General features: G+C 33.9%; 1 long non-coding RNA gene across 1 annotated transcript; it reads left to right on the top strand.

Annotated features, from left to right (window-relative positions):
* The first annotated feature begins 10517 nt into the window (after window positions 1–10517).
* On the top strand, window positions 10518–83103 carry LOC148950200 (uncharacterized). Its single transcript, XR_016141957.1, has 2 exons — window positions 10518–10530; window positions 81976–83103. It is a non-coding gene; the product is annotated as an uncharacterized LOC148950200 (long non-coding RNA).
* The last annotated feature ends 61076 nt before the right edge of the window (window positions 83104–144179 follow it).

A 144179-nucleotide genomic window follows, 5' to 3' on the forward strand; every position in this document is an offset into this window, starting at 1 on the left:
ATAATTAGTAGTCTTTCTTAAATACATGAAAGGATGTGAAATAAAATTCACTTTTGAAAATCATCTTAGAGAAGACCCGATTTAAATTCACCCCTTTTGATACTTTGAAAGAGTTTTATACAACACCGATTGCACAATAGTTCTTTTTCATTGTGATGTCTATTATCAAACCTATTATAAACCAAATTAAATGTTTTTATAACTTGAATTAAATCAAGATAAGGGATCTTATCTAGCTCACAGAAAACAGGATTATTGAACGGGTAGGCTACTAGTAACAAACTCCTGCATAAATTTTTGAATGGGCTGCTATTCGATACTCTCCTATCTGCTAAATGATTAAGAAAATTTGTTTCCATGCCTATTTTGTGAATTTGAATCTTGTGATGTTATTGACTCAAACACAAACGCAAGGACTTCATTTGAAATCTGGGGGGCAGGCATGCACGGGGGATTCTTTTCAAGGGGAGGAAGTTAATAATGATAAAAAAAACTTTTTATTTGATAGTTTGAATAAGAGGTGCCTAGAAATAGAAAGTCGGGTTTTTAAGATGTGGACTAGGCCTAGAGCCTCCTTTCCCTCCATAGTGCATGTTTGGGGGGGGAGATTTATAGAGAGGGGTGACAGGAGCAGATGGGTGGGGAGGGAGATACTCCTTTCCTGCTTTTAGAGAATTTTCTTTAAAAATTACCTTATTCTCACTGATGGCAACTGTCTTACAATATTTTTTCAATATTCTAATAATATGTTAAAGGTAATTATTTGGTTGAAAAAGAAAAATAAGAAGCAGAAGAAGAAGAAAAAAACGAAATGTTTTCCTACTATAGCAATTGAGGTAAATTGCTAAAGTAGCATTTTTCCAGATAAATATAAGTAGCCAGTGCCTGAGCTTATTTACCTACAAACTTAACTATCAATTGGACTACCACAAGATTAGCACACCTGTAATTCGTCTAACTGTAATCGGGAGAGCTATGAAAGCTCTATCACCAGAGCAATGACATATGAGGAGTTCTTACATACAGATTTCCAAAAGACTACCGATACTTTTTGAAGTAACTTCAACAGCTTTTCAGATACACTCGGCTTCTACAGTTCCACGATCAGTTTGCCTGTTACTTCAGTTCCCAAAGTAAATGCTAAGCCGTTATTATTTATTTTAGCGCAGATATTCTCTTTGGTTTCTTAAGTTTTTGAGCTTAGGGCCTTACACAACAAAAGCTCCCGTCATTTTACCGCTAGCTACTTCCTAAAGTCTCTGGCTGGATAATCCGATGTCCTCAGATAAGATATTCTGCTTTTGCCGTCATACCCTCGGTGCTGGCAGGGTCTGGCTTGGGGGAACTACAGGTAAAATCCTACCCGTTTATGATAGAGTAAGCACATAGAAAGGCGCCGAAAAACGTATTTATGGAGCATAGGACAGATAACTACCAAAAGCACAGCATGAAAGCATGGCACAACTATATCAAGAGTCATATAATTCTGGTTTTTGAGTTGCTGGTCAATGCTCGAGCCAGAGATAGGCAGATGTCTTGGAAAAATGGAACAGACATTCTGTACGAGAGTCGTAATTCAAATCATGAAAAAAATTTTGAGCCAATTGAATTGACGGGGGAAATTGGCACGAAAAATTAAAAGAAATTGAAACGGTGAAATGGCTAATACAGTTCCTTAAACTTACAAGTTTGGATCGCCGAAAGCATCATTGTTTCGATCAGAAAGTCTTCGGAAGTTTCAGTTTTAGCGCATTGGGTTTTCCTCGTCCCTCTCTTTCCTGTTCAATGGCTCAGTTTAGAAAAATACACTTTGAGTCGACCTTGAGCCTTGATTTCTCCTTTCAGCCTTCCATAGGAAAATGGATTTTACAAAATATAGGGGGAGGAAATTTTGATGTTTTTTCAATTTATTGAAAATACAAAAAAACGCATATCAAGGAGGCACACTTGTGCCTCTATAAAGAGGCGACCCACCACAATGTTAAGCGATTTCAGGTCCTAGAGGTCGCAGAGAGACGGCGGGAATCGAATTTTGTAGCCCAAGCTCAAACTAAGAAACTTGCAAAATTTCATCCTCCTCCGACATTATCTTCATGGGGTAAACTGGGCCGGAAGTTTCGACCCTCCCACCACAGCCCCCCTTTAACGTTGTCCGATTGGGTTGAAATATAGAAGTTAAGCTTTACTAGGGCACGGGAGCTTATCCTAGAAATTTCAGCTCAATACGATCACTCCTTCCCTGTTTTCAAAAAACCAAATATAGCCACTTAAAATTCATCATCATTTCTTTTTTTTTCTTAGCCACGCCTACAGGCCACGGTTGGCAACGGGTCCGGTTGAATGAGGACTCATTCGAAGAAGAATTCGACCTGTTAGGGCCTTTTGATATTTTCAGACCGAAAAAATTATCCCCCGAATTTACATTTACGAACAACCTCGTTTTCCTATAATAGCCCATGTTAATTTGTCCCACCCCAACCCCCCTTTAACGTTGTTCGATCGGGATGAAATTTAGAGGACAAGCTTTCCTGGGGCCTGGAAGCTTATCCTCGAAATTTCAGCTCAATCTAATCACTCCTTCTCTGTTTTCCAAAACCAAATATCAAGTTTTGTGGGAATTTGCTTGCGTCGAAAATAGCTTCCATTTACTAAATAACAATTACTATTGTGTCTGTATAGTCCAGCGATTGATACTCCAGATTGTCAGGCGGAAAACCCGGGTTCGATTCAGCATCAGAGTAAATCTTTTATATACTGAATTTAAACTTTAAAAAGAAACTCAGTTTCTTTTTTAAATTATTTGAAAAAAATTACATTTTCTAAAGAGTTAAAGAGGCTGAGTTACAAGGTCGGCCCTTAAAACGTACAGGGATTAGGAGGCACAGGTGGGGGGCTGTTAAAGAGGCTGAGTCACAAGCTCGAACCTTAAAACGTACAGGGATTAGGAGGCACCCTGTACGACGTGATTTTAGTATTCAGGAATTAAAAGCCTTAACACAAGAATGTTCAAGAGCGGGGGTTTGGGGGGCGGCAGCCCCCAACTTTAATTCCTGACACGATCAGCTAACAGTTAGTCAAGCAATAATAAGTAATAAACTGTACAAAAACGTGCAGAAATTATTTGAAAAAAACTACGTTTTCTAAAGAGTTAAATAGGCTGAGTTACAAGGTCGAACCTTAAAACGTACAGGAATTAGGAGGCACAGTTGGGGGGCTACCGCCCCCAAACCCCCGCTTTCGCAGCCTTTAAATATAAAAAAAATTCTTTAAACTGAAAGTAAGGAGCGACATTAAAACTTAAAACGAACAGAAATTATTCCGTATATGAAAGAGGCTGTGCCCTCCTCAACGCCTCGCTCTTTACGCTAAAGTTTGACTTTCTCACAACTCTTTTTTTAAACAATAAAAACTTTAGCGTAAAGAGCGAGGCGTTGAGGAGGGCACAGCCTCTTTCATATGCGGAATAATTTCTGTTCGTTTTAAGTTTTAATGTCGCTCCTTACTTTCAGTTTAAAGAATTTTTTTATATTTAAAGGCTGCGAAAGCGGGGGTTTGGGGGGCGGTATCCCCCCAACTGTGCCTCCTAATCCCTGTACGTTTTAAGGTTCGACCTTGTAACTCAGCCTCTTTAACTCTTTAGAAAACGTAGTTTTTTTCAAATAATTTCAATGAAAACACACAAAAAATAATGTTTCTCGAAATCTAAGGAGGAGGAATTCTAGATGGGAGGTCTTCTGAATGACAGCAACAGTCTTTTGATGCCATCCCGCCACCCTAAATGACAACAAGATTTTTAATCTTCAATTGACCGATTCATTGGCGGAATTTAGGGGAGCTTCACGGAAAACATCGACTTCTACGAATTTCGATTTTTAAGCAAGCTAGAATCATTTTCTTAAGTAATGTCATAATTTTGGCTCACTGAATAGACATAGTTGAAACTGAGGAATCCTACGATATAGTATTCTGTCTTTTATGAGTATAAGAGCTGAAACAGGCTTGTCACAAAATTGGATGCTTTACAGGGAACATAAGGCTTATGATGTGCTATAGTGTAAGAAAATCTAAATTGTATTTTCAAATGGAATATACATTGCTACAATAAACACAATAAACAAAGGCATGGTCAGAATTTCCACGTTTACTCCAAATTTTTCTACGAAATGACAGACCTGAAGGGATTTTTTTTTGCTCCCCGTATGTTTAGGTGAAATGATTGGCCTGGTGAGGAGAAGCATGTGCAAAAGGAATTTTTTTTTAGGGGAAGGGGGTAGCTACCCAGCTAATATAGAGAGGCAAATTTAACCTTTTGTGTAAAAAGTTGGCTTTATACTTACATTTGAGGTATTTTTTTTTTAACAGTCCATTGAGTTTTCCAAGGGAGACACTCTCAGCCCTTATATCCTTACCAAAATTATTTCCTAACCAATGCATCTTATGCCAAATAGCTGTTTTGTATAAAGAATTTCAGAAAATTAATGGGAAAGCGTGGAGATCATGAAATTTTAGGAAGTCTGCATCCAAGAAATCAAAATAGCTTCTTGGGGGACCTGTAATCAATTTAACGTAGCTATTCCGTTTGATTTCACAGAAGAAACAGCGTAGGAGCCACGCAAAACGCCAAATATCTGGAAGTTCGAATTTGCGTCTAAGACATCTGTGTTGATTGACTTGACTTGGTCGGTAAACATGCAAGATACAGCCTTAGCCGGTTAGTCAAGCTACGGTTGGGATATCAAGGCCTGTGGGATACCTGCTAAAGCTGGGCTTAGATATCAACAAAGACATACAGATGCAGGCTGCTGTAGGATTTCCTTCCAGAGCTATACTCCCTTAAACAAAATGGAAGTGAAGAAAGGGAAGCTCCAATATACGGATTCTTCAGCCAAAGAGAGAACAAGGTTTTTATAGCTTCTTAAACGTTTCGAATTTGACTGAAATATTGAAGAAGAAACCAGGGTAATTCACAGGGCATTACATAAATAAGTTTGGAAAAGAAATACGATTGGCAATGGGTAAAACAAGTCAAATAAGGCTCTCTTCTATTAGAATCTTCTACTAATAAGTATTTTTGAAACCACAGGGTTCCATCAAAGCCAACATTAGCAATGCTTCAAATTCCTCTACCACTTTGAATGTAATAAAATGCCATTGACAAGCTCTAGCCAGCTGTCTTCCAAGTAGGCTTCATGATGGCTTTCACGAAGAAGCCTAACAAATAATCTAAATAACCATGACCTATTCCCTGATTTGAAGACATAGATTTGTAGACGTGCCAGCGGATCTTCGCCTTCCTGCGTAAGTAGTAGAAACACAATTGCTGCCGCCAAATGAAACATTAAATTAACCTAATAATAGTACTTAATACTTAGAAAATCAGTCATTGAGAAACAAGACTTAACACTTGAAAAAAACAATTAAATGAAACATTACATTTACTTTCTGCAGGGATTTTTTTTTTTTTTTTTTTTTTTTTTTTTTTTTTTTTTTTAGTTAACAAAATTTACAGATACCTCGCTATTCTTCTGTAATTTTTTAATGGCCATACCTATAAAAAACAGTTTTCTGACTTGAAAATGTCCAAATATTTTATCACCCCCCCCCCCTCATGTCCAAATATATAGCCCAAATTATATATTTGCCATCTATTCTGTCACTTGTCTTGGTCTTGTCTCATACTACGATTAAATAAAAAAAAAACAAGTTTTTTTTTTAACTGAAAGTAAGGAACGACGTTATAACTTAAAACAAACATAAATTATTCCGTGTATGAAGGGGGCTGTCCCCTCCTCATCACCTCGCTCGTTACGCTAAAGTTTTTTATGGTTTAAAAAAAAATAGAGGTGTGAGAAAGTCAAACTTTAGCGTAAAGAGCGAGGCGTTGAGGAGGGGACGGCCCCTTTCATATACGGAATAATTTCTGTTCGTTTTAAGTTTTAATTTCGTTCCTTACTTTCAGTTAAAAAAAACTTTTTTTTTTAATTTAGTTTTTGAACGTTTTTGAATTAATGCAGGTTTTAATTTTGGCTCACCGTACATGAATAATAAAAAAAAATTGAATATTAATTTTCCTTTTATTTGGTTAAATTTCTTTCTCGAAACCTGTTTAATTTTATTTAGGAACGTTTTTATTAGGAATAAATATACGTAACTTACGAATTAACTTACCTAACGAACCTCTATATTCTTCTATTTTTAATACGTATATTAGAGGGTTCACCCCCTAGTCAATACCTTGCTCTTTAAGCTAAAGTTTGAATTTTGTTCCAATTCTTTAAAAATGACCCCTTAATCACAAATGCCGTTAATTAGAATAAATAGCTCATATGAAAGTACTAACTAATCTTTGGCTTAAAGAGCAAGGTATTGACTAGGGGATGAACCCAATCATATACGTAATGTTTTCTGTCGTTTTAAGTTTTGATGTTGCTCCTTACTTTCAGTTAAAAAACTTGTTTTTTTATATATAATTTCTGATCTTTATTTAAAAAATGCTGGTAAATCCGGCGCCCCCTTCATAGCAATGTCTCTTCTCCCATGAAAACTTCAATTCATGGTAAGATCCTCCCACATAAGCCCCTATCCACTCCCCCCCCCCACTACCAGAAAAAATCCCCTCTGAAAACGTATGTATACTTCCCAATAACCAATACTATAGGCTATGTTAACATTGGATAAAGTTCATAACTTTCAGCCCTCCCCCTGGGGACTTCGGGGGATTAAATCATCCTAAAAGACATAGTTATCATATTTTCGACCCTGCTGAACAAAATGGCTATCTCAAAATTTTGATCGGGTGACTTTGGAAAAAAATGAGCGTGGGAGGGGGCCTAGTTGCCTCCATTTTGTTTGGTCACTTAAAAAGGGCACTAGAACTTTTAATTTCCGTTCGAATGAGCCCTCCTACGATATTCTAGGACCACTGGGTCAATACGATCACCCCTGGGAAAAAAAACAAACACGCATCCGTGATCTTTCTTCTGGCAAAAAATGCAAAATTCCACATTTTTGTAGATAGTGGCTTGAAACACCCGCAGTAGGGTTCTCTGATATGCTGAATATGATGGTGTGATTTTCATTAAGGTTCTATGAATTTTAGGGGGTCTTTCTCCCTTTTTTTGAAAATCAGCCAAATTTTCTCAGGCGCGTAACTTTTGATAGGTAGGACTAAACTTGATGAAACTTATATATTTGAAATCAGTATTAAAATTTGATTCTTTTGATGTATCTATTGGCATCAAAAATCCGTTTTCTACAGTTTCGGTTACCATTGAGCCGGATCGCTTCTTACTTACAGTTCGTTACCACGAACTGTTTGATGAAAGAAACTAACCAAGAAACCGGTTTGTGGTCAAGTTTTACACAGCGTAAACTTGAGTGAGCGGCGCATAATACACAACTACCAAAATTCCTTCCCCCTACGGAAATAAAAAAAAAAAACTCAAATAAAATTCTCGAATTTCGAAAGCCTTATTTTCCACGGGGGGGGGGGTATTTTCCGCGTGGGGGTATTTTCCGTGGGGAGGTATTTTTCGGGGTGGGGGTATTTTCCAAGGAGGGTATTTTCCGGGGGGTATTTTCCGCGGAGGGGGGTATTTTCCGGGGGGGGGGTATTTTTCCGAGGGGGGGAATCCCGAGGGGGTATTTTCCGGTGGGGGGTATTTTACGGGAAAGTGATCGCCGGAGGGGTAAACACCGGCCACCCATGTGGACACCTCTTATGGGACAACCCTTGGGGAATATCGTAAAGGGCTGATAAATAGTTTTACAGACTATGTCAAGTGATGCAAAAAAAAAAAAAAAACTACTAATATTTTGATATGATGAAATTAGAGATTTTTTTTTGCTTGAGAAGTAATTTATGTGTGTTCCTACTGATTGTCTCCTTTGCTAGTTTAACATTTATGGATTCATTAAGGATTAATTATTGTACATATTTTATATTTTAACATATACCTTAATGGGTTTTTTTTAGTGTATTCCTCGTTTGCATAAAAAAAACACTGATAGAAAAGTCAGAAAAAAGAGGGAACACTTCCCTTTTCCTGAAAATTTTAAATTTTAAGCACAAGACGTGTCAGATATAAGATCATGAAATGAATAAAGGAACTTTATGATATTTATTTATATATATATATATATATATATATATATATATATATATATATATATATATATATATATATATATATATATATATATATATATATATATATATATATATATATATATATATATATATATATATATATATATATATATATATATATATATATATATATATATATATATATATATATATATATATATATATATATATATATATATATATATATATATATATATATATATATATATATATATGTATGTGTGTGTTTTTGTGTGGGTGTGTGTGTTGTTTGTTGTTTGTGGGGGTGTGTGATGTTGTGTGTGTGTGTTTGTGTGTGTGTGTGTGTGTGTGTGTGTGTGTGTGTGTGTGTGTGTGTGTGTGTGTGTGTGTGTGTGTGTGTGTGTGTGTGTGTGTGTGTGTGTGTGTGTGTGTGTATGTGTGTGTGTGTGTGTGTGTGTGTGTGTGTGTGTGTGTGTGTGTGTGTGTGTGTGTGTGTGTGTGTGTGTGTGTGTGTGTGTGTGTGTGTGTGTGTGTGCTTTTTTCCAGGATTTGGAATTCTGGATAGGTTCCTTTTCTACAGCTTATAAGTCGTATCTGTAACTACAACATACTGTGGAAATTTGATTTTCTATCTCAAAGTGCGAACATCCTTTTCTTTTTGCCCATGGAACTCCAAAAATATTGGAAGACTAACGTTTCAAAATATGAAATAATTATGAAACTAAAATATTTCAATCGCCATTGAAATCCTGAGAACATTTCCATCTGCTGACCTTGTCTATATTTTTCCCGGCCCAAAATCCTAATTCTGTCCGCATACAATAACATAGACTTTATATTTCATCGATGCATGACTGACGGCGAAACTTTACGGAAAAATATTTCTCTAGAATGGAAAAAGCAGCGATAAGTAAATGAAAGAAAGAATGAATTTATTAACAATGTGAAAACCATTAAAAAAGTTGTTGACAAATTCAAATTTAAGACATTTTCCCTGCTATTTAAACGGGGTATGCTTTTTGCTTTTCCAGAAAACATAGAATTTAGCATAGTACTACTTTCCTTTTGTCTAAAAATAAACAGCTAATGAAAGGGGAAAAGGCACATGATCTACAAACTTCTCACGGTTTTTAATCAAAGCGCTAATTACAGAGTGAGCTTTGCCAGGACAATAGATTTTAAAAAAGGAGGTTTTAAACAAAGAGTAATTTGATAAATCGAAAATTGGAGATATGAGATGACGAAAGCTGTGACATCTATCTTTAAAAAGTTTATGTTAACGTAAGTGAGAAGATGTATTTAAGGAGCCATCTTGTTTTAATATCCGAGGCTAAGGTGCATTCACAGAGGAGATCCAGGCCTTGTCCACCCAAAAGAGAAGTGATTGTAAATACGCATTTAAAAAAAATGGACAGAAAAATAGATCTACAGTCGTTATCAACCTGATTTTTTTATTCTTTTTTAGAATATCCTTGTAACTTTCTATAGTTGTCAAGTTATACCTATTTTTGTGGTTCAGTTAAATTTGCTAGATACAAAAATGAATTTGTAACGGCTTGGTTAATAAATATGCCGATGACTCCTGTATTTAGTTAAGTTAATTACTTGGTTAAGTTAATTAACTTAATTTTAAAAGTTAATAAGAAGACCTGCAAGAGGAGATTAATTGAAAGATCCAATTCTAATTTATTAGTTGTCATTAGTGTTTTGTCATTTATTTCAACATTTCCTGAAAGTTTCAACTAAATGCCAATATTTACATAAAATACTACTAATATGAATAAGAATAGATCCTAAAACAGGCCTAATTGAGGTCTCTAGGACAGAGTGATTGTTAATAGCTTGTATTTGTTATGCATAATATGTCATTTATTTAAAAAATTCCTCTATCTTTCTCTAATAACTTTCCTCGCACAACAACACTAACATAGTTGTTTCTCTCCTACTTTTCAAACCTTTAATTACCTTAGAAATATCTAAATTCGCCATTTTACATACCATTGCAGACTATTAAGTTTCAATGATATATCTCCTTTCCGCTAATCATTGTTTTTTACAGTGTCAGCGTGAAAGGTCTTCGAGCTAAGTACTATCACATCACGTTCTCACCCATATAAATATAACCCTTTCTGTATACCCGCACCTAGGTCGGAATTCTACCCTTCAAATCAGGCTCAAAGGATTGAAATAAAAAATTCAAAAGCATCTCCTAAGTGCAAAAAATGCAACCCTTCCCTATTAACATACGGAAGAAGCTATTCATTAAGCTAGTTGTGTGAGCACAAAAACTTTTTTTCAATCAGATCAATTTGCATATGGGTAGTCGGGAGTGATCAAATTCCAACCCGCTAGAAAACAGTAGCGGCTTGGATTCTGCCGTGTGCTCTTAATAAGCTGGTTTCTTGGAACTCCTCGCTAATGTAAGTAGGCTAATTTTTCATTGGATTTCATAGGCTATATTGATTAAAAAACCAACATATGTTACTTAATAGGTTAAATCAGTGGTTCCAAACTGATTTTGGGCCATGCCCCACAAGGGCGGATCCAGGAATAGAGCGGTCTCAATATTTATTTTTTTATTTTTATCTCGCGTTTTTTTGGCTCTTCCCTATTGACGAAACTTCGAATTGCGTTGCTACTCCTCAACAAAAACAGAAAAAGAAGAAAAAAAAATATTACTAAAATATTACCATACATTTAATTTTAAACTCAGATGTATTTCTAGTGGGGCATATTTTTCACAATATTTACACAGATTAGGGTGGGAATTCCTATTCTTAATTCCACGGAGGCTTGAGTTCCACCAGGGAATAGGGGCAATTGCTACCAGGAGCTTTTTATTCGCCAAGATTTAAGCTGGAACTTCTCATGTTGCTTTTTATACATTTTTAGTCTCGTTTTGTCTCTTAGGTTTTACTTCTGTTTTTATTAAATGTTGTTTAACTATATCAGCAACAATTAAAGTAATATTTAATTAACCTTGGGGAGAGCAATTTATTAGATTTTGGGATTGGAAGTTTTTCAAGAAGTGGAATTAAAATCAAGGAAATTTCACTGTTTCTATAGAACTACTCTATAGAACAATTTTTAAAAACCATAATGTTCTGTTTCTATTTTTATATAGCTATTATTAAGCATTATTTTGAATCAGAATTCAAGATGACAGTAGATTTTTTTCTATTTTAAAATATATCGATGGTCACTCGAACTTCTGAGCAACAATAAAATATAAACAGAAAAAGGCATTGGACATTTATTAGCATACCGACAGGTATTAGCATAACAATAAACTATTTACAAAAATTGAAGCATGCGCTCTTGGCAATCGAAAATTTTTGAATTTGCTTCATTTATGGACCTCCACTCTGTTTGTCCTTCTTTTCCAAAGTAACTAAGTAAGCTAGTTCCGTCCCATTTTGTTCATGACATCCCAAATTTTCGAACAATATGCAACTACAAGAATTGCACGATATGTATTTTGTACCGACATCTTTTTCAGCTGAAGACTAGGATCGAATCCCAAATAAAACCCCAATTATTTCCAAAACCAAATTAATCCCAAATTAAACCCCAATTAATCTCAAAACCTAATTAATCCCAAATTAAACCCCAATTAATCCCAAAGCCAAATTAATCCCAAATTAAACAGAAGGTATAGGCCTTCCTTCCATTATAACACGTGTTCTCAACTTAAATTAATTTTCCTTTTTTCTGGTTAGATATTATACATTATTGTAAATTAAAACATACTTTAGACAAATCATAATTAACAAAAGGGCTACAGGGTCATTTAATCGCTAAATTAATGATTTTTAAATTCAAATTTAAAGCAGCTATTTTTACTAACGCAGAACCCTTTGCGCGCCTCGAGTCCCCTGAAATTGTCTCCCGAAATTCAAGTCCCTGAAAATATTCCCTCTGAAACCTGCATTTTTTTTTTTTAATTTGTAGTTATGAGCTATAAGTAGAGTGACTCGTGCTGTAAAAGCTGGATTTACAGCAACCTTAGCTGTAAAGTGTTGAAAAGGTCAATTTTTGCTAACAACATATTCATCATTAGAAATAGACTTTAATGGTCTGTCTTTATGAAAAAATTGTAGAGTTTCAAGTCAACCATTAATTGATACGAGATTTAGGAAATTTGTCAAATTTAATATAATAGGGGGAAAACCCAAAGGAAGTGGAGTGACCTTGATGAAAATTGTACCATCAAAATAAAAATATTAGATAAACTTAATATAAAGGTTGTAAGCCCCTGTGTACAAATTGCAATTATTTTTTACAGAAACATTAAAAACGTGGACGCGTATTTATTTGTTTTTTGTTTTTCATGACGGATCGTATTAAATAGTTGTCCAAAATAATCAGGAAAGGGCGTAATTTCGAGCGTAATTTGAATGTCTTAGTTCCCTTTTTAAGCAGCAAAAGAGATCGCCCCACATCAAAGATGCGTTTTGCGCTATTTTGAGGCGTAAATCAACGAATTTGGCAGGAAGAACGCTAAGACACAATCGAATGGAAGTTCTGTGAATACCAACCGACTTAAAGTTATTGGAATTGGGAAGCTATGTTTTCAGACGTTCAGTTTCAGAGACTAAAATTCTGGGCAGCGGTTCATTTTTTTCCGAAAGATGCATATAAAATAAACGGTTAATTTAGACATTTATTTTAAAGCTTCATTTAACTGAATGTATCAGTTTAAGGCTTCTGAGTTGGGGCTTCATAGAAATATTTACATTTACACATAGCTATATATCAAGTAAAACTAAGGGCGCACCCAGGATTTTTGCTCGGGGGAGGGGTGTCAATAAAGAAAACTTTAAAAACCCATAAAAACTTTGTTTATATTCAATTTTTTACATTTTTACGAGTCGGGCAAAAATTGCAGAGGGGTTAAGACCCACCCCCTAAACCCCCACACCCTGGATACGACCTTCATTAAATCGGTACTTCTGAAGTCTAACGGCGGCAATTCTGTTGGTTTTCAAGTTTTTCCTAATGAAAATACAAAAAAAAAGTATTTTCAACAAACATACCAAAAACGATACATTTTTAAATCAATGGGGGGATTTAAGGGGCTAATAAATCCCCCTCCTATTGATGGGCCCATTTAAACCATCAACTAGCTATATTTGTTACACTCAAAAAGTAATTCCAGTAAAACACTATTAAAACTTTAGCGTAAAGAGCGGGGGTTAAGGATAGAGGGCAAACCCTTTTTAAACAGGATAATTAATGTCATTTTAAGTTTCAATGTCACCTTTCACTTTCGTTTGAAAAAAAAATTGTCGTTTTTATTGTATTATAATAAATGGGAATCGTCTTTATAATTGGGGCTACAAGAATGGGAGGAAAATTCAGTAAGGTGCTAATAACCGCTGCACTCTTTTCTCCTAGGAGGGGTAAACTGCAAACCCACGATGTATGGACGGGAAACCTGGGCATTTACCCCCCCCCCCCTGTTCGACGACTAAAAATATGCAAAGAGGACAAATTTTGCATTATAAGGACAAATACAATGTTTTTCTAAAATACAATTATTCTCATTCTGAAACAATTGCGTCTCAAATGAAAAACAATAATTATCATGTAATGATTATCGGAGCCATTGGAATGAAAGTTTTTTACTTGTAAAAGTAAAAAATTTAAAGTATTTAATTTTGTAGTCCGAAAGATATGGGCAACATCTTTTGCCTACACTTTTTTTTCTAGTGTGATGTTTAATTAACTATCCTAAATTAAAGTTGATAATGTTGAAAGAGATAACAATATATATATATATATATATATATATATATATATATATTTTATATATATATATATATATATATATATATATATATATATATATATATATATATATATATATATATATATATATATATATATATATATATATATATATATATATATATATATATATATATATATATATATATATATATATTTATATATATATATATATATATATATATATATATATATATATATATATATATATATATATATATATATATATATATATATATATATATATATATATATATATATATATATATATATATATATATATATATATATATATATATATATATATATATATATATATATATATATATATATATATATATATATATATATATATATATATATATATATATATATATATATATATATATATATATATATATATATATATATATATATACATACTGGGAGCTATATATATACTGGGTACTATATATAGTACTGGGAGCCCGGCATTTGGCACGCGGAATGCTTCTATATATAGAGATTCTCACTGTCACTTGTCTTCTAAACGCAGACAATTTGAGCCTTTTCTTGATGTCATGACGTCCCAATGGACCTTAAATTAGAGTGGGACCTTTGTATAATTACATTTTTTTTAATTGGACCTTTAACTGTTGCCTCGGCTTGTCTTTTGTCATAATGAAAGCCATATTACCGAACATTTGTTTCTTTCAACTGTTCAGGTAGTGGGACAAAAAATTCTTTTTTTTCAAATGATTTATCTAGTTCAGGTTTTTGATTTTACAAGGTATGGAAGGCATTGACGACCATCTTTGTTTCTTTTGCCTTGACTTGTCTTTTGTCATTATGAAAGACATATCGACGAACCCTTGTTTCCTTTAGTTGTTCAGGTGGTGGGACAAAAACTTCTTTTTCTTCCAACAATTTATCCAGTCTGTATTTTTCATTTTCAAATGTATTGCAGGTATTGATGACCTTATCCATTTCAAAATCCAAAACTCGATCATCATCGCTATCATTATCAATTTGTTTGCTTAGTCACACCTCGGCTTATCTTTCGTTATTATGAAATACATATCGCCAAACCTTTGTTTTTTTTAACAAAGGTATGGTAGTCATTGATCACCTTATCCATGTCAAAATCCCAAACCCAATCATCATCGCTATCATTTTCAATTTTGACACGTTTTGATTCTCACTGTCCAGGCTGATTTTCATTTACTCGCTGCTCTTCATTTTCATTTTTGACTCGCTCACTTCTTCTTTGTCGCATGTCTTCTAACTGTGTGTGTCTTTGCTCTTCATTTTCATTTTTGACATGTTAGCTCAGATTTTGGTTCCAAAGAATCATCATTTATAGTAACTGCAACTGTAAATTTTCGTTTTTTGGGCCCACCAACAGACAATATATTATATAAATAACTGTTGCGTTGGAAACTCAATAATCTTATATGATATCATAAGAAATGTTTATATGATGTACTAACATAGTACATGGCGTCATTTGCAAAAACCAGAATGCAGGCTCTTAACGATTTTATTCAGACTTCCGACCTAAACCTGAAAAAAAATTCAGGCTCGTAACGATTTTTCTGACTTCTGATCTTTTCCCGAAAAAATATGGAGCCATTTTCGATAAACAGAATAAATATATACATACACAATTATTAATCACATATAAATATAGTGTATATTTTATTTTTTGTAAGTTATCCCAGTATTGCTTGTCAGGTAAATGCCCCACTTATATTGCAAATTTTTTTTTGTTACTGACGACTAAGCTCCATTATAATGCCTCTTTGAATGTCCCTATCTTCGTATAATTCTAGCGATCATAAATTTTTTTGAACTCTTAAACCTAGATCCCCTAATGTAATAAACGTTGAAACCACCAACAAACACTGTAAGCTTTCGCATCCTAAAAAGTACCATTTTGCATTCAATAATCCCATGTCTTGGGGGAAGGATCACGGAAGATCCCTTGATAGTCCTACCAAATTTCGTTGTATATCCCTCGGTCAATATGTCACAAACAGGGTTTGGACAGGGAATGGTCCTTTCACAATGGTTAGGGAGAAAATCATTTGAAATCGATAAATAATGGGATACTAAACTAGATGGGACTAGGGAAATAAAGAGATATTTCTTGAAAAGAGGTTTTAGTATCTTATTTTAAATTGACATGTTTCTAATTTCAAACTGTACAAGAGACACAAGTAAATATAGCCATAAATAAATGCTTTTTCCTGCGTGTCCTAAATGCCATTATATAAAACGAAACGAGTATGGAAAGCCCATAAGAGAGGAGAGTTAAGCGTTTTTCTTATGGAATTAATAAAAAAAACTTTTTGCACAAAATAATTTTAAAAAAAAAAATTAAAAAACTCCATTAAACCAACAATGAACAAAAATAGAACCAAATAATCTACCAAGCATAGAACTACCACAAATCAGTATTAATAAATAAATGAAGCCCAAAACAAACAGAAATTAAAATAAGTAAAACTCAAAACGAGCAGAAATTAATCTGAGTAGGGTTCTAAACCCTATGCTTTCTAAAAGCCAGCATTAATTTGTACTTTACTGAAACACATTCAAATAAATTTACTGAAAAAAATGTTATTAATGATGTAGAAAAATGATATTTGCTGATATTTATTCCTTAAAATCTTAATTAATTTTTGGCTTCTTAAAGTTATAAAAGTGAAAACATTTAAAAGAATTTTTTTCGGTAAAGTCCAAATTATATTCTGGCTTTTAGAAAGCATAAGGTTTAGAACCCTACTCAGATTAATTTCTGCTCGTTTTGAGTTTAGCTTATTTTAATTTCTGTTAGTTTTGGGGTTTCGTATATCTATTGATACCGGTTTGTGGTAGTTGTATGCTTGGTAGATTATTTGATTCGATTTTTTTTTGTTGATTTTTGGTTTAGTGGAATTCTTTACTTTTTTTTGAAAAACTTATTTTGTGCAAAAAAAAATTGATTCATTTCTGTTCGTTTTATATTGACATAGTTTTTTTTAGGGAGAAAGACTGAGCCTCTTCTGAAATTAAACAACCTTCCCTTCCATAAAAACCTTTAATACCCCCTGGGCATAATTTACAACCCTTGCTTCTAGTCTCTAGGGTTTGTTTCAACTCCAAAAGCCTTGTTATATAATATTTAGACTATTTTGAACAGAATGGCTATCTCAAAATTTCTATTAGACGCATTTCGGGACAATATGGCGTGTGTGTAGGGAGAGAGGGTAGCTGCCCTCTGATCACGTTGACTCTTAAAAAGGACACTAGAGCGTCTGATTACCAATCCAATGAGCCCCCTTTGAAGTTTATGCAACCAGACTTTCTATAAAAAAAAAAAAAACTTTATGTCTCCAGGGCATAACATACAACCCTTGACCTGAGGGCTGGGGGGATTTGTTATTCTCAAAAACATAATTTCCAGACCTTTATGATAGGCTTAACAAAATGGCTATATCGAAATTTTGATTGGAAGTGTCCGAGGAAATAATTGGCGTGGAGGGAGACATTTGCCCTCTGATCTCTTTCGACTAATAAAAAAGGCACTTGTCTCCCAATTTCCAATCAAATGAGCCCTTTTTGTAGCTTCTACCACAAAAATTTCTAAAAAAAACGTCAAATGACCCAAAGGGATAACTTACGACCCTTGTCCTGAGGGTTCTGGGGGGAGGTTTGTCATCCTCAAAGACATAACTTCAGACCTTTCAACTACCTTGAACAAAATGGCCATACCAAAATGTTGATCGGAAATGTTTGGGGAAATGACAGGTGGGGGGGGGGAGGATTCTCCTTCAGATTACTTTCTACTATTAAAAAGGGCAATAGCCCTCTCAATTTCCAATCGAAAGAGCCCTTTTTAAGGTTATTATGACAACACTTTCTATATGACATTATACGCCGCCAGGGCATAACTTAAAATCTTAGCTCCGAGTGATGTGGGGGTATGTCACAATCAAAGACATAATTTCCAGACCCTTCAAATACGCTCACCAAAATGGCCATATCAAAATGTTGATCAGAAGTGTTTGGGGAAATTATGGGTATGGGGGGGGGGCATTCGCCTTCCGATCGCTTTTGACTATTAAAAAGGGCACCAGCCCTCTCAATTTCCAATTGAATGAACCCCTTTTTGAAGTTTCGACGACAACGCCTTCTATAGAAACCTTATATGCCCCCAGGGCAAAACTTACAACCCTTGCCCTGAGGGCTGTGGGGGAGGGAGGTTGTAATCCTCAAAGATATAATTTCCATAATTTTCAACTATGTCAAACAAAATGGCTATCTCAAAATTTTGATTGGATGTGTTTGGGGGAAAGGTGGGCGTGAGAGGGGGGTTAGTTGCCCTCCAACCGCTTTCGACTGATAAAAAGAGCAATAGCCCTTTGAAGTTCCAATCGAATGAGCCCTTTTTGACGAAATGTACTTCTTCTAATATACTTTGAAATTGTGTGTTACAAAGAAGAAAAAACTTTAAAACAGGTATCAAAATTTATTTACTTGCATTCTTGTTACGTCTTTGCTAGTCGGAAAGAAATTTTGGGGGGAGGGGTCAAAATCCCCTAAGAACCCGCACCCACCCTCAGATACGGCCCTGATCCATAGTAATATATATTCTTTTTATCGACGGGTGCAGACACTAGAAGGATTTGAAACTTAAAACATGCATCAAAAATTATTTTATGTGCGTTTTTGTTACGTTTTTACAAGTCGAACCGAAATTTCGAGAGGGGGGGGGTTGAATCCCTAAGCCTCCTCTTGGATACGGCCTTCGTGCATAGTAACATCTATTCGTTTTAAAGAAGGGTAAAGACACTAGAAGGATTTAAAGTTGTAAATGTCCAGGAGCCGCCTTACTTTTAAATCTTTGAAGCCTGATAGAGCCCGGACACTAAGATCCTGCGGTCTAACAAATGTTGGGAGACGTCTACTTAACTGCAGATATGAGCCTACCAAAATGTTTGTGGAAGGTGTTTGGGACCTTAAAGTGAAAATCTATCTTAAAATCTGTCACACCTCTCCAGTTTACCCAGAGTACTTTCCCCATTCATTTCAAGTGGATGTCAATACTTTCAAACATAGTCTGGAGAAAGAACTTGCATCTTAAATTTATTACAGACATTTTCCATTGACCCAAGGTATTCATTAAATAAATTTCTATCTAATTGGCATAAAAAAAACCTTCCAAACTTTTTGCTGAAAACATGGTGGCGGGAGTGCTGTTGGAGGGGCCACTAGGTTAGTTTGTCCTTACCATCATGCAGATTGAAAACTCCTCCATGATTCAAACTCAAACTAGGAGCATTAGACCTATCTTTTGGCTAAAACATTTACAACGGGTGAGAATGGTGCTGGAGGGGCTTCTGCCATACTTTTGTTCTCTAATTGTTCAGATTGGAAATGCTTGCATGAGTCTGGCTCTAACAAGGTGCACTACCCAGATCTTTTAACTAAAAAATGGGCGGTGTTAGGGGTGGAGACAAGGGCTGGGGGTGATTCAGGGTCGCTCTGTGCTTTCGATAACACAATTGAAAATGTATGCGTTATTCTCCATCAAGCAGCGGTGAACAAGTCCACATTTCTGCTACAAAGTTAGTAGTCGGATGAAGTGGTGTTATAGTGGCCACAAGCTGACAAGCTCACAACGATCAAATTGATCAAAAACCATTGTTGCTTTTTTGTGGTCCTAGAAAACATTTTGCAAAGCTCCCTATTAAAGAGGTGGCAAGGGGGGAGGACTAAGTTTGTTTAGACTTAGAGTATAAACAGACTCTAAGTCTTAGATTGTTTTCCTGCCGAGTCAAGACTTAGCCCGTATTTGAACCAAGTTGAGACTTCGCCCGCTTATTAACCGAATTCAGTCTCACTTCGCTGTTACCCAAAATCAGAGCTTGCACTTTACTCCAAGGGACAACTTAAACAGAGCACGTTTATACACTAAGCTAGAACTTAAGGTTTTTCCAACACTTCACCAAAATTTGGTACTTGTCCATTAGCTGGAACCCATACGGAATCAACGCGATAATTGTACAGGCAATATGCTTAAGAAACTCGTCAAACGGGTTTCTTTCAATAGAGGATTGGATTGCAAGCCGTGGTTTTTCACTGCGTCTACAATATTTAGACTTTTGTTTTTCGGGGTTTAGGGGAAAAAGGTACCTTCTTTAGGTTAGGTTAGGCTACGTATTTAATATGTGTTATGCTTTACTCCACCACCCTAATGTACAAATATATAGCCGAAATTTGTTTATAAAACAATTATATTTTCATCCTATTTTGTTTTATTTCATTAGCAGTGATCAAACTTCACTTCTTGTGTGGGTTCCAGCTAATTGACAAGTACCCAAAATTCTTCAGCTGTGACTTATCTCGGCTGTACACTTAGTGTTTGTGTTTTTACCAATTTGGCACTTGGTAACGCTAACTCAATCAACAACCATGCTTTTAAGTTTTACGGTTGGGTCTTGTTTTTTAATCGGACTTCGTCTGTTTGGACGGACTTGGTGTGGACCCTTTTCTTGGCATCAACACATGACTTCTTTCGTTTTTTTACCACTGGCTGCCTTTTCTTCCTCCAGTAATCGTAACTCTACTCATTAACTGTTGCTTCTCAAATTTTGAAAAGCAACTCTAACTCCTCAAATTTTCAGAAGCTCGTTACAACTAATAAAATTAAATACATTAATCGTAGACTCGAGCTTTTTAATAGAACTTCATAGTATTGAATATTTTCGTTACCAAAATTATTAGATGTGGAAGTTTAAAAAACTGCTAGAGTTCAAAATTGCTCATTTTCATTCCTAATTCCAGTTCCAGTTCATTTTCATTAATTCCAGTTCCAGTGTAATAAATTATAATCCCAAAACAAAAACTTTAAACTTTAGTAGTAAATTGGTAACAACTCTCGATTCCACATTCCTAGATTAACTATTTAATAATTTAGAGAGAAGAATTAAAGTCATCCAAATCTTCTTAACCCATATAAATATCTACACAACCCAATTAAGACATGATACTTTGGATACTTTTTGGTACTTTCTATCAGTACGCCTGAATAACAGCAAGATCCGGTAAAAGAGTGAAAAGAGTTTACTATCCCTTGTAACCAGGATAAAAGGGTGACAATAGCCTTTGCACATAATTATCCCGCGCGGGGGTGAGCAGAAGGCGGGCGGATAAATTCTATTGGCGCTCCATAACATAATTAATGGTACTTTCTTCTATTGTCTAAAAGCTCGTATCACGGGATATCCGAAAAAAGAGAGAACAGTAACTCAATTCCGGTTCCACTTTCAAAATTGTGTGTCCTAAAAGTTTTTTTAATATCCCAAAGGACATCATCGCATTAAACATGTGTTCTTTATAAATAAGTTACTTTTCAAATGGAGTTCCATCTTTCAATCTTAACTGGAAAGCCTTTTTAACATTACTTTGAAACCTTTCCTAATAGTCTGGAATACATTTCATGAGACAAGAGGCCAATTTAAAAAAAAAAAACTTAATGCAAAAATTTGTTGTTTTCAGTTCTATTCGGGACAAACAATGATAATAGAGGAGCCGCCTATAAGTGGCTCATACTATGATCTCCTTATGAGCAAGACCGCTTAAAGAACCCAACTTTCAAACCATTTTGAACAAATTGCTGCTTCTTAAACCCGGATCCTACAACAGAGAGTATAGATAATTTATAAGAGTGGGAACTGGCGGTATTGTCGACAAAAAAAGAAAAACTATCAACACCATCTAGAATTTAGCGACACTTGACAGTTTTTACAGTGTAATAACAAGAATAATTACTTTTATTAGGGTAATTGGCAAAAATAGCGTAGTAATAAGTGTCTGATCTCAGTTCCTGAGAAAAAACAGCTATTGCAAAGCTTGAAAAAATATTGAGTGTCGCCAAACGTTAGATGGCGTTCATAGTTTTAGTCGATATTAGTGCTAGTCTTTTTAAAGGAATTTTACAGCAGCAAATAAGCGATACTTAAGTATCGCAGCACCTGAATAAGCAACAAATCCCCAAAGTATCGTCTAAATCGTTTAGAAATTTACTAGCATATAATCTCACCTACACCTTAGTAAAGTATATTTACCACAAATTTAATAAAACACAAACAATATGATGTAAATTCATCTAGAGAAAATGCAAAATTTTGTATGTTTACAACATTTTGCAGATTTTGTATCATTTCGCTAAGATGTCTAAATTTACAAAAAAAAACTATTTTAAAAATTTAGTAGAAATTTTAAGCCGACCTAAAAATTCTCGATATTTTTTTTTTTATTAAGCAGAATTTGGCATAATCGTAAAATTTATACCCAATCATTTTTTTAAAATTTCATATTTTTGCTAAAAGCGTTAAAAAAATTTTATTTGTTAAACATGATATTACATATCTACTTATTTCCTTAAAAAAAACACATAAAATATTGTAAGTGCAAGAACATTTTACTATGATAATTGCTACAATTCAAAAGACTTGCTTACTGGTTGGTAAAGACAGAAATGATTTTCGTAGTCTATTAATTCTTGCTTTTGGCGGCATGGCCACAACACTAGTACTTCTACCCTACAAAAGTATATTTTCAATTCAATCATTACCCCAGCATTATATACCTTCCTCAGCATTAAAACAGCATCAAAAAAGAAAGCAGAAATAAGAATGGATCAACAAAAGGGAAAAAAAGGACGAATTTTTCTCTCTTTCTCTCTTTCTCTGTTTCACTTTTATTTTTCCTTTTATATTTTCTTGATGCGCTTCTGGAAAAAGTCCAGTTTATTTTTCTGAAAATTCATTTTATATGGTTTAACGATCGAAAATCAAGCCATATTCCATGGAAAAGCAGCTATTTGAGCTAGATTCGTTGTGCATGACAATTGTCACTGCTGTGGCAATTGGAGAGGCAATCTTCAAGTACCTCGTTTTATATTTAGTCTGGTTTATGACTCAAAATTTGCCATCATTTTCCGTACAACCTGTAAACTCCCAACTACACTTACTTAGCACTTATTTTGCATAGACACTGTTTTAACTTCGGGAGACCAACTTTTCAAATTTAAATTTAAAATGAACTTACAAAAAATAGCAAATTATAAGAATAAGCTTAGTCCCTACATAAATTAAATAAAAATTTATTTTCAACTGAAAGTAAGGAGCAAAATTAAAACGAACAGAAATTACTCCAGTTATGAAAGGGGCTGGCCCCCCCCGCAGTCCCCCGCTCTTTACGCTAAAGTTTGCCTTCTTGTCACAACTCTGATTTTTAAAGTAATAAAAAAAAAATCAGCAGAATAAAAAAAAGCCTTATAATGTATATTGCACACTTTGTACATATAATTTTTGATAGAGGTTAAACTCTTTTGATAGGGATTGTAGAGGTTAAACTCTCTCTTGTATATTGATAAGTAGGGCCTCTAGCGAAAAGTTCGAAAATACACTCCTAAAAATACTTTGTACGACTTGGGCACCCCACTCTCTCCAAAACAAGATCCACTGACCAACCCACTCCCTGGTAAGTCCTATGTGACCTTGAAACTTGCGTTCCGATGAAGCTTCTTCACATACACTACGATCACTGGTTCGAAATCATTGACCCTACAAAAAAAAATAAATAATAAATAAACACACTTTCGTTAACAATTTCTCAAGAAATAAAATGCAAAATAGAATATTTTATATACAGATATAGGTATATAGGATATAGGGCTATTAGACATGCTGAATATAATAGTACAATTTGATCTGGACTGCACCTCTGGTAGAAAGAAAATTATGTTTTCCACTTTTCTAAAATTATGCAAATTTAACACTCGAGGCATTAGGAAAATATAATTTATTATGGGTAACTTTGAATTTGTTGAGTTTTATATATATGGAAACATGAAATTTTTTTCATTTGTAACTGATTAGGAATGGTAATGATCATTTTGATAAAGTTTAAAAGCAAAATATTATTCGGAAAACAAATTTATAGAAATTTAAAAAACCTCATATATGGCATCGAGTCGAAATGAAAAATTTATCGTTGGAATAGCTATGTCCAAAAACTTTGTAAGTGATAATTACAGACTCCTACCCTGAACAATGAGGAAATTCCTTTTTACATGGGAAGCACTGATGTCTTTTTTCTTTTATTTTTTTTTCGTCGTGGCTCCTGGTGCATTGGAACGTCATGGGCTAGCCATTTAAGGGCTCATTTGAAAGCTAATATAATATATATATATATATATATATATATATATATATATATATATATATATATATATATATATATATATATATATATATATATATATATATATATATATATATATATATATATATATATATATATATATATATATACGCGATTTTTATAAATTAGACTTAAAAAGACCACCATAAAAAAACAATTTGGCATCCAAAAATTGCAGCTTGGGTGCCATTCTGGGGTGGAAGGGCCGGAAAGTATGAAAAGGGTATCATCCCTCCATGACCGAAAACCCTAAGCCTGAGGTTTACTACCTCCACTCATATTTTGTCCGCTTTGAACCCAATTAATATTTTTGATAAATAGTTGGCTGATTAACAGAACTAGTTAGCTCTAGTACCTAGGCTAGGCAAGCTCTATGCTAGGCTAGTCAATTCTCAATTCTCAAAAATTTAAGGGGGGGGGGTGATTTTTTTGGGGGGGGAGGAATGTGTTTCATTTCTGAGAAACACATTCTCAAAAACTTTTTTAATATCCATCAAGGGGCCAAATTTGCTGTTTTTTTAGTTTTTTTTCAATGAAACTACCAAAAAGGTTTTAAAATCTAGGCAGGGACAAACAAACTGTGAGCGCTTTGCTGAAAGCTATGCTTGCTTGCCTTTTTTTTTAAAGAGAGAGAGAATTAAGATTGTGTAAAATGTATTGATTTCCTGACCGGAAAATACTACTGACAGTTTTATAATTTAATAGCCTTTTATAACATATTATAATATATATAATATAGCCTTTTATAATTTAATTAGTCTTTTATTTCTACAAGTCACGCAAGAATTTCTCTGCTTCTAATCCTGTTTTGTTGCATTGGTTTCGTGTATTCAATAAAGAGCTAGTTTTTCAGAATTGCACAAACATGGGAAAATATCACGAGTCAGCTTATTTGAAACAGTTTTTCAAAAATATATTGCCTACACTACGGAACAGTAATTTTTGTTCATTTCAATTTTCAACTTTACTTATTTTTTTAATTAACCATCGTAAAAAGCACTTTATTTTGATATGTCGTTATGAAATTCTGTCGTTGTATCATATTATTATGTGTGCGTGTAACTGAACCACTGTTTAACTGAACCACCGTGCAACTGAACCCCCGTATAACCGAACCCCCGTGCAACTGAACCCTCGTGTAACTGAACCCCCGGGCAACTGAACCCCAGTTAACTAAACCCTCGTGTAACTAACCCCCCGTGCAACTCAACTCCATTTAACTGAGCCGCCATGTAACTAAACCTCCGTGTAACTGAACCGCCGTTTAACTGAACCCCCGGACAACTGAACCCCCGTGCAACTGAACCATCGTGCAACTGAACCACTGCACCGAAGCAGGTAATTAACCTTTTTCAAACCAAACGATAAACTACGAGCGTAGAAAATACCACAAAATGAAAACAACAAAATAAGCAAAGCGGTAAACAAAATTACATTATGTAGACGGTTTGAGCCGCCGTTTAGCCCCCCCCCCCCAACACCTCATGGAAAATACCCCCCTCCCAGAAAATACCCACCCGTGGAAAATCTCCCCCCACCCCCACAAAAAAATACCTCTTGCGGTTGGTTAGTCTCCAATTACTTTCGGCTTATAAAAAAAGACTAGAAATGCCTGGGGATTATCAAACAATTTCTACCTCCATCCTCCTGTCGTCTCTCCCTTAGAGCTAATTCTGTATTTATTTGAAGGCTCAATGAGAGCTGAGATGTTTTGGCATCAAAATGCACCCTTTGAGGTTTCTCTCTCTCTCTTCCTAGATGCAAAACAATCAGATAACCCCATTGCATAAGTTTCAGTTCCTTTTTAAGTTTTTTGATTTGTCTATTGCTTACAAAGACTATTTGTCATTGGGAAATATACGGAAATTTTTTGTGTGGCGGTTTTCTGGAGGATCTTTCATGAGAAGAAAGTATTTGCACGGAGGGGGGTATTTTCCATGTGATGAGGTTTCCGTGGGTGGAGGAGGGGAAATTTTCCGCGGGGGAGGGGGTAAACGCTTAGACCCGTAGAAAGTGACAGGGTGAAGGGAACCCCAATTAACAGACATAAAAAAGAGAAATAAACCCGGATTTAAGAGTTTATGACGTCCGATTTTCTTTGTTTTTGTGACAACAAAACAAAGCATTTTTATAAATCATCTTGGCAGTAATTTATATAAAGACTTAAAAAAGCAAAAAATTCCAACAAGGTTGAACATGTAAAGATTCTAACTTGTGTTTTGCCCAGTGTAAGTACGGTGGTTGAGTTGCACGAGGGTTCAGTTACACGAGGGTTCAGTTGCACGGTGGTTAAGTTGCACGGTAGTTCAGTTGCATGGGGGTTGAGTTACACGGGGGATTAGCTAATTGGGTTGAGTTGCATGGGGGTTGAGTTGCACGAGGGTTCAGTTAAAGGGGGTTCAGTTGCATGAGGGTTCAGTTCCACGAGGGTTCAGTTGCACGGGGGTTCAGTTGCATGGTGGTTCAGTTGCACGGTGTTTCAATTGCACGGTGTTTCAGTTAGAGTGGTTCAGCTGCTTGGGGTTCAGTTACACGGTGGTTCAGTTACAATGGAACCATATTATTAATATGAAAAACGTTTCCCACAAAAGAATTTTCAAAGAAAAGCAAAGCGCTACATTACATCAAAGACTATAGTGTTTGATTTCTGCTATAGCAGAAATAAAGTCAAATGATAAGTTGAGCGCAAAATAAGCATAAATCGCTATCAATCAATAAATGAAACCCAAACCGGTACTAGTGCGTTATGTGGACACTTCTAGATATTGTGCGAGAGACAAAACCCGCCAAACGGGTTATTTACAAGAGACCGCTATAGAGAAATGGAATGCAAAGCGTGGTTTTCATTGCGTTTACGATATTTAAACTGTTGTTTTTGGGGGGTTAGGGGGGGAGGTACCTAGCTTGGGTTAGGTTACGTATTTAATATATAATATAATTTAACCCCCACCCCCCTAATGTGCAAATATATAGCCCAAATTTGTCTATAAACTATTATATATTCATTCTGTTTTATTTTATTTCAATAGCATTAACCAAACTTGAATTCTTTATTAGTGTCCACATAATGCACCAGTACCCCCAAACTGAACAAAAATAGCAGTAGATCATCAAATCAAATTTAAAAAGAACAGAAATTATCGCAAAAATGAGTAGGGATAAAGCCTCTATTTTTTCTAAAGACCAGTGTATCGTTTGTGCTTTAGTGAAAACAATTTTTATCCTGAACTATGGATTTTATTTGCCATAATATTGAGAATACACAACTGGCATAATAATCAAAAGTATTGAAAAGAACTAATGACATGTAGATTGACACTTTAGTATACACTGATATTCATTCAAGAGAATCTCAGCAATTTTGGTTTTATTTACGTTCTAAAAGAGAGAACGTTTAAAAGGAATTTTTTGGCTCTCTCAAAATTTTGAATAGCGTTGAAAGGAGGAGGTTTGCTGCCCTCCAAATCCATTTGACTGTTAAAAATCGCACTAGAACTTTCGATATCCAATTAAATAAGCTCTCTTTGAAGTTTCTAGGATAACTCCTTCCACACGAAATCTTCCAGGGAAAGAAGAAAACCTAAAAAAAGGAAGCTCTTTGCTTAGGCAGCGCAACTGATAATTTCTTTACAGCTTGTTTGTTACCACCCAGTGGCGGATCCAGAGGGGGTGAGGGCCCTTCCCCTAACGTAGTCTAAAGTAGTGTAGGCTAATTTACTTAATTAACGCAAGATTGCGTTAATTAAACTTACCCTTAACGCAAGTTTACGGGATCAACCTGTTTTGCCCCCCCTCCTAAAAAAATCCTGGATCCACCCCTGTTACCAGCAACTGTTTGAAATATTTCCTTTGTGTAATTTTAATGCTACTCTGCTGTGGATACCAAGAATTTTGTATGGCACCAACTTTCATATCCCAAAGGAAAATTTTTAAACAAAATATAGTTCCTATGCAAATATTTAATACTTTACACAGTTTTCTTTTCAAAATATCCAAGCCTCCTCCCCTCTTCTTCACCCAGCAAAGGAGTTTTGAGCTCTTGAAAGAAGGTTTTGACCCCTGAGAATCATGTTTTTTCCTTTGACTAAAGTAAACCCAAAGGTACTTACGTATTATCCAGAACACACTAAGAAGTTTGCTTTGTTTATCTGAGTAAACCAGTTTTTCTTTCGCATTCAATTATAATTAGCTTATTCTTTCGTGAAATAAACTACGTACAGGTATATTTTAATTAAATATTTAATATATAGGGATGGTTAGTTTAGGTTAGATTAGGTATTTCGTATACTGCGTTCTGGGCGTCCTGCTTTCCATAATTCTTTGTTGTAGTTTCCTCAATTTTGTTACTAAACTATTATATTTTCATGATATTTTTGGTATATTTCATTATGATTAACCTAACTTCACTTCTTGAATGTGTTCTGGATAATTCGTAAGTACCAACCCTAAAAAAGAGTATTTGGGGTCCAACACTTATTTTAGTTACTGGACTTGTCACACCTTCTTGGGACATCTAAGTATAATGCTTAACTCTTAACTAATTTGATTAACTGGTTTCTTTGAACATAATAACTCTAACCCCAAACTTTTCCAGCTAAGTAATTCCCATCAAAAATAAACCTTCGACATATAAATCTTGTTTGTCGCTCCTTTCCCAGGAAATTCAAAAGAAATTCCAGGGAGAATCTAGTGTCCCTTTGGGTGTGAGTTATGTCCAAAACACCGGAAATTGGGAGGGGACAGCGGGCGCATAATGTTCAGCGCAGGACATTGGCCGATCGATAGAAAGAATCAAGAGAACGACTTTTCACTGGACAAGCGGAAGAAAAACTTTCCAAACATAAATTTGATAAAAAGTTCCAGACGGTTGACATAGCCCGGATATGAAGAATGCTAAATTGGCTTTTACTGCTTCAGTAAAATTTCGCAAAGTGAAGCAGGAGTAAATTCACAAAAACAAGCCTGTAAACCTTGGATTTAGGTTCGGTTATTAAAGAAAATTGGGTAGATCGAAACAAATTTCGATTAATATTACCTGTAATATAAGATATAATAAAATTTAATATTTCAATGATGGTAATTAAATAATGACATAGCATCTCATATAATAGTACATAGAGGGTGCCACGGAGAAATCTTTTCCAGTCTCTCACAATTCTTTAGACAGGTTTCTGCTTACAAAGTCCTTTATTTTGTTATTTGAAAACTGGATAGATGACACTATTCCTTTATGCCATCTCCAAGGTCAGAATAAAAAAAAAAATAAAGCATAACAACAGTAGTGATAGTTTTTAGGGTACTTTTATATTAAACGCACTCTTTTATATAGTGCGACTTTGGTTAATGCCAATGAAATAATATAAAATAGGATGAATATATATAATAGTTTAGAAACAAATTTTGGCTATATATTTGCACATTAGGGGGGGGGGTAAAGCATAGTATATATTTAAATACGTAACCTAACCTAGGTACCTTTTTCTCCCCCTAAACCCAAAAAACAACAGTTTAAATATCGTCAACGCATTGAAAAACCACGCTAAGCATTCATTACTGTATAGCAGTGTCTTGAATTAACCCATACAATACGGGTTTCTGTCGCGTCTTCAGTTTGACATATATAAAAGAGTGCGTTTAGTATAGAAGTACCGTTTTTAGTAATTGTCGCATCAGTAAGTGCTTTATCTTGTTTGCTCTTTTTTTCATTCTTTATATTTCTTTGTAGTCGTCCAAAACATTCTTCTTTTTTTCATTTTTCTTTTTTTCATTCTTTCTTAGTTTCAAATTCATTTTTTCAAATTTCTTTTCTTTCATTTTGCTTTCTTTCTTTTCTTTCCAATTTCTTTTCTTTCAAATTCTTTTTTCATCTCTCTATTTCTTTGTAGTCGTCCAAAACATTCTTTTTATTCATTTTTATTTTTTCATTCTTTCTTCGTTTCAAATTCATTTTTTCAAATCTCTATTCTTTCATTTTTCATTCTTTCTTTTCTTTCCAATTTTTTTTCTTTCAAATTCTTTTTTCATTCTTTCTTTTTCTTTGGGTCGTTAAAAACAACGAGTAATGCATCAAGACATGTCATCATCAATTTTCCTTCGTGCAGGTTTGTAAGATACGATTCTCTTTTTCTTTCCCTTTCGTTTATTTTTTAGACCCTTATTCCTATATTAAATTCCATTTAAAAACAAACAGATTTTAGTAAAAGAAAAAAATTAAAGAACGATATTAAAAACGAGCGTTATTAAATGCGTTAATTAAAAATGAATTCTAAAACGAGCGTTATTAAATAAATACGATAAGTCAAACTCACAGCAAAGAGAAATGAATAAACGGCACCTAAAGGGAAGAGGAGTCAAAATCAATTATAAAGTTAAAACTCAAAGGAACAATAGTTACTACAAATAAACTAATTTTACTGCAATTAGTATACTACATATAACTAGTTATTTACAAGTATAATACAATACTTAACTACCGCCCTCCTTAAACCACTGTAAAGGCTAGTGTGTCACTTCTCCTTTATTGAAAACTCGGCAAAGTGATTCAACAGCAAAAATTTGATGTTTAAAAATTTTATTTAGGCAACAATTGCCTATACTTTTGACTGAAACAAAATTAACGGGGAAAAATACAAGAACAAGCGTCCTTTTGTAATAGTGAAAATTAACTGATTGCCACTAATTCTAAGAACTCTCTTAAAATTTTGATCCGATGCAACGTGAGACTGTGTTAGCAACCAAAGGAATATGGGACTCTAAAAAGAAACTAGGTTACCCTAAAATCGGCTTGACACACTTTCGGAATTTGTTGAACTTATGTTCAATATTGAACTTCTTTAATTGGGTCTTCCCCTATTTTTCTAAATTTGTTTAAATTGTTTTACGATAACTGTTGACTTTATTTTTTTTAATTTTGAATATTTTGGATCAGCACAAACATTTAATTCGTTCGATTATTTGTTATTTATAAATTTCATTTTTTAAATTTCTATGGATGATTTGATATCATGACTTTTCACATTTAAAAGAAAAGGCTGAGGAGTAATCAACCCAAACTTCCCCCTTTACCCTCCAAGTAAAAATGCAAAATTTCGAAACAAGTCTGCCGAGGAGAAAAAAATATGATGTATTTCTAAATTGCAAAAATATTTTATGTTAGGCCTTTTCACCCTCCTTCCCCAAGAAAAAGGAACATCAGAATGGTGTGTCTGCCACCCTATATTTCACTAATTTTAGCATATTTTTCTTTCTAACGTCAAATTAGTGAGAATTAATTGATCATTGTCGGGCTATTTGATTTGTCATTACGGGATACGCTTTAATGCAATGCCATTGCTAATTTTATTTATTTTTAAATTTTATATTAAAATTACCCTTGGTATTACTGTCCCCATCCCCTGGAAGAACTGCCCACTTGTTTCCATGACGCTATGCAGTTATGGCTTCAGGTTCAAATGCATCCCTCCCAGCATACTGTATATAGTGATTGTCAGTAGATTTTTAATTTTCCCTTTCATTTTCAATTAATATTTTCCACTTTTAACGCTTGTCTTAGTATAGGTAATCTTTAATATTACCAGATGGGTAAGGTAAATTTATGAATATTGAATTTTACGGAATACATAAAAAGGGTGATATAAATCCCTCTGATTTTCGCTGTTTTAACAAATACCTCCACACCCCCAAGAAAAAAAAATGCATGGCTGACCCGCCATATGTAGAATAGTGCGTCCAATCTATCTTTCCATTTATAAATAAGTCAGAAATGTTAAAAAAAAAAAAATCAAAACTTTATTGGGTATTTAAGTCGCAACGATAGATGGATCATAATGATGGGTAAAGTAAAATTTATACCTACCATTCTTTGTGGGCATTGATATTTTCATTGTTATTGCCGCATTAAGTCACAGTCACAGACACCATTAAACTACCGATCATAAAATAAAGCCAGATCAATTCAACATTCAGTTTGAGAATATTTTTTGCCTTGAAAAATTTAGCAACCACCTGGTCGACCTTACCCCTTTCCGCATACATTATGAGATCTTTGTATTGTATTAATTGTCAGTGGTTGCATATGAATAGTTCAGATGAATTCGGTATTTGAACGCTTGGTTTGGTGCGTCCAGTTAGATTAAAATTCTGAATATTCGAAATTCAAACATCCTTTAACGGAACTTTAAAACGATAACAAAGGAGGGACATATGTAGGCTTTATCCCTATAACAAGGGATTGTCTAGAAATGGGGATGTATGCTTAGAATACAAACTCATTCTTTTACAATAAGAAAGGCTGAAAAGGGAGTCAATTTTTAAGCAGACGAAATTGCAGTCACTTTGGCTATTGATACCTTCACATCAAACCACTTGATTTTTTTGGATTTTCTTACAGGATTTTATTTGGATTTTTTTTTTATTTCTTTTTCTGGACTTGATTTTCTTACAGTGGAATACGTCTTACTACACAGGTGCATTATATGGCATAGAAAATTTGATGGAACATGTTCTTAATCTGCGAATATTTATATTTTATTTTATTCTTTTTTATTGTTATAATATAGTATTAAGGTTTCACTTAAGAAGATATAGATATTACCATAGCTTCTGAAATTTTAGATACTAAAAATTTTCTGATTTTTTTTTTATTAATAACACATTTCTATTTAAATGTTCATTTTGTAGGTATTCATGAAATAACTTCATTCAAAATCTCTAAATTCAAACCCCTTTCAGAGCAAATCTTGAATACCGCCTTGGCCATATAGTCAGCCGTATTGCGATGATTAGATAAGAAAAAACAAGTTTTTTTTTAACTGAAAATAAGGAACGACATTAAAACTTTAAACGAACAGAAATTATTCCGTACATGAATGGGGCTGTCCCCTCTTCAACACCTCGCTTTGCATGAGAGCTTTTTATTGTTTAAAAAAAAAATCGATGTGTGAGAATGTCAAAATTGAGCGTAAAGAGCGAGGCGTTGAGGAGGGGACAGCCCCTCAGGCACCTAACTTTTGATGAGTAGGATTAAACTTGATAAAACTTATATATTTGAAATCAACTTTAAAATCTGATTCTTTTGATGTATCTATTTGTATCAACATACCATTTTCTACAGTTTCGGTTACCGTTGAGCCGGGTCGCGCCTTACTTACAGTTCGTTAACACGAACTGTTTGAAAAGGGTCACTCTTTACTCATAGCGGTATACCCTCATAGTTTGTTACTCAGAGTTATTTGATTCATGGCGCGTCTAAATTCGAAATAGGCATTTACTCCATCCTTCAACCACCGTCTTTTACATTCTTATAACAACATTCGTATTACATTCGTATTTTACTTAACAACATTCACATACATATAACAACAAATAAGAACAACATTCAACATATAACACATAACAACATATAACACCATTCGTATAACAAAATTCGACGTATTCGAATATAACATCATTCGTATTTTACATTCGTATAACTTTCGACGGTATTACACCGTCTTGAATCTTCGTATAACAATGCTTTGAAAATGATAATCCTCCCTGAAACAATGCAATCCTCCAAATGTTTAATAGGATGAGGTTTGAAGTACCAAAAATTAACTATAGGGTCACCATCTGCACGGTTTTCAAGGCGATTTATTTCAGCCCTCTTCCCCATAAATTTTCTAATGGGGTTCATAATGCCCCTTCCCTGCCCCTCCACCTTTCTACCTTATGTGATGACCATTATGCGAACATAATCTTTTATATTACACAGAAAAAGAATGTATAAGAGGCACTATCATCCTGCAGCTCCCATAACACAAGCGTAGTCTAAGAAAAACCCTGGGGATCAAGTGGGTCTATAGATTAATTTCCATCCCCCCACCTTCTTTTATATTTGTCTGAAGGTACTTGGGAAGGTATGAACTGTTGGCATAAAAACGCGCTTCAGATTGCTCCCTTGCCTCAAATGATTCAACTTGCCTCACACTAGGCTCAATCACATTGCTCCCTTGCCTCAAATGAATCAACTAAGTTGAATGAAGCACTAAAATAAATGTCTATTTGACCCGTTTATTAGCTATGTGCTATGTACTAAGTTTTTTATTGTTTAAAAAAATAGAGTTGTGAGAAAGTCAAACTTTAACGTAAAGAGCGAGGCGTTGAGGAGGGGACAGCTTCTTTCATATACGCAATAATTTCTGTTCGTTTTAAGTTTTAACGTCGTTCCTTACTTTCAGTTAAAAACACTTGTTTTGTTTTATTCAATTTTTGAACATTTTTGAATTAATCCAGGTTTTGATTTTGGCTCACCGTACATGAATAATTAAAACAAAATTTACATATTAATTTTATTTTTATTTGGTTAAATGAATTTCTCGAAACTTGTTTAATTTTATTTACGAATGTTTTTATTAATAATAATTATACGTAACTTACGAATTAACTTACGTAACGTACTTCTAAATTCATATATTTTTAATACGCATATTAGGGGGTTCGCCCCCTATTCAATGCCTTGCTCTTTAAGCTAAAGTTCGGATTTTGTTCCAATTCCTTAAAAATGACCCATTAATCACAAAGGCCGTTATTTAGAATAAATAGCTCTTATGCTAGTACTAAAATATCTTTGGTTTAAAGAGCGAGGTATTGACTAGGGGGTGAACCCAATCATAGACGTATATAAGCTCGTTGTTAAATAAAGGGAAAGACAAGATACCGAGAAATTTGAAAAAGGGAGTATACAAAATTCCATGTTCTTGTGGAAAATTATATGTGGGTAGAACGCAACAAACTTTAGAAAATAGGCTAGAACAACACAAGAATGCAATAGATTACGCTCTAAAACAAAACAAAACACCATAAACGATTGATTCAGAGTTTTCATAACATATTTATAATTTTCCTCATCAAAGTATTTTATTTGATCAAAAAAAAATAGTAGATACGTCTGTAGGACTTTTACAAAGCTTCATGGAAATTATAGAAATAAAAAAGATAATATATGGGGGTACTAGTATCAATAGAGATAAAGGGGACAGTGGGATCAATTCAATTTATAATAGTTTAATTAAAATGCAGGCAAGATATTCAACCAATACTGATTTTAATAATATTTCTGACACGAAAGATGACCTTGCGAACAAAGGTCAGAATGGGTTAAATGATGAGAAAAGTAAACGAACTGCAGCTAAGCTTGCAACAAAACGAATCCATTCAATTTATAATTCATAAAATGGTTGATGAACTTGTGAAATTTAATTAAGGGTTATGGACCGGGGGTTAGTTGACCTTTTATTGTTTTGGTCTAAGTATAAATATATTCTTCATTTTTGATAGATTTCAATTTATATACTGGGAGGAGGCGAGTAGAATCAATATAGACATTCAGTACATGGAAGTGTTTATTTAATATATTTCCATTTATATACTGAGAGGAGGCCAGTTGAAAGACATTCAGTGCATGGAAGTGTTTAATTAATATGTGAGTTTTGTTCTTATTTATTTATATTTTTCTGTCGGTTTTGCTGTTTGTTCTCTTTAGGTGTGTAGTATGTTTTATTGTAATGTAATTTAAGTTGTTTTTTTTTTTGCTTTATTTATTTATTTATTTTTTACGTTGAGAAAGGCTCCCGGATGTGGGGCCGAAATATTCGGAGCTTTTTTTCATAATTAATTTTTTTGTATTTCACTGCTTGTTAGAAAATTAAAACCCATTTTTCGTGTTTAAAAAATTTTTTTTTGTTTTTAATGGAAAAGCAGTGTGGTCTAAGAAATTATAGACGTAATATTTTCTGTTCGTTTTAAGTTTTGATGTTGCTCCTTACTTTCAGTTGAAAAACTTCTTTTTTATCACCATAAATAAAAGTTCAAATAGGGATAAATCCTTTTAATAGACAGTGATGATGATAACAGTCTATTAAAAACATTATTATTAAAAATCTAGTAAAAATCATCACTGTCTATTAAAAGGATTTTATCCCTATTTGAACTTTTATTTATCGTCTTGGAAAGGCAGTGTGGTCTCCGAAATTATCTACTTTTTTTTATATTTAATTTCTGATCTTTTTTCTAAATGATGCTGGGAAATCCAGCGCCCCCTTCATAGAAATGTCCCTTCTCCCATGAAAACTTCCTTCATGGAAAGAACCTCCCACATAACCCCCGACCCACCCACCCTCCCCCCCTACCAGAAAAAATCCCCCCTGAAAACGTCTGTATACTTCCCAATAACCAATACTATATGTTAACATTTGGTAAAGTTCATAACTTTCAGCCCTCTCCTCGGGGACTTCGGGGGATTAATTCGTCTTAAAAGACATATTTATCATATTTTCGACCATGCTGAACAAAATGGCTATCTCAAAATTTTGATCGGGTGACTTTGGACAAAAAATGGGCGTGGGAGGGGGCCTAGTTGCCCTCCACTTTTTTTGGTCACTTAAAAAGGGCACTAGAACTTTTAATTTCCGTTACAATGAGCCCTCCCACGATATTCTAGGACCACTGGGTCGATAAGATCACCCCTGGGAACAAAAAAACAAATAAACACGCATCAGTGATCTTTATTCTGGCAAAAAATGCAAAATTCCACATTTTTCTAGATAGGAGCTTGAAACCTCTAGAGTAGGGTTCCCTGATACGCTGAATATGATGGTGTGATTTTCATTAAGGTTCTATAACTTTTAGGGGGTCTTTCCCCTCATTTTCGAAAATCAGCCAAATTTTCTCAGGCACGTGACTTTTGATGGGTAGGACTAAACTTGATGAAACTTATATATTTGAAATCAACATTATAATCTGATTCTTTTGATGTATCTATTGGTATCAGAATTCCGTTTTCTAGAGTGCTGGTTACCATTGAGCCGGGTCGATCCTTACTTACAGTTCGTTACCACGAACCGTTTGATTTTTCATTTTTATTGCGCAATAAAAAATTGGGATGCTGAATGCTATTTTCATTTCTTAAAACAAGATTTTTATAGAGATCAAATTAAAGTATCAGAGAGATTATAGAAATGAAAAAAAAAAATATATATATATATATATATATATATATATATATATATATATATATATATATATATATATATATATATATATATATATATATATATATATATATATATATATATATATATATATATATATATATATATATATATATATATATATATATATATATATATATATATATATATATATATATATATATATATATATATATATATATATATATATATATATATATATATATATATATATATATATATATATATATATATATATATATATATATATGTGTGTGTGTGTGAATTAACATAAATAAAGCTGAAGGGGAATACAAGTCAGGTCCTAATTGTAATTTCGAAATAACATTTAATTATTAAGACTAATCGAAATAATTATTACCGTTCCTGAATCAGGTATACATGGCAAATATTTCTCAAAAGCAAGCTTTTTATTAAGACACATATTTCAACTTTTGCTTACTATGGACCGTGTTTCGTTCTGTACTAGGTTGCAGCTACTGCTGCAACCATGATAGCTCAATTCAAAAACAAGCCTCATTTATGTCTATGTCATTTGTGTCTATTTTTTCTTTCAGTGCTCCGTTTTTCTTTTCCGTGTTCGTGTAAGAGGGTTTCTAATAAATTATTATTATTTCTGATAATGAAAAAGATAGGAAAGTTTGGACACTCCACCTTAAAAAAGTTTGAATTTTTTGTTGAATTTTAAGGCGAAAATTAAACAAATATTGGGAATATTCGTTCTTATTTTGAATGTAAATTTACTCCTGCTTCTAGATTAACGACGGAAAAATTTATTCATTTTTTAAAATGTACTAATAATTAATAGAACTGTTCTGATTTTCATTAATTTAATCTAGGTCGCAGGTAAGATTTGAAAATGAAAACACTATTCAATTTTGTTAGACTCTCATGGCAACTCACATGGCCACTCGACAAAAAAAGGAAACAAATGCCAGGTTCCCATGTTATAGCTCTATAAGATAATCCTCCTCTGTCATTCTGAATTGCAACAAGACTTGCAAAAAGAGGCATATGCCACTTAGTTGCGTATCAAGGCCGTATCCGGGGGGTTAGGGGTTTTGAATCCACCCCCCCCCCGAAATATTTGTCCGACTCATAAAAAAAAGTAACAAAAAGGAATATAAAAAGATTTTGATGCGTTTTAAGTTTTTGCAAGCCCCCCACCAAAAAAAATTTGTACCCCCTCCCCCTGAAGAAAAATCCTGGATACGGCCCTGTTGTGTATGTCTCTTTTTATCTTCGTTACGATACGAGATAGGACAATTCTGACTGTACTGCTCAATTCTTCATGCTGAGTTTACCTACGACACATACATAACTCATTTTCGACCAAAAGACATATGTCGCCCTTTTAATTATCAAAGCCGAATTGTGAATCGAGGACTTTAGTAGCCGAGGTTTATGCATCGGGAAGCTCCCTTGTACAGAGCTAAATAGCTTGAAGTCTGCCTTGAGTTGTTCTTGTTAGAATAAACAATTTTGACCGTAAAAAAATCAAACCTCTAATTTCATAATATGTAAACCTCCAGGTTCGTAAAAGATTGTCTTAAAAAACTGTTTGGATAGCTTACTCCTCTTGAATCTACTCTCTATGTACTCGCGACAAGGACGTGTTTTTACTGAAAGCACAGTATATAAATAATAGATATATTATCTTTATACAGTTACAAAAAGCGAAAAAACCTTGTTATCGGCATTAATACCCAACTAGGAGCTTTGTATTTTAGACTTGTTTCATTTTCATGATAAAGCATTTGCAAACTACCCGACACAAATTTTATAACCCCCTAATGCAGGATTTGGCTTGCTTTCATTTGTTATTTCCAATTTCTTTGGAAAAACTAAGAATAGTCCCTTATAGAAGAGGGAATAGCGTGCTACTTTTCCAGTATATGGCCGGTTGACGGAAAAGAAAGAAAACTAAGTCTCCCATCTCAACATAATGAAATTCTCTGCTTGCTCTCTTGACAATATTACATTTCAAATAGTTCTCGTCGCCCGAGAGAGTTTAGAGAGCGAAGGAAAGAAATTGGAAAGACCCATTCAAGATGTACAAAATCAAGAGATTAAAGAATTGGCATTTCATGGTGTTGCCCTGGGGTATCCTATTCCCTTTAAAATGAAAGCCAGCGCTTCAATTCTACAAAATGAAGGACCTTTGATATGGAGATTTAAATAGAATTTCCATCGTATAAAACATTTTCTGAAAAATTGAAATTGAAGAAAAATAAATACACCAAGTGAAAACAGATTTCCCAACTTGGTTATGAAATTCTCTAAGTGATGGAAAAACTATATTCAACAAAACCTTATAAAATGAAAAACGGCAAAACTCATCTATATTAAATTAAATATATGTTATTTGTCAGGCATATAAATATGCTGTTTAGCAAGAGATAGTTCATTTCTGGTGTGTGAGCTAACTACGCATGTAGATGGCAATTGTCTCAATGCAGATGGTAATGGTGCATCATTAGTGGTATATTGCCCAACAATCAGAAAACTAGGACTCTTGAACGGTAAATATTTGCGAGTCTTCTTATTTGCAAGGACATAACTCAGCCTATTTGATGTCTTGATTGAGGGGGTGGCATATTTAACTGTCATCTACTTAATTTTTTTTAGGTTGATCCCCCAAAAAAATTTTAGATGGGGGCGCAAAATAGGTTGATCCGATAAACTTGCGTTAGGAGCAAGTTTAATTAACGCAAACTCGAGTTAATTAAGTAAATTACACTACTTTAGACTACGCTATGGGGGGGGAGGCCCTCGCCCCTCCCCTGGATCTGCCACTTATATACGATCGGAACGTCTAAGATACAGAAGTACCAGTGTAATAGTCTAAACATGGGTTATGTGATTATATAAAGTGTTTTTGACAGACAAAACAGAGATTTTCAAACTTTTCATTGCATTCGGTGTATTTTTATCATATATTACGCGTACGATGGCTGGTTGTAAATATTTCAAACGAGCCGTTAAGAACCCGTAAGCTTCAGATCAATGTAATTGACAAAATAATTATCAGAAAACGAAAATGTAAAACAAATTGATTTTATTTAAGTGAAGCTATTATGTTATAGCAACACAATCTAATGACAGTTCAAAAAGACATTTGCTAATAATGTGTTTCACTATGCAGAATCATATGTTTCTGTTTTGCCACTTGTGTTTGAACGTTTTTTCTTGTATACGGTATAGATGTGTGGAACTTGGGGTTTGTGTTAGATAACTAACTCTTAATGCAAGTTTCCAAACCTTTTTTTTAATATGGATTTCAGTATTTAAAAGTATTGTTCGTCCGGCATTATTTTTTTTCAAAATATATCTATCGGTATGACTTGAAGCGAATAGTTGTGAATCTTTTCTTGTATACGGTATAGATGTGTGGAATTTGGGGTTTGTGTTAAATAAATAACTGTTAATGCAAGGTTCCAAAGTTCTTTTTTTTTATATGGATTTCAGTATTTAAAAGTATTGTTCGTCCGGTATTATTTTTTTTCAAAATATATCTATCGGTATGACTGACTGACTTGATGCGAATAGTTGGGATTCTTTTTTTGTATACGGTATAGATGTGTGGAATTTGGGGTTTGTGTTAAATAACTAACTGTTAATGCAAGGTTCTAAACTTCTTTTTTTTATATGGATTTAAGTATTTAAAAGTAGCGTTCATCCTGTATTAAATTTTTTCAAAATATATCATCGGTATATTTCAGTGACGGGTTTGAATTTAGTTCATCCAAGTAAAAATATGGAATCTTTTCCAGTCACCGAACAGGTTCTTTCAAACAAATCAGTAAATATTATAATTGTAACCTCAAAACAGTATCCAAATTAACTGTAGCCTCAAAACAGCACTTGACATTATAAATGTAACCTTAAAACAGCATCCAAATTTAAGGTTTCCAGAAGTATTTTGAGTCTAAAGCCTGACTATTACTTAATTTTTTACAAAACGCTGAACAAAAAAGTCTTGGAATAACCACATTTCTATCGTCCTAAAGACTAGTTTTCCTGCTATTCCACTGGTCAGCTCGATTCATATTTTGTACGTTAAACGTCAAAACACAGGATTAAAACAAATTCCCTGTTAAATAAACTTATTGGAATGGATTTTCGTAATTCTTGGTGTCCAATAGCAAATTGCAATCAGACCGTATCCAGAATTTTTTTCGGAGGGGTGGAGGGGGGGTCAAAAATGATTTTTTAGGGAGGTTAAAAAAAAACTTTTAAAAAGTATCAAAAGTTTGTTTATATTTATTTTTGTTACATTTTTACGAGTCGGACGAACATTCTTCAGGGGGGGGGGGGTCAAGCCCCTCTAACCCCGCTGGATACGGCCTTGATTGCAATAAATGAATTGCATTCAAAAGTAATTATTGAATTCTATTAGATTGATTGTTTCCTTATTCAATGCTCAGTATGCTGCAATTCTTCCTTTTCAGATTGAAAATTTTTGGTGTATTTATTTTTCAATATAAGCAAACAATATTTTCTGGTTAGTTTCAAAGGCTTTATGGGGTTGCAAGTTTTTTTTTCTGTTATTTTTTACAAAAATTTTTTTTTTGATACTCAAGCCACGTTTAATATAGCCCAATAATTAAGCCTATGATTATTCAATGATTATTTAAATTAGTTAGCATTAGCTCTGCCCAACGCAGGGAAGACTTAACTTGTTTCTACCCGTTAACAAATTAAAAGAAGAGAGAATGTTGTAACAGTTTTATGTGAAGAAACGCGACCCATAATTTTCCTCTATTTTTAAATTAAAATATCATAGCTACATTAATGTTTGAAATAAAATAGTGGCGTAAACTTAAACCATAATTTTCTATTTCATAACATCACAATTGCTATTTTGCTTTTTCTATTTTTCTTTTAGGAAAAAGCTTTTGAACATCTTTAACCTTGGGATTAAATACGCAATTGAAATTTTCCATCGCTCGCAATTTTTGCCCTCGCTCGAATTTTTTAAGACCGTCAGTTAATCTGAAACTGTTCGATGTTTTGGATTAAAAAACGAATTATTATTTTGTTTTGTTTTTAATGCACCTATTCAAAAGCAGGTAGCAAAAAATTAATTCACCTGTGGTATTTTTGCTGGTTCAATTTTTGTTTTTTTAGTCAAAATTTTAAATATCACTCTACAAAGCAGAATTGGTATTATATACATAAGAAAATAAAGGCGTTTTTGAATAAAAATTTATTACAATCCTAAATTTAAGCTTGAAAAAAATTAAAAATTACTACTGAAAGTGGTCAAGTTATGATCGCACTTGAATTTAGGGTAAAATTAGCTGTATTAAAATTATCTGTTTTAGTCCACAGTAGAACCCTATCATGAGGTCCCATCCCTCACCCCTGCTGCCATCTAGAATTTAGTGTAATGCTGACAGTACATAATTTATGTTTTTGGTCACTGAGAATGAAAAAACAGGATTTTTCTCACTTTTATGGATGTTTCTTGGATGGTTATGAGTGTTAGTCAATTTATTTGATGTTTTTCATGGATGTCAACTGCAATTTATGGATGTTTTATGGTTTTTGTCAGTGAGAATGAAAAAACAGGATTTTTCTCACATTGATGTATTTTCAAGGAGAATTGTCTCCGGGCGAAGTTTATTAATGTCTTTGGTGTTCGTCCAGGAGAATTGGTTCCGGGCGAAGTTGATTAATGTTTGACAGATGATGTCAAGGTTGATTGATTTGTTGGTGTTCATCCAGGAGAATTATCTCCGGGCGAATGTTTTGATCTTAGAGATGAAGAGATTAACGCGGGAAAGGGTTTCTTAGGAATTTCAAATGTGACAGCGCAGGGATGCCAAAACAAAAGGAACACGCATAAATTACGTTTAGGGATTATTTGGGCGAAACCGTTTTAGGCATTTTAGGGATTATTTGGGCGAAACCGTTTTAGGAGTTTTAGGGAATTATTTGGGCGAAACAGTTTGAGACATTTTAGAAGATGATTTTAGAAGATGATTTAGAAGAGGATTTGAGGGTGAAACTCAGTGGTCGTTATAATACACAAGTTCCATTTGAAGAGTCTTGTGGGGTCCCCTACCCCAACAACCCCCCTACCCCAACCCCAAAGGACCCCCACCCCCCTACCCCAACCCTGAAAGAACCCCCGGGCACCCAAAGGCCCCCGGTCCCCCTAATGCCCCTCGAGCCCCCAAAGACACCCGGGACCCCGAAGCTCCCCCCTCCCCCTCCCCCCCCCATTTTTTTAAAATAATTTTGATTTTTTTTAAATGGCATTTTTTTCAACTTTTTACGTATCTTAAAATGACATGAAATATGCTTACGGCTCTACCAATCGTACTCTGTGCTTGTTCATAGACACGACGCGGCTTTCCCACTGGTACTCTATGGCAGGTTATCGACACTACCTAGTTTATTGCATGCATTAAGTCAGTATTTCTTACGCAGTGGAAGGATAAACACACAATTCATATCTGTAAAAAAAGTAAAGATGAATTATTCGACGAAAGTATGTGCACATGAAAAAATCATCGTCGTGTTGAATGCTGACAAGGAGAAATACCTGAACTATGAAACGAGTACAAGTGGTAACACTATTTGAAATGTATGCATGCGTTGTCATGACAGCGAGAAGTTAGATTTCTGTAGAGTACCCAAGAATTTCAATCGTGTAAACGGTGGATATGCGAGAGTAACATTACCAGAGAAATTAGTGCTCAAAGAGAATAAAAACTTAAAAATAATTGTCGATGATCGGGGACAACTCCTTGCTACTGTTGCTGGTAACACATTACCTGTTGATACATCCTATCATCATCTTTCCGGTATTAGCATTTTAAAGAGGACAAGAAGAAGACAAGCATACTCCTGCACTAATGTCATTAATCATATCTTGTCAATTTGCCAAAACTACTATCTATGTAAAAATAATGTGACAATAGACAGTGAAATCGCAGGCAGAATAAAAAGGACATTAGCAGCCAATATCATCAATGAATATAAAGCTGAATTGACGGAAAGTGAAGCGCAAGTGTAGCCTACTATTAATGTATAAAAATGTATTTGACATATTTTTATATTAATATTCTACATGTCGTTATTTCATTAAAAATATCTTATGCATTATTTTGTGAAGTGTTCATTATTTTTAGGGTATGCTAGAACGTCAAACGTTCGGAATATCTATTAAAAAGGTCAGAAAGGTAAGAAAAGGAATTTTTAGAGATAAAGATACTACTAGCAGGCTCAATTTTTCATAGAAGATACAAAAGTTCAATTTCTCTTCTGAATTTTACCAAAGAACACAATTCAATTCTAATTTCACCAGAGAAAATAAAAAAGCTTCCACTTCAGTTTTAAGTTCACCAAGACATAAAAAATTCAAATTTCATTTCTAAATTTTTCCATAGAAGATATGATAAGTTATACTTTGATATTGATTATTTTCCATGAAGATAAAAAATTTCACTTTAATTATAAATTTTCTTAAATTCAATTACAACCTTTATCAATGAGATAATAAAATTTAAATTTCTGTTCAAAATATTTTCCCGGAAGACGAAAAGTTCAACTTCGTTCAAGTTCTCTTCTGAATTTTACCAAAGAACACAATTCAATTCTAATTTCACCAGAGAAAATAAAAAGCTTCCACGTCAGTTTTAAGTTCACCAAGACATGAAAAATTTAGATAGAAAAGTTCAAGTTCTCTTCTGAATTTTACCAAAGAACACAATTCAATTCTAATTTCTCCAGAGAAAATAAAAAGCTTCCACTTCGGTTTTAAGTTCACCAAGACGTTAAAAATTTAAAGTTCAGTTCTAAATTTTTCCATAGAAGATATGAAAAGTTATACTATGATTGTGATTATTTTCTATGAAGATAAAAAGTTTCACTTTAATTCTAAATTTTCTTAAATTCAGTTCCGACTTTTCTCAAAGTGATGAAAAAATTTTAAGTTCTGTTCCAAATATTTTCCCGGAAGAAGAAAAGTCCCAAGACATAAAAAATTTAAAGTTCTAACTTAAACATGGTAAAAAGTCGACCTGGGGGGATTTTTCGGCTAGATTAAGCTAGGTTAGGTTAGGCTAGATTAAGTTAGGTTAGGTTAAGTTAGGTTAGGTTAGCCTAAGCACGCGCGCGTACGTAGGCTAACCTAACCTAACTTAACCTAACCTTACTTAATCTAGCCTAACCTAACCTCTAACTTAATCTAGCCGAAAAATCCCCCCAGGTCGACTTTTTACCATGTTTAAGTTAGGTTAAGTTAGCTTATCATGAGCGCTCATGATAAGTTAACCTAACCTAACCTAACTTAAAGATGGAGAAATATTTCTAATTATTTATTAATATTTATTTATACCAAACCTAACTTAACCTATTGTTTTTGGTGGTTAGATGAATGAACTGAATTTAAGAAAAATTAGAAATAAAGTGAAATTGTTTATCTTCATGGAAAATAATCACAATCATAGTATAACCATTCCTATCTTCTATGGTAAAATTTAGAATTGAACTTTAAATTTTTTATGTCTTTGAGAAATTAGGAACTGAAATGGAAGCTTTTTCATTTTCATTGGTAAATTTCAGAATTGAGCTAACTTTTTTTTCTCTTCTCTATGAAAATTCAGAAGAGAACTTGTACATTTTAAACTTCTTTGAGAAAACTCAGAATTAAAGTGGAGTTCCATATCTTCATGAAGAATATTCACAATCAAAGTATAACAGATGGAGAAATGTTTCTAATTATTTATTAATATTTATTTATACCTAACCTAACCTATTGTTTTTGGAGGTTAGATGAATGAAGTGAATTTAAGAAAAATTCGAAATAAACTGAAACTTTTCATCTTCATGGAAATTAATCACAATCATAGTATAGCCAATCCTATCTTCTATGGAAATATTTATATTTGAACTTTAAATTTCTTATTACTTATTGAAATTATGAACTGATATAGAAGATTTATTTTTCAATGGTAAATTTCAAAATTAAGCTAACTTTTTTTCTCTTCTCTATGAAAATTAAGAAGAGAGCTTTAAAATTTTACACTTCTTTGAGAAAACTCAGAATTAAAGTGAAGCTCCATATCTTCATGAAGAATATTCACAATCAAAGTATAACTTTTCCTATCTTCTATGAAAAATTTGGAATAGAACTTTAAATTTTTCATCTCTTTGAGAAAAAGTCGGAACTGAATTTAAGAAAATTTATAATTAAAGTGAAACTTTTTATGTTCATAGGAAATAATTATAATCATGCTTTAACTATTTCTATCTTTTACGGATAAATTTAGAACTGAATTTTAATTTTTTTTTGTCTTAGTGAACTTAAAACTGGCGTGGAAGCTTTTTATTTTCTCTGGAGAAAATTAGAATTGAATTGTGTTCTTTGGTAAAATTCAGAATAGAACTTGAATATTCACGGTCAAAGTATAACTTTTCCTATCTTCTATGGAAAATTCGAAACATAACTTTAAATTTTTTCATCTCTATGAGAAAAGTCGGAAGTGAATTTAAGAAAATATATATTTAAAGTTAAACTTTTTATCTTCATGGAAAATAATCACAATCATGGTATAACTTTTCCTATCTTCTACGGAAAAATTTAGAACTCAACTTTAAATTTCTTATGTCTTGGTGAACTTAAAATTGACGTGGAAGCTTTTTATTTTCTCTGGAGAAATTAGAATTGAATTATGTTCTTTGCTAAAATTCAGAAGAGAACTTGAACTTTTCTTTATTCTAAGAAAAAATTTGGAACTGTATTTAGAATGTTTTCATCTCTTTGATAAAAATCTGAACCGTAGTGGAAATTTTTATCTTATTTTAGAGAAATATAATTGATCAGTAACTTATTTCATTTTCATTGAGAAAATTCAGAATCGAAGTTGAACTTTTCTTCTTCAGGGAAAATATTTGGAACAGAACTTTAAATTTTTTCATCTCATTGAGAAAAGTCGGAACTGAATTTAAGAAAATTTAGAAATAAAGTGAAACTTTTTATCTTCATAGAAAATAATCACTATCATAGTGTAACTTTTCCTATCTTCTATGGAAAAATTTAGAACTGAACTTTAAATTTTTTATGTCTTGATGAACTTAAAACTGAAGTGGAAGCTTTTTATTTTCTCTGGAGAAATTAGAATTGAATTGTGTTCTTTGGTAAAATTCAGAAGAGAACTTGAATATTCACAATCAAAGTATAACTTTTCCAATCTTCTATTAAAAATTTTGAACAGAAATTTAAATTTTTTTCATCTCTATGTTAAAATACGGAACTTAATTTAAGAAACTTTAGAATTAAATTGAAAATTTTTATCTTCATAGAAAATAATCACAATCATAGTATAACTTTTCCCATTTTATACTGAAAAATTTAGAAGTAAACTTTAAATTTTTTATGTCTTGGTAAACTTAAAACTGAAGTGGAAGCTTTTTATTTTCTCTGGAGAAATTAGAATTGAATTGTGTTCTTTGGTAAAATTAAGAAAAGAACTTGAACTTTTCTATCTTCTATGAAAAATTTGGAACAGTATTTTAAATTTTTTCATTTCTTTGAGAAAAATCTGAACTGAAGTGGAAAATTTTTATATTATTTCGTGGAAATAGAAATGATCAATAACTTATTTAATTTTCATTGAGAAAATTCAGAATCAAAATTGAACTTTTCTTCATGCGGGAAAACATTTGGAACAGTACTTTAAATTTTTTCATCTCTTTGAGAAAAGTCGGAATTGAATTTAAGAAAATTTAGAATTAAAGTGAAACATTTTATCTTCATAGAAAATAATCACAATCATAGTATAACTTTTCCTATCTTCTATGGAAAAATTTAGAACTGAACTTTAAATTTTTTATGTCTTGGTGAACTTAAAACTGAAGTGGAAGCTTTTTATTTTCTCTGGAGAAAATTAGAATCGAATTGTGTTCTTTGGTAAAATTCAGAATAGAACTTGAACTTTTCTATCTTCTATGAAAAATTTGGAACAGTATTTAAAATTCTTTCATCTGTTTGAGAAAAATCTGAATTGAAGTGGAAACTTTTTATATTATTTAGGGGAAATAGAGTTGATCAATAACTTATTTCATTTTCATTGAGAAAATTCAGAATCAAAGTTGAACTTTTTTTCTTCCGTGAAAATATTTGGAGCGGAACTTTAAATTTTTTCATCTCTTTGAGAAAAGTCGGAACTGAATTTAAGAAAATTTAGAATTAAAGTGAAACATTTTATCTTCATAGACAATAATCACAATCATAGTATAACTTTTCCAATCCTGTATGAAAAAATTTAGAGCTGAACTTTAAATTTTTTATGTCTTGGTGAACTTAAAACTGAAGTGGAAGCTTTTTATTTTCTCTGGAGAAATTAGAATTGAATTATGTTCTTTGGTAAAATTCAGAAGAGAACTTGAACTTTTCTATCTTCTATGAAAACTTTGGAACAGCATTTTAAATTTTTCATCTCTTTCAGAAAAATCTGAATTGAAGTGGAAAATTTTATATTATTTTGGGAAAATAGAATTGATCAATAACTTTTTTCATTTTCATTGAGAAAATTTAGAATCGAATTTGAACTTTTCTTCTTCCGGGACAACATTTGGAAAAGAACTTTAAATTTTTTCATCTCTTTGAGAAAGGTCGAAATTGAATTTAAGAAAATTTTGGATTAAAGTGAAACTTTTTATCTTCATTGAAAATAATCACAATCATAGTATAACTTTTCCTATCTTCTACGGAAAAATTTAGAAGTGAACTTTAAATTTTTTATGCCTTGGGACTTTTCTTCTTCCGGGAAAATATTTGGAACAGAACTGAAAATTTTTTCATCTCTTTGAGAAAAGTCGGAACTGAATTTAAGAAAATTTAGAATTAAAGTGAAACTTTTTATCTTCATAGAAAATAATCAAAATACTACTATAACTTTTCTTATCTTCTATGGAAAAATTTAGAACTGAACTTTAAATTTTTTATGTCTTGGTGAAATTAAAACTGAAGTGGAAGCTTTATATTTTCTCTGGTGATATTAGAATTGAATTATGTTCTTTGCTAAAATTCAGAAGAGAACTTGAACTTTTCTATCTTTTATGAAAAATTTGGAACAGTATTTAAAATTTTTTCATCTCTTTGAGAAAAATCTGAACTGAAGTGGAAATTTTTATATTATTTTGGAAAAATAAAATTGATCAATAACTTATTTCATTTTCATTGAGAAAATTCAGAATTGAAGTTGAACTTTTCTTCTTCCGGGAAAATATTTGGAACAGAACTTTAAATTTTTTCATCTCTTTGAGAATGGTCGGAATTGAATATAAGAAAATTTAGAATTAAAGTGAAACTTTTTATCCACATTGAAAATAATCAAAATCATAGTATAACTTTTCCTATCTTCTACGGAAAAATTTAGAAGTGAACTTTAAATTTTTTATGTCTTGGTGAACTTAAAACTGAAGTGGAAGCGTTTTATTTTCTCTGGGGAAATTAGAATTGAATTGTGTTCTTTGGTAAAATTCAGAAGAGAACTTGAACTTTTCTATCTTCTATGAAAAATTGAGCCTGCTAGTAGTATCTTTATCTCTAAAAATTCCTTTTCTTACATCTCTGACCTTTTTAATAGATATTCTGAACGTTTGACGTTCTAGCATACCCTAAAAATAATGAACACTTAACAAAATAATGCATAAGATATTTTTAATGAAATAACGACATGTAGAATATTAATATAAAAATATGTTAAATACATTATTATACATTATTAGTACACTTGCGCTTCACTTTCCGTCAATTCATCTTTATATTCATTGATGATATTGTCTGCTAATGTCCTTTTTATTCTGCCTGCGATTTCACTGTCTATTGTCACATTATTTTTACATAGATAGCAGTTTTGGCACTATGACAAGATATGATTAATGACATTAGTACAGGATTATGCTTCTCTTCTTCTTGTTCTCTTTAAAATGCTAATACCGGAAAGATGATGATAGGATGTATCAACAGGTAATGTGTTACCAGCAATAGTAGCAAGGAGTTGTGCCCGATCATCGACAATTATTTTTAAGTTTCCACTCTCTTTGAGCACTAATTTCTCTGGTAATGTTACTCTCGCATATCCACTGTTTAGACGATTGAAATTCTTGGGTACTCTAAAGAAATCTAACTTCTCGCTGTCATGACAACGCATGCATACATTTCCAATAGTGTTACCACTTGCACTCGTTTCATAGTTCAGGTATTTCTCCTTGTCAGCATTCAACACGACGATGATTTTATCATGTGCACATACTTTCGTCGAATAATTCATCTTCACTTTTTTTACAGATAGGAATTGTGTGTTTATCCTTCCACTACGTAAAAAATACGGATTTAATGCATGCAATAAACTAGGTCGTGTCAATAACCTGCCAAAGAGTACCAGTGGGAAAGCCGCGTCGTGTCTATGAACAAGCACAGAGTACGATTGGTAGAGCCGTAAGCATATTTCATGTCATTTTAAAATATGTAAAAAAGCTGAAAAAAATGCCATGTTAAAAAACTCAAAAATTATTTTAAAAAAATGGGGGGGGGGGAGGGGGAGGGGGATGGGGGGGGGCTTTGGGGTCTCGGTTGTCTTTGGGGGCTTGAGGGGCATTAGGGGGACCGGGGGGTTCATTCGGGGTTGGGGTAGGGGGGTCGGGGGCCTTTGGGGTTGGGGTAGGGGGGTTGTTGGGGTAGGGGACCTCACAAGACTGTTCAAATGGAACTTGTGTATTATAACGACCACTGAGTTTCACCCTCAAATCCTCTTCTAAATCATCTTCTAAAATCATCTTCTAAAATGTATCTAACTGTTTCGCCCAAATAATCCCTAAAATGTCTAAAACGGTTTCGCCCAAATAATCCCTAAACGTAATATCTGCGTGTTCCTTTTGTTTTGACATCCCTGCGCTGTCACATTCGAAATTCCTAAGAAACCCTTTCCCGCGTTAATCTCTTCATCTCTAAGATCAAAACATTCGCCCGGAGATAATTCTCCTGGATGAACACCAACAAATCAGTCAACCTTGAAATCATCTGTCAGACATTAATAAACTTCGCCCCGAAACAATTCTCCTGAACGAACACCAAAGACATTAATAAACTTCGCCCGGAGACAATTCTCCTTGAAAATACGTCAGTGAGAAAAATCCTGTTTTTTCATTCTCAGTGACAAAAACCATCAAACATTCATAAATTGCTTACATGACTTACATTACTTGACATACATGAAAAACAACACATAAATTGACTAACACTCATAACCATCCAAGAAACATCCATAAAAGTGAGAAAAACCATGTTTTTTCATTCTCAGTGACAAAAAACATAAATTATGTACTGTCAGAGTTACACTAAATTGTAGATGGCAGCAGGGGTGAGGGGTGGGACCTCATGATAGGGTTCTACTGTCCTCTTGCCCAAAAAACTTAGATTTTTTTCCCCTAGTCAAATTGTAGTTCTACATTATATTTTAATTTGATTTCTCTTTAGATTACATTTCAACTTTGTCAAGTATTGTTCGTGACGTTCCTATAAGCATCAGCTCTTGGAGGAGCTGGGGTAAAGGCACCACAAACATGTTGCTTGGAATGAGCAACAAAAAACAAAAAATCTTGAAAGAGGTCCACCACATTCAACAAACATACTTTTAATTTTTATTTCAAAATTAATTTAATTTTAATTCAAATTAATTTTTATTTCGTAAAGGATTAAACTTTTTTAATTCAAAGTAATGAATAAATATGTAAAATCTCCGTAAGAGATCGTAAAATATGTAAAATCTATAGCCCAGAGGTTTTTTAATCGTAAAAATCATATTTTTGATTAATATGATTTCATAGAATGAAACCATATTAATTAAATTTGTAATATGATTTTTTAAATCAATTTTTTTAATATGATTTTTAGAACAACATTAATCAAATGTTGTCCATAGACTAATCATATTAATCTATGAACAACAAGTTTGTTATATGAGGACTTATATTAGAAGTTATCAAGAATATTGGTTCAAAATCTTTCGAAGACTCAAATTTTAAATTACGAGTAATTACTCCCATATTAACGCAAATCTCAGTTAGATACAAAAACAAAAAAGTGCTGAAGAAATAAGAAAAAGCTGACAAGTAAAAAGAATCGTACTTAGAGCTAATAAAACTAGAAACTTTTCCTGTAGGAAATTAGCCATGTAGATAATTTTGTTTGAAATCGGTATTCCGAGCGAACGAAAAAAGTTGAAAAACAAAACTTTTTTTGTTTTCAGAATTAGGCTTGTCATTATTCTTACCGAAAAGAAAGTTGCAGCAAGTGCGGGCTTCAAGGGAAAAAACTAAGTTGATAAAACAGTAGATTTCTTTCTTTCCCAAGCAATCCTTAGAATTTTAACAAGGATTGGTCAAATATTTAAGCTTGCTCGAAACAACGTATACTGAAACATTTAATTTGTTTCTCTGGGGGGGTACCTCTGGGGAGAAAACTTAAACAAACTTGAAAAGCAATAGATTTCTTCCTTCTCCCAAACGTGATTCTATATTTCACAGCTTTGAAAGATTCCAAAAATTTGACAGCTATCAGACAGTTGTAACGTTGTAACGTTGTAACGTCGTAACGAAAGGAGCGACCCGGCTTCTTAATACTAAAAGAAACTTTAAACTTACAATTCTATTGCTAATAGATATATCAAGGAATTGGCTTATTATGCTCATTTAAAATATATACGTTTCATTGAGTTTTCATTGAGTTTTACCCATTAAAGCCTGAGAACATTGGCCTGATTTTCGAAAAAAGGGGGAAAAAACCCCTAAAAGTCATATAATCATAATAAAAATTGTAATATCAGATTCAGTGTATCAGAAAACCCTACTACAGAGGTTTCTGGCTTTTATCTGCAAAAATGTGGAATTTGTTTGTTTTTTTTTTGCAGAAGAAAGATCACGGATGCCTGTTTATTTGTTCGTTTGTTTGTTTTTTTCCAGGGGCGATCGTATAGACCCAGTGGTACTGGAATGTCGTGAGAGGGCTCATTTGAAGGGAAATTCAAAGTCTTAGTGCCCTTTTTAAGTGACCAAAAAGATTGTAGGGAAACTAAGTCCCCTCCCCGCTCCTTTTTTCCAAAATCGTCCGATTAAAATTTTGAGATAGCTATTTTGTTCATCATAATTGAAAAGCCCAATAACTATGCCTTTGGATATAGCATGACCCCCCAAAGCCCCAGGGGAAATGTCTTTAAGTTATAAAATTTCCCCATTGTTTGCGCATAGTATTTGTTATTGGGAAGTATGTATACATTTTTGTATGGGGGACGAATTTTCTGCTGGGGGTTTTTCCATGGGGGAATTTCCCATGGGGAGGGAATTTTTCCGGGGATGAACTTATCAGGGGAAATTATGCACTCGCAAAATTTGCGAGAATTCATAAACAAAATTCTTTTTATATGTCTTGCTTTCTCTTTTAGGTCACAATTTTACACGGTGGAGTTGTTAAGGGTAATTGTCAGGAGAAAATATTCACCGAGATTAAATTGCCTAGAGGACATTTCCGTGGAAAGGGAGATTTCTCCGTGGAGGTGGGGCCAGATTTCCTGACATTATTTAAAAAACGTTCAGAAATTAAATAATTTTTTTTTTTTTAACTGAAAGTAAGGAGCGGCATTAAAACTTAAAACGAACAGAAATTATTACGTATATGAAAGGGATTGCCTTCTCCTCAACACCTCACTCTTTACGCTAAAGCTTAAATTTCGTCCCAATTCTTTAAGAACGGCTCCTGAAACACAAGGGTCGTTTAATTAGAACAATAAGAAGTTTTTTAAAAAGTAATTTAAAACTTTAGCGTAAAGAGTGAGGTGTTGAGGAGGGGGCAATCTCCTTCATATATGTAATAATTTCTGTTCATTTTAAGTCTTAGTGCTGCTCCTCACTTTCAGTTGAAAAATCTTCTTTCTTTTTTTTTATTTAGAAACTAGCGTTTACGTTTTAAAAGCTAAATATATGTCTGAAGCACCAAGTACATCAAAATGAAAACATTTTTTGGGCTTTCGGACAGGTCTTTTGTTTATTTACACCTGAAAACAGGAACTTTCTAAGATTTTCTTTTGGATTATTTCAGAATTATGAATTTTTAGGGCAGTATCACAATTTCGCCAGTGTTGCCACGTTGAACCGTGAAAATAAATATAAGGCAAAGTATTTAAATTTAACAACGCTTTTTGTCTGTAACAATTCGAACATGTTAATTTCCCTAATGGGTTGTTTCCTAATCATATTTGCACCTTCAGAAGAAAACTACATTTTCTTACGGCGTTTAGTGTTTTTAGCTCATTTTTTGCTGATTTTTTTCACTCAAGTATGTGTTTACTAACTACAACATAAACTGCATAACTGCATATGAATTTTTAACTGCATAACTGCATATGAATTTTTAACATGAACTGCATATGAATTTTTTTCATTAAAAATTAAATTCCCGATTTTTCCTAATTTTGTAAGATTTAGGCTATTCATATGGGTGTATAAGTTTCCACTTAACCAGTTCAAACAATTGTATCTCATTTTCACTGCCCTTGGTATTTGAATATTTTTGGAAAACTTAAGGTTATTTGTTTTATTTAATTATTTATATATTTTCACCAAAAACCTGTTTACATACAGTACTTGTTGTTACAAGTAAACACATGTACATACAATATTTTTGGGGCTATTGTAATCTATTATCAGCGAATAACGAACTTTCATCAAGCAAAAATCAGCGGTAATGCATAAGACTGGTGGATTATATCTTTCTTGAGGGATGTTTTTGTTCGTGTTTTCATTTTGTTGTCTTTCTTGCAAACCTAAGCCTACATGACTCTTGGACTGGAATAGCAGTCTTTTCAATCATGAATAGCTCGTTTGGCGTCCTTTTAGGAGGAGTGTCGAGAAACAAACTAGCTTACGCTGATATTTATATTTAATCCCTGATTCCGTCCGTGATCTTCAATATTGGAACGACATCATCCACGCGACTACTAACCTTTTTGGGATGATCATCAACATCTCGATTACGAAAGCTATGTAGTACACACATAAACTTAACTCCCAGGTAAATCCCAGCCTTCAGCTTTGAGGTGATAATTTAGAGTTGGTCGTGCAATTTACCTACCTTGGTAGCTTACTCTCCTCTGACAATAACGACTCCAGAGACATCAAGAGAGGCCTGACACTTGCAGAATCCAATTTCAAAATTCTTTTGCCCATCTGGAGCAACAAGGAGTTATCAACGACACTTGAAGTAAGGCAATTCAACATGCTCATCATCCATATCGCCATTTATTCCTGTGAAACTTGGACTCTTAAAACAGATGGTCAGTGCCACCTCCAAAACAAAGTCACAACGAAGTATTGCTGATATCACTTACCATAATAGTCTCCAACACGAAGCAGCTCCAAAGTCTCAAGGTCAAACATCATCAACAGAATACAACTATAACAACATACTATAACGCACCAAACGTATAGATAACACTGATCTTAAAAAAAATAGCATTTGAAGGCCGTGTGCACAGCTTTTAAATTGCGATTTTCGTAGTTGAATAGTTAGCCCCCCTCACATACTGGGTACTGAACTGCGTTGATGGGAATTGAAGTGATTATCTTTAATCTCTAAACTATCTAGATTACTCTCTATAAATCTATTCAAGACTAATTTAGATGTACATCTCCAGAATATGCAAGACATAATTTTTTGAAACGAAGTCCAAACTTTTGTAAGCTTCTTCGAGTCTTTAGGTCTCCATATTTACTCTCCCTGAATACATTAAAATCAACTTATGGTTTGTTTAATCTCTACACCCATTGTATTCAAAGAATAAACTAAATTTTAGACTAGCTTTACAACCAAAAATAATTTTACTTTAGGAAAGGCTTTGTTCTTGGAGAAACTACTACTTAGAAAGAGCTTTCTTTGCTAATCCATTAATATGTCTGCACTCTCTCTACTTTAATTTTCTTTGAAAGTAACCCTTTTTGCCTTTCTATGCTTTCTATTTTAATAATCTGACAGATGGACGAAAGCCGCTTCACTAAATGCTCTCTTTGAAAACTTTCAGTTTCTCAGATTTTACAATGAAAGCTATACCAAGAAAACCATTTTCTGACAAACAATGTCAGCTTCAAATTCAGAACAAGGATAGATATGAAATGCTACTTCTAAAATTCAAACTTGTTTCCTCTAACGCCTTCACAGTATACATTTGCTATTTATTTTCTTGGAAAATAATTATACGCAGATAATATGTTGTGGCAAGACAAGCGTCACCATGTAAGCACGATCATTTTTTTTTTTTTTTTTGAGGACTTATCGATTCATGTGATTCTATTTACCAATTTTACCAAAAATTTACAATTACAAAAATTGTAGAAGACTGGTAATACCGTAGAAATTTTTCGTAAAGGATTAAACCCCTTATAATAAAAGTGATGAGTGTGAGTGTAGTCATTATAGAGACATTAGCTTGAATTGTATGGGAAACTAATTACTTAGAAGGTTGATGCTTATTATAGGGTTAATGGTTCTTTCACATTACACCATATAACCTTTCAGGCCAGCATAACTTAAGATTTTACGCTATGTTAAGAAATCTTACGCAGCAAATTTTGTACGTAACGTAGGCAGTGGTAAGCAGACTCTGAATCCACTTAGACACTTTGTCTAATTGGAAAATTAGACAAAGGAATTGGAAAAGTCAGTTGCCGAAGTTTATAACAGAAATTAATGGAATTTCTGGGTGAACAATTAAACTTTTCCTAGAAAATCTTTAACGCATGCCCATAGCTTGAATCTTCATCTCCATCCCGTATTTTTAATTTTGAATAGTTTGCATAGAATGACTGTGAAAATTTTATTTTCAAATTTAATAATTAATAATTTTGTATTTAATAATAATTAACAAAATTAATAATTTTGATGTTTTATGAATTTTTACGCTGGCTTGGTGTGAAAAGAAATGTTTTGTCAAAGGTTACCATTAATGAAACGTATCTTAATCTCTTAGTATAGGAAACTACGTACTTGGTATGAAAGCCAGGTAAGAGACCCTGTAGACACGTAAGAGACCTTGTATATTTTCCAAGTATTAGAAGAAGAACTGCAGGTTTTTAGGATACGGAAGATGTATTGAACAAAGGTACTTGTATGATATAGCCTCTACCGCTCAAGTCTTTATTCATTGACGCATTATAAAACCGTTTTTTTTTTTAGTTTCTTTCAGCTTAGTGTGAGACAAGACTAAGAGAAGTGACAGAATATATGGAAAATATATAACTTGGGCTGTATACTTGCGTATTAGGGGGGGGGGGGTTAAAGTGTTTGGACTGTATAAAGTTAGAAAACAATTCTTACTTTATAATATGCATAATGATTGTACCAAACACAGTAGGCATGCAGACCCGCTGTACTTTACCCCCCCCCCCTAATGTGCAAATATATAGCCTAAATATATTTCTAAAGTATTATATTATTATCATAGTTAGGTATATTTCATTAGGATTGAGCGTCATAGAAATATATTAGGCGAACATTAGGTAGGGGCTATATCACACAAGTATCAGACCGAATTTTCATGCTTAGAGTAATAATTGAGAGGTGTCGGATTTATACGTCTTCTTTACTCCTGATTTTTATAGATTATGAACAGGCATTTGATTAGTCTGATCGAAAAAACTTTATCGGAAAGCTTATCCTTGTATGGTATACCATATAATTAGGTCAAAGGGATTAGCGCTGCGTATGATAATAATATTGTAGCGGTTATGGTAGGAAGCGAGGCTAATAGCTGGTATGATGGAGAATCAGGAGTCAAGCAGGGTTGCGTCTAATCCCAGTTTAAATGAATTGTTTTTGTGGATTTTTTTTTAAAGAGCACAAAAAAGACAATATGAGAGCCGTGTACCAAACGGGAAGCGGAATCTTTTCTAAAACTAGTGTGCAGACGATTCCAGTGTCACAGATGAGATGTCGACAAAACACATGAACTGTAAAACATAAAATCGCGAAGAAAGGAAGAAAACGAGGGCAATTAACAGCCAGTGAAAAAAAATGAAAAATTTTGCAAATATTTCGGTCAAGACCTCCGCTTGACCGCACTGAGGACGGTCAAGCGGAGGTCTTGACCGAAATATTTGCAAAATTTTTCTTTTTTTTCACTGGCTGTTAATTGTCCTCGTTTTCTTCCTTTCTTCGCGATTTTATATTTTATCATGATTAGCCAGTGTGGTCTCAGAAATTATTTACATGAACTGTGGAAGTTTCAAAGTTCGTGATGTGAGAATATGATCAAAAATTAATGTTAAGAACCGAAAGTCGATAAAACAGGGAATAAATAGGGATAGAGAAGTTATTGTAAGAGACGAGAAGAGCGGCCAAGTATATAGCATCACTTATTTAGGTAGCAATTATTAACGAGGATGGTGAATATCCATAGAAATACAGTATCCAAGCTGTTGGGTACTTTTTCCAACAGTCTTAAGAAGTCTTTGGACTAAGATTAGGATACAGAGCCACTTTTAGGTAAAAAGTAATGACAGTGGTCAAGTTCGCTCTGAAGTGTGGGTTTTTCGAAAGGTTACAAAATATATGCTAAATAACTCTCAGATGAACTGTCAAAGGATAGTTGTAAGAATTCGTTTGCCTTGTATCAAATGATAAGCTCAGCAAAAAGTCTCTTTTGGTCAAACTTTTAAGGGCTAAAACGAAAGGAAGTTTAAGATGGTTTGGTCAATCTTATGGATCCAGGATCATAGGATGCCGAAAATTCTCTTGTTTGGCTGTAACTCTGGGCCGAACGAAAAGTAGGAAATTCCCAAATGTGATGCCAAGATTTCCTTTAGGAGGATCTGAAGAAAATTGGAAGTTCATGGGAAGATGTATTCAGTGAGGCTTTGAACACGTCACGATTTGAGAGGAATATACACAGCTGTGTTCTCAGGTGGATTGGTGCTGCGATGAATTGCTAGCATTGATAGTTCAGTGACAATTCTTTTGCATTTATTCTTATAAGCCCAGAGTTTTGGGTTATATTCAGTGTAGTTTTGTGGTATCAAACGGACTGTAAGTAAAGAGTGACCCAGCTCAATAGTAACCAGAACTCTAAAAAACGAAATTTTGATACCAGTAGATACATCAAAAGAATCGGATTTTTATGCTGATTTCAAATATTCAAGTTTTGTCTTACCTATCAAAAGTTACGAGCCTGAAAATATTTGCATTATTTTTGAAAAGGGGGGAAACTCCCCCTAAAAGTAATAGAATATTAATGAAAATCAAACCATGATATTCAGCGTATCAGAGAACCCTACTCTAGAGGTTTCAAGCTCCTACCTGCAAAAATGTGGAATTTTGCATTTTTTTGCCAGAAGAAAGATCACGGATGCGTGTTTATTTGTTGTTGTTTTTTTTTGCTTTTTTTTTTCAGCGGTGATCGTATCGATCCATTGGTAATAAAATATCGCGTGAGGGCTCATTAGAACGGAAATTAAAACTTCTAGTACCCTTTTAAGTGAACAAAAATTGGACGTCAACTGGTTCCCCTCCCACGCTCATTTTTTCCCCAAAGTTACCCTATCCAAATTTTGAGATAACCATTTTGTTCAGCATAGTCGAAAACCTAATAAATATGTCTTTGAGGATGACTTAATCCCCCACAGTCCCCGCGAGAAGGGCTCCAAGTTATGAGCTTTGCCCATAGTAGTAGTGTGTATGTCCACAGTTTCACTCCTACATTCACACCTACAAGAATGTGCACAGTTTCACGCCTGCATTCACACCTACAAGAATGTGTGCTGATTTAAAAAATACATTGAATTGCGCAAGAAAAACCCATGGTTGTGTCATTGAACTCACGCGTGAACATTCTAAAAGTTGGCAAGGTTTTTGTTTTTGATAAGAATTGCATAATGAATGTATCGTTTGACCTGGGCATTTTTTATGAGCCAATCAGAGGATGTTCAATATACGATAACTTGATTTGTGGTTGGGATTTGAATAAATGAAATGGTTTTCACTACAATTCATATTAGTAAGAGAATTGAATTCAGAGAGAATAGTTTATTTGAGAGTATGTGTTTGGGTAACAAAAGAGCGTTGCATTTACAATATTAGATGTTAATGATGGAACTGACAGCAGCAGCAGAAACGATATACGATTAGCTGAAACGGTGGAAATAACTGCTGGGTGTAGACTATGCCTTGAATGGGACAGTATGTATGCTAGATACGTGATATCATTAAGCAAGTTTAAGAAGGAGGATCAGCTATGTTTTGCTGGAAAAGTGAATATTCTCCATATAAATAAATTTCGGTCATCATTAGATGTACTATCGAAATATATTGATGAGAATAAAATGCACCAGTAAATATTATTATTGTAATCATGTCCAAAAAAATTGTTTCTAAATCAGTGGTATTTTTCTTTCTAAGGAAGATTGACGTATATTTTCTTGAGCACAAAAAGAAATTCTAGTCAGTCTATATATGGCTTTGAGAAAGTAAAGGCTTTAATAAATGAATAGATTAGAGACAGAGCGAATCTTGGTGAATCTAGTGTTTATAAAAAAACGTTTGATTGTAGATGACGATTTTCTAGAGCTGTTTATTCAAAGGAAGATATTTTCTCGGGGAATGCTTGTCGATATAATGAAAACTGATTCTCCATCATTAGACTATTGTATGAAGCTTCTACATCGTGGTCCAAATGCATTTACACAATTTATTGATATATTGATAACGACACGGCAAAATGATATTGTGGATATGGTTTTAAACATTAGTTTAGAAATTTAGGAGTTTTTTTTCATGAGGAAGATGGTGCTCAAGGATGATTTACTCCTCTCTCTATCTCAGACAATTTTTGTTGTTGCTAGCTCAGTTTCATTGTGGCAGGGAGAGTGTCAAAACATGAAAAAATGTTCCATACATGTCCCCTATGTATGTACACACTGGACAGCTGGTCATCATGTGAGAATTGCACAATGATTGACGAGTATGATTAAAAGTGTAGATTATGCAACCCGTGTAAATTGCATAGAGGATATGCTGTACAAATTAAAGGTTGTAATTCCTGGTTTGAAGAGGTGTGTGACTCTCACCCTAGAGGCCACCTTTGCTCAAATTGCCATTATGATAAATGTAATCAGTGGAAGAATACATATCCTGGAATGAATAGAATGAATTCTGAACATGATTTTATTTTATTGCTACGAAATTAGTATCGTCGTGGTTTTAGAGTGCTGTGGAAGGAGAAGTCGGGTCAAAGATTTAACTATTGGAACAGCGAAAGAATATGGTTTTTACCCTATTGTCGCGAAGACAGTGGGTGTTATGATTGTAAGTACATTGTTTTTTATTTAGCTGTGACGGAATGTGATTCGACACTTGAGCGCACTGTTTGTGAAATTCCTTCAAATAAGCAAATCCAAACATATGAATTCTATAGAATGAATGAGAATAGTATCATTGACTATACAAAGAGATATGACAAGAGTGAAGTCACACTCTATTGTAGAAAATGTGACCCTGACATTGCAGTACATCAGCATCAGTACACTGTGAATTCAGATAATCTACCTGCACTAGTTGTTGTCGACAAATACCTATACCTAGTAGAAGATGAAATCTAAAGAGTAGAAAAGTCGTTTTATCATGTATATAAATTTTTATTAAAAAACAATTTCGCATATATTTTTAGAAGATTTTATTAGTAGGGCACTAAAATAAATACTAAAAAAGCTGGTAAGTATATTTTACAGTAGAGTCATTCAATCTAGGTAAATCAACGTAGATATCGAGAAATTGATTGTAGGTGTAGCCACGACATCTGAACATGAAAAAAAGGAGTACATGAAAGCCACATGTCTTAGTCGTTAAATTCTGTACTCTTCGTTGATTTTGAATACTAGTTTTCCCACTGCTTTCAATAAAGCTGCTGATGTCTGGCGTGTAGAATCTATACAATAGGCTAGAGGGATAGAAAAATTCAATATTCTTTGCTGTTTGAAAGATGCATAGCCAATGGCCGGTCTTCAAAGTCGACGGGCTTTTAATAACAACTATTAGTGTATTATTAATACTCGGATTTTTTTAAATTAAGTGCAAGTTCATGAAATTGGAATTGTGACGTGTCATCTAGTAATTAATAATAAACATATTTATTATTTGGTTTTTTATAAAGGTGCTAAGTCTAGTAGAAAACTGCTGTCTGGTGTGATTTCCCAATAGGTTTCAAATTTACTCAATGATATTAGCGTGATACTCTCAGTGAAAGCATCGGCAAATGTACACTCTAAGCGTATATTCCCTGTTCGTACTATGCTCATATCCTGAGTCCCCGAAAAGTCCAAAACAATTACCCCATGATTTTTTGAAAACATTGATTTGGTTATTCCATTTTCAAATAGTTGAGTCATGATCTAGGGATTGCATGGTCAACTCGTACAGAGTTCTATAGGTTTTTCTGTCAAAAGATAGAGTTTACAGTGGAATACCATTTACTTAGTAAACGAAGTTTGATAGACCGAAAATATCTAAATCCAGGGGGGATTCAGTACCGAAACCAACGGCACTGCCACTTTCCAACCAGTCCAAATCAACTTTCTATTGGATTTCTTTATTGATAGATGATGAAATAGCTGGACTACAGGTGTTAGCGGCGATATGAAGAGGATTGGTGACTATATGAGAAGCGTGGAGCATATGGTTGTAACCATCGGTACTTAGCTACTCTCCAGCCGGTACTAATCAGCTCATTACTTTTTGCTTTTAAGCGCAGGAAAAAGCCAATGTGATAACAACGTCCTCATCGGAAATAGCAGGGAGTTTTTTTCTCAAAATGAAATTCGATGGTGCCAGCTGTAACTTTATGTCAATCTTGATATTGGGGGGTAACCATTGGGATATATTGAATATCTCATGATTTAATTTTCCAACCAGATGATACTCTTGGGTCACTGCAGTAGTCACCTCGTTGTCGGTATCAACACCTGTTTGATATTCATAGCCCAATGATTGTTCTTTCAACCTCTTGTGAGTTTCTGGTTTATTATTAGTAAATTGTAAACAGCGTGTAAATCTTGATACATTATTAGGAGCGATTACCAATTTTCAATCAATAAATACAAGGATCTACTTCAACAGGCTTTGTAGAATACATTATTCACAGGAGAAACCATTGCCGGCATTTGGAGCAGTATTATCTGACTTTTTCTTCACCGCAACATTTAAATCAATAAATGTTGATGACAAATCAATGAAATAGTCTTCATTGGAATACATTTAAATTCTATATTTACCAAGAGGGATCGATGTAGGTAAAATTGTTCATAGTTCCTATATTTGACACTGACAACAACATTTTCAGCATTGAATTGATTCAATGAGGAACTAACGGATTGATATGCGTCCTTGTTGGGGAGATAAGTCATCTTAAGAGACAAAATCCTACTTTAATCGAACAATCTTTATCTTTTTCTTCTTCTTCTGCTTATAGCTCTTCCTTGTTTTATTCCTCAAAGTTCTTGTTGATGTCCTTAGCTTCCCATCTGGGTAAAGACTGATAAGTGAATGACGTACACGCATCCTTTTACGTCTCTCCCCATTTTGTCGAGATTTTAGTTGCTCACCAACGGCTCTTGCTGAAGATCTAATATTTTCCTTAACACTCTCCTTGAAATTCTTGCCTGACCCCCAGTCCTGTATTGTGGAGGCAGCAAAATTTAATGCAGCAGGTACAAGATATTTTCTGGCAATCGGTAGTGCAGAACGAAATAGCCTAGCAAACCAGCTACCAGGACATAATCAGACATTGTAGTACGCCCCTTGTAGTATTCCAATCCATTGCCTATTTGACGTGGACTCAAAGCACCAACATAGCAATCGATATCGGGACAGACAAATGGAATTCTCCTATTGTTCATTTTAGGTGATCGTGCTATCGCCAACAATGGGTCGAAAATGACATGTAATCACTGCTAAGCCTTTTCTTATTGCTAGAGGAACGCCCAATTCACTTCTTAGTTTTAACTGACAGAGTTCCAAATAAGAAGTGTTTACAGGAACATACTGAAGATGCTTTATATTATAGGGATGAACAAGTTCATGAGTTGTTTTTAGTTAAATAGAACGTAGGAGAGGTACATTCGAATTACCAACTCTCGACGTCTAAACAAAGGATGCATATAGAAATATGCAAGAATACGAGGCGAAAACAGGTGGATAATAAGCAAAAATAACTTGATTCATCCCGTAAACAATGCCAGCATTTTGCCATTGATCATATTCTGTTTAAACCCAAGAACGTCTCTCAGATTATCATTGAGAATAATTATTTCAGTGTCATCAGGTGAGGTAATGTAAATCCTATCATGTTCCAATGAATAATTAAAATGGAATTTACCATTCCTACGATATGAGATTTTTCAATTGATTGTATAAAAGTAATCTGTCATTTCATTATATTAGATATGTTTATATTTGGCGGGTGGATATTAAGTAAGTTTCGGCACTTCGACACGTTCATAGTTAATGTTGTTCAGTCCATTCATAACATAATCGAATATTCTAGCATTCAGATCATGGACACAATTCTTTATTTGGATATCTAAGGTATTTTTGAGGATAACATCAACTAGGGATACTTCATGTGCACCTGGAAAAATGATGGCGGGTGAGAGTTTTTTCCAAAAGAAACTTGTCGTATTCAAGTCATTGTTGAGAGGATCAGAAACATTGCACATGAAAGTTACATAGAAATCATTGGGCATTGTCAATATCTTCAACACCGATCCAAGAATCAAAATCAGAGTTGTATCCTAGCCACCGAACAAGTAACTGTTTCTTACCCCTGCGAGTACTTGTCTTTAATATATTTTCAATTTGATAGATGTCAATATTATTTTTTACTTTTTTTAGTTCATAGTCATAAAAGCCATCGAGACTCTCTTCATATTTGATACCGAGTAAACGATAAGTTATAGGTTTAGTGTTAGGGATGTTTGCCACTTTAAAAAGTTCGTTGGACCACAAGTAATCACCCTTTTCGAAAATATTGGTTGTCGTACTAATCAGAGCCCTATCACTAACATTGAATTTATTTTTCTTCCTGACAACCGATTCATGGAAATATTGTTTAAGAAAGGTGTCAATTGTATCATGATCAGAATGATGAACTTCCGTTGGTGTTGAGTTGGACAATGATCGATGAGCTCTAAATCATACGATGAGCTATAAATCAACATGAATTTTTCTAAATCATGAATAAAAGCCGGTGTATTTTTCAATGTGCAATATCTTGAAATTAAAAGTCAAATAGTTCTTATCAATCGTTCGGCCAATGCAGCCTTTATAGGACTATGACTATGATAGAGCAGTGTACTATATTTCTCTAGTACTTTTGCAACATGAGGATTAATAAATTCACTACCACGATCCGTTTGAATTTTTTTATACGAATCCTGTTCAAGAATACTTTCAATGGCCTTAGCAACTTCAACGCCTCTCTTTGATCGCAATGGAATTGCATGTACATAGAGTCTAAAAAAACTAATTGCAAGTCGGATATAACTTTGTGGTATATTATGACGTCATTGAACCTAGTTTAGAGTCAATAGAACTACTTGCACTTTATGTAATGGGTAACAGGTTTTAGATTTCCGACATTAAACGCCATGAAGTATCTGATTTATCTTCAGAGTATAACTTATTTCAATTTGTAGATAGTCATGTACACTTTTAGTGTGAAAACCCGTAACTTTAGAAAGAGTGGTGGGGGAAATTAGACTCTCTGCCTAACTAATATTTTCAGAAGCATATTTCAAAACTTCAACTATTCTGAACGTAATGACGTTGTGTAACGCCCGCCGGCTTTCTGTATACTTGTTGGTGTTGGTGACATGAAACGTTGTTACTTTTTCTTTGCCGCCTTTATCAAGTTTTTTTTTCCAATAGGTGTGTTAATATTTTCCAAGATTTATTTAAAATCTTCTTCTTCTTCTTCATCACGTTTTATTGGTGTTGTTGTTGTTGTTGTTGTTGATGTTGATGCATGTTCATTTAATTTTTTTAGAATTTGTCTATTGCTAATAAGACTTTTGGGGAAGTTTAATGTATTTAGAAAGTTGTATAGATGAGCGTCAAATGATAATAGTCCTTTACGATTTGTAACCATATCATAGATTAAATCAAGTAGATTATAGCTCTTGCCCAGAATTATAATCCCTTTCCCATTGCTCTCAACTTGAATATGATTTTGACCACTTTCCAAGAGATAGACTAGGAGTCGTGTTCATTGTTCAACAAAAGTTATAGGCCTTATAATTCAAATTTTCATAACAAATTAATCAAAATCAAACATCTTCATTTTTACTCCAGCAGGAGCAGCAGAATCTTGAGGATATAGGTTCGATTATGCTCAATACCAGCAGCCAGTGCTTCTATGTGGTAAGGTCTTTGTTTGTCCACTTGGCGAGGCACACATTAAAGGTAAAGCAGTTTTTATCATATTCAAGCTCCTCGTTGTAAATGTCGATTCTAAGGTCGCTCTCGAGGTGTTTGGTGGGGGGGAAAGTGACTTCTATTGGAGTCAATTTATAGGGTTTTGCCATTATCTCCCTCTCTCTAGAAAAAACTGTTTACAAGTCCTGCAATTATTGGCAGTAAAAGTGTGAAAAAGCTACCGCCCGCCTGAAGAACTCGTTTCCTTTAAGTTTTCAGTCGATTGTATTTGCAGTCCAATGTACGTACAATGATACTGAGTTGGTGAGCTCGCCGCTTGAAAACTACCTGTCGCTGTGCAACGCCCTATATCAAATTCAAGCAATGTTCGTATCAAAGATTAATGGGCTCATTTTAAATACCGTGTTTGAGTATTGCTTTCACAGGCGGGGGTTTTGAAGTGCTTAGAACTAAAAACAGATGTCTATTTTCATGTAGTTTCTTCAGTGTCATGATAGCAACTAATAGGTCTTTTTAGTGTTCACGGGGAGATATACTGTAATTTCATTCTCAAAAATGTGTGTGACCGCAAGTGAATCCTTGCATTTATTTGGATAAAAATTCAATATAGTATAGCCGTAGGGTTTATATGTTGCCTGATTGTACGAGTTGCCTGATTGTTGCCTCGTATGCTGAGAGCAGAAATTTGGGGGTGCCTGGATATATTTTGTTTATGGGAGGCGTAGAATGAACAAGAATCACAAAGAACTCTCTAGATGATGTAGTGGGTGCAGCTTCAGTGCAAGTGTTTGTATACTTTTGTTCTTGTGAAAGAAATTGTTAAGAACCAGAGTAACAGACATGTGTTAATGATGAGAGCGTACGGTGAACAGTTGTAACATTTCCTTCGACTATTGTTCAATAGGTTCAGACAGATCGTCAATGATCCACCAAGAGTGTTGTTCAATAATGCTGAAAACATAGAGTCCCTGTATGAATCGTATCTGCACCAAACCCGTGGTGGCAGCAATTGCTTTTATTTTATCGTATGACTCCTGCCAAATACTGTAACAATAGTAGATTTTTTTCGGCTTTTCCACAAACATTTTATCGCAATTTTTAATTATTTTATTTAAGAGTGTTGTTTTGTCTGAAATTTGCGGCCCACACAGAAACGATCTGACTTGTGTTTTAAATTGATAAATCTTCCCTTCAATAGTCCACATGGACAAGTAACTTTAGACAAGGGCTGTCTAATGACTGAATAATTTCCCTTTAACTATTAGTACTACTACTACTATTACTACTACTACTACTCCCTTCAAGAATAATAATAAGAAGAAGAAGAAGAAGAATAAAGAATCATATTTTCTTTTATTATATACATAAAAAACTAACAGTACTTTAAAAAAATATTACATTGAACATGAAAGCACATTAAACGTGAAAAAATACACTTTTTAATTTATTTATAATAAAAAATACAACATTTACATAGGCACATAGGAAAAAAAAAAACACTTAAATAAATACACTTTTTTTTATTTATAATAAACAATACAACATTTACATAGGCACAGAGAGAAAAAAACACTTAAATAAATACACTTTTTTTTTGTTTATTTATTTATAGAAAAAAAACAACATTTATTAGAATAAAACACTTGAAATAATAATATCAAACACTTTTATTTACAGTATTTTAAATTTTGGGGTCCCCCCTCCCCCCGGGAGCGGCCGCTGCGGTGGCCTGGGGCCCGCTGCGGCGGGCCGGGAAGGGCTTGGTGCCGGACAGCAGGGGGCCCGCTGCGGCGGGCCCGGGCCGGGGCCGGCATTAAATAGTGGAAATTGATCTGCCTTGCACACACACAACAAATTGAAAATTGTTTGTGATATAGAAAAAAAAGAATTTAAAAGAATTTAAAAAAACACCCCATTACCCAAAAAACCCTCCCATCCAATTTATACTTTTTTTTAAATGAATTTAAGTTAATTTTTTTAAACCGAGTTGTTTTCTGTACTCTACACAATCAACTCGGTCTGAAATTAAATAATGACCGTGTGGTAGTACCTTCACATAATCCTCAAGTACATAGACTTTGTCCGATATGGCAGACATGGCGTTTTTCTCAACTCTAACTGTGTAGTTTTTAAATTGTAAAGAGCGAATCACCATGACTTTCACCCTTGGTACTAAACTACGTTCCACACATTTTCTATACACACTCATGTCGAAATTATGTTTTACAAAGTGTGTAGGTACCCCCTTGCAAACTTGTTTGATATCCTTGCTTTGCGTTTCCACACAGTATACCTTCGGACCAGGAAACACACCACTGGATATCAGATCGCTACCCGTTTCAGATTTTAGCATTAGCAATTGATTTGGGGCCTGGCGTTTCACTAGCTCTGGGTAGAGGGATTCGTCCCATTTAGTGTAGTCCATTCATGAGCTAATGTACTCACCATTTTCCAAATCATTCAATAGATTTTCAGTTTTGACTTTTAACAGGAGTGAATCAATGTCCCCGTAATACAGTTGAACTTGTTCCTCAATCGGCTATTGTACCTTGCATACATTATAATAAAATGACAAAATTAGTTTCTTTAATATTTTAGTTATCGCACTTCCACCTGCAATTTTTTTATTTAATACAAAGTTTCTTTTCTTACGGTGTAGAAGCACCATATCAGAGTCTATGATTGTGAACGATGTGAAGTTTGGATCCGCAATGATTCGAGCACAATCTTTGGGATTGGTTACAATGTCACATCGACTTCTGTTTCGTACACTCTCGTACATTTTACCGAGAGCTGAGTTCAAAATGAGTTTATAGACTTTTTTTCAACTTTCGTTTTCGCTTGTGAACGCTTACTGACAAAGGTGTCAATAAACGTTTTCATGTAAGGCTTTTGATAAAATTGGAGGGCTCTATGAATCTTTGTGACCTTGAAACTATTGGACACCATCCATTTCAATAGCACGTGATGAACAACGATATTCTGTTTCGGGTTGTGGTCGGCAATTATTTTTTGTTTTAAAGGTACCCAGTGCATACTCCCGTCCTCTACTAAAGATAATTTGTAGGGACTCAAAGAGTTTCGATCAACTCTTCCATAGAAGCATGGAAAAACAAAGTCTTTTACCAAGCCATGGAGAGCAACGGGTATTACTCTGCCAATTTAAAAAAACCATTCCCCGCGCCCCATTCTTCTTACCGCTGGCCATGTCTGGGCCCTATGAAGAAAGGGGATTGCTAAGACAGTTCTTATTGACAAACTGCAAGGAGTAGTGAGACATTAGAGATGGGTAAATAGAATTAATATCCAAAAACAACGCTTCCGACTTTTCATCGGTGTGCTGTCCAGTCTGATCAGTTTTCATGTTAAAATCCCCATGAAAAACACACCCATCCCTCATCTTTATCTCTAAATAAAAAAGCTGATACACAACGGCGATATAAACAATTTCTTCTGTGCTGCTTTTAAGTATAAATTACCTAACCCGATGGGGAGTGGAAAAATAGTAAACAAAATAAAACCCTAATTCACCATAGATTTTATCCGTATTTTTGCACACAATGTCAAGAAGAGTGAGTAGGTCACTGGCCAAGTAAAGTTTACAATAATCCCACCCATTTTTACATCCTCCCTTTTCCCAAACCCTCTTAGCAAATTCGTAGTCGATAGTGTTCCACTCACTCTTAGTAAGAGAATTGTAAAAAGCTTCAATGGGCGGTAGTGACACCTCATCTAGCCTCGATCCCGAGTTGTAATAATCATATGGATATATAGACTTACACGTTAATAAATCATACATTTCATCATCGGGGAAGCGCTGTTTGAGGAGGGGGAAGTTATCAAAATTGTCACTTTTCTGTACCTGAATCAATTGACTTAAAGATTTGGGGAAGAAGCTGAAAGAGTCTAAAAAACGAATTTTATTCAGGCACGTGTTACCCTTGTCAACTGTTTTCCACATAAATTCTAGCAGCAGTAGCTTCTCCGATACTTTGGGTATGATATTATATGAAAAAGAACCATCTATCCATGCGTCATCTACAACTCCACCCTTGGCAATGCGGGCCAACGCCGGTAGAACAAACTATAAGTCGTAATTGGAATTGTGTATAAAAACAGGCACGAAATATTGCTGTCTAACGTTTAAATTGCATGACTGATGTGCTACCCCTCTAAAGTTACTCCCTCCCGATGTAATTTCCTGCCACAAATGATCATGGTCGATCACCTTCCTCCTCCCTCCATTCCCAACACCATCATCAAATTCTTCTCTGCAAATCCAACACATTTTACGATTTTTAATGGACACTATGTCATATGGTGATAAGAGCATAAGATAGTTTGTATAACGAAGGCGCGAAATTGCACCGTTCGCTGTTTTGATTAGACTGACCAATGCCGAGCGCATGAAGTCTTTACCATCACCCGACATCTCAACTACCTCCAGCACTTGCATTGTATTATTGGAATCTCGTTGCGCGTAAGCGTAAGAGACCCCTATGGCTTTATGTATTTTAACACGATGTGAATTTAACGAATCGCACACGTCTGTCAGTTTATCCTCGCTTTCCAAAGGGATCTTATTGCTCTGCAGGAGCGTGTTTTGGAAATTTTTAAAACGTAAGATCGCTCTTTCTCCGCTTACCGTCTCCACAGCCTGGTATCCATGACGCTTGCAGTGGTTCATGTGATGTTTTAATTTTAAATGAGAGTGAAATCTTGAGAGACATGTTGGACAGTAATAGCACACACCACGCCGATGTTTACCCTCACTTAGAACCCTACTAATATCCGTAATTGGATTGAAATGACCAATTGAATCGGAGTCTATGGGTGGGGTGTATAGAAGCCACATCCAATGTTCTACTGATTCAATTGAAGGAGCCCGCACTGGAAATAATTTACCCTTCTTATCAGAACGCTGACCCTCTCCAAATTCTGTTTCATACTGTAACACCGTGACACCAATCTTTAAATGTGCATTAGCCCGCTCAAAAATATCTATTCCTTTTAGTGTCATGGAAAATTGACCATTTAAACAATTAAAATCTACTTTTGGGAACTTTGAACCCTCCCTACCATTAACTGCCATTTTATCCAACTTTTTCTTAGTGGCATGATCGCACAGACGTCTGTATGCTGCAATTAAAAATGCATACTTGAAACACTGCAGCCTCGTATCGAAATAGATTCGTTGTATCCCCCTACACACCTCTAAATCTGAATGATATTTTAATTCAATTGCCCTCCCTCCCCCCTATCCACATCTTACAATAAAACCTTCTTTAAACCTACAAGTATTAACATATAAAATTTCAATAAATAAAACTACAGATCCACTACCCCTTTCATTTTAATTGTTCTATTTGAATTTAATACAATTGACCCAATATAGAAAAATCTACCCTTACTTTGATAAATGCGGGTAACCTTTCAACATCTCTACTTGCAAGCATTTCGAATGCATCTCATCTGCATTCTCATTTTAAAAAATATTGCTAGTGCTATTGATGCTTTTAAACTGAGCCCCACTTCCCAAACCCCCATTTGTTGTTCAAGGATGGCTCGAATCTTATTAGTATATGAATGTGTAATGGCCGAGGGATCTGTTATTATATCCCCCGACATTAGAGAGTTGAAGGGATCACCGAAATTGGCGCTGTAGACCTTTGTGTGGTGCAAGGCAGAGTTGGACAGAAAAAATCTGGAAGAGGGGATACTGGTGTTGTTGTATTACTACTACTAGTACTAGCTATATCATTAAGCGGAATGGTGGGGGGTGACACAGAATTGTCAATAACACCACCACTCCCAGTCTGTTCAATAACATTGGTTGGAGATGGCATGAGGTCCCCTAAGTCTGATAGTACATATACCAAGGTGTTTGGGGACAATTGATCGAGCCAGCCTGGTATTGTCCAATGTTGGAATTTCGTTATGAGGACCCGGTTCAGATCCACTAGTAACATCTCCTAAATGCTCACGCATAAAACTATCTGCCCACTCCGGATCCTCAAGCATGTCAATATCACAAGCTAAGTCGTCTAGGCTAGCCATATTCCCAAAAACATCATTAAGGAAACCACTATGCCATTCCATATTCTCTAGAACTAATGTAGGTTCATCACTGAACTCTATTGGTGGTGAAAGAATTGGTCCAGTAAATGCTGATGTCTCATCACTCAATGGTGGTGGTGCTATATCATTAATCTGTAAAAAAAGGTTTTATTTTCTATGTGAAATAAGCATTATTTCATGAATTATCGAGTAGACGCGGCGCATGCACCGCTCGCACATACACACACACACACAACACACACACATGCGCACACACTAACACATGCGCACACACTTACAGACACACACACACACACACACACACACACACACGCACACACACACCCACACGCACACACACATCTCTGACATACACTTTTACGATGTTGAAAAATGTCGAAAAGGCTAATTCATTAACCTATAGAAAAAAAGGTTTTATTTTCTATGTGAAATAGCCATTATTTTATAAATTTAAAAAAAAACATGTTCATTTTTTCACCCCATCCTCAAAACTCAATTCTTTCTAGAATCATTTAAACTAAACAATTTCTACCCCCCCCCATCCAAAGAAAGTTAAGAAATACGAAAGAGAGTTCTTTCTTTGCTAATAAAAAAAATGCATTATATTCAGCTATCTCTGAGGGGGGCAGAGAAATTTAAAACAATGGTCGGGGGTGGAGGGGAGATTAACATTTTAATATCTCTGACATACACTTTTACGATGTTGAAAAATGGCGAAAAGAAAATACTTAAAAAAACAAACAAAAAAGTTGGATAGAAAGAGGTAGAAGCTAGAAGTGAAAATACTCACTTGTCCAAATTTAGACTGCTGTTGAATGCCGTCCGTTTCTTGCATAGATGTGTTGGCAATGTCACTGGCTTGTACAGGTGAGCCAGTGGGGCTCCCCATCATATGAACAACTATCCATTCTCTTTTCAGCTTTCTACCTGGCTGCATAGGAGTTGGCACTGGTGAGTTTTGAGCAGGCAGCGTCGGTCTGGAATGGATGTGAGTGGCCTCCAATGGACCGTCTATCTGCACTTGTTGTATTGGAGCGACGCCGTTAGTCTTAGCTTTCTTTTCCGGGGGAGAGTAATTGTAGGAATCCTCTTCCTTAAAAAAGAAGGCAAAATTTAGCATGAAAAAAACAATTCCCTTTTTACAGAAGAAAAAATTAGTCTGCACAAAGAATCCCCTCTAACCACACGGAATCAGGGGACAGTGTCTCTCTCAAACCCCGTAAAGCTCTTTTAAAAGATACAAGAATAACTTATTTAACACAAAAATTTCGTTTTTAACGGATACCAAGTAAAGAAAAACCGTGTTAGAAATGATCCATTGCCCTCTTCCCTGTCATATATTTTTATAAAAGCATCTTAATCATCTGTGAAATCCATTTGCTTTCATCAAATACAATTGAAAAATATCTGTCTAATTTGGTCAGAAAACAAACTCTTTTGTCAATGAGTCTTGAATCGCACATATTCATTTTTTTTTTCTTAATCCCGATAAGACGCATGCCAAATGTTGTCTTGAAATCATCCCCTCTTTGGTAACATGTTAAACACATATGGTTTTATTTAGAGCGGAAGAAGACAGTACATTTTAAACACACGATTGGAAAAGGATATTTTGAATGAAAAAGAACTAAAACTACAGAATTATGCTCCTAACAGAGCAATGGAAAAGGGAGTTTTTTGTTTTACATAATATAAAAAAGCGTTCTTTTCCGTTTATATCGAATATTATCATTATATTTTAAGCTTTTGTTTGGGTGGAGGGGAGGGGCGCTAAGTCTCATTGAAATTTTAATTTACTAGTAAATGCTTTTTATTTGGAAATAAGTTAAAAAATTCAATAAGCTGTACTCGCATTGAAAATTGACGAATCGATTGTTTTCACAGTTAATAATATGTAGTGTACTATAATCGATGTGTTAAAACATAATGAAAATTGAATTGTAGTGCATGAACATTTTATATAGTTTTTCAAGGACAAATAAAAAAACAGATGTTGAGTTACATAATTTCGTGTGTGGTCCCAAAACATGTCTGACTACTTTATATCACACCAGTTTTTTTTTTAAGAATATACACGTGAATCATGACGTACATTCATTGTGCAATTGACAACAAAAACAGAATAAAACCTTTTTTAAATTATATTATTACGACCAAACTCTCAAAACATGCTTGACTACATTATACATTGCCAAATTTAAAAAAAACTCGACTTTAGTTTCATAACACCCATTATAGTGTGCCATTTTTTAAAGTATTCACGTTTGAGTTTAATGACACAACCATGGGTTTTTCTTGCGCAATTCAATGTATTTTTTCATGTATTTTTGAAATGAGCACACATTCTTGTAGGTGTGAATGTAGGCGTGAAACTGTGCACATTCTTGTAGGTGTGAATGTAGGCGTGAAACTGTCCACATACACACTATTCATAGTTTACATATAGTATTTGTTACTTGGAAGTATGCAGACGTTTTCAGGGGCGGATTTCTTCTGATGGGGAGGGGGTTCGGAGGAGGAGGCTACGTGGGAGGATCTTTCCATGGAGGATATTGTCATGGGGGAAGGAATATTTCTATGACGGGGACCACCGGATTTCCCAGCATTATTTAAAAAACGATCAGAAAAAAAAAATCAACTGAAAGTAAGGAGCAACATTAAAACTTTAAAACGAACAGAAATTATTACTTATATGAGGAATTCTCCCCCAAGTCAGTACCACGCTCTTTACGCTAAAGTTTTTTTAGTACTTTCAAAAAAGCTATCTATTCTAATTAAACGGCCTTTGTGATTCAGGGGTCACTCTTAAAAAACTGGAACTGAATTATATCTTTAGCCTAAAGAGCGAGGTATTGACTAGGGGGAGAACCCCTCATTTACGTAATAAAAATATATGAATACAGAAGTTCGATACATAAGTTATTTCGTAAGTTACGTCAAATCAAAATTTCGAGAAAGCCATTTAGCCCAAAAAAAACAAAATTAGTATGCAAATTTCATTTTAATTTTTCATGTACGGCGAGCCAAAATCAAAGCTGCATTAATTCAAAGGCGTTCAGAAATTAAATACAAAAAAAAAATTTTTAACTGAAAGTAAGGAGCGACATTAGAACTTAAAACGAACAGAAATTATTCCGTATATGGAAGGGGCTGTCCCCTCCTCAACGCCTTGCTATTTAGGCTAAAGTTTTTTTTTATTGTTTTAACAAATAGAGTTGTTAGAAATAGTCAAATCATAGCATAAAGAGCAAGGCGTTCAGGAGGGGACGGCCCCTTCCATATACGGAATAATTTCTGTTCATTTTAAGTTTTATTGCCTGTCCTTACTTTCATTTAAAAGAAACTTGTTTTTTTTTAACTGAAAGTAAGACGCTAAATGAAAAACAGGTTTACGCTGCCTTGTGAGATATAAACAAAGGTTTTCTCACTCCGGAAACTGTATTTAAACCGCCCTCTGCCCCTCATGGGGTAGTTACCTTCGCCAAGGCACTATTCTTAATTTTTTGCTTAATTTTTCGTGCCACAAAATAAGGTTTTTGTGCATGGATTTGGTGATTTCTTGAGTTTCAAAAATCGAACCACTACTCCTTAATTAGCTCATATCCTAGGACTTGCTTGGAAAAGAAAATATATTTGTAAAAAAAAAAGCTGATTAGGATGGAAATAACAGGAAATTCTTAGAGAACTTGTAAAAATCATAGAATTTCAGGATTGGGATTAGTCGCAATAAATTTTACTTTTTTCGAATCGGAATAAAAATTCGATCCGAAACAATTCACTTCTGCAATGATTATCATTATTTAAGTTCCAGGAAGAGGCAAAGATAATCTAGATATGTCGCTTCTTATAAATAGGATTTGTGTGAACACAGGCACATAGGCAGAATTGATTTTGGGGTAAAGCATTTCGGTAGAAGGGACACAAACTGAGTAAACTTTGGAGGCATAAATCCTCTACAGAAAATAAGATAAACAGCAGAATCATCGTATTTGACTGAGTGAGGATCCAGCCTCTCCCTCTGATTGGGTAAGATTTTTGACAAGGAACTATTCTATTTTTTTGTGCCACAAAATAAGGTTTTTGTGCATGGATTTGATGATCTCTTGAGTTTCAAAGGTCGAACCACTACTCCCTATTTAGCAAATGACCTAGGAGCTGCTTCGAGTAAAGATGATATGTTTGTAAAAAAGCTGATAAAAATGATTAGGATGGAAATAACAGGAAATGTTAAGGGAACTTGTAAAAATCATGGAAATTTTTCTAAAATTCTGAAAATTTCCCCACTTCTTCTTGCATTAGCGCGTACAAACAGCTCCTCTCATTTGATGTGCCATCAGCGTTCCAATTACCCTGGAACACGTATTTTGACAGAAACATTTTTTCAAAATGTCTTTGAAACCAACTTGAGACTTCGAAACCTACTTTTAATTCCTAAAAACATCTAATAATAACGTTGCACTACTAATTACCGATTTTCATATATGTATTGAAATAAATTAATTTAAGATTAGTTTCTTCAAAATTTAGTGTTCCAACGTTGAAGCCAAGTTTCGCGTCCAAGAGAAATCTCACTTGCCTACCCGTGAAAAGATCTAATGTCGCTCATGTTTCTACGTTCTCTCGAGTACTCGCACCTCGGTTCGGGTTTTTATAATGGGTGAGATGGGAAAGATCATACTGCCTATAATTTATATACTGTGGTTGCTAGTGATGGTGCATCGAAGAAGAAGCTGGTACGAAAAATGTGTTTTGATCCAACTATCTAGGTGCATAATAAAATCAAGGTTAAGATGTTGGTGCGTTGCACAAATAAAGGGTAAGAGACAGCCAAAGAGTGGTAATTCTAGACAATCAAACTAGGATGCCATTGAATAGGATGGGAGGTGATTCTGAGCATTTAAAATTATAGCTTCATAAAGGGGAGCTGAAATTTTAACTTCAAACATAATGGTAGGGAAGCGTGTACAACTGTGCTGGCCGTAGGGGACTTGATATTGTGATGAGGTGTTAGCATTATTAGTGTTAGGGTAGAGGGCCAATTTTAAAAGCTCAAGCTTTGCCCTCTTACTGGCACTTGACAGTTGAACTAGTCTGATGTGTATTTGTCCTTCATTTTTTTTTTTTTTTACTTGTTTTCCTTTTTTTACCCGTTTATCAATTTGATATCTACGTTTTGCAAAGCCCAATCCATTTCACGCCCTTCGTTTTCACTTTGGCTACATTCATATATTCTCGATAAAAAAAACAAAAAAAACAGAAAATCTACTTTCTAGTCTATTTCGAAAACGAGTAAAATTTTGGTTATATATTTATTATTTCAAATATGTCTTTGGCTACTAGTAGAGCAGATTAAGATAAAACTCAGGCTATATGAAAATTAGTCACACATCAGCAGATATATTTTGCCACGGGGAAAAAGGGACATCTGCATATTTCAAGCTTCTAATCAGGTCCACTATCAATCGATATCTCATCTGCCTAATTTCTATTCGAGAGGAGAGTTGACTTAGCCTGGGGACAAGAGCTGAGAATTTAAAACGCGATTTGCATAAATTTTCATAGAACTAGAGCCAGCCGTTTTCTATGTCCTAATCTTGGTTTTAAACTGCACCAATTCTATTAGAGCTTCCAATCGAGAATGAGGAGAGAACGAAAATTCTCCTTCAGGCCTTTATTGTATAATTGAAAAAAAATGAAGGAATACTAATGATTGGCCACGCTGCAGCCAAATTCACTGATTCTACAAAACGAATCATATAAATATCGAAAATATGCGATAAAACCAAAGAAAAGGCTTTAGATTAATTTTTATTTACAAAAGTCGGTACTTGTCAGTTATTGGAAACACACCCAGAAAGTGAGCTTAGGTTAATCTTAATGAAAAGTAACAAAACATGATGGTAAAATAATGCTTTAGAAACAAAATTATAGAAATCAAGCCTAACCTAACCTAACCAAACCCCCACTCCCACCCCTAATGTGAGATTTATGGCCAAATTATACAAGTCCAATGCATTTTGTCTAAGTCCAATGCATTGTAACATCCATCACTTGTTTTCGTAGCTATGAAACTGGGTTTCTGAGATGCAACCTAAGCGTAGTTCTTTAATGTGTTTCCAATAATTGACAAGTACCAAAAAGCCCATTAGTGTTTAGAGTACCAACCCCAACAAAGTTATTTTCCAACCAAGTATATCGTATTTTTGCACATCCATTGAAAATAATAATTGGCTACTATCTTTTCCTTCAAATTCCTTTTAAACTCAGTCTTTTACAGTAAATCATTATCATACAGGTTCTCTTTTTGTAGCCCACTCCTCCTAATCAGAGTTGATAAAAATTTGTTTGTTTCTCATCCCCCATCGTCTTTGTTTTTCTCATTTAATGAACTAGTGTTTCTGTTATCACCAACTTGGTCACTTTGGTAAGCTGGTGTTCGTGACCTATCAAAATCGATACTCAATTTATTCCTGCACAGAATTTCTTCTCATTAGATCTCCATTTAAGTTGGGTGTTAAATACATCGAGTTCAAGTGTGGACTAAGTCAGTCGTCTCCGGGCGAAATGGAACCATTTGAAAGAAAGGGGCTAGGAGCTCTTAGACCCGTAACATTCAATAGGATGAAATTTACTGAACGAAAAAAAAAGTTAAAAGTGACACTAAAAATTAAAACGAATAGACAATAGTCTAGTCGTCAGGGAGCTACACAGCAGCGCATTCTCCTCCACCTTCATTGTTTCCAAAACCACTCTTTGCCTCCTATGAAGTTTCCACTTATTTTAATCGTTTTATCACATTTTCCCAACCTGTTCGAAGACACTCTACTTATCGAAACTGCGACCTAACCATATTTAACTTCCTTCAGGGTTGCCACCGTCAGTAGGATTGTACTAGATCTAGTAAAAAAAAAAAATCTAGTAAATTTAGAGGATCTAATAAATTTCCCGAAATCTGGTAAAAACTAGTAAAAAGTCATGATTTAGGCTATAGTAAACAAAACTTTTTATTTTCCATGAATTCAGGGAACAAAATTATCGTAAACATATGACAGTTTACAATTTTTGTTTGTCTCTTTTACAATTTACAATTTTGCTTGTCTGTTTCAGAGACAGACAATCAGTCACCTATTTTCATAAACAGACACTTCACTTCCGGCGTCTAAAGGTCGACAAAATCAGCTTTCTGTGTATCAAATCTTAGCTACCAACTAAAAATGAAGCTATAATGACACTTGGATTTGTGATGATTGGGAACCAATTGGAATCAAAACAAAAGCCAACCACCCAAGGTGATTAGGTGAATCTCCTCAGTTTGAAAATTTTTATTGAGTAAAAAGGAGCCTGCTGAGAGAAATTAAAAGTAAGTAGAAATGTAACATTATATATATATATATATATATATATATATATATATATATATATATATATATATATATATATATATATATATATATATATATATATATATATATATATATTTAATATAAGCCTAAAATTGGGGCTATTGAGAAGAGAACGTGTTAAGAAACAGTTATCATTTCATAATATGCCAAAAAATTGTAGTTACCAAACTTTGAAAGCAGTGAAAGTTGTTTTTTTTCAGAATTGCATAAAATGATTCATTTTACTTGTAGATAGATAATTTATCATCCTTTCATCCTAGGGTAGAACTAACGTAAATAGTAATATTTGTGGGGAAGGGGCAATTTCGGGTGGGGCACTCGTAACTGAGCCAAGGTCTAAAGCTATGATATAGGTTTGATACATTAATAAACATTTATTGTTGGAAGATATTAAATAATCGTTCCATTGCTTATATTTGAGTCTCTTAACTAAAATGGCTGCTGACCACTGTGTTAGGTGAATGCCGTGAACTTGAGTGCTTCTTCTCTTCAGAATGAGATGACATATGGTTTCAGTCTGCACAGGGGCGGATCCAGGATTTTTGTAGGGGGGGGGGCACAAAATAGGTTGGTCCGAAAAAAAAAATTCAGGGGGGTGGCAAAATAGGTTGATCCGATAAACTTGCGTTATGATCAAGTTTAATTAACGCAAACTTGAGTTAATTGAGTAAATTACACTACTTTAGACTACGCTAGGGGGGTGCCCCCTTGCTCCCTGGATTTGCCACTGAGTCTGCATTTGATTACTCAGATTCTGCAACAGGAAGGTGTCCTATTTCAGGCAAATTGCAGACTCATGTAAGTACTGGGCAGTACCTGTATCAGTGATTAAATAAATAAAAACAGATTTTTAACTGAAAGTAAAGAGCAACATCAAAAATTAAAGCGAATATAAATTATTACGTATATAAAGGGGGTTGCCCCTAATCAAAACCTCGCTCTTTAGGCTCAAGTTCTGTAGTACTTTTAAAAAAACGTCTTATTGTTCTAATTAAACGGCCCTTGTGTTTCAGGATTCATTCTTAAAGAATTGCGACAAAATTCAAACTTTACCGTAAAGAGCGAGGTGTTAAGGAGGGGGTAGCCCCTTTTATATACGTAATAATTTCTGTTTTTTGAGTTTTGATGTTGCTACTTACTTTCAGTTGAAAAAACTTGTTTTTTTTATTCAATTTCTGATCGTTTTTAAATAATGCCAGGAAATCTGGCCCCACCTCCACGGAGAAACCCGCTCCCCTTGGAAATATTCTCTAGGCAATTCGATCCCGGTGAAAATTTACCCCGGACAATTACTCTTAACCACTCCGCACGTAAAATTGAGAGGGCAAAGAGAAAGCAAGACATGAAAAAAAAAATTCTGGCAAATTCCCCCAGTGCATAGTTTCCTCTGAAAAGTTCACTCCCTGGAAACTTTCCTCCCCATGGAAAATTTCCCCGGGGAAACCTCCCAGCAGAAAATTTGCCCCCCCCCACAGGAAAATGTATGCATACATTTCAATAACAAATACTATGCGCAAACAATGGACAAATTTATAACCTAAAGACCTTTCCCCTAGGGCTGTAGGGTAAGGGCCATATTATAATTGAAGGCATGTTTATTGGGCCTTTCAACTATGATGAAGAAAATGCCTATCTAAAAATTTTATCGGACAATTTTGGGAACAAGGGGCGTGGGAGGGGGCCTAGCTGCCCTCTAATTTTTTGGCCACTTAAAAAGGGCACTAGAACTTTCAATTTCCGTTCGAATGAGCCCTTTCTTGATGTTTTACCCCTTGGGAAAAAAAAAACACGCATCTGTGATCTTTCTTCTGGCAAAAAATACAAAACTTCTTTTTTTTATTGTAGATCATGAAGATCAAACCGTGTGAAATTAAACCGTACAGTAGTTCACTGTTTGCTAATGCAAGAAAGAACAGGAGAGTAAATGAAAATGAGAAATCTGACGAATCCAACATATCTGATAGTCATAAAAATGACAGAGAAATAGAAGCCCAGAGATCAGATCGAGAATTAGACACTAAAAGCATTATGGATGAAACTCATAGATCCGACACTGGTACAGTTCAGGTATAATGTAATATTGCAAACTCCAGGAATGAACAACGATGTGATCTTATTTATCATCTTAGTTCGAAAGATGAAAATTTTGCAGGTATTGAGAATGTGGGTAAAAGGTCAGTAAAACGCCTAGGAAAACTGCTATACTAACTGAAGTTTAGGGACGAATGGTTACAAGATAGAGAACTGAAAACATTTATTACCCGGTGCCCTCTTGATTCAAAGTCGGCGTACTGCAAATATTGCAAAAAATGCCTGAAAGGGAGTGTGTCTGTTCTTAAGAAATATGCTACATGCCAAAGTCACGTGAAAAGTGTGAACGCTGCCAAAGAAGAAGTTCATCTAGATCTCTTCACTTCCGCAATTTCTGCAAAACAACTGCACGCAAACGAAGTTACAAATGCAGAACTACGTTTAGCCACCTACTTCGCTGTCGAAGACTTTCCTATTTTGAATATAAACTCCCTGGAAAATCTAGTAAAGTCTACTTTCAGTGACTCGGAAATTGCGTCTTGTATCAAGATCAAGAGAACCAAAGCAACTACCATCATCTCCAATGTAACTTCTTCATATGAAACAAAACTTATATCGAAGGAACTGAATAATGAATTTTTTTTTCTGATTGCCGACGAATTGACAGATCGCTCGACAAAAAAGAGCTTAGTATTGATAGCAAAGTATGTAACTGAAAACAAGGAAGTAAAGGAAGAATTTCTGGGGTTGCTGGAGGTGGATGATGCAAGTGGGGAGGGCCAGAGGAAACTGATCACTGATTATTTGGTCGCCATTAATGTACCAATTTCTAACTTAATTGGCATAGGACTTGACAATGCTTCTGTTAACATGGCCAAAGACAAAGGTTTGGCCACACTTTTAGCGCAAGAGGTACCTGGACTGTTTATACTTGATTGTACTTGCCACAGCATTGCACTATCTGCTTCCGTGACGGCGAAACAAATCCCCTTTTGAAGTGGAGAGTTTTTTGCGGGATTTAATTGAATTTGTTATGAGTAGTCCAAAGAGAAAGGATGAACTAGCAGAATATCAGGAATTCCGTGATCTTCCGAATCTTCGACTGTTCACTATATGTGGTTTTCGCTGGCTCTCTCTTCTCTCTGCTGTAGCGTGCGGGCTTGAACAGTGGACAGCATTGCTACTATTTTTTTTCTAAGCATGCCTTAGATGGGGCTGTCAGTGAGAGATCCTATGTCGACAAACCAAAGGCTATCTATGGAGCAATGTTGAACCCAGTGTTGAAGGCATACTTGTACTTCCTGAATTCTATGCTGCCAAAAATAAACAAATTCAATGGGGAATTCCAAAGCGCAGGAAGATGCATTCATCTTCTTTTAGTCAAAGCCCGTAAGCTCTACGAGATAGTGCTTGGAGGGTTTATCAAAACGGTAGCAATCAACCCTCAGGACGTTTTCAGAACCGTCCTAGTCCCTGAGAACTACTTACCTTATGATATGCTTGCCTTTTGTGCAAATGTAGAAGCACATTTCACTATGTTGCCTCTCGAACAAAAGGAACTCGATGCTTTTAGAAAGACAGTGAAACTGTATTACATAGAACTAGCTGACCAGATACGTAAGCGAATTAGCTATCTGGATGAAACACTGTCTAATTTGAGAGCTCTTGATCCTCATGAAGCAATCTCTCCCGAGAGACAAATATTATTTGTTGTGCCTCTGATTGTACGATTTGAAAAGGTACCTTTCAAAACCTGCAAGACGGAGGGAGAGACAATGAAAATGAGAGAGGCATTACACTCTAAATAGGAAGAGCTCGTGTCACGGAAGAAAATGATCCTCGGTCACGTTTCACAGTTGGACCTCGAAAATCCGTGCAAATTTTGGAAAGCTTTGTCCCTTTTTAAAGACGCTGCTGGAAGCGAGCTGTTTCCATACTTGCCAAAGTTCTTTCTGACTCTCTGCAGCTTGCCCCATTCTAGTGCCGGTGCAGAGAGACAGTTCTCGATTTTGTCGGCCATAAAAACCGAAAATCGGAATAAGCTAAATATCTCGATTGTTTCGTCCCTGATGAAAACGAAGCAACTTGTCCTCAGGTCGTCAAGTGGAGTCCATGACTGGGTGATCCACAGCGATTTGACTCGTGCTACCAAGAAATGGAAACAGGTGTATCTCTTCAGTCAGAATTCGACACTAGTCGATGCTTTAAATTCGGATGAGGACGATGACGATTAAAGCTTTTTAGGTGCGACTTTTTTAATTATGACTACATGTTTTTCTTTTTACAATTAAATTTGTATGATTTACCTGACCTGAAGACTATTGACAAAATGGTATTTTTTAAACTAATTATTGTATGTTATATAAGTTTTCTTTTTCTTGGCAGCCCTAGTCCTAGTTAAGGTGTACTTTTTAACTTACATAATTTTACAACTAAACCGGTAGTCGATTACGTCGTTTCTATTTTGAAGTGATATAGATTGTATTGGTTTTTGATTCCCTAAAATACGAACGAGAAAGAATCCAGAAAAAAATCAATTAAAAAAAAAATAAAATAATAAATTAGTTGCTTTAAAATCTGCCAGACATCTTTGTAAGCAGCTTATCCTGAATTTAAAAACCAGCCCAATTAGTGTTTTAAAACTGGCAAACTTCCTCCTAAAAATGCAAAATTGAAGGGTTTAGATTTCAAACCTAAAAACGGAAACTGGGGGACAAATTTCAAAAGTTTCAAACTTTCAAACACACCTCAGATTCATAGCACTTCATCGCCTGAATTGCTTCGTGATTATGAGTTTTAGCTGTTTGTCTTCGTTGATTGTTTTTTACTTTTTCAATATATCTGAATTTTATGACCATCTGAAGACCATTGGTAAATTTAAAGCTAGGCTTCACCAGCAGAATTTCCAGAATCCAAGATTCCAGACTATTGTTTGACGTCTTGCATACACCGCATCTGGAATATGAAGCCTATCCAGTAGTACATCCAAATAATCCAGAAAAATGATTTTTGAACTTATAGGTTTCCGGAATTTTCAATCATACTATGAAAACGAAAGAAAAGAGAAAAAGAGAAAAAAAGAAAAAAAAGAAAAAAAGATAGTGAAAATCGTATTGATAATACTCCTATAGTAAAAATCGATGCTTGATGGTGCGCGTGCGGCGTAGCCGCACGCACAAAAATTTTTCTGAGCATTTAGTAAAAACAGATGCGATCTAGTAAATTTTTCCTCTCCAATTTAGTAAATTCTTCTAGGTCAGGGTGGCAACCCTGTTTTGCCTAGATTATATCACAGTTATCCAGTATAACTTCGGAATCCATCCCAATAATTCTTTTAGGGGCAAATTATAATATTGCTAGCTGAAACCTGAAATCAGAGTTACCATCTTTCGAGGCGCGTCAGCTTTTCAAAAATTGTTTATATTTCTGTTTGAGTTTACTGCTTAATTTAATACTTTCGCAAGTTCAATAAGGCATTTTACATACAAAAATAATTTCAAATTGCACATCGTTTTTGTTTTACAAATATTGGTAGAAACAAGTAAAATATACATTTCACAATAACACAATTTTATATAGAATATTTTTCATTTTAATTATTAGAAGTTTTTGCACAAAAAAAACTTGTAATTATTATAACGCATATTTTTTAAATATAAAAGCAGAAACAAGATGAAATTTGGAATTAACATAAAAACCTGTTTCCTTTGATATGTATATTGTTACTGAAAACTCTTTTTTTTTGGGGGGGGGGTCGGTTGCAATTAGCTGAAGGAACAGCTTGTATATACTAGTTATAACGAACCGTGTTATTATTTTGGGTTTACACTTTTGTCTTCTGTTTTTTTTATAGCTATTACTCCGTCTATGACAATTTAGTCAAAAGGAAGACCTGCGTTCAAGAGTATTTGATGTCAGTCTGATCAAAGATAACGTTAATTGCCTAAAAATTATGATTAAAGTTGAAAAATGAAAATGAAAAAAAAAGGTTAAAAGTGAAAGATTTCGAGATATGCCAGGCCAATGCTACTCAATGTTTTATTCACAGGATTACTTTGGTTGTTAAAAAATTCACTTTGTCAAATCTGTTTCTCATAAATCACGGCTCTGATACTGACAATCATGATTAAGTTAATTCTTTATGCTAATTTTTTTTATCCACAGCCAGATTAATTTACACTAGTCAGAATTAGACACTAGTGGATATTTTAAATTCGGATGAGGCCGAGAACGATTAAAGCCTTTTAAGTGCGACTTTTTTTAACTTGTGACTATATCTTTTTCTTCTTACTTTTCAATTTGTATGATTTGCCTGACCTGAAGACTTACGACACAATGATATTTTTTTTAAACTAATTATTGTATGTTATATAAGTTTTCTTTTTCTTGGCAGCCCTAGTCCAATTTGAGGTGCACTTTTTAATTTACAAAATTTTACGACTAAACCGGTAGCCAATTACGTCATATCTATTTTGAAGTGACATAGATTGTATTGGTTTTTGATTCCCTTGAATACGAATGAGAGATAATCCAGAAAAAATCAGTTTAAAAAATCCTAAATTAATTGCTTTAAAATCTGCCAGAAATTTTCATTAGCAGTTTATCCCTTATTTAAAGACCAGCCCAATTAGTGTTTTAAAACTGGCATATTTCCTCTTAAAAATACAAAATTGAAGGGTTTAGATTTCAAGCCTAAAAACGGAAACTGGGGGAGAAATTTCAAAAGTCGTCAATTTCAAACACACCTTAGATTCTAAACGCTCCATCGTCTGAATTGCTTCGCGAATATGAGTTGTAGCGGTTTTTCTTCGTTGATTGTTTTTTACTTTTTCAATATATCTGAATTTTATGACCTGAAGACCATTGATAAATTTAAAGCCGGGCTTCACCTGCCGGATTTCCAGAATCCTAGATTCCAGACTATTGTTTGACGTCATGGATACACCGCATCTGGAATATGAAGCCTATCCAGTTGTACAACCAAATAATCCAAAAAAAGGATTTTTGAACTTATAGGTTTCCGAAATTTTGAATCATACTATGAAAACGAAAGAAAAGAGAAAGAGACAGAGAAAAGAGGAAAGGAGAAAAAAGAAGAAAAAAGGAAAAAAGATTGGGAAAATTCTATTGATTATCCTCCTATAGTAAAAATTGATGCTTGATGGTAAGCGTGCGGCGCTAGCCGCACGCGCAAAAAATTTTTGAGCATTTAGTAAAAACAGATGCGATTTAGTAAATTTTTCCTCTCAGATTTAGTAAATTCTTCCTGGCCAGGGTGGCAACACTGACATCTTTTCACTATAGACCTAGATGTTGTGACCAAAATATATTTGTCTACAGCCGTGATTCCCAAAATGGGGCGTAGGCCCCGCCGATGAGGCATAGTAATGTTTTGGTGGGTCACGTCCAGGATGCCCACGCTTCGGCTGACTATACTTTAGAGCCTTAATTTTGAAAAAAAAAATTGTATTTGAATGACGTCTCATTGACATGCATTTACAAAACAAAACAGATACATGATAGGGCTGCAACCACTTCATACTTTGTGTAAAATGTGTTGCACGCAGACAATATTTTAAAATAGTATAGTATGAATACGTCTAGAGGACGACTCGTAAAAAGTTACCAAATTAATAGCCTTTTAAGCTTCCTTGAGATAAATACACACAAGACTTTGAATACAAAATTTAAATATGATGAGGGGCAGGGGCGTCGTTTGGGAGGGACAAGGGAAGGGGGGGCAGTTGCCCCGCCAATAATGTGGAGAAAAAATTATGATATAGCCCATGCTCCTTGAATATTAGTATATGGACCCCTCTTGCCCCCCCCCCCCCAATAAAAATACTGTAGATTTGCCCCTGATGAGGGGCATCAAGATTTAAGAAATACTTAATCTGTTGGGAACCACTGGTCTACAGCTTATTGTTTAACATACAGTCGCTTAGAGCAATACCTAAAACATTGTCAACCAATTCCTTCAGAATTCATCAAGTATGGCTCCTCGACTATCTTACTTTATGAAATTGGCCAAGTGTTCATAACTCTTAGCCGTTCAAGTGAGGTAATGCAGCGGGTAGCTGAAGCCAGTATATTCTCCGGAGCACTTTAATCATCAGAGTAATTTTACCACCCGAATAACCCATGCTATTCGCGCTATAGTATACCATTGTGAGGTGCTGACACGATTCACAGTTTCAAAATTGCGACTTTTACGATAATGGTGTGAAATTTAATGTGCTCATTTAGTTGTTTTTGTTAGCGCAAAGGGCAGTTTCAAGGAAAACGGATACATTATATGTGAAACGTTTTGAAAGGCAATAGATAAATAGTTTGGAGCATTTTAATATGTTTTCTTATGTAGGCCTATATAAAACTAGCTCAAATAAACCGACTCATCATGTTTCCGTATATTTATAGAAGTTTGAAAAAGAAAAAAAACTTTACCGAAAATATAGACCAATATATGGTAGTTGTAGAGTGAAAACATAAAGTTTTTTTTAATGTTTTTATGGTAGAAAAATAAAGTAGGCTATTTTTTAAAAATCAAAACAACTAAATGATTCCTTGAGCAGACCCCCTCCTCCCTAATCCCTGCCAACTTTCATGATCTAACTACAACCGTTTTTACCTATGTAATTGTAGCAAAAATATCATTATAAACAGCACTTACCATGCAATTATATAAAGCAATTATAAAAAGCCTTATTTTCTTTATCAATGATTTTTTTTTCTGTTTCATTAAGAAAATTATTTTCACTATATATCTACCTTCTTATTTTGCAATGATTCTATTTATGCTCTACTTGAAGATGTAGATGGTATATTCATACCCACTTTCAAAAAGTTTTTTAAAACAAGAAAATATAATCTGTATTTCTGATTAAATTTCAGTTTCAAGTTTTTGATGCGTTTATTAAAGTTCTTTTGTATTCCCCCCTCCGAAAAAAAGACCTCAACAAACCAAAGTCCTGGATACGGCCTGGGATTATATATCAATTTCTACCTTGGGCCCTCAGACTGTTTTGTAGTTAGGGAGGGAGGGAGATGCCTCAAAGGGTTCATTTTAATGCCAAAACCAACTCTTATTGAGCCTTCAGATAAATACAGAATTAGTTCTAAGGGAGAGACGAGGGGAGGATGGAGGTAGAAATTGGTAATATAGTATCCAGGGCCGTACCCAGGACTTTTGTTTGGAGGGGGTGGGGGTAAAAAAAAACATTTAATATTGCATCAAAATGTGAAATTGATATGTAATCCCTCTTGATTTATGGGAAACTTTCTGGTCTACGCTGGAATAATGAAAGTAAAGAGTAACATCAAACCCTAACCTGAGAAGGAATTCTTAAATGTTTTTTCTAATTTGGTACCCTTGTACGTTGCCATTTATTAGAAAAAATCCGAAGTGAAGGTGTTTGGATAGTCTTTAGATTATGGAATAAAATCAGAATTCGTATTATAGATAGAAACTGTCCGTATTATATGCAAACACAAAAGGATTTCTAGAGTTCATTGTATTGTTTTTTACCTTTAGGGTGTCGTATCAAACAATGTTAGACTGCACTTACAGAGTTAATCAAACAGTTCGTGGTAATGAACTGTAAGTAAGGAGCGACCCGGCTCAATAGTAACCAAAACTCTAAGAAACGGAATTTGGGATACCAATAGATACCTCAGAGGTACTAAATTTTTATGCTGATTTCAAATATATAAATTTTATAAGGTTTAGTCCTATCCATCAAAAGTCAAGCACCTGAGAAAATTTGCCATATTTTTGAAAATAGGGGGAAACAACTCCTAACACCCAGAGGACTCGATGTAAAATTATACGATCAAATTCAGCGTACCAGACAACCCCACTGCGGAAATTTCAAGCTCCTATCTGCAAAAATGTGGAATTTTTTATTTTTTGCCAGAAGAAAGATCACGGATGCGTATTTATTTGTTGGTTTGCTTTTTTTTGTTTTTTTTTTTATTATTTTCTCAGGGGTGATCGTATCGATCCAGTAGTCCTAGAATATCGTCAGAGGGCTCATTCGAACGGAAATTAAAAGTTCTAGTGGCCTTTTTAAGTGACCAAAAAAATTAGAGGGTAATTTGGCCCCCTCCCGCGCTCATTTTTTTCCCGAAGTCACCCAATCAAAATTTTGAGATAGCCATTTTGTTCAGCATAGTCGAAAATCTAATTATTATGTCTTTGAGGATGACTTAATCCCTCACAATTCCCGGGGGAAGGGCTGCAAGCTATGCCCATTGTTTACATATAGTATTAGTTATTGGGAAGCATAGAGGCGTGTTCAGGAGGAATTTTTTTCTAGTGGGGGGTCGGAGTAGGGGTTACAGAGGAGGATCTTTCCATGGAGGATATTTTCTTGGGGGAAGGGATATATACATGAAGGGGGCGCCAGATTTCCAAGCATTATTTTAAAAAAAAGATCAGAAATTAAATAAAAAAACAAGTTTTTTTCAACTGGCAGTATTAAACAGCGTTAGAACTTGAAACAAGTGGGAATTACTATGCGTATGTGGGGGATTGTTTCCGACTGAATTACACACTCGTTAGGCTAAAGTTTTTTTTAGTAATTTGAAAAGAGCTATCTATTCTAATTACCCGGCCTTTGTGATTCAGGGGTTTGTGTTGTGATTCGAACAAAATTCGAACTTTAGCATAAAGAGCGAGGTATTGACTAGGGTGCGAAGTCCCTAATATACATAAAAAAAACATACGAATATAGAAATTCGTTACGTAAGTTAATTCGTAAGTTACGTCAGAACAAAATTTCGAGAAAGCCAATTAGCCAAAAAAAGGAAAATTAATATACGAATTTCGTTTTAATTATTTATGTACGGTGAGCCAAAATCAAAGCTGCATTGATTCAAAAAAGTTCCGAAATTAACTAAAAAAAAACAAGTTTTTTTAACTGAAAGTAAGGAGCGACATTAAAACTTAAAACGAACAGAAATTATTCCGTATATGAAAGAGGCTGTCCCCTCCTCAACACCTCGCTCTTTACGCTAAAGTTTTACTCTGTCTCACAACTTTATTTTTTTTAAACAATAAAAAAAACCTTAGCGTAAAGAGCGAGGCGTTGAGGAGGGGACAGCCCCTTTCATATACGGACTAATTTCTGTTCATTTTAAGTTTTAATGTCGCTCCTCACTTACAGTTAAAAAAAACTTGTTTTTTTAAATTAATTATTATATAGTTCAAGAGACTGATGCGCTGACTTTTCGTGGGCTGCTTAGGGACCTTTGTTTTGGTATTTAAGATTTACTATATATATTTTTTTATAGTTAAAGTAGGGAAGTAGTATATAATAGTGTTGTTATATTAGATTAGTATAGTACAGGGTCTCAAGTGGTGATTTTTTGCTTGTTTTTTTCGTTTTTTTGCTGATTATGGGAATCCATTGATAAGTGATTATCAATTTTGTAGTTTCGAGAATGGCCGCACAAGCCATAAGGCTTTTTGGCAAATTTTTCTTTTTTTTGTATTGTTCTTTATGTTTGTTTTTTTTAAATAAATTCTCTCTCTCTCTCTAAAAAAAAAATATTTTACTGGCTATTCAGAATATAGCTGGTGAGACTAATGGGTTTCCTTTTAAATCAGTCTGTCTGTTTGTATGTTGTTTAGTGACTTTTCATTTACGAAACTAAAATTCCTATTTTGCTTGAATATATTTTATTTTTAATTGTAGGCTAAAAGCTGTCCACACCATTGCTGTTGTGATATTTGACATTATTGAAAGCCTTACAAAATATTCCGGTCTTTCAGTTCTTCCGCTACTAAATAACTTTCTGATTTTGTTTTTTTGTGTGGGTTTTGCTTTTTCAGTAAACTCACTGAAAATTCTACAAATATAGTTTTTCAAAATTCTGAAAATGTAGGGAAATATTACGATTTGGTGTATTCGAGCAAGTTTTGTAGATATATCTACTGAATAGGATATCAAGCAACATCGTTTTAATTTTCATCTTCGCTTTTTACTTACATAGGAAAAACTATGGTGTTTAAATATATATATATATATATATATATATATATATATATATATATATATATATATATATATATATATATATATATATATATATATATATATATATATATATATATATATATATATATATATATATATATATATATATGTATAAAAAATATATATTGGCAATATACGCTAGGAAGGAACTTTTGGCTAAGCCAACAACTAAAAGCAGTATTATGTTGTGCGTCTCTGTTGAGGGAATTGAGTTCATCAACATATACATGCCGACTAATTACAACAATACTGTCTCTCTGACAAACTTCTCAAAAGCAGCAGATGTCCTGATACAACATTTGGAGTCTCTTGAGCTTCGTGGGTGTAAGTGGCTTATTGCCGGGGACCTCAACTGTGACCCATACAAGGACCATATTCTATCCGATATTTTTATGAATTGTCTCCCCACCACTTTTAAGATTTGGCCGAAGTCTCTGGATTCTACGTACAGCCATACTAGTGGTCATACCTCCAATATTGACCACGTACTTTCATGCACATAAATTTCTAGTCTTCCAGTTACAGTTTGCACTGATAATCGGACTAGTGACGATTCGGAACTTTTGTTAGAGATGCAGCCAGCACAGAGCACTATTTACACTTGTTCCAGAAAGTGGGTCTACAAGCAAAATTATGAGAAATGCATTATTCCCCTTTGTGTCGCCATACTTGCTTCGGTCCTGAGTTGCATCAAAGTTCCATTTAATCTACTCTGCTCTGGCCCTTCCAAAGTCTTAATCATGGTTGATTTTAACTCTTATTACCATCTAGTAATCCATGCTCTGAAAGTTGCCCAAGTGAAAGCGGTTCCTACAAGACGAGCCAAAATTAGGATAGAAAAACCGATGTGGGTCCGAATCCACTGAACTCCAGTCGGCAAAACGACATGCAAAAACCTGGCTAAACATTTAGATTGCTTATGGAAGACCGCTATGCGGGACTGTATTCGAGCTAAAACTGAGCACAAAACGCAAATATAAAGCTGAAATGAAGAGGTACGGAATTATCGGGCAACAGTTCACTGGAGATACAAAATCGTGGCTAAGCCTAATCAGACCAGACAATCGTCCATCTAGTACTTCTCTGACATTACATGATTGGCACTCTTACTATATTTCGATGCATGGAGATGAGAATCCTATTATAACCAATCAATATAAAACGGAAGTTTCCAGCTGGCTTGCACGTTTCTCAGGGCAGCATTGCGTTGTTCCCGTTTCCCTTGAGAAGATCAAGTTAGCTGTCAAAAAAACACTTTCTAAAGCTAAGAATGGGATGGGCAGCGATTGTCTTTCAATAAAAAACCTCAATCACTTACCTGAATACTTCTACTTCCATCTTCAGCTTATCTTCCAAATGTGCGTCACCAGGAGTTTTGTTCCAAACTCTTTCCTGAAAGGGGTCATTTCATCTGTCACCAAAAAAGGAAAAGATCCAAACAAATGCAAATCTTATAGACCCATAACCGTCTCGTGTATCTTGAGCAAAGTGTTTGAAAATGTGATCTTCTCTGAGCTTGATACTGGACACTTTGGGGACAATCAGCTTGGATTCCAGAAAGGTCTCGGGTTCCCAGAGGCTCATCGCCTTCTTGCTAACGTACTTATGGACTCGGAAGGAAAAAAGTTGCCTCTGTATATGGGCACTATTGATACATCGAAAGCATTCGATAGCGTCAATCACGTGCAAGCAATGAATGCTCTACTGCACAATGGAGTAAGTTCGAACATAGTAAGCACTCTGAAATTTTGGTACGAAAATTCGACTGTGTTGGCCAAGTGGAAAGGCAAAATTTCAGATCCTGTAAAAATCAGAAGAGGTATGAGGCAAGGCAGTTTTCTAAGTCCTCTAATTTTCAAACATGCCATGTCCAAGATTCTGCATCGCATCTCATCTTCCCTCCTTTTGTATGACACTTACCTATCTTACTTGGCATACGCTGATGACACCGATGACAAAGCAGACTTGCAAGAGAACCTGAATCGACTCTTAAGTGACTTTCAATCTATTGGGCTTTCTATCAATATTGATAAGTGCGAATTTTTGTCCTTTAATGCGCTGCAAAGTAATTCTGTAACTCTCGGAAATCATGTTGTCCCTACAGTATCGGAGCTGCGATATCTCGATATAACGATTGCAGAAAAAATTATTAAAACTAGACAAGCAATTGTTAAGCAAACAACTAAAGCCATTAAATGTGCTTTTGCGTCTGTAGTGCCGAATCGCGGACGCTACTCCAGGAAATCTCTTGCCTTGATTTATTGTTCAGTCTGCGTCACCACACACAACCTATGCCGGTGCATCCCACATGCTGTCAGTTAAAGAAACTGAAAGCGTCAAAAAGTTCTATTATAAATTAGCAAAATTTTTACTATACAAACCCGAGCGTTATATGACTTCCCTTCTTGAAAAATATGGTTTGAAGGAGCCATCCAAACAACGGTCTACCATTCGAAATAATTTAGTGCTAGTATTTGATTTAGATTGACGACGTTTCTCACCTGCATTTACTTGTGTGTCGTGAATTACACTATGTGTTGTATCTTCATCTTTTTGAAGCTGGTTTCTTTTTCTTTTCTTCTTTCTTTTTGTAGTGCTCCACTATAATCTATTTTTGTAGATGGTGGGTGAATAAATGTATTATTTATATATATATATATATATATATATATATATATATATATATATATATATATATGTATATATATATATATACATGCAAAATGAGTCTGACAAAAAGATCTTTGTCAAAAAGATGGTCAACGTGAGTTACTGTTATAATTGGACACGAAATATAGATCTCGAGTGTCACATCCTTGAAACTTTTCTACAAAATACTTGCAACTTAGTCATATAGATAAGGATCCCAAAAGATACATGATCTCCATTATCTTTGAGAAGGCATAGATTGAAAAATCAATCATCGATAGCTCTCCTGCTTTACTTGCCATCAGGGGAGTAGCTCCAGCATTTTTATTGAGGGGGCAAACAAGTTCCACATCCAGAGAGTCAAGGGGCATGGGCTATATAATAGCTTTTTTCAATTTATGGGGGGGGGGGGGGGTAACTGCCCCCCTTGCCACACCCAAACGACGCCCCTGCTTGCCATATATGTTTTGTGAGCAACACAAGGATTCACTCACTTAGTATATAGCCTCAGGAAAATTTACGTAAACTTTCGTTGAATCACACACTCCAGTTTCCTTATGCAACGTGAGGGTATAATTTTTCCCTTTAGGCCTGTGTGGTATTTCCTTTACCAGCCATATACACGTCGGAGGCACATTTTTTAAAGCAGAAAAAACAGGGTTGGTTCTCAAAAACATTGAACAAATAAGTTCCCGTACGTACAGTATTTGTTCCTTATTTAAATCAATAAAAACATTTTTTTTCCAAATGAAAATAAGGAACAACATTTAAACTTAAAATGACCAGAAATTATTTCGTATTGACGGAAGCTTCCCCCTTCTCCTTCTTCTTCTACCTTCACGCTAAAGTTTGTTAGTACTTTACAAAAAGCTTCTTATTCTAACTAAACAGTCCTTGTGCTACAGAAGTCGTTCTGAAAGAATTGCGACAAAAAGTCAAATTTTAGCGTAAAGAGGGAGGTATTGAGGAGGGGACAACCCCCCTCATATACGGAACATCTTCTATTCGCTTTGAGTTTTAATACTGTTCCTTACCTTCAGTTGAAAAAAACTTGTTATTTTTAACTTAATTTCAGATCGTTTGTCAAAAATGTCGAGAAATCCGCTTCCCCTGTCCTATTGAAAATCTGCTCACAAAAAATTTCGGTACTCCTGTAAAAAATTTCGGCACTCTTTTATATAGTGCTAGTTTGGTTAATGCTAATGAAATAAAATAAAATAGGATGAATATATAATAGTTTAGAAACAAATTTGGGCTATATATTTGCACATTAGGGGGGGGGGGGCCAAAAGCATACCATACATTAAATACGTATCCTAACCTAACCTAGGTACCTCCCCCCTAAATCCAAAAAAAAACAATTTAAATACAGTTCTTGCCTTTGTTTATATCCCAGAAGGCATTGTAAACCTGTTTTCATCACGCGTCTTTGTCTCTCGTGACTGGTATGCATTGCCTTATATAAAAGTGTGCGTTTAGTGCAGGAGTACCAAAATTTCTCCATGGGAAGATCCTCCCATGTAAAATCCCCCCAGCCAATTTCATCCTCGCTGAATATTATACCCGGATAATTTTTAGCGGACAATTCTGCCTGGAAAACTATCATTAGCCTACTTTGAAAAAAAGACTTGGTCTTTTTTATTCATGTCGGAAATATTAACCCCGTGACAAACTTTTCAGGAGAACATCTTCCCAATGTAAAGTTTCTTCCGCGGAAAATTCCCCATGGAGAATTTCTCCTGTGGAAAATACCCCCACCTAACAGAAAAATCCGCCAGGCAATTCTAAGCCCACTGGAAATTTCATCGCTCAATTCCCCCAAAACATTTTGACAGGTAAAATTGAGTCGCTAAAGAAAACGTAAGACAAATAAAAGAATTTCGTATAGGAGTCCTGGCAAATTCCGCACGTGCGAAGTTTCCCCCAGAAAATTTACACCCAAATACTTTCCTCCCCATGGAAATAGCAAATGTAAGCGATGGACAAATTTATAACTTACAGCTCTTCCCCGTGGGCTGTGGGAGTTCATGTCATCCTAAGAGGTATAGTTGTTGGACCTTTCAACTATGCTTAACAAGACCTATTTTTCAAATTGTGGGCCAGATAACTGTGTGGAAAAGGGGGGTGGAAGGGTGGGGGGGGGCTCTTAAATATTTTTGGTCAATTAAAAAGGGCACTAGTTCTTTTAATACCCGTTCAAATTAGCCCTCTCTCGAATTTCTATAATCATTGGTTAGATACGATCACTCCTGGGATCAAAAAGCTAATAAAACACAAACAAACACGCTCCTATAATCTTTCCTCTGGCAAAAAATACAAAATTCCACGTTTTTACAAATGGGAGTCTGAAACTGCTATAGAAGAGGTCTATACGCTGAATCTGTTGGTGCGATTTTCAATAAGATTAGTCGACTTTTTGGGGGTGTTTCTCCCTTTATCAAAAATCAGGCAAATTTTCTCATGCTCGTAGCTTTTGATTGGTTACATTAAACTTAATAGATTTTATATGCTTCAAGTCAGCACAAAAAAACAATTTTTTGGTATATCTATTACTAGCTAGATCAGCCGTTTTTTAGAATTTCGGTTACTTTTGGGCAAAGTCGCTCTTTATTACTTGCTCTGTGCTTTAGAGAAAGTTATACATTCTGGTGAACGAAATTTTCTGGAATCAAATAAAGTATCAACTCGTGAAAATCTCTGAAAGTTTCAGTCACCTAGCTTAACTACTTTCTTCAAATATATTAAATATGGCTTATCCTGAAAGTGATTCGTTCACCCTGGGCATACTTAAATGAATATATTTTGAATAGGTGATTTGTTATTCATTTTAAAGACTTAAGTGTCAATATCTGCTTTAGCATCAAACCTAAAATGGAATGGTGTGTCCGTTTCTTGGCAATCTCTTTACATATTTTTGCCATCTTATACCCCCCCCCTCAAGAGCTGTTAATACACATACATTAATGCTAAAGTATCTGAAGCTCATGAAAATCAAAACACATGTGTAACACATAGTTTCTGAAGTTCCTGAAAGTTTGGCGCCCTTTGAAGGGCGAGGAGTCGAGGAAGATACTTCAAAAAACTGAATCACGAGTAAAGGAAAAACAGCAAACGTAGGAAAAAAGACTATAGGGAAAAAATTTATAGAAAAATTTCTGTAAGAAATTATACGAAATTATAATAAATAAAGTGAACGCCTAAAACGGACGTTCGAAAAAAATGCAGAAAAATCTTGAAGAAAGGTTGTTTTTCTGTTGTTTTTTATTTTTTTTTTTGGGGGGGGGGATGTATTTTGAATTTTAAATTGAGATTTTATCAAGCATTAAATTCAATGGCTATCCCAGAATGTTCACTCACTGGCATTTTGGCCCTATTTGACTTTTTTAAAGAAATGGACTAGTTTTTGCTCGATCTCTTTCTTAACCATAAAGCCCCCAGAACTTTCAATATCTATTTAAATGGACTGCCTTATGAGTATCTACGACCTCTGATTCGACCTCTACGACCTCTGATTCGGATCACCCTTAACAAAAAAAGAGGAGACACGCCAGTTACACTACTCATACTAATATACGATTTTCTTTCACTTTCAAAATGTGGATCTACAAACCTCCAGTTAAGGGTTTTAGACATACCAATTGCTTGGTTATCTTGGAATGTGCATTTGACATAGTTTTTGGGCTTTTGTATTTTTCAACATTGTTTTAGCCACGCAAAATGACAGAAAACAGTGCTCTTCCCTTGCTCGACATCTTTCGTTTTTAATATAAGCCGTGGTTTGTGGTTTACTTAGGTTGCAGTTGTTGCTGCAACCGTGGCTAAAAAGGACAATAGCTAACCACGATTACCCCGGGGGACAAGAATCTAAAACAAATAAATAGGCTTCCACGGTCTTTTTTTGGGGAAAAAACAGAATTTCACATTTTGTAGATGAGAGCTTAAAAACTCTACAGTAGGGTTCTCGGATATGATGATTTTAATAATGTGACTTTCAATAAGATTGCTTGCATTTTTTTGAAGGAGGGTGTTTCCCCCTTTTTTCGAAAATCAGGCAGTTTTTTTCTGGATCGTAGCTTTTGGTGGGTAACAGTAAACTTAATGAATATTTTGTATTTATAATCAGCATAAAAATTCAATTCTGTTGATGTTTCAATTTTCATCAAAATTCTGTCATTAGAGTTTTGGTGAATATTGCCCCGAGTCATTCCTTACTTACAGTTCGTTACCACGAACTGTGTGATATGATAAACACTAAACACTGTCTTCTTATGATAAACACTTTTATTTGAACCTGTTGTTTTTTCCAGTTGAATTTGAGCACTGAAAGAAAGACGGGCATTTTAACATCTGGATTGCATGCTCAAGTTCAGTTTTTCTTTTACTATTCTGTATTTATTTTTTTAATGTCTTAAGGTATAAAAGGTTTCAGTTCGAGGGAGAGAATTCTCCTGTTATGAAAAAGGTATATTCTTCATGGCTATTAGAATCAAAATATGATATCTATACAGGTTAGTCTTGAGTATGGGCCCTTATGCATGTAAATATCTTGGCAAAGCCCGACTTTAAAGGTTTTCAAGATCTTGGAAAGATGTTGCTCCAGGACAGGTAAATGAAGGTTCTGGGAATGGAAACAGAGCCTAAGATATATCCTTAAAAGCTGATTTTGAGTTTTGGAATTTGAATAAATACAAATCTACTGCTTTTTTAATCTTGGGAAACAATCAATATTTCCGTAATTTCGGTCTGAGTCTAATTTTCTTTTGCTCTTGATTTTGAACATAATGGATGAAGGTTAAGTATCTAACAATATATAATAGATTAAATGGATTGATCCTTTTGCCAGGAATCCTCGCCCAGTTTTGTAGTTTTATTCCGTATTGTATGTAAAATTAATTATTCTTTTTATTTGAGAGTTTTTTTTTTAAGTGCATTTAGAAAAAAAAGCTAATTTCTTATAAAATCTATCCTAAAATGTATTCCCATGACCCTATCTACAAACTTCTATTCTGGCGTCTGTCCTTCCCCCTCATCTGGACTTCTTTTCTGTAGGTTGTCATGGCGCTGCTAATGATTTTTTATGACATTGGCGAGTAAAATTAAGAATAAAAATACCTACAGTTCAGAAAAAAAAACAAGGTCTTTCAAACTATTTATTTTACTTTGAATATGACCACAAAATATTAGTCAGCCAATATTTATATTCCTACAAATTTCTAGAAAATAGAATCTATTCCGGAAAAGCAGTGTACAATCAGACCAATTGAAAGAGATCAACTGTCCAGCCGATTTTTATTGGTCGAAAGGAATAAATGCAATATATTGTGGGGGTGTTTGTTGTTCTCATTGTTAGCGCTGATAGACCCACCCTATCAGCAATAGAATTTATGACGAAACAGTTGAGTGGACATATTACATTACAGCTTACGAGTTGTAGTAGGAGGATCAATATTTGTCATCTATAATCCCGGTTTCCGGAACAGAAAGCCTACAGTTCTATCCATGAGAAAATTGTATTCAACGCAAGGCCTAGCATTTGGTCCAGTCCCTCTTAGTTCTTTGCTTAAAGTAAATGAAGCGAAAGTTTGCATAAAGTTTAGATTATCAGGCGTCTGAATTGAATATTTGTTTGGAAGGCTACCAAGTTCCTACATCAATAAAAGAGGGTGCCCTATAAACAACTTTAAGGAAAGGGAATTTATCGTCAGATTGACAAGGTTACTAAATGCAGGAATACATACAATAAAATATCTTTGATTGCTAATTAAAGGGAAAATGTCCATAACTGTTATGTAGGTGAGTAGCGGGAATCCCGAACTATGAAGATATCGTCCTCGTGTGCTCGTATGAATAGATCATATTATAGAGGTGGGGGGCAGGGGGGGCTATTGAACTATTTGAGGATGTTTGATTCTCTTAGAGAAGCAAGTGGAAATGGTCACCCTTGTCTCAGCGGTGTAATTTCGCCATAATCCGGGGGAGGGGGGGATTTGGAGCCAATTGACAGTGAAAACTGAAAAATGAGCCATATAGTACCGTAAAGGTCCAAATATACTAAAAAAAAACTGAGTCGTTTCTGTGGATGCTTTAATTATACAGGCAAATATTTGTTTTGACAATATTTTGGAAGAAAATAAATTTCAACAGGGGAAAAAACTGAGGTCTGGGTAGGGGGCAAACCAAGGTCTAAGAGGGGCAGTTGCCCCTGTGCCCAATAGCAAATTACGCCCCTACCTTGCTCCTAGTTGACATCTCTGCCTTGTGAACACGATAACACTAAATCTGTATGTCTGTAGGAATTATTTTACATTTTACTGGACAGCCAAAAAAATTCAACAACGACTTTCCTGCTTTTTCTTGTTTTGTTACTTTTCGTCATCTACAACGACCAGTTACTTGGACAAGGAGGCCTTTTAAAACCTTGAATTATTGGTCCCAAATTAGAATTGCAAGGTCAGAGTATTAAGACTAATTATATAGTTAAAGGTTTGCAAGAAAAAACATATTTTGGGGAAAGATTTTTCCTATTTTATTATTATTATTATAATTGCTATTACTATTATTTTCATTATTATTGTTATTACCATTATTATTATATTTTACAAGCAAAATGAATAACTTTTCAGTTGAATTCACTGTTTCGGCTAGGGAAGGGCGTATAGAAGACCTTGAAAATAATTATTAATGATAATTTTGGAACCATGAGAAAGGATAAAGGCTATAAAAATCAGAACATATAAACTAAATGAAGCCAAAAATACGATATTGTGATATATTTATATACAGCTAATTTAAGAAGGAGGTCTAGCTATCAGGCCATTTTTTTATAGTCATTATATAATCATCAGAGGGTAGAGTCTGAACCCTCGAAGCCTTTCCTCCGAGAGGAGTCATGACGAGTGTAAGTAGGCATCAAAGTGAAAGAAGGTACTAATTAATTTAAATTATAATTATAACGCAATAATAATAATAAGGAATAGACCTGCTAATTAATTTAAATTCTAATTATAACGCAAGCAAGAAAGAATTTATTCTTTTTTTTACCGTAAGCTCCTTTTTTGTTCAGCTCTTTTATGTCATACAATTTTCTCTTGCGAGCATTCTTTATTGAATTTCAGAAATTAACGCTTTAAAAATCTTTTAAAGAGCGAGAGGGAGAAACTCCTTTCACTCGGTTCACTTCCTTTTTTGTTTGGTTAACGAGCGTACCCATGATAGCCTCGTTCATCAAGGAAAAGCAATCAGGTCCAGAATGGAGCCCCTTGGAAAAACGCGAGAAAGGCCGGAACCAGGGACGAGGTTTAATTAGAGCAAAGTCATTAAGAAAAGTAGTAGACAACTTAAATGTTAGGGAAGTGCTGGTCGGAGGGAATTTCGATTTCCAATAAATTCTTATGTGAGAAAAGTTTTTTTCACTGTCTTTATGATGAAAAATAAAGTGGTAGTTTGATGGACTTTCATTGTGATAGGGTATTTTCTTAATTTCCTGTTTCAATGAAGGATAGAAGGGAATCAAAGTGTATTCAAAAGAACAGCGGTGAAATGAAGAAATAGAATCTCTTGAAAAGGAGATAGAAATATATAAACAATTGACGACAACCCCGAGTAAAAGTTGACAGGGATCCTATTTAATGAGAATATAGTTGAGCACAAAACTGACACTTAGTAAACTGTTATCATCAATTAAATTTGATGAATCAAAAGAAAAGCGTAGTAAATACTGTCTCTGGGTTAAATAATGGGTTAAACAAAGAAAATCAATTTATTAAACCGTAAATACATGTTTTTGTTTTATGCTAAAAGAACATTACCGGGTAGAATTTAACTTAACCAAAGATTATTTTAAAGAACTGAAGGAAGCATCTTTTATAGCGAATACATGGCGAATTATCTTTCTAAGGTAAGACTTCGGAACTGAAATATTCTCTTTCACTGTTTTAATAATGAATTATGGTATCCGTTAAAACATGATTTGCCACTAGTCTTGGCAGTTTTGATAACTAAATGTTTATAGAGGCTATCCTATCGCGTATAATAAACAAAAATTCCTTAAGGACAAGGAAAAATAAGGGGGTTGCCCCTCCTCAATGCCTCGCTCTTCATGCTAAAGTTTGACTTTTTGTTTCAATTATTTAAGAATGACTCCTGAAACACAAAGAATGTTTAATTAAAATAATAAGTTTTTGAAAAGTTCTAAAACAAACTTTACGGTAAAGAGCGAAGTATTGAGGAGGAGGCAACCCCTCTTTTATACCTTATTATTTCTGTTCGTTTTAAATTGTAATGTTGTTCCTTACTTTCAGTTGAAAAAACTGGTTTTTTTATTTAATATCGGATCGTTTTTAAATAATACCGGGAAATCCGGCCCCACATCCATGGAAGCTCTGTTCTCCCACAAAAAATCCTTCATGGAAAGATTTTCCTACGTACCTTTCCCCTCTAGACCCCCCCCCACCTCCAAGAAAAACCTCTGCATACTTCCCATAACTAATAGTATATGTAAACATTGGGCAAAGTTCATAACTTGCCCTCCCCCCGAGGACTGTGGGGTGTCAAGTCATCCTAAAAGATATAGTTATTACATTTTTTTAATATGTTGAACAAAATGACTGGAAATTTTGATCGAGCGACTTTGGGGGGGAAAAGAGATATAGAAATTCAGTTTTTGAATCGAGGAAAGTCTGACAAAGACCAATAAAACGAGGTGGGCACTACGCATTATTTTGTTTCAACTCATCAAACGAAAAACAAAGACCCTGAACACGGAACTGAACCAAAGAGAAACTACCACGTCATTTGGATACTCCATCTGAATCTGAAATATACTTACTAGCAGCTTAAACATGGGGGTTTAATGAAAATTTATTAGACTGACCTATAGAATTACTTACCTATTCATAAAGTGAAATTCATATGTTTGAATTTGCATATTACTTTTAAAATGTCCTGGATTGGAATCGTCATTTCCTACCTCTGCTACATAAAATCCCGCTAGTTAATAATCATGTTAGCCATTATATTCACAAATATGTCGTTGAAACGGTGAAACCATATTCTCTTGTTATTTAAACAGTTGAAACGAGAGTCAAGCTCCATCTCTCAATGCAATTTAAATCCATATCGAAACAAAAATCCTGGATTGTAAAGTAAATTCCTCTGCAATATAAATAATTCAAATATAAGGAGGCTCAATGTATATTCCTTTAATAATATTAAATTACTTGGCTCGCTCATGATTTCCAACCAATATTAATTTGGCCGTAATTGTTGCAAAATTATAGTTTTGTGTCACAAAATGACAGAAAACGCCAATTTGTTGTTCCAAAATCTCTTTGGCTACCTAACAAGGGCGCTAGAACTTACAATTTCCGTTTACATGAGCCTTCTCCTGATTTTCTAGAAGTATTGTTTCGGTACAGTAACACCTGTGGAAAAAACGAATAAACACAAATCCATTGTGTTTCGTCTCGAAAACAAAATGCAAATTTTTTCTTCTCGAAAACAAAATGCAAATTTTGACATTTTCAACAAGGCAAAACACAAATCTTCAATTTACATTAGAGCTAGAAGATTCAGGGAAGCTTCATTTCTTAGATGTTTTAATTCTAAAAAAAATCTCCTAATCTTGAATATTCTATCCACAAAAAAAAACAATCACAATGATCGTTATCCGTTTCTACCAAAAATGAACTAAAGGTTAAGCGTTTTTTCAATTCTAGAAAGGATAAAACTGACCCTATACTGGGCAGTGGTATTTGCAGAGTCCTTTGTTCTTGTGGGATGTTTTACAATAGCAGGACCCATCAATAGCTGGGGGAACAACTGCATGACCACAAGATTTCGATTGATAAATCTCCGAGATGTGAAAATAAAAATGATAATTTTGATTCTGCCCCGGCCCTCCACGTTTTTGAAAATCCAAGCCATTTAGTTCTTTTTGATGAGGCAGCGTTAATATCCACATCAAATGCCTTACCACAATCTTTTTGGGAGGCAGTTGGAATTAAAAAATACATAAATAGATCCCTTGCTTTAAAATAGAGATACTGGAGATATTCTTATAAACCCGATTTACAATAACTTAATATTAAAATTGAAATAACATTTTTCCTCAGTTTAGATCAAAATTATCTGGCCGCACTTTTAATAAAAATCGGGTCAGTAGGCAAGCTAAGTCAGTCGCTAGGCATAGAATTCTTGCCCAACCTAATTGGTGAATGGTTTTTCATTTATTATGACTTGTTTTTTTGTTTGTTTGCTTCAGTGTCTCATCCAGAGTTGCCAACCCTAGCGGCTAATCACTGTTTCTAGTTGTTTTTTTATATTGCCTAAACAAAAAATCACTAAATAAGCACCTAAATCACTAGATTATTGAAGAAAATCACTAAATCAACCATAAAATCAGTAAAATTGTGTGATTTTTTTTCATCGGGTGGCAGCCCTGGTCTCATCTGCTCTGTCTGAGTTTACTTCAAAAGGTTAGTTTTTTCTTCTCTCTCTTTTTTTAGCACCGAAGACGGCTTGGTGAATGTTCTTGCCGAAAAATCTATTTTTCCCTTTTCGCTTCTTTTCTATCCACTGGCTGGTATTTCCCTCTTGTTCTTTGGTTATTTGATTATATTATTGTTTGTTTGCTTATCATCTATTATATTATTTTATGCTACACAGAAAAAGATTGTCAACAATAATTATCCATATTACAAGTTTTTCTTGCATGGGCTACATACTTTTAAGGAACGAATGCGCTATCATGCGGCATTACTTCTTCTACAACTGGTTTTGTTCAACATGTAGTTTTTTATACCTTTAATTCGATTTGCTATCTCGTAATTTTCGACCAATAGCAACTCGGTTCTCTTGGTGGAAAAATTTGGCGTAATCTTTTTAGTCAAGTAAAAAGGGCACTAGAACTTTCAATTTTGTTTCGAATGAGCCGTCTTCTAGGACTATCAACTCGATAAGATTACCCCTGAATAAAATTAAAAAAAAAACACACATCCTTGATGTTTCTTCTTGGAAAAAATGCAAAATTCCATATTATTATAGATACGAGCTTGAAACCTCTACAGTAGGGTTAGTAGTAATCAAGGTTATACTTCTAGCAGACTATGTTCCTTCCTGTATTATTTGCGGCCTTTACGTTCCCTGACACCTTTCCATGGCAGATTACCAGACCGATTATTGCTATTGTTGTCAATTGAATATGGAATTATACAAAACCTACCAGACAAGTTTCCGGGCCAACCAGACAAGTTTCCGGGCCAACCAGACATGTTTCTGGGCCAAGCAGACAAGTTTCTGGGCCAACCAGACAAGTTTCTGGGGCAATCAGACAGGTTTCTGGGCTAATAGGTGTATGGAAATACTGTGGGTCCACCATATACGGCAACCTAAATGGAATTTGAGGGTCGATAAAGCGAAATTATGTCACTATTCTAGACTATAGAAGCTCTACACCTTTTCAAAGAGAATATTTAAGCTATGGAATCCGGTTAATAATATGTAGCTTAAAGGTATCTGACATCTCGCCCCAGTATCGCATACGCTATTATAGATATCAAAATGATATCTCATTTGCATTAAGCTAACTCAATTTGTGACCGACAACGGGTCGAAAAATGACATGTAATCACTGCTAAGCCTTTTGTTATTGCTAGGGGATTACCCAATTCACTTCTTGGTGTTAACTGACAGAGTTCCAAATACGAACATTTTGAAAAGCAGACAGGTTTTTTTTTTGTTTAGCATCTGCAAAAAAGGGGTAATTAGTGATTGGTTATTTTTTTAACATGAAATCTCTGAATAAAATATTTGTGGAGGGATGGGATGATGGGAGAAGGATTTCTTAGAGTACTTATAGTGCTGTACTATGGGTCGACTTGCTAGCAAAAAAAAAACCGTATGGTTGACTTGAACTAAATCAAAACACACTATGTGCAAGCAGATTTTCAAAATGTATGAAGGTGGAGAAAAAAAAAGAATTAAACTGATTAGCGGTTAAGGTAAACCCGAACGATTCTTGATTTTTTGTCGTGTTACTTAGGTAATAATGGAACATTTAGTATTTTTTTTTCTAATGTAAGTGTTTTCTTAAGAAAATGGCCCATCTTTAACAAATATAGCCTTAGCTAGTTAAAACTGTGCATAAATTCTTGATTTTTTTTCGTGTTACTTAGGTAATAATGGAACATTTAGTATTTTTTTTATAATGTAAGTGTTTTATTAAGAAAATGGCCCATCTTTAACAAATATAGCCTTAGCTAGTTAAAACTGCGCATAAATTCTTGATTTTTTGTCGTGTTACATAGTTAATAATGTAAAATTTATTTTTTTTTCTAAATTAATTGTTTTATTAAGAAAATGGCTCATCTTTAACAAATGTAGCAGTAGCTAGTCAAAACTGAGCATAAATTCTTGATTTTTTTTCTTTTTAAGTAGGTAATAAAGGAAAATTTAGTATTTTTTCTAAAGTAAGTGTTTTTTCTAAACAAAATGGCCCATCTTTAACAAATATAGCCTTAGATAGTTGAAACTACTAATAAATTGTTTATTTTTTGTGTTGTTACTTATGTAATAATAGAAAATTTAATATTTTTTCTAATGTAAGTGTTTTCTTTAGAAAATGGACCATCTTTAACAAATATAGCCTTAGCTAGTTAAAACTGCGCATAAGTTCTTGATTTTTTTCGTCGTGTTACTTAGGTAATAATGGAACATATAGTATTTTTTTCTAATGTAAGTGTTTTCTGAAGAAAATGGCCCATCTTTAACAAATATAGCATTAGCTAGTTAAAACTGCGCATAAATTCTTGATTTTTTGTCATGTTACTTAGGTAATAAAGGAACATTTAGTTTTTTTTCTAATTTAATTGTTTTCTCAACTAAATTATCTATCTTTAACAAATATATCCTTAGCTATTCAAAACTGCGCCTAAATTCCTGAATTTTTTGTCGTGTTACTTAGGTAATAAAGGAAAATTTAGTATTTTTTCTAATTTAAGTGTTTTTTCTAAAGAAAATGACTCATCTTTAACAAATTTATCCTTAGATAGTTAAAACTGTGAATAAATTCTGTATTTTTTGTCTTTTTAATTAGGTAACAATGGAAAATTTAGTATTTTTTCTAATGTAAGTGTTTTCTTATCAAAATGACCCATCTGTAAAAAATGTAGCCTTAACTAGTCAAAACTGCGAATAAGTTCTTGTTTTTTTTGTCGTTTTACTTAGGTAATAATGGAACATTTAGTATTTTCTGTAATGTAAGTGTTTTCTTAAGAAAATGGCAAATCTTTAACAAACATAGACTTAGCTAGTTAAAACTGTGCATGAATTCTTGATTTTTTGTCGTGTTACTTAGGTAATAAAGGAACATTTAGTATTTTTTTTTCTAATGTAAGTGTTTTCTTAAGAAAATGGCCCATCTTTAACATATATAACCTTAGCTAATTAAAACTTCGCATAAATTCTTGATTTTTTTGTCATGTTACTTAGTTAATAATTGAACATTTAGTATTTTTTCTAATTTATGTTTTTTATTAAGTAAATGGCCCATCTCTAAAAAATATATCCTTAGCTAGTTAAAACTGCTCATAAGTTATTTTTTTTTCTGTCATTTTACTTAGGTAATAAAGGAACATTTAGTATTTTTTTCTAATGTAAGTGTTTTCTTAAGAAAATGGCCCATCTTTAACAAATATAGCCTTAGCTAGTTAAAACTGCGTATAAATTCTTGATTTTTTGGTAAGTGTTTTCTTAAGAAAATGGCTCGTCTTTAACAAATATAGCCTTAGCTATTTTTTCTAATGTAAGTGTTTTCTTAAGAAAATGGCCCATCTTTAACAAATATAGCCTTAGTTAGTTAAAACTGCGCATAAATTCTTGATTTTTTGTCGTGTTACTTAGGTAATAATGGAACATTTAATATTTTTTCTAATGTAAGTGTTTTTCTTAAGAAATTCCAACTGGAGGTTTTATGACACCTCCCCACAATGAATTCAGATAGTTTTAGGATTCATCTCACTAGCCATAACTCCATTCAACCTTGAGCGAAGGTATAAAAGTTTGATGAAGTATTTCTCTACTTAACAACTACATTAATAGCCTCCAAGATGATAGGACTGTATGACAAAGAATTTATCGGATTAAAAAAATCATCTTGTGGTGTTATATTTGAATGTGCTTTTTTATTATTGTCTATGGATCTCGAAGAAATTGACTGTTATCATTGGATAGTGAACTATAATCTGTTTGAGTATGATAAAAGCTTGTGGAGTACTACATTAAGTTATATAAACACAGACTGGGATTCTATGATATAGTGATTACACCACTTAATAATACTGGTCAGGAACTGAGAAATGTTCAGGAGGAAATCAGTGAAATTTGCAGCTTTTTCGGGGTTGAAGCACTCTGCGTAAAGGGTAATGTACCCACAGATAAAGTTTTAATTCAAAAGTGTGACCCTAGGATTCCAATTTTCAATCTAGAAGAGTTTATGTGTCCTAAATTTGAAGGGGGTTATCACCGTCCTGAAGACGTGGTTAGGTTCTTCGCGCACTGGAAACCTAAGGATATGCTTGATCGGGATAAATCTATAAGACATTATAAAAAAAAACTATTCTATATCATGGGATCATCGTTTCTGGATGTTTAAGTGTGAACTCTAAGTACTATTTTTATGTAAATATGTGGTGTTGTTTTTTTTTATCAAAAAAAATATGTTAATACGTTTAAGCAATAAATATCTTTAAGGTTAACCCGTCTTTATTCTTTAGAATAGTTTTATTCATTTCATTAAATTATGAAGAAATTTTAAGTAAGTAACAATAGCTTTCTTGAATTTGCTTCCTGGACACAATACAGATATTTAATTCAAGAAATCATAATAAAATCGCAAGTAAGTAATAAAGTCTTTATTGTTTTCACCTATTGGATACACAATACTGAAATTTCATTCAAGAAATTATGAAAGAATTGTAAATAGGTAACACACTCATTCTTGAAGTCACCTCTTGTATGCACAATGCAGAAATTTCATTTAAGAAATTATCAAAAATTGTAAGTAATCAGCAAATTCTTTATTGAATTCGCCTCCTGGATAAATAAAAAAAGACATTTCATTCAAGAAATTAGGACAAAATTCTAAGTAAGCAACTAAATCTTTCTTGAAGTTACCTCATGGATACACAATGCAGAAATTCCATTTAAGAAATTATCAAAAATTGTAAGTTAGTAGCAAATTCTTTCAAAAATATGTTAATACGTTTAAGCAATAAATATCTTTAAGCTTAACCCATCTTTATTCTTTAGAATAGTTTTATGCATTTCATTAAATTATGAAGAAATTGTAAGTAAGTAGCAATAGCTTTCTTGAATAGGTAACACACTCATTCTTGAAGTCACCTCTTGTATGCACAATGCAGAAATTTCATTTAAGAAATTATCAAAAATTGTAAGTAAGTAGCAAATTCTTTCTTGAATTCGCCTCCTGGATAAATAAAAAAAGACATTTCATTCAAGAAATTATGAAAAAATTCTAAGTAAGCAACAAACTCTTTCTTGAAGTTACCTCATGGATAGACAATGCAGAAATTTCATTTAAAAAATTATCAAAAATTTTAAGTAATTAGCAAATTCTTTCAAAAATATGTTAATACGTTTAAGCAATAAATATCTTTAAGCTTAACCCGTCTTTATTCTTTAAAATAGTTTTAATCATTTCATTAAATTATGAAGAAATTGTAAGTAAGTAACAATGGCTTTATTGAATTCGCTTCTTGGACACAATACATATATTTAATTAAAGAAATAATAAAAAAATAACAATTAAGTAATGAAGTCTTTATTGTTTTAAACTATTGGATGCACAATGCTGAAATTTCATTCAAGAAATTATGAAGGACTTGTAAATAGGTAACAAGCTCATTCTTGAAGTCACCTCTTTTATACACAAAGCAGAAATTTCAATTAAGAAATTATCAAAAATTGTAAGAAAGTAGCAAATTCTTTCTTGAATTCGCCTCCTGGATAAACAATAAAGACATTTCATTCACTAAATTATGACAAAACTCTATGTAAGCAACAAACTCTATCTTGAAACTACCTCATGGATACACAATGCAGAAATTTCATTTAAGAAATTATCAAAAATTGTAAGTAAGTAGCAAATTCTTTCTTGAATTCGCCTCTTGGGTAAATAAAAAAGACATTTCATTCAAGAAATTATGACAAAATTCTAAGTAAGTAACAAACTCTTTCTTGAAGTTACCTCATGGATACACAATACAGAAATTTCATTTAAGAAATTATGAAAAAATTGTAAGCAAGTAACAAACTCTTTCATGAAGTCACCTCGTGGATACAAAATGCAGAAATTTCATTAAAGAAATTATGAAAAAATTGTAAGTAAGTAGCAAATTCTTTCTTGAATTCACCTGCTGGATAAACAAAAATGACATTTTGTTCAAGAAATTATGACAAAATTCCAAGTAAGTAACAAACTCTTTATTGTTTTCATGACTTAGATACACGGTGTAGAAATTTAATTCAAGAAATTATGAAAAAATTCTCAGTAAGTAGCAGTTTCTTTCTCGAAGTCAACTTTTGGATACAAGATACGAAAATTTCACTTAAGAAATTATGAAAAAATTGTAAGCAAGTAACAAACTCTTTCCTGAAGTCACCTCTTGGATATACAATGCAGAAATTTCATTTAAGAAACTATGAAAAAATTGTAAGTAAGTAACAAATTCTTTCTTGAAGTCACCTCTTTGATACACAATACGTAAATTTTATTTAATAAATTATGAAAAAATTGTAAGTAATTAGTAAATTATTTATTTAATTCAACTGCTTGATAAACAAAAAGACATTTCTTTCAAAAAATTATAACAAAATTCTAACTAAGTAACAAACTCTTTACTGTTTTTACGACTTAGATACACGATGTAGAAATTTAATTCAAGAAATTATGAAAAAATTCTCAGTATGTAACAATTTCTTTGTTGAAGTCAACTCTTGGATACACAATACGGAAATTTCATTCAAGAAATTATGAAAATATTTGTAAGTAAGTAACAGTTCTTGAAGTCACCTCTTGGATACACAATGCAGAAATTTCATTAAAGAAATTATGAAAAAATTGTAAGTAAGTAGCAAATTCTTTCTTGAATTCACCTGCTGGATAAACAAAAAAGACATTTCGTTCAAGAAATTTTGACAAAATTCCAAGTAAGTAACAAAATATTTATTGTTTTCATGACTTACATACACGATGTAGAAATTTAATTCAAGAAATTATGAAAAAATTCTCAGTAAGTAACAATTTCTTTCTCGAAGTCAACTCTTGGATACACAATACGGAAGTTTCATTTAAGAAATTATGAAAAAATTGTAATCAATTAACAAACTCTTTCCTTACGTAACATATTTTATACATAATTCAGAAACTTAATTTAATAAAATATAAAAAAATTGTAAGTAACTAAATAGTTATTGCTTTAGGTCACCTCTTGGATAAACAACATAGAAATTTCATTAAAGTAATTATGAAAAAATTGTAAGTAAGTAGCAAATTCTTTCTTGAGTTCACTAGCTTGATAAACGTTAATATATTTCGCTCAATAAATTATGACAAAATTCTAGGTAAATAACAAACTCTTAACTGTTTAAATGACTTAGATACACTATGAAGAAATGTAATTCAATAAATTATGAAGAAATTCTTAGTAAGTAACAATTTCTTATTTGAAGTCAACTCTTGGATACACAATCCGGAAATTTCATTCAAGAAATTATGAAAATATTTGTAAGTAAGTAACATTTCATGAAGTAAAGTATCGAATGAGCAACGCTGTACCTTCATTTAGGAAATTTGAAAAAATCGCAAGCAATAAACGAATTGTTTCTTTAATTCAACTATTGAATAAACAAAAAAGACATTTGATTCAAAAACCCTTAGAAAAATTCTCATTCAATAACGAACTCATGATTGTTTTCAGGACTTATGTACACGATGTAGAATGACTTACATACACAATGTAGAAATTTAATTCAAGAAATTATGAAAAAATTCTCAGTAAGTAACAATTTCTTTCTCGAAGTCAACTCTTGGATACACAATACTAAAATTTCATTTAAGAAATTATGAAAAAATTGTAAGCAAGTAAAAAACTCTCTCCTGAAGGCACCTCTTGGATACACAATGCAGAAACTTCATTTAAGAAACTATGAAAAAATTGTAAGTAAGTAACAAATTCTTACTTGAAGTCACCTCTTGGATACATAATACAGAAATTTTATAAAAGAAATTATGAAAAAAATGTAAGTAAGTAGCAAATTCTTTCTTGAATTCACCTGCTGGATAAACAAAAAGACATTTCGTTCAAGAAATTATGACAAAATTCTAAGTAACAAACTCTTTATTGTTTTCACGACTTAGATATACGATGTAGAAATTTAATTCAAGAAATTATGAAAAAATTCTCAGTAAGTAACAATTTCTTTCTTGAATTCAACTCTTTGATACATAATACGGAAATTTCATTCAAGAAACTATGAAAATATTTGTAAGTAAGTAACAAACTCTTTATTGATTTCACCTTTTGGATATACAGTACAGATACTTCATTCAAGAAATTATGAAAAAAATTGCAAGTAAGTAACTTTTTTTTCTCTTTATCACAAACAATTTTCACTTAGCTACACGATGTTGAAATTTAATTCAAGAAATTATGAAAAAAATTCTCAGTAAGTAACAATTTCTTTCTTGAAGTCAACTCTTGGATACACAATACGGAAATTTCATTCAAGAAATTATGAAAATATTTGTAAGTAAGTAACAAGCTTTTTATTTATTTCACCTCTTGGATATACAGTACAGATACTTCATTCAAGAAACGTGATTAAACACGTTTTGAAACTACATGCTATTTGATTGCCTTTCCTTGGCACCTTTCCAAACGAGCGGGGATTCCTCACTGGTTCCTACACATTGCAAAAAAGTGAGCAGTACGAAAACTCCACGTTTTCAACCAGACTGGTTTTTAAACAACACCCATTTCTTAGGGACCAATCAGAGACAGCGGAGGTTGCTCAATATACAATAACTTGATTGGTGATTGGTTACACACCGCGACGGCGCATACATAGTGAGAGAGACATGTAAAGTCGACATAGCTTTATTTCATTTTTTTTAAGGTTAATTTAGACGAGGTCACGTGTGCGCCCGGAACCGCGTCTAAATTAACCTTAAAAAAAAGAAATAAATCGATGTCGACTTTGCATGTCTCTCTCACGATGTAATCGCTGTCGCGGTGTGTAACCAATCACCAATCAAGCTAATGTATATTGAGCAACCTCCGCTGTCTCTGATTGGTCCCTAAAAAATGGGTGTTGTCTAAAAAACCAGTCTGGTTGAAAACGTGGAGTTTTCGTACTGCTCACTTTTTTGCAATGAGTAGGAACAAGTGGGGAATCCCCGTTCGTTCGGAAAGATGCCAAGGAAAGGCAAGCAAATAGCATGTAGTTTCAAAACGTGTTTAATCACGTTTCTTGAATGAAGTAACTGTACTGTATATTCAAGAGGTGAAATCAATAAAGAGCTTGTTACTTACTTACAAATACTTTCATAATTTCTTGAATGAAATTTCCGTATTGTGTATCTAGGAGTTGACTTCAAGAAAGGAATTGTTACTTACTGAGAATTTTTTTCATAATTTCTTGAATTAAATTTCTAAATCGTGGAGCTAAGTGAAAATTGTTTGCGATAAAGAGAAAAAAAGTGACTTACTTGCAATTTTTTTCATAATTTCTTGAATGAAGTATCTGTACTGTATATCCAAGAGGTGAAATCAATAAAGAGTTTGTTACTTACTTACAAATATTTTCATAATTTCTTGAATGAAATTTCCGTATTGTGTATCCAATAGTTGACTTCAAGAAAGAAATTGTTACTTATTGAGAATTTTTTCATAATTTCTTGAATTAAATTTCTACATCGTATATCTATGTCGTGAAAACAATTAAGAGTTTGTTACTTACTTAGAATTTTGTCATAATTTCTTGAAGGAAATGTCTTTTTGTTTATCCAGCAGGTGAACTCAAGAAAGAATTTGCTACTTACTTACAATTTTTTCATAATTTCTTTAATGAAATGTCTTTTTTTATTTATCCAGGAGGCAAATTCAAGAAAGAATTTGCTACTTACTTAAAATTTTTTATAATTTCTTAAATGAAATTTCTGAATTGTGTATACAAGAGGTGACTTCAAGAATGAGTGTGTTACCTATTTACAATTACTTCATAATTTCTTGAATGAAATTTCTGCATTTTGTATCCAATAGGTGAAAACAATACAGAGTTTATTACTTACTTGCGATTTTTTTATTATTTATTGAATGAAATATATGTATTGTGTGCAGGAAGAGAATTAAAGAAAGATACTGCTTCTTAATTAAAATTTCCTACTAATTTAGTGAAACTCTGAGAATTGCTCTAAAGAATAAAGATGGGTTGAAGTGCCAGATATTTACGGCTTAAACATTTTAACATTTTTGTTTTTTGAGAAAAAAAAACACCACATATTTACATAAAAATAGTACTTAGAGTTCACACTTAAACATCCATAAACGATGATCCCATGATATAGAATAGTTTTTTTTTTTACCATGTCTTATGGATTTATCACGATCAGGTATTTTCTTAGGTATCCACTGCGCGAAGAATCTAACCTCGTCTTCAGGACGGTGATAAGCTCCTTCAAATTTAGGACACTTAAACTCTTCTAGATTGAAAAGTGGAATCCTAGGGTCACACTTTTGAATTAAAACTTTATCTGTAGGTACATTACCCTTTACGTAGGGAGCTTCAACCCCGAAAAAGCTGCAAATTTCACTGACTTCTTCCTGAACATTTCTCAGTTCCTGACCAGTATTATTAAGTGGTGTAATCACTCTATCATAGAATCCAAGTCTGTTTATATAACGTAATGTAGTACTCCACAAGCATTTATCATGCTCAAACAGATTATAGTTCATTATCCAATGATAACAGTCAATTTCTTCGGGATTCATAGACAATAATAAAAAAGCACTTTCAAATATAACACCACAAGATGATTTTTTTAATCCGATAAATTCTGTGTCATACAGTCCTATCATCTTGGAGGCTATTAATGTACTTGTTAAGTAGAAAAATACTTAATTAAGCTTTTATACCATTGATCAATGTTGAACGGAGCAATGACTAGTGAGATTAGTCCTAAAAATATCTGAATTCATTTTGGGGAGGTTTTATAGAACCTCCAGTTGGAATTTCTTAAGAAAAAAACACTTACAATAGAAAAAATATTAAATGTGCCATTATTACCTGATTAACACGACAAGAAATCAAGAGTTTATGCGTAGTTTTAACTAGCTAAGGCTATATTTGTTAAAGATGGGCCATTTTCTTAAGAAAACACTTAAAATAGAAAAAATAGCTAAGGCTATATTTTTTAAAGATGGGCCATTTTATTAAGAAAAAACTTACAAAAAAATAAAGAATTTATGTGCAGTTTTAACTAGCTAAGGTTAAATTTAATAAATATGGGCCATTTTCTTTAGAAAAACACTAAGATTAGAAAAAATACTAAATGTTAAATTATTACATAAGTAACAAGAAAAAAAATCAAGAATTTATGCGCAGTTTTAACTAGCTAATGCTATATTTGTTAAAGATGGGCCATTTTCTTAAGAAAACACTTACATTAGAAAAAAAATACTAAATGTTCCTTTATTACCTAAGTAACACGACAAAAAAATCAAGAACTTATGAGCAGTTTTACCTAGATAAGTCTATATTTGTTAAATATGGACCATTTTATTAAAAAAAAACTCAAATTAGAAAAAAAAAATACTAAATGTTCAATTATTATCTAAGTAACAATACAAAAAATCGATTATTCATTCACTGTTTTAACTATCTAATTCTATTTTTTTTAAAGATTGACAATTTTGTTAAGAAAACACTTACATTAGAATAAATACTGAATTTTCCATTATTACCTAAGCAACACGACAAAAAATCAAGAATTTATGTGCAGTTTTAACTAGCTAAGGCTATATTTGTTAAAGATGGGCCATTTTCTTAAGAAAACACTTACATTAGAAAAAATACTAAATGTTCCATTATTACCTAAGTAACACGACAAAATATAAACAAATTATTCTCTGTTTCAACTAGCTAATGCTATATTTGTTAAAGATGGGCCATTTTCTGACGAAAACACTTACATTATAAAAAATACTAAATATACAATTATTACCTAAAGAACAAGACAAAAACTCAATAATTTATGCGCAGTTTTAACTCGATAAGTCTATATTTGTTAAAGACGGGCCATTTTCTTAAGAAAACACTTACATTAGAAAAAAAATACTAACTGTTCCTTTATTACCTAAGTAAAAAGACAAAAAAATCAGGAATTTATTCGCAGTTTTAACTAGCTAAGGCTATATTTGTTAAAGATGGGGCATTTTCTTAAGAAAACACTTACATTAGAAAAAAAAAATACTAAATGTTCCATTATTACCTAAGTAACAAGACAAAAAATCAAGAATCCTTCGGGGTTACCTTAACCGCTTATCAGTTTAATTCTTTTTTTTCTCCACCTTCATACATTTTGAAAATCTGCTTGCACATAGTGTATTTTGATTTAGTTCAAGTCAACCATACGGTTTTTTTTTTCGCTAGCAAGTCGACTCATAGTACAGCACTATAAGTACTCTAAGAAATCCTTCTTCCATCATCCCATCCCTCCACAAATATTTTATTCAGAGATTTCCTGTTAAAAAATTAACCAATCACTAATTACCCCTTTTTTGCAGATGCTAAACAAAAAAAACCTGTCTGCTTTTCAAAATGTTCGTATTTGGAACTCTGTCAGTTAACACTAAGAAGTGAATTGGGTAATCCCCGCGCAATAAAAAAGGCTTTGCATTGATTACATGTCATTTTTTTATCCCTTATCGGTCGCAAATTGAGTTAGCTTAATGCAAATGAGATATCTTTTTTATATCTCTAATAGCGTATGCGATACTGGGGCGAGATCTCAGATACCTTTAAGCTACATGCTATTAACCGGATTCCATAGCTTCAATATTCTCTTTGAAAAGGTGTAGAGCTTCTATAGTCTAGAATAGTGACATAATTTCACTTTATCGACCCTCAAATTCCATTTAGGTAGCCGTATATGGTGTACCCACAGTATTTCCATACACCTATTAGCCCAGAAACCTGTCTGATTGCCCCAAAAACTTGTCTGGTTGGCCCAGAAACTTGTCTGGTTGGCCCAGAAACTTGTCTGGTTGGCCCAGAAACATATCTGGTTGGCCCGGAAACCTGTCTGGTTGGCCCAGAAACTTTTCTGGTAGGTTTTGTATAATTCCATATTCAATTGACAACAATAGCAATAATCGGTCTGGTAATCTGCCATGGAAAGGTGTCAGGGAACGTAAAGGCCGCAAATAATACAGGAAGGAACATAGTCTGCTAGAAGTATAACCTTGATTACTACTAGGGTTCTCTGATATACTGAATCTAATGGTGATTTCATTAAGATCAATTGCCTTTTGGGAGTGTCTCCTTCTTTTTCAACAATCAGGCAAGTTTTCTTAGGCTCATAGCTTCTATGGGTAACATTAAACTTAATGAATTTTATGCGTTTGGAATCAGCACAAAAAGTTAATTCTTATGATTTATTAGTTATTACTGAAATCTTAGTTCTAGAATTTCGGTTACTATTGGCCCAAGTCGCTCCCTACTTATAGTTCGTGGCAACTGTTTGATAGATCTTAATGTCTGACACAACTCAAGTATCAACTTTCCCGCTCCTTTTCTTTGGTTCGCCATCATGGTTGCAGCAATAGCTGCAACCTAGTAAAGTGCGAATCACAGCCCATAGTAATCAAAAGTTGAAAAACATATTTTGGAAAAATAATTGCCTAATGAGAAAAAATTGCCAACAGACACTGATTCAGGAATGGTAACTATTTTTTCGGAATACCATAAAATTAAAAGCTAGTTGTGAAAACAAACTTACGGTGATCTCCAAAAAGAACCAGAAACCCCTCAAAAATGGCGTTAGATCGAAATGAAAAGTTTACCATTGAAATCAGCATGGTCAATAACCTTGTAAAGGAAAATTACAGCCTTCTACCTTGAACAACAAGACAAATCACTTTTTGCACGAGTAGCACTGACTCCAGCGGACTACCATAACATCGTAGAGATGTTAAATGGCTCATTTAAAAGCTATCGCTAATATCTACGTGCTATTTATTTATTTCTGCTATCTTTAAGTCCCAAATGGCACTAAAAAAGGCACTTTTGGTGCCATTTCTCAAGTGGAAAAACTGGGAAGTATTAAAAGGATACTATTGTAATATTTGTATTCAAAACTCTTAACTGGCGGTTTACAGTTATACCCCTACCATATAATCCCCTCCAAGCACTCTCAGTAAGTTTCATAAATCGTCGTTTCACCAGCAGGCTACTGCAACATTAACAGGACTAGCAAGCTACCACACCATGGTAAAGACATGCTTAATGACTCATTTAAAAACTATTAGACCTACTCATATCTACGTCCTTTTTTATAAATTTTACCATCTTTAAGTGCCATACGGCAATAAGAATGGAACTATTAATGCCATTCATGCATTTTGTTACTCTTTTACGAGTTAAACATTTTTGTTTTTTTTTGGGGGGGGGGGGTCAAACTGGGTAACCCCACCCACGGGATACGGCTATGCGAGAAGTTAGATATTCTTTGCAGCATTGTGACAGACAAATTACAATATTTGTCAAACAAATTTCGGTAAATTATATCAAGTACACATGTTAAAAAATTTTAACGTCCTACAATTATCTAAAATCTGTATAAATTTCATATAGGACAATATTTTGTAAATAATTGAACTTTTATATGCAACTTCCATAAAAGACCAATTTACAAGGCACTTTATAGTATTCCACCGATCATGAAACCAACCAATTTTAGTATGCAATTTTTCTCTAAGAAACTCAAGTAACCTGAAACCCCTCAAACATGACGTCCAATCAGATGGTTAAAATTCCAAACAGTCCCTAACAAAGGAATTTTTTTTTTTAATCAGCATCTTTTAGTTTGCAACGAGCAACTATATAATATTAGTCTATGGTTATGTTATTAGTATAACTATATACTTAGGAGTCTCATATATTTTACTATTAACATGTGTCCGAAAGGATGTCCAATAAGTTTGCTGATTTCGTTGGTTTGCATTACTTAAACTGGAGCCAATCATTGCAGAAATGAAACCAAATCAAAAGAAAAAAACAACGATCCTAAAATGCTTTATATTTAGACTGTAAAAAGTGGCCTTAATAGGTTTGCTTTTACTGTACCAAAATGCCTATGTTGTTTTGTGTTTTCAGTAAAGAGCTAGATTTTTATAATCCAACAAACATATGGAAATGGCATCAGTTGGTTTATTTCCACTAGTTTTATCAATAAGCTGTGAAGCAATATTTTTGTTCGTCTTAAGTTTCAACTTCGCTCTTAAATTCCCTCAGAAAAACATTGTTTTTTAAATTAATGATTTACAAGATTGACTAAAAGAATAAAGAACGTGAGGTCCGAAAAGTGATTGTTTACCCTGTATCTGCTTGTGTGTGTGTAAAGCTCACTTTATGCATAGTATATTTGCTGTCTGACATGAGATGATGTTTCAACGTACAAATTAAATGCGTAAAAAGATGTATTATAAGAACTTTGTGCTCATTTGAATTTCAGAGCTCATTAAGAGTAAGTGCTTATATTTCTTTTTAATTCAAGTTTAAGACTTTTCTAACATAGTTATATTTTCTAAATGCTTTTTAAGACGAATAGCAAACTGTTGACGGTTCCACAAATACCTCCGGTTGTATTAATGTCACGTTGTGGAGATATCCTTTTAGAAACAACTCGAGCTTAAGAACATTCTAAAAATTGCTCTTTTCCTTCGAGTTTTCATTTCTAAGAAATTCGTTTGATCTTTCTGTGCTACTATTCGTTCCATGATTACATTTAATCCCCTTGGGATTAAAAGACAATTTTTTTTTCATTCACTTTAATGGAAAGCTTTAATGTTGTATGTAGAACATGCTATGCACTCTCGTGAATTAAATATACAAATTACTAGTTTCTCGCTTTTTTTGCCACTTTTGATTGGAGAAAAGGCAACCAATGAACAAGTTTGTGGCTCTTGAATCTTTAATAAATTTTCTTTTTTTCAATGTTTGGAGAATTCATTGTATTATTTTGAGGTATTTCTAACAGAGGAGTACCGGTAATGTGTAGATCAAACGAAAAAGTGTTTACTAAAGACGTGGGTACTCCTATGCTAAACCTACTCTTTTCTATACTGCAATGGAAACCAGTCACCAAAAACCAGATTTTGACGGCTTAATTCAAGACACCGCTATAGGGTAATGCAATCTATAGACTGGTTTTCATTGCGTCTGTGATATTTAAACTGTAGTTTTTTGGGGTTTAGGGGGTGAGGGGAAAGGTACCTATGTTAAGTTACGTTACGTAATATTACACGCTATGCTTTACACACACACCCCCAATATATTTGCACCAATGTGCAATTATATAGCCCAAATTTGTTTCTAAACTATTATATATTCATCCTATTTTATTTTATTTCATTAGTATTAACCAAACTAGCAGTATATAAAAGAGTAGGTTTAACATAGGAGTACCAACACGTGTTTAGTAAACACAAAACAGGTGTTTAGTGTTTACTAAAAAGTATTTACTAAACCAAGATTTATGTAAAACTCAGTGTCAACACTTTTTTCATTTTTCTGAAAAAATAAGACTAGCACCTGATTTTTTTCTTCTTTCGATATTTAGAGACATAAAACATAATTAAGAATTTTTCGTGTATTTTTTTTAGTCAATAAGAGCCAATCCTAGTTAAACATAAATCTTGTTGTGTCTCTGTAGATCATATCAATGTTACTAGGCTCTTCAGATAAATTTTAATGGGAGGGGAAATACGACTATTTTGCATCAGCTTCGTTAAGTCTTCCTAATACTAATACTACTACTAACAACTCACCGCAGCACCAAGCCACCTGAGGCCAACACAGCTCCTCCTTCATCTCAATTCATACAGAGCCTCCCTTTTTACACCCTCCCACGAATAGCACCAATAGAATCAGGAAACGAAAATATGTTTGAGATTTGAAGGTTTACTGGTACTTTAAGTTGCCTTTGTTGTTCTTACAACACAATTTATAAAATCTCAGACTTATTATAACCTAATTTGAAAAATTCCTCGCTTTTATTTTTGTACAAACTGGTGAGCTTGCTGAGCTTCTGCGATTTGGTCGGGGTGGTTCCGTAGGTCCTTTTTTGGCGTGGATTTTCAGATGGAATAGATTTTTTGTTTTGTTTTTCAGGGTAAGCTTCTGTACTTAATTTCTGAATTCTCTGGAAACACTACTCCGTGGTTTCAATGCTTAGATGTCATGAGTCCTTTACAGTTATAGCCTTTTCGCTGACAATTTCTGTCAGAAGTGCTTCTCAGAAGACAATTTACTTGACATTTGATCAAAGGGCTGAAGAAGATTAACCATCGCTTCTACACCATGCCACTCTTTTTCTATCGGTAGCATTTCACGATTTGCAAACACGCAATGAGTGCCATCTACAGACCCTCGTTGATCTACTAAGCTTTGAGACATGTATAACATAGAATTCAAGCTAGTAGCTAAAACGGACTTTAGTTTTTTGACAATTGTCTGGCCAGACTGCTGCTAGCTTTTTGGAGCTTTTCGGTCATGAGAGTATTTCAGGAGTATTTCTCTAGTATTTCAAGTTAATGATTTGTGCTCTATACATAGATGAGCACATATGCTCTGACACTAAATTAGGCTCAGATTATAAGCCTATATTTCTCAGATGGCTTAGATTTCTGCAGGGGTGGGGATCAACCCTAGCTGCCCGAAACCCTATCTGCTTTTCAAAATTTCGGACCATAGCCTTGTTTTACTTGGGAGAATGATCTCCTTAAGCGCCTTGCTCAATAGGGGCCTTGGCTTCTAGACTACCTGTATTTTACATGTGTGTTCTATTTTTCAATTCTGTCACAACATCTTGTATAACGGAGAAATATCGGAAGTAGTATGGCTATCCTTAATTTTTCTTATTGAAAGTAACCTTTCTTTCAGTTAAGACCATGATCAGTGGACAGCGACTGCGATGAATCCTTCGTGGCTTTTTGCGTGCAGGTGTCACTTGTGTGTCCAATATATTCAACTTTTCAGGGTCTGACAACAGCATATTTCTTACAGTTACATAGAAATTGGAAAGAATTTTATCAATTATTTGTTTAGCTTATTACTATGCATTGTGAATTTAATTTACGCATTACATGGAAGAAGCCGCTTTTAAATACGACTGAAATTAACTGTATGCATGAAGAGATCCATCTTAACACAGCATTATCTATCTTATTCACTCAAAAATGGTTTCCACTATTAGGCACGAAAGAACACTTGTTCAATTTAGCTGTCTTTTCTTTGGCTTATATTTGTCCTGAAAACTCCCTTCTTTAATTCCTGCTATTTTTTAAGGTCGTTGATAACTATCTTTTTTCTACGGTTAAACTGTGACTGTTCTGAAGCAGGACGCAGCAAGTAGGTTACACATTTCAAAAATGGCGCTTAATTTCTTCAAAACTGGAACATTAGGCTTTATATTGATTAATATGAAAAAAAAAGTTGAAATTCTTCGTTTAGTTTTGGAAAAAAAAACAAGAATAAGTAATAATAATGAAAATTATAATAATAAAACGGTAAATAAGAAAGATAAAGAAAAACAAAGGCGAATAACTTTCAGTTTCCAACATAGTTTGTATTGAAAGATTTTAAGGCGTGCTAATCAAAAATTAAATGATAATATTGGAATAGAAGTAGTTCAAAAACAAAATACATTAAAGATACATTTCATAGACAGTGCTTAATCTCTATAAAGGTTGGTATAAATAGAGGTCATGAGAAATAGTTAGGCTACCAACTTTATATTTGGACTACAATCAATGATGAGCTATGTTCAATTTTTTTTTAATATTTTACAATAGAACCGAATACTTCAGATTTGGAAACGGCACGCTAACCATCAGAGATATTAAACCTTATCCTGAATAAAAATTTTAGAATAATAGAGAATGAAACAAGGTAGGGATAAGGATGAAAAATGAACGATGCAACTTGTTGTGTTTCCTTACCGATAACGCTTATTTATATCTTTAAAATAAAAAAAAAGTTTTTTCAACTGAAAGCAAGGAGCAAAATTAAAACTTAAAAGGAACAGAAATTATTACGTATATGAGGGCGGTTTCTCTTTCTCAACATCTTGCTCTTTACGCTAAAGTTTGTAATACTTTTAGAAAAATCTTCATATTGTTCTAATAAAACGAATAAAGTGTTCCAGGAGTTGTTCTTAAAGAATTGGGACAGAACTCAAACTTTAGCGTAAATAGTAAAGATGCAACAAGTTGCATAGTTCATTGGTAGTGCTTGTCCCTACCTTGTTTCACTCTCTATTATTCTTAAATTTAGCTTTACGTTTTAGTTTTAAGTTTTATTGTTGCTCCTTACTTTCAGTTGAAAAAAACTTTATTTAGTTTCCATTTTAACTTTATTTTAGTTTTTTATTTAATTTCTGATCGTTTTTAAATAATGCCGAGAAATCTGGCTACACCTCCACGGAAAAAATCCCTCCTTCCCACGAAATTATTCTCTAGACAATACAATCCTGGTGAAAATTTACCTCGGACATTTACCCTTAACATCTCCACGCGTAAAATTGAGTCGGTAAAGACAAAGGAAGACATGAGACGAATTTCGTATAGGAATTCTGGAAAATTCCCCAATTGTAAAATTTCCCCCAAAAAATTCACTCCCAGGATACTTCCCTCCTTATGGAAAATCAACCTCGTGGAAATTCCCATCAGCGGAAAAATTTGCCCCTCCCCCACCTGAAAAATGTATGCATGCTTCACAATAACAAATACTATACGTAAACAATGGGCAAATTTTGTAATTCAAAAATATTACCCCAGGGAAGGTAGGGGATGGGGGGTCATAATGTCTCCAAAGGCGTATTTATTCGGCCATTTAACTATGTCAAACAAAATATCTATCTTAAAATTTTGATCGAACAATTTTGAGAGAAATGGGGCGTAAGAGGGGGCCTAGTTGCCCTCCAATTTTTTTTGGTCATTTAAATGAGCACTAGAGCTTTTAATTTTCGTTCGGAAGAGCCCTATTTTGAGGTTCTATTACCACTGGGTCGATACAATCACCACTGGGAAAAAAAAGCAAAAAAAATAAATTAATAAATAAACACGCATCCGTGATCTTTCTTCTTTCAAAAAATACAAAATTCCACATTTTGGCAGATAGGAGCTTGAAACCTCTAGAGCAGGGTTCTCTAATACTCCGAATCTGATAGTGTGATTTTTATTAATATTCTATGACTTTTTGGGGGCTTTCCCCCTTTTTTCGAAAGTAAGGTAAGTTTTCTCAGGCTCGTAATCTTTAAGGGTAAGATTAAACTTAATGAAACTTAAATATTTAAAATCACCATAAATATCCTATCCTTTTGATATATCTATTGGTATGAAAATTCCGTTTTTTAGAGTTTCGGTGAGTATTGAGCCGGGTCGCTCCTTACTTACAATTCGTTACCATGAACTGTTTGATTAAAAAAATTGTTTTGTGCGAGTCAGTTTGTGAACCATAAATTTATGCCTTGTATAACGGTTACATTAATGAATTAAACGTAAGTTAGTAAATTGTATTCGCGCAAGTAAGTAGGTTCCCTCTCCCCGACGAATATAGTGTTAGTAGTATACCCTCAATTACTTCTACGACACAGGTAGCAGATTAACATGGAGATTTCAAGCCCAGTCTTCTGAATTCACGGCATCCCTGGATGATTTAGTATGATTAATTGGAAAATGGTCGGGATAATAGAAAATTAGTAATAATAGGGGAACTCCAAATGGACCTTCTAATCCCTTGCACCTGTTTCTACTGGTCAACTCGCAAGATTCCCGTCCTCTGACGTCACGGCACAGATAGAAAAATTATCATTGGATTCCAACCACCACCCTCTGACATCACGGCATCCAGAGGGAAATTATCATTGAATTTCAAGCGCAAGCCCTCTTACGTCATGGCATCCCTGTTTCTAGTGGCCACCTGGCAAGATTTCCACCCCTGGCAAGTGTCCCATGGGAGGCCCTGGCAAGATTCCAATATGAGCCCCTGGCAAGACTCCGGGCACGCCCTGGCAAGATTCCGAGAGCACCCTTCGAAAGATTTCCACCCCTGGTAGGCTTCCCGGAATTCCAGGTGTATGCATCTGATTAATTGGAGTGTGGTCAGGATAATACACAAGTAGTAATAATAGGAACTTAATATGGGATTGTAAAGGGTCAGATAATTAGAGCTACCAACTCCTCAAACCGTCACACCTGTGCAATGCGATCATCTGTTCTATTAAAGAGAGCAGAGTTGGCAAGACTCCCATGACACACCCCTCTGGACTCCAATGACACCACACGACTTACCCCGTTTCAAACAGTCACGTGTAATATACTTGGCGCAATTTTATGTAGCCATGTGACAGGAACCCATTGGGAAATCCCCACTTATAACGTAACGACAGGAAACACATTATGTACTGATTGCACAAACATCACTGTCATGTAATACTTTTTGGCGTTTTATCGCACGAAACGTTCAAACCGTTTTTCTTTCTTAAACTTAATGCCGGCACACACTTTACATAAGGCCAGCACACAACTTAGGCAATGTCGGTTCACATCACTGTCAGATAATACCTTTTTTGATATTTCATTTTTCACCAGAAACGCTCAACACATGTTTTCTTCCTTTTCACTTAATGGCATTTCATTTTTCGCCCGAAACGTTCAACAACTTTGTTTCTTTCTTTAATTGTTTCTTTAAATTTTCTTTTGTTCTTTACCCCGCCAGGACTCGATAGGTCATTTCCATCCAACAGATTTGTGCCCTAATCGAGAGGACTAACAATCCATTCCTAATATTTTGTCCTACTTATTTTATTCTAAAATTAACCTATTGCGTGACACCTGAGATTCTCCTTTTTTTGGCATACGCTAGAACGTACGTGTTACTGCCAAAATTTGGTGAGCTCTCGGAGACAATCACTCTCAAGGTATTTTTAGTAATAAAAGACTAAGGGGTGCTTAAATTGTGTAAACTCTCTACTAGTCCTAAACAATAAGTCTTAAAAACGCAGACTTTGTAAGTAAAACTTTGATTATTTCAAACAAATTTACAAGCAATATTAAAAACATAAAAGAAAGCCGTTAAAAACACGACTAACAAAAGATAAAAGTTGAAAAAAGGCTTGTCGTTTATATATGCAAAAGATTCATGTATTATAGAAAGGTGATGGGGTCCAAGCAACTAGTTCCAGAGGAGGGGGCTTGATATTAGATACAAATTTTAATGCATTGTCGAGGTATCTCTGAGAGCCCTGAACGAAAATACAACGTTTTGAGACAGGACTTTGCTCTTGAATTTTATGAATTTGTCAGGGTTTAATGGTTTTGGTAATGATTGTTTAGAGATCGACCATAATTTCTACACTTTGATCATGATTTATATGGTATGGTCATGATTTCTATGGTACGGTTTGGAGCTATAGGGTTGACCCTGTTGGGTAAACATGAACATTATCATTTTCTTGGAATAAATTGCTTTTACGTCATTCTATATTTCATAGAAAAACCGCAAAATTAAGGGTAAAAGAAGACGAAGACTTAATTTCTATACATGAGTCGCCTTTTTCTCTTCTTATGTCAGAGATTATGATTTTTTTCCTAGAAAACCAGCCTTTCTTGGGTTTAATTTTTCTTGACAATAAAACATAATTGCGTTTTGTCAGAGGTAAAGGTAGACTAAAAGTTATATTCTTTAAACGAGCTGTTTTCTGCTAGAACTGGCATTTTGTTTAACACTAACAAGTTTTCTCTTTGAAGTAACAACTTTTTCATTAATACTAACAAACTTTTACTTAAAACTATCAAATGTCTCTTGAAAGTAACAGGTTTTATCTTAATAGTAACAATTTTTTTCTAATAGCAGCAAGTTTTCCGTCAAAGATAACAAATTTCTCTTAGAAGTAATAATTTTTTGCTTATGATAACAAGTCTTCTGTTAGAACTGGCAAGTTTTCCTTAACACTAGCAAATTTTCTCTTTGAAGTAGCAACTCTTTTCCTTAACACTAATAAACATTTACTTAAAACTATCTAATGTCTATTGGAAGCAACAAGTTCTTTTTCTTAATAGTAACAATTTTTTTCTATTAGCACCATGTTTTCCGTCAAAGATAACAAATTTGTCTTAGAAGTAACAATTATTGTTTATGATAACAAGTTTTATGTTAGAAGCACCAAGTGTTTTCTTAGCACTAGCAAATTTTCTCTTCGAAGTAAAAACTTTTTTCTTTAATAATAACAAACTTTTACTTAACACTATCAAATTTCTCTTGAAAGTAACAGATTTTTCTTAACACTAACAAATTTTCTCTTCAAACTAACAACCTTTTCCTTAATACTAACAAACTTTTACTTAACACTATCAAATGGCCCATGGAAGTAACAGGTTTTTTTCTTATTAGTAACAAATTTTTCTAATAGCACCAAGTTCTCCCTCAAAGATAAAAAATTTCTCATAGAAGTAAAATTTTTTCGTCTATGATAACAAGTTTTCTGTTAGAAGTAATAAGTTTTTCTTAACACTAACAAATTTTCTCTTAGAAGTAAAAACTTTTCCTTAATACTAACAAACTTTTACTTAAAACTATCAAATGTCTCTTGGAAATAACAGGTATGTTTCTTAATAAAAAAATTTTTTTCTAATAGCACTATGTTTTTGGGCAAAGATAGCAAATGTCTCTTAGAAGTGACAATTTTTAGTCTGTGATAACAAGTTTTTCCTTAGAAGTAGCAAGTTTCTCTGAAGACCAACTAATTTTCTCTTCAAAGTAACAAATTTTTTCCTTAATACAAACAAAGTTTTACTTAAAACTATCAAATGCCTCTTGGAAGTAACAGGGTTTTTTCTTAATAGTAGAAGAAATTCTAATAGCAGCGAGTTTTCCGTCAAAGATAATAAATTTCTCTTAGAAGTAACTATTTCTTGTTTATGATAGCAAGTTTTCGGTTGGAAAAAGCAAGTTTTTCCTAACACTAACAAATTTTCTCTTCGAAGTAAAAACTTTTTCTCTTAATACTAACAAACTTTTACTTAACATTATCAAATTTCTCTTGGAAGTAAAAGGTTTTTTCATAATAGTAACAAACTTTTTTCTAATAACTTCAAGTTTACCGTCAAAGATAGGATATTTTTCTTAGAAGTAAAATTTTCTCGTTTATGATTACAAGTTTACTTTTATAAGTAGCAAATTTTTCTTAAGACTATCAAATTTTCTCATCGAAGTAACGAATTTTTCCCTTAACACTAACAAATAATTACTTAATATTAACAAACTAACAAACAATATGTCTTTTGAAAGTAACAACATTTTCTTAATAGTAACATTTTTTTCTAATAGCACCAAGTTTTAGGTCAAAGATAGCAAATTTCTCTTAGAAGTAAGAATTTTTTGTTGATGATAAACTACTACGAATCAGCATCGATTAATAAATGAAACCCTTTATTTGTAATTTACTAAAAAATATAAACGTTTTTAATTTCATAACTTTAATAAATCAAATAATATTAGCATTTTGATTACTAAATATCAGTATATGTATATTAAACTGACAATTCACAGTCATTGTATTTTTTCCAGTAAAGTCAAATTATGTTCTGGCCTTGGAAAGGTATGGGGGTTTTGAGCCCTGCTCATGTTAATTTCTGCTCGTTTTAAGTTTGACTCGGTTATTTATTGTAATTTATTTTCGTGTTGGGTTTCATTTATTTATCGATACTGATTTGTGGTAGTTTCACGCTTGGTAGATTACTTTATTTTATTTTTTGCTCATTTTTGGTTCAAACGAGTTCTTTACTTTTCTATGAGAAACTTACCTTGTGGAAAAAGTTTTTTTCAATTAATTTCTGTTCGTTTTGTATTGACATTGTCTTTTCAGGGAAAAAGAAATAATACTTTATATCTTTTCTTTTTTTAAGACTCTATAGTTTGGCCTGCTATTTGCATGCTGGAGAAAAATTTTCAGCAATTTTTAACAACATACAACCTTTTAAAAATCTGGACACAAATAGTAATGTTTAATTTATTTCAAACCTCCTCTAGTTGACCTGAAATAGAAAACTTGATACCATTCGCAAAGAAAATCTGTTTAATTTCTTTAACAGCTTGGATACACTTACGCTTTTTTGATTTGGTTAAATTTTAAGAGCAGAAGTAGCCCCGAAAGTTTGAACATAATACCTTCAGCCGATCTTGGGACACTGCTGAGATGTTTTATTGGGAATTCGCATTAAAAAAGTGTATTTTGATTTAATCTAAAGGCAACATTTAGTTTTTAAACAAAATGGGAAAATGGGAGGGTGGGCGTGGGAGGAGGACTAGTTACCCTCCAATCACTTTCGACTATTAAAAGGGACATTAGCCCTTTCTATCTTCAATCGAATGAGGCTCTTTCGAAGTGCCTATGACAACTCCTTCGATACGTAGTGCCCTGGTCTAAACAAAAAAAACAATAATACATTCTATCCAGATTGATCTTTACTATAAAAATGTCAAGCCTTCCAATAAATTTCGACAATTAAAAAAGGTACCAGTCTTTTCAATTCCCAATCGAATGAGCCTTTTTTGAGTTTCTACGACAAGTCTTTCTATAAACACCTTATATGGCCCCAGGGCATAACTTATAGCCCTTGCCCTGAGGGCTGTGAGGGGGTTGTCATCTAATCCCTAAAGACCTAATTTCTAAAACTTTCATCTACGTGAAATAAATCGGCTATCTCAAAATTTTGATTGGATGTGTTTGTGGAAATGGTGGGTGTGAGAGGGGGGCTAGTTGCCCTTCAATCACTTTCTACTATTGAAAAGGGCACTAAAACTTTCAATTTCCAATCAAATGAGCCCTTTTGGAGTTTCTACGACAAAATTTAATACAAAAGCCTTATAAGCCCACAGGGCATAACTTACAACCTTTTCCCTGAGGGTTGTAGGGGGAGGGTTATCATCCTTAAAAGACCTAATTTCCAGAACTTTCAACTACATTGAACAGAATGAATATCTCAAGATTTTGATTGGATGTGTTTGGGAAAATGGTGGGCGTGAGACGGGGGTTAGTTGCTCTTCAATCACTTTCGACTAGTAAAAAGGGTTTTAACCGTTTCAATTTCAAATCAAATGAGCCCTTTTTGAAGTTTCTACGACAAGTCTTTCTATAAAAACTCAATATGCTCCCAGGGCAAAACTTACAGCCCTTGCCCTGAGGGCTTTGGGGGGTTGTCATCCGCAAAGAGATAATTTCCAGAACTTTCTACTACGTAGAAAAAAATGGCTATCTCAAAATTTTGATTGTATGTGTTTTGGGACAGGGTGGGTGCGAGAGGGGGATTAGTTGCCCTCCAATTACTTTTGTCTATTAAAGAAGGCATTAGCCATTTGAATTTCCAATCGAATACACCGTTTTTCAGGTTTCTACGACAAAGCTTTCAATAAGAACCTTATATGCCCCTAGGGCGTAAATTGTAACCCTTGCCCCGAGGGCTCTGAGGGGAAGGGGTTTTCATCCTCAAAGATATAATTTCCAGAACTTACAACTACGTTGAACCAAATGGCTATCTCACAATTTTGATTGGATGTGTTTGAATAAATGATGGGCTTGAGAGAGGGGTTAGTTGCCCTCCAATTACTTTCGACGATTAAGAATGGCACTGGCACTTTAAATTTCCAATCGAATGAGCCCTTTTTCAAGTTTCTACTACAAAGCTTTTAATGAATACCTTATATGCCCCCAGGGCATAACTTATAACCCTTGCCCTGAAGACTTTGGGGGGAGTGTCCTGCTCAAAAGTATAATTTCCAGAACTTTAAACTACGTTACACAAAATGGCCATCTCAAAGATTTTGATTGGATGTGTTTGGGGAAATGGTGGGCGTGGAAGGGGTGTTAGTTGCCTTCCAATCACTTTCGGATATTAAAAATGGCGCTCGCCATTTCAATTTCCAATCGAATAAACCTTTTTTGAACTTTATACGACAACACTTTGTGTAAGAACCATATATGCCCCAGGGCATATCTCACAAGCCTTGACCTGAGGGCTGTGGGGGTTGTCATCCTTAAAGACCTAATTTCCAAAATTTTCAACTATGTTGAACAAAATGGATGTCTAAAAATTTTGATTGGATGTGTTTGGGGAAAAGGTGGGCGTGAGATGGGGTTAGCTTTCCTCCAATCACTTTCGACTTTTAAAGATGGCACTAGCTCTTTGAATTTCCAATCGAATGCACTCCTTTTCAAGTATCTACGACAAAGCTTTCAATAAAAGCCTGTTATGCACCCAGCGCATAACTTGTAACCCTCGCCCTGAAGGCTCTTTGGGGGAGGAATTGTCATCGTCAAAGACCTAATGTCCGGAACTTACAACTACGTTGAACAAAATGACTATCTCAAAATTTTTATTTGATGTGTTTGGATAAATGGTTGGCGTTTGAGGGGGGTTAGTTGTCCTCCAATCACTTTCTACTACTAAAAAGGGCACTAGGCCTTTGAACTTCCAATTGAATGAGCCTTTTTTTAGGTTTCTACAACAACATTTTCTATAAAAACCTTATATGGCCCCAGAATTTAACTTACAATACTTGCCCTGAGGGCTTTGGGGGAGTGTCCTCCTCAAAAACATAATTTCTGTCTGGAAATCAACTACGCTGAACAAAATGGCTATCTCGAAATTTTGATTGGATGTGTTTCGGAAAATATTGGGCGTGGAAGGGGTGTTAGTTGCCTTCCGATCACTTTCGACAATCAAAAAGGGCAAAAGCCACTCCAATTTCCAATTGAATGAGCCCTTTTCGAAGTTTCTACGACAACTTCTTCGATACAAAGTGCCCTGGTCAAAAGGAAAAAATAATAAATAATACATTGTGCTAACATCGTTTTTATATGCCCCCAGAACATAACTTAAAACCCTTGCTCTGAGGGCTGTAGGGGAGTGTCCTCCTCAAAAATATTATTTCTATCTGGAAATCAACTATGCTGAACAAAATGGCTATCTAAAAAGTTTGATTGAATTGTCTGGGGAAATAGTGGGCGTCGAAGGGGTGTTAGTTGCCTTCCAATCTGCTTCGACTATTAAAATGGGCACTAGCCGTTCCAATTTCCAATTGAATGAGCCCTTTTCCAAGTTTATACGAAAACTCCTTCGATACGAAGTTCCCTGGTGTGGAAGAAAATAATCATAATAATAATAATACATTGTGCCAACATCGTTCTTTACTTAGGCTGCGCAATTGCGCTGCCTATGATACTAACCAGCTTTTACTTAATATTATCAAATTTCTCTTGGAAGGATAACATTTTGTTAATGATAGCAAGTTTTCCGTTATAAATAGCAAGTTTTCTTAACACTATCAAATTTTCTCATCAAAGTAGCGACTTTTTTTCTTAATACTAACAAACATATACTTAATAATATCAAAAGTCTATTGGAAGTAACAGCTTTTTCTTAATAGTAACTTTTTTTTCTAATAGCAGCAGGATTTCAGTCAAAGATAACAAATTTCTCTTAGAAGTAACATTTTTTATGCTTATGATAACAAGTTTTAGGTCAGAAGCAGCAAGTTTTCTTAACATTAATAAATTTTCTTTTGGAAGTAACAACAATATTTTCCTTGATACTAACAGGCTTTTACTTAATAATATCAAATTTTTTTGGGAAGTAACAGGTTTTTCTTAATAGTAAAAATATTTTTCTAATAGCAGCAAGTTTTCGTTCAAAGATAACAAATTTCTCTTAGAATTAACAATTTTTGTTTATGGTAACAATTTTTTTGTTAGAAGTAACAAGTTTTTTCTTAACACTAGCAAATATTCTCTTCGAATTAACTATTTCTTCCTTAATACTAACAAACTTTTGCTTAATTCTACAAAAATTCTCTTGGAAGTAACACCATTTTCTTAATAGTAATAATTTTTTTCTAATAACAGCAAGTTGCCCACCAAAGATACCAAATTTCTCTTAGAAGTAACAATTTCTTTTTGTTTATGATAACAAGTTTTCACTCAGAAGTAGCAATTTATTCTTAACACTAACCAATTTTCACTTTGAAGGAACAAATTTTTCTCTTAATACTAACAAACTTCTACTAAACACTATCAAATTTCTCTTGGAAGTAACAGGTTTTTTTCTTAATAGTAACAATTTTTTTCTAATAGCAGCAAGTTTTCCGTCGAAGATAACAAATTTCTTTTAGAAGCAACAATTTTTCGTCTATGATAACAAGTTTTCTGTTAGAAGTTGTAAGTTTTTTTTAACACTAACAAATTTTTTCTCCGAAGTAACAACTTTTATACTTAACAGTAACAACCTTAATACTAACAAACTTTTACTTAACACTATCAAATCTCTCTTTGAAATAACAGGTTTGTTTCTTAATATTAACAATTTTTTTCTAATTGCAAAAAAGTTTGCTATAATATTAAGAAACGTTTTCCGTCAAAAATAACAAATTTCTGTTAGAAGTAACAATTTTCCATCTATGATAACAAATATTCTGTTAGAAGTAGCAAGTTTTTCTTAACGCTAACAAATTTTCTTTTCGAAAGTAACAACTTTTTCCTAAATACTGACAAACTATTACTTAATACTGTCAAATGCCTCTTGGAAGTAACAGGGTTGTTCTTAATAGTAACAATTTTTTCTAATAGCGACAAGTTTTCCGTCAAAGATAACAAATTTCTATTAGAAGTAACTATCTTTGTTTACGATAACAAGTTTTCTGTTAGAGTAAGCAAGTTTTTGTTACCATTAACAAATTTTCTCTTCGAAGGAACAACCTTTTCCTGAATACTAACAAACTTTTACTTAACACTATCAAATGTCTCTTGGAAGTAACAGGATTTTTTCTTAACACTAACAAATTTTTTCTAGTAACAACAAGTTCACCGTCAAAGATAAGATATTTCTCTCAGAAGTAACAATTTTTCGTCTATGATAACAAGTTTTCTGTTAGAAGTAGCAAATTTTTCTTAACACTAAGAAATTTTCTCTTCGAAGCAACAAACTTTTTCCTTAATACTAACAAAGTTTTACTTGACACTATCAAATGCCTCTTGGAAGTAACATGTTGTTCTTAATAGTAACAGAATTTTTCTAATAGCAACAAGTTTTCCGTCTTTGATAGCAAATTTCTCTTAGAAGTAACTATGTTTTGTTTATGATAAAAAGTTTTCTGCTAGAAGAAGCAAGTTTTCCTTAACACTGACAAATTATCTCTTCGAAGTAACAACATTTTTCCTTAATACTAACTAACTTTGACTTAATAATATTAAATTTCTCTTGGAAGTAACAGTATTTTCTTAGAAGTAAGAATTTTTTCTAATAACAGCAATTTTTCTGTCAAAGATAACAAATTCCTCTTAGAAGATACAATTTTTGTTTCTGATAATAAGTTTTCTGTTACAAGTAGCATGTTTTTCTTAACACTAAAAAAATTTCTCATTGAAGTAAAGACCTTTTTCCCTTAATACGAACAAACTTTTACTTAATATTATCAAATTACTCTTGGAGTTAAAAGGGTTTTTTCTTAATAGTAAGAAATTTTTTTCTAATAAAAGCAGGTTTTCCGCCAAAGACAACAAATTTCTTTAAAAAGTAACAATTTTCTTATAATAACAAGTTTTCTGTTATAATTAGCAAGTTTTTCGTAACATTGATGTTAATATAATATTAGAAATACATTTTAGGCAATCAATGCAGAGTTTCCGAGCGCTTACCAACTGGTTTTAAGCCTCAGTTTATCGTGCAAAGGTACTATGCAATTGCTATGCCATATCAACTGAGCCAAAAAGGCAATGATATTATTTTGTTCTTAGAAATACAATCTATGCAAATGCTATCAATGCGGTGTTTCCGCTGCTTTTTTTCACATCATTTTGTGAATATGCATACCTCAGTGATTTGAGTTGATTGCTAGCCAGACATATTCTTTTTGTACTCCAATGGTACCGAGCTCACTGGTTCTTTTGATGGCCAAGGACACTTGTTTCGGCCCCAAATATTGTAATGACTACAGCCAGCCAGGTATCCTTTTTGTAATGTAATAGTCCCGAGCACACTGGTCTTTCAATACAGGGTTTGCGCATGAGTTTGGGTCCCCAAGTTCCCCTCCAGGGCCCCAATGCCTCCCAACGTTTTTGCCCCCTCCTCCATTTATTTTACCCCGTGAAAAAAGTAACATGCAAAGAAAGCGTGTGCGCACGCTTACTAAGCTTAAGCGAACCTAACTCAGAATCATATAACATAATATAACCTAAGTGAAAAATCAGATTGTCATCTAGAACTTTGGTGAAAAATGGTAGCACTTGGATAGGAAGATATAAACAGCGCCATCTATGACTATAAATTAAAAGATGACAGCAGTAGGAACGTGAGCAAAGTATTTGATGTCATAAACAAAAAAAACAAACTGTTTGTTAGCTTAAAATTAATTGTATGTTGAATAAATGCAGAACAGAAGTTCAGCATTTCTCCTCTTTGGGAAAATTCAAAACTGGAGCGTTGCTCTTTTCTCTTCATTAGAAAAATTCTGCACAGAAGTTAAACTTTCTGATATATTAGAGTTCATATCAAAGATTATTTTGCTAGCCAAGTTGACAATTCAATCACTGTTTAATTAATGGTAATAAAACTCTCCAGAAGGTCAGGGCTCTGCTTAATATTCACTTTGTTATTTCATCAACAAAATGCTTAGCAAGCTTGTCAATGCAATATGGGTTTCATTGGAATGATGCCAAAAATTCCCGGAAACGGATATTTCAAGGCTTAACAACAAGACCCGATGGTGACTTTCACTCCCTGTGAAATCTTTATAGCACTCATGTAATACACACAAAACTGAGAGGCATCTGGTCAAAATTTCTTGGAAACGACTCAAGAAATTCTCGGAAACAAAGGGTTGTAAGAATGATTAAGATAAATTCTCCAAAAAGGACGATCTCAATGGCATATAAACTGCTGTTTTCTATGACCACCTGTTACAGAAAACCCATTGCCTCTCCAGGTGGTTGTGCTGCCATGGGATACATTATGGCATATCATCAAAAACTATCTAGCAAGCATGTCAATCACTGTGTGTTGTCTGGATAGTTCCAAAAAATCACGAAAACAAAGATCTCGAGGCATAGCAATAAGACGAGACGGTTACTTTTGCAGTACAGATAGGAAAATACAGAACAGAAGTGTGAGTTTTTTCTCTTCTGTGGAAAACTTCAGAACAGAACTTGAACTATTTTTTCATCTTTTAGGGGTAAATTAGGACAGAAGTTTAACTTTTCCCTTTTCTTTGAGAGAAATCAGAACAGAAGTGGAACTTTTTTTTCATCTTTGGAAAAATCGTGGACCGAATTTGAAATTTTTCGCTTCTTAAGAAAAACCCAGACCAGAAGTTGAACTTTTTTCTCTTCTTTGGGAAAATTTAGAACTAGAGTGTGACATTTTTCTCTTCCAGCAGAAAAATCCAGAACAGATCTTTAACTTTCTTTATTCTTTGGAAAAAAATTCAGATTTGAACTTTTTTATCTCATATGTTAAAATTCAGAACAGAACTTAAATTGTTTCTCCGTTTACAGAAAAATGAGAACAGAAGTGTAACTTTTTCTCTTCCTTGGTAAAGTTCAAAATCGAATTTAAATTTTTTCTCTTCTTTAGAAAAATTCAAAACAAAAGTTGAAATCTTTTTCGCTTCTATGGGGAAATTGAAAACTGTAGCATGACTTGTTTCTCTTCTTTAGATAAATTCATGAACAGAAGTGTGACTTTTTTCTCTTCTTTTGAAAAATTCAGAACAGAAATTGAACTTTTTGGTATATTAGAATCCTTATCATATGTTCTTTTGCTAGACATATTGACAATTCAATCACTATTCAATTAATGATAATAATGTTCTCCAGATGGTCAAGGTTCCGCTCAGATCCATCGTGTTATTTCATCGACAAATGCTTAGCAGGCACTTCAATGCTTAGCAGGCACTTCAATGAAAAATTCAGAAAAGAACTTAAAAAAATTTCACTGTTTTGGGAAAATCAAAACAGAAGTGTAACTTTTCCCCCTTCTTTAGAAAACTCCAGAACCGAATTTGAAATTTTTTTTTCGTTTCTTTCGAAATAATTCAGAACAGAAGTTGAGCGTTTTTTCTCATCTTTTTTGAAAATGCAGAACGGAAGTTTGACTTTTTTCTTCAATAGAATAATCCAGAACAGAAGTGTAACTTTTATTCTCTTCTTTGGAAAAAAATTCAGAACTGGAGTGCAACTTTTTTCGCTTCTATGGAAAAAATCAGAATGGAACTTTAACTTTTTTCTCTGGTTGGAGCAAAATCGGAACAAAAGTGTGACATTTTTCTCTTCTTTGGAAAAATTCAGAACAGAAATTGAACTTTCTTGTATACCTATAATCCTTGTCAAAAGTTCTTTTGCTCGACATGTTGACAATTCAATCACGGTTTGATTAATTATAATAAATTTCTCCAGTTGGTCAGGGCTCTGTTCAGATTCATGGTGTTTTCTCATTGACAAAATGCTTCGCAAAAATTTCAATGCGATAAAGCTGCCATCGGAATGATGCCAAAAAATGTCCGCGAACAGCTGTTTCGAGACATAACAAAATAACCAGATGGTTGACTTCTACTCTCTGTGAAATTTCTATAGCAGCCGTGTGATACAGATTACACTAAGAGGCACCAGGCCAAGAAATTCTGGGAAACAAAGCATGAAATTCTCTGAAAAAAAGAGTTCTCGGAATGGTGCCATGAAATTCCTCTGAAACAAAGATCACAATGGCATTGCAACTGTTTTTTATTTATTACCACCTTTTATAGAAAACCCAATATATGTTCATGATGGTCAGGGTGTTATGGGATCCATTATGACATATCATCGAAACACTGCCTATCAACCATATCAAATCACTGTGTGTTGTTGGAATAGAGCCAAGAAATTCCTGGAAAGAAAGATCTCATGGCATAGCAACAACACCAGATGGTGACTTTTGCAGTATAGATGTGAAAAATCAGAACAGAGGTGTAACTATTTTTTATCTTCTTTAGAAAAATATTATATCTCTGACTTTTGAAAAATTATCACCCATTTGCCTTTTGAATCTTGATAAGTTCCCACTTCTTATGTCTCTGACACTAAAGAGAATCCAGTTTATCTATGTCAGACTTTGGTAAAAACGTTATCTACCCATTTCAGACTCTAGTACACCATCTGTGAGCCTAGTAATAGTGTCGGTGTCTGAAAATCCCTGTTCTTGCATCTCAGACTTTTGAATAAATATTCTAAACGATGAAGTTGTTAACGTACCCTATAATATTGAAAACATAACAAAGAAATTCACTGAAATACTCATATTGAAATAATAGCACGTATAATACTACATGTCATCAAAATCATCATAAAAAAATTTTATATTTCGAATCCATTCCAAAAACTCAATCACCATGTTATCTAGACTTGGCATTTATTTCATTTCGGGGCCGTACATGACTTTTAACATGGTTTCACTTAAAAGCTCATCACAAATTTCATAATTGCTATCATTCTGTACAATGATGGTATCTAATGGTAAACTTTCAATGATACTATTAACATTCACTGAGGCTTTGCTTTTCATGAATTGTGTTTAATTTCCTTGTTGATTTTATCTACCAATACTCTTTATATTTTGCCAGGGACTTCACTGTCCATTACCACATTATTTTTGCACAGGTAATATTTATGGCACTGAGACAGGATATGATTTATGACGTTGGTGCAGCAGCATGCCTGTCTTCTTTTTATTTTCCGTTGAATGCTAATACCTGAAAGATGGTGATAGGATTTATCTACAGGTAACGTGTTACACTCACTATGAACAAGAAGTTGACCCTCGTTGTCAACTATTACTCTTAGAAATTCTTTATCTTTAAGCATTATCATACCCGTAAATTTTATTCTAGTAAATGCACCATTAGTAATGTCAAATTTTTTGATAGTCCATAGGAATTTAATCTCTCACTGTCATGACAATGCTCACATGTATTTCCAATGATGTCACCATTAGTACTATTTTTTAGTTCAAATATTTGTCTTTGTCAGCATTCAGTGTTGCGAGAACTCTATCATGTGCACCAGGTACGTAAGCAGGGGGGCCTCCGGGCCCGCCCCCCTCCCGAAATATCCGATTTTTTTATTTTCCCATAATTTTATGATTTTCCTCACAGAATAATGGGTTTGAAGGATTTGGGCTCCCCCCACCCCACCCCGAAACAACTTCCTGCGTACGTGTCTGATGTGCACATCCTTTCTTAAAGTATTTCATCTTCACTTGTTCATTATTGCTATTATTCTATTCAATGATGGTATCTGGTGGTAAACTACCAATGATACTATTAACATTCACCAAAGATTAAATGTCATTTTAAGACATGAAAAAATTTTAAGCACCAAAAAAAATTATAAGCTCCAACAAAATTATAAGTTCCAAAAAAACTTCCAAGTTCCAATAATTTGTGAGTCCCAAAAAACAAACTCTAAATCTCATCCAAAAAATTCTAAGTTCAGAAAAAAATTTCCAAGTTCCAAAAAAATATTTTCAAATTCCAAAAAAATTCAAAGCTCAAAAAATTCTTAGTTGCAAAAAAATATAAGTTCCGAAAAAAAATTCTACATTCAAGAAATGTCCAATTTCAAAAAAATAAAAAAAATTATTAGCCAAAAAAATTTCTAAGTTCCAAAATAAATTCAGTTCCAAAAAAACTAAATAAAAATATAAATTTTAAGTTAAGACAATTTTAAGCTAAAAAAACTGGGTGGGAGAAATTATGAGGGGACAATTTTTTTTGGGGGGGGGGGGCTTTGGGGCCGTGGAGGGGGCCCTGGGACCCTGGAAGGAAACATGGAGACATAAACTCATGCGCAAGTTTGGTAACAGAAAACCCGTGTGCTCGGGACCATCATATTACAAAAATGAAACCTGGCCGGCTGTAGTAATTACAATCTTTGGAGCCGGAACAAGTGTCATTGACCATGAAATGAACCAATACCAGTACCATTAGAGTACACAGAGAATATGTCTGCCTAGCAATCAAATAAAATCACTGTGGTATGCATATTAAAGGAATAATGCAAAAAAAGCAGCCGGAAACAACGCATTGATAGCATTTGCATAGAATTTGTTTCTAATAAAATAATAATTTCATAGCCTTTTTGGCTCAGTTGACTACCGCAACATTTTTGAAATTCTCAAAAGAACATCAAGAAATTCTCAGAAACAAGGAATTGTCTGAATGATTCCAAGAATGTATTTCTAAGAACATAATAATATCAATGACCTGTTGGCTCAGTTGACTAACGCGTCTTTCTTTTACCATAGGAAATCTTAGATCGCACTTTCGATTACTACACCAGACAAATTTCAGAAAATCAATGGAAAGACTGCTGAGCAACAAAAAATGGGTCGTTAAAAAAAAATATGTCACCATCTATAACTGCGGTTAACAATAACGCCATATATGACTTTAGTTATGCAGATGACAGCACTGGGGGAATCCCCGTTCTATGTGGTCTTAAAAAAGTGACGGCACCGAGATCCGAAGGGATAGGGCTGTGACAGGACCAATTGGGGGAATACTACTGGCAAACCAATACTTTGGTGACAAAAATGCTTTTATCCTCTCATTTCCTCCTCCAAAAATAGAATATGAAGTTCTCTTGATTCCCCTCCTAATACTTTATAAAAGTTTTTAATCGATCCACCAGCAGTTCCTGAGATATTAAATATACGACATTTTGACAGCCTGGGTACACATAACGTCTTTCACTTAACTTAATGCTTCACTATAAAATAAGTCTCATAGAGGCGCATAGTGCAAAGACTCTTTTTTTTATATAAATAGAGATAATGTTGAACCAAGAATTTGGCTAATTTATAGCCACATTTTTAAGTAAAGTCATACAAAACTTCCAGCTATCATCTGTACAAACGTATACAACATTGTTTCATCGAAGAAACTAAGTATAAATGCCTTTCTATAGCCAAAACCTCATTCTTCTTTGCAGACCATTCATTTTTTTAACCTAACACATTGAAATTAAAAAAAAGCATTTGGTTTTTACCCCCCCCCCCCATTAATATTTATATTCCAAAATGAAAAATCGACCTGTTTTATTTTATTTATTCTTTAGGTTACCGCATTGGTCTCATTTAAACTACTACTATTGTATAGCGTAATCATAGTTGGTTTTCTTTTTGAATGAGTGGTTTACTTTTATATGCGCATATTTAGCTACATGTACTATATTGAGATTTCTGGTAAAAGAAATTTGGTACTTGTCGGTTATTGGAAACACATTCAAGAATTACGCTTAGGTTACATCTCAGTAAACCGGTTTCATAGCTACAAATCAAGTGATGAATGATTCAATGCACTGGCCTTTTTGGGGTGTTTCCAATAACCGACAAATACCGGAAATTATTTTCGGTCCCAGTCCTTGAGAAATTATCAGCTGTAGCAGCAAAGTAGTTTAATTTCAGGTTTCAAAACACTTCACGCAATATCATGGACTCTAATTGCTGCTTGGATTTCATCGCTTAGAATTCTTAAGCACCATTCTTTAGATTTTAAAATTGTTGAGATTGTAATTGTTGTTGAAAATATACCAGAACTTTTCTTTGCACCATATATGGTATATGCCTAAGTATTATCCAACTGTAAATTTTCAGTTAAAGTTCCATATACTGGTGTGCCATAAATCTACGCCATCTATCAAAACTCGTTTTGTACGTGGTTTTAAACAACTTAAGAAGAGTACGTTCCAGTATGACAGTATCGCAAGTTAAATCAAATAAGACTACTTATACTTGGACTTCTGACATAAGAAATAGGCCAAAAATCTCGGTTTTTGCCTCACTGACACAATACAGACTAGTGTTTGGGCTAGTTACGAGTTCTATTCCTGTAAAGAAAGCTGTATCACCAGAGATTTCTGATGTCATCTAAGCTGTTGAAGTACACAAATTAATGTAAAACTTTCAATATTCCATTTTAACTCTTTAACAGGTAAACTAATATGCTAAGCTTTTTTAAATTAATTATTAGACTAACATTTGAATTCAACTGACGTAATAATGTTAAGGACATACCCATTTTTTTTTATTTGGATTATTTTAATGGCTCTTATTAATTTCTTTACTTTCACCGAGGGATAAAACTCTCGTCGTGTGCTTCAGTAATAAATATTTTCATGAATTTTAGCATTTCTGTCAATTTCCTATTTGGAGAAAAATTCCTCATTTCGTTCTTGTAATTAAATTTGCTTCTTGAAGTTAAAACAAATAGAGAGGAAATATTACTAAAGAGAATAAAAAGAGAAAGAAGTTTGAAGGGAGTATATAAATCAGGAGGTAGATCGGTCTTCCTAGTTCATAACAGGATCCCTGTATATTCAACAGCTTTGAGTATATACACTATGTATGGTTATTACCCATGTTGGATTGCTTGTTCAAGTCTGTGATGTGATTAGACGTCTTTGTTTTTATTTACATTAAAGTCATTATATTACTGGCAATTTTCTTCTGATCTGGTAATTTAGGTCTCAAAGCATGTTATTCGCATAAACCATTTAATGAAAACGCTTGTAGAATTGATTATGATTAGTTAATGCATTTTGTTTTTTCCATGCCTAAGACCTAATAGGGTTAAAAATTGTTTATCTTGAGAGCAATACTTTGCAAGGAACGTGTTATGCGACGGTGATGCTGAGTTAATAAACACATGATATTTTCTTAAAAAACGGTCCTGACTAAGCAAGAACAAAATCTCGGGATTTTTTTCATCTATTTATTTAAATTTATAGGTTAGGAAAACAATGTGAATTTCCTAGCTTTTAGAGATCTAACTATAAATAAATAGCAAGGTAAATGGATAGCATTGCTAACTTTAATTGATGATAGTTCTTACTGTTGTTTGCTGCACGAGATCGCCTTTAAATTTATATTATGAGCCCTACTGACCTTTTCC

Source organism: Artemia sp. Qi Xiang Cuo, chromosome 7 (genome assembly GCF_049724085.1).
Source record: "Artemia sp. Qi Xiang Cuo chromosome 7, ASM4972408v1, whole genome shotgun sequence".
Classification (NCBI taxonomy): domain Eukaryota; kingdom Metazoa; phylum Arthropoda; class Branchiopoda; order Anostraca; family Artemiidae; genus Artemia; species Artemia sp. Qi Xiang Cuo.